The following is a 135643-nucleotide window of genomic DNA, read 5'->3' as shown; positions in this document are numbered from 1 at the left end:
CTTGCTATTCAAGGCACAGAGCAGGCTCTACAGAGTAGTGAGGCCTGATTTATACCACCTGGTAGCAGCTAAGCCCTCCCCCTTACTCAGCTACTCAGGAAACTGCAAAGGAAAAAAAGGTTACAAATTATGTCACTTTTGCAAACTTTGTAGCAAGCAAGCAATCAATACATATATCACATACAATGGCCCCCCACTTTGTCACACACAACACAGTAAATCAATCCGGTTTTTGGAACTCCACTTAATATACAAACCACTTGCTATTCAAGGCACAGAGCAGGCTCTACAGAGTAGTGAGGCCTGATTTATACCACCTGGTAGCAGCTAAGCCCTCCCCCTTACTCAGCTACTCAGGAAACTGCAAAGGAAAAAAAGGTTACAAATTATGTCACTTTTGCAAACTTTGTAGCAAGCAAGCAATCAATACATATATCACATACAATGGCCCCCCACTTTGTCACACACAACACAGTAAATCAATCCGGTTTTTGGAACTCCACTTAATATACAAACCACTTGCTATTCAAGGCACAGAGCAGGCTCTACAGAGTAGTGAGGCCTGATTTATACCACCTGGTAGCAGCTAAGCCCTCCCCCTTACTCAGCTACTCAGGAAACTGCAAAGGAAAAAAAGGTTACAAATTATGTTACCCTATGCTGAAGAAGAAATGCCCTTGAAATGGGTGTTTTAAAAATGACAATGACCCAAAACACACCAGTAAGCGAACAACATCTTGGTTACAGACAAACAGAATTGAGGTAATGAGTGGCCAGCCCAATCCCCTGATCCCATAGAGAACTTGTGGGGTGAAATAAAAAATTAGGTTTGAGGCAAAACCCAAAAATGCAGAAGAACTATTTAATGTAGTCCAATCGTCCTGGACTGGAATACCTGCTCAGAGTTGGCAGAAGTTGGTCGACTCCATGCAACATAACATTTCGCTGTATTCAATCCAAATAGTATGAATAGGCTAACTGACCAGATAAACTCTTAGCATAAGAACTGTATTAGCAACAAATGAATTAAGTTTTTAGGAAACAGTCTCTTCCATTCCCAATACTGCTTATAATCCTTTTAGTAATTGTTGCCTAACTTGAGGCCATGATCACAGCCTTTCCCAGTCCTACCCAGAATGCCTTCAACAGCCTCTTCTGGAATTACTTCTCACAGATAGCATTCTAAAGTTCTTCATGACCATACTGCAGACCGTACTTGCACCCCCCATTTTTATTTATTTTTTTAAAACTACACTCCTTTAATAAAAAATCTATTAATATCGGTATATGTACTTTTTCGCCTGCCTATTTCTCACTGGCCACAAAAACCCCCTTACACTCTTGATACGTGTTGACCCGATTACAGAGGTTAAAATAAGATTGAGAGAGTTTAAGGCAAGTAGTATTCCCGATGACCACTTTCTTACCAAACCCCTCACCACACTACTCAATTTAATGAACTGTTGAGACATAGTTACATATTTGATAAGGTTGAAAAAAGACACAGGTCCATCAAGTGAAAACTGTAATCCGACCATGTTGATCCAGAGGAAGGCAAAAACTCCCATGAGGTGGATGCCAATTTCCTCATTAGGGAAAAAAATCCCTCCCTGACTGCAAATATGGCAATCTGAATTAATCCCTGGATCAACATCCCATCTCCAGAATCTAGTACTCATAACTCTTAATATAATATTTTTCAAGAAAGGCATCAAGGCCCTTCTTGAACTTGTTCAAAGAATCAAACATCAAAACATCCTGTGGCTAAGAGTTCCATAGTATCCCTGTCTGTGTTGATGGTGAAACCTTTTGTCCTCTAGACATAGAGGATGCCCCCTTGTCCTTGTTACAGGCCTAGGTGTAAAAAGATCATTAGAAAGATCTCTGTACTGTCCAATTATATATTTGTACATTGTAATTAGATCATCCCTTAACCCTTTTCCAGAAATCCGCAATATATACGGCGCACATCGGGTGGTGGAGTATGGAGCGGGCTCATGGGCTGAGCCTGCTCCATAGAACGAGAGTGTCGGCTGTGTCCTACTTTTGGCAGTGTGAGCAGGTGCCAAGTCCTTCTGGAAAATTAAATCAGCATCTCCATAAAGCTTGTCAGCAGAGGGAAGCATGAAGTATTGCAAAATTTCCTGGTAGACGGCTGCGTTGACTCTGGACTTGATATAACACAGTGGACCAACACCAGCAAATGACATGTGTCCCCAAACAGTGCCGATTCTAGATTTTTTTCTGCCTGAGGTGAAAATTGAACCCCCCCGCCTCCCTAGGCTGTTCTACATCACTAGCAGCCTCACATTAAAAAAAATAATAATAATAATAATAATAATAATCATACCACCCATCACCTTGCTGCAGATCATACAGTGACTACATTACTGGTTGGAGGCAGAATAAACATTTATATTAAGTTGTTGTTCTTTTTCTCTTTTCTTCTCTATTGAGTCCAGACCTCTATGATAACTTCTCCCGGCCTCAACCCATTTCTGCAGTTTTCCACTCAGATGTTGTCAGGATTCTGTTGTTGTACTGTAAAATTACCACTAGTGGCCGCTGTTTTACACTTTGAAGAATTGTGCTGCACTTTTACTCCTTACCACTGGAGGCTGCTGTTTTGCCCTTAAACTTGCCCTTAACCAAGATGGCAAATGTTGCATCGTGTGGAACCATCTTGTTTCCTGTTTGGGCCTACTTCAGACCACATGGAATACCAAACAGTGCTTGAGTATTGTGACTTGTTCCAGTCTCCTGCTCCTGAGAACTGTCTTTGCCAGACTGTTCCTACTTCCTTGCTATTTACTACTACTCGTGTTCCACCCTCCAAGCACTGTTCCTGGGGACGTCTCACCGGGTTCTGCACTGTGCTCCGCTCGCTACTTCTGACCATAGGATTCCAGCAGTGTTCGCCAGTATCGTAACAGGATACTCAAGCCATTTTCCATGGAATCCGCCAGAGAAGCAAGTTTGGAGGTTCGTGTGAACAATATGAACTGTTTGCTTACTAACATCTTTGCTGACATGCAAACTTTAAAGACTAAATATTTGGCGTTTGAAAATCAAACAACCCATGATGTTCAAGTTTATGGACAAGCTACACAGGGTTTACAAGGCATGGTGGCTCAGCAAGCAGAGCTGATCCGGGAACTTCAGAATCGAGTTGTGACACCAGCCTCTTCATCTACCCTGCCGCTTCCACCATTCAGGTTTGGTGGGGATCGTGACAAATACCGTGGATTTATAAACCAATGCAAGTTATATTTTGGTGCACATCCTGCTCACTTCCCTACTGATAATTCAAAGGTGCTGTGTATTATTATGCTTCTGACACATAAGGCTGTAGCCTGGGCAAGCCCTCTTATTGAAACCAACGATGCTCGGCTTGATGACTTGGATGCCTTCCTAGCAGCCATGAGCCAAGTATTTGATGATCCTAACCGGTGTACTACAGCAGAAGCAGCGTTGATGGCTCTACGTCAGGGCAGACGCTCTGTTGCCGAATATGCCACAGATTTCAGACAGTGGGTGATGGATACTTAGTGGAATAATGCTGCAAAATTAACATTCTTTAAAAAAGGACTATCTAGTGCACTTAAGGACGAGTTAGCACGGGCTGAAGCTCCCACAGAGTTTGATGATTTTGTACACCATTGTATTCGAATAGACACTCGGCTGTCAGAGCGTCGACAAGAAAAATGGGGTTCTACCTGGTCCCGTAATAATAACTATTACTCGTCTGCTCCAGCTTCCACTCCTAGAGACTCTGAAACAAAGAATTACCAAGAACACCAAGCTGAACCTATGCAAATTGACAGTATACAAAAGCGTGAAAGTGCCGACAGAAGAGAACGAAGGTTTTGAGAAAATCAATGCTTCTATTGTGGTAAAACTGATCACTTCCTTATCAATTGTCCATGTCGTCAACGCAAGATGGTGGCGGTAGTAGCAGATCATGACTTCTCTGATGTAGAATCTGTTTCTTCTGAACAAAGGCCACCAGTGCATGCACTCATTCATTCAGTCTCCTGCACAGCACCCAATATTAAAAAAAACACAAAGACACTCACTGCTTTATTCCCATCAAGTTTAGAATTGATTCTCAATGGATATCCGCCTCTGCCATGGTGGACTCTGGAGCAAATGGGAACTTTATGGACATTTCTTTTGCTAATAAACATGGTGTAAAATTTCAAGAGAGACTGTCACCCATTCTTATGGAAACTGTAGATGGATCCCCCCTGAACTCAGGTCCAGTTGATCAAGAGACTGAACCATTGGAGATAATTATGAGACCTAATCACCATGAGGTTCTATCTTTCCTATTAATTTCATCCCCACATTTTCCAATTATTTTTGGACTACCATGGCTGCAGGCTCAGAACCCTACAATTGACTGGGAAACCAAAGAAGTGTCTTTTCCATCGGAGGTCCCCTCCTCAGAGTCTTTACCAGAACAATCTCACGAAAAGATTGAAGGGGAGCTTGAAGTATCTCCTAAATTACCTCCTCTATATGACGAATTTACTGATATATGTGACAAAGAGAATGCTAATAAACTTCCTCCACATCGACCTTACGATTGTCCGATTGAACTGTTGCCTGGAGCAGCTATACCTTTTGGATGCATCTACCCATTAGCAGAGCCGGAACTGAAGGCTCTTAAAGAATACATATATGAAAATTTAGCTAAAAGTTTTATTCGTCCATCTTCATCGCCAGCAGGTGCACCTATATTTTTTGTTAAAAAGAAAGACGGCTCTTTGAGACCTTGCGTTGACTATAGAGAATTAAACAAAGTCACAATTAAAAACCGTTACCCTCTGCCATTGATTCCGGAGTTGCTGGATAGAGTTCGTCAAGCTAAAATATTCACCAAATTGGATCTTCGAGGTGCATATAATTTGGTTCGCATTAGACCAGGTGATGAATGGAAAACAGCGTTTAGATCACGTTATGGACATTATGAATATCTAGTCATATCTTTTGGACTTTGCAATGCTCCTGCAACCTTTCAGCATTTTATTAACGATATCTTCAAGGACTTGTTAGATCAGTTCGTAGTCATCTATCTGGATGACATATTAATCTTTTCTAATTCTGCAGAAGAACATCAGAATCATGTGAGAATGGTGTTGGAGCGTCTGGAAGCATATCAACTCTATATCAAGTTGGAGAAATGTGAATTCCATCAAACGGAAATACAGTTCTTGGGTTATATCTTTTCTCCCCTAGGGTTACACATGGATTCTAGCAAGATTCAAGCAATTAGAGACTGGCCAACTCCAAAAAATGTGAAAGAGGTCCAACGATTTGTAGGATTTGCTAATTTCTACAGACGTTTTATCAAGAATTTTTCGGGCATTATTACACCAATTACCCAATTAACAAAGAAAGGGATACCTTTTGTGTGGTCTCCTCAGACACAAGATGCTTTTTTCAATCTGAAAACAAAATTCACAACAGCCCCTATACTGGTTCATCCTAACCCTGAAAAAGCGTTTATTGTTGAAGTGGATGCTTCAGACTGTGCAATAGGGGCTATTCTATCACAGAGAACTGGAGAGAAAGATTTGCTGCACCCTTGTGCTTACTTTTCTCGAAGTTTGACTTCTGCTGAAAAGAATTATGACGTGGGGAACAAGTAACTCCTAGCAATCATTGCTGCTTTCAAAGAATGGAGACATCATTTAGAAGGCACAGCTCAACAAATAGTGGTTCTAACTGATCATCGTAACCTTGAATTTGTTATATCTGCCAAATGTTTGTCTCCCCGCCAAGCCCGGTGGAGTCTGTTTCTAAATCGTTTCAACTTTGTGATCTCTTACAGGCCTGGTTCCCGAAATGGTAAGGCCGATGCCTTATCTAGGTTGTTCTCCAATGACTCCTCCTCGACAGTACCACCAACAACTATTCTTTCCGAGTCCAATTTCCTGGGGGTGATCCATAGCAAGGACTTGCTTGATGAGATAAAGGAAGCCTATGAGACCGACCCAATTCTTTTGCACCCACCAGATGAAGTGTCCCTAACTTTCAAAAATCAAGTATGGACTAACAAGCACTGCATTTACGTTCCAGAAACTGTAAGATTAAACGTGCTAAAATTAATGCATGACTCTAAACTAGCAGGTCACAAGGGGATTCAGAAAACACAAGAATTTCTTTCCCGCTTCTTTTGGTGGCCCAATTATCAAAAAGATGTGAAGAAATATGTTTCTTCTTGCAACACCTGCGCCATGTACAAAACTCCTCGTACCTCACCCATGGGATTATTGCAGCCTCTGTCAATTCCATCTCGTCCTTGGGGATCTATCTCTATGGACTTTATTGTCGACTTACCAGTCTCCAAAGGGAAGAATTCCATCTTAGTAGTGGTTGATCGGCTCACTAAAGCAGCCCATTTTATTCCTTGCCCTGTACTACCTTCTGCTAAAGAGGCTGCTGATCTTATAATTCAGAATGTGTTTAGTCTTCATGGAATACCAGATGAAGTGGTTTCGGATTGCGGAGTACAATTCACATCAAGATTCTGGCGGAGTTTTTGCACAGCACTCGACATAAATGTCAGTTTGTCTTCTGCTTTTCATCCCCAGTCTAATGGTCAGACTGAGCGCACAAATCAAACGTTAGAACAGTATCTCCGATGCTACATCTGCCATTTACAGGATGACTGGGTCGATTTGCTTCCAATGGCGGAGTTCTCCTACAATAATTCTCAGAATGCCTCCACTAAACAAACACCGTTTTTTGCAAATTTGGGTTACCATCCCAGTATTCTTCCTAATCTTCCCAGAGAAACTTTTATTCCTGCAGTGACTGACAGAATACAATCACTTCAACAGAATCTGGAAATGCTAAAAATTACATTATTAATTGCCCAGGAGAAATATAAGGAAACAACAGATAAATCTCGTAGACCTTCTCCAACCTTCAAAGTGGGAGATGAAGTATGGCTTTCCACCAAGAATCTGAAACTTCACTTACCTTCAGCAAAATTGGGCCAAAAATGTATTGGTCCTTTCAAGATTATTGGACAAGTAAACTCAGTGGCTTTTCGTCTCAAACTTCCCAGACCAATGAGAATACATCCAGTGTTCCATGTATCCCTACTGAAACCTGTTGTTCCAAATCCATTTCCAGGACGCCACCTGCCTCACCCTGATCCTATCGAAGTTGATGGACAAGAACATTATACTGTTGAAAACATCCTGGACTCCAGGATATTCAGAAATCGGTTGCAATATCTAATAAGATGGCAAGGATATGGCCCTGAGGATAATTCGTGGGAACCCATAGGCAATCTCAATGTTCCTCGACTGGTTAGGGAATTTCACCAAAGATATCCAGATAAACCAAGTCAAACATCGTCCTGAGGCCGCTGTCGAAAGGAGGGAGTAATGTCAGGATTCTGTTGTTGTACTGCAAAATTACCACTAGTGGCCGCTGTTTTACACTTTGAAGAATTGTGCTGCACTTTTACTCCTTACCACTGGAGGCTGCTGTTTTGCCCTTAAAGGGAATGTGTCGCCAGAAAAACATGTTTTTTTTTTAAAAATTAAACATTTAGTGTGTGGGTGATTAAACATTGTTCAAATTTTTTTTATTTTTTTCGCGAGTCAGGAAATATTATAAATTTTTTCTAATTTATAATACTACCCATTTTTGGTCACTAGATGGAGCTGTAATGGCAGGAAGGAGGTGAAGGGAAAGTGAGCCCTAATCTACCCACCGCCCTGTCCCTGCCTACTTGCAACGACCCGCCCTAGGCGACGAGGTACAACTGGGCGGCGGTCCCTACGCTGGCTAAGTGCACTGGAAGACAAACAGGGAACACGCAAGGGAAGGGGCAGTAGCCACGGAACGCCACGAGGAAACGGGGCGGCGAACGAACAGTCAGGACCAGGACGAAGTGAGTACACCCGAGCGGGCACGGAGACAGGAGCAAGCCAGGGCAAGCAAAGCAGGTCAAGCAGAACTGCAGCAAGGCAGAAGCACGGCAGAAGCAGGCTGGAGCAAGCAGCAGTGGGGCCAGGAATCCAAAAGAATTACAAGCACTGAGGGAGAGCACAGGGCAGGTAATAAAGGGCAGGGGGCGGAGCTAACTCCGAGAGACCAGGCCGCGATAGGCTCTCCCACTCCTGAGCCTGCCAGCCTGGTTGGTGGGAGATGGTGTCAGTCGAACAGGTCTGGCCTCAGGTGTGGATTGATTAATCCCAGGAGTATAGCTAGATGAAGTACCTGGCAGATCCCTAACAGTACTCCCCCTTTTATGAGGGGCCACCGGACCCTTACTAAGGGGACCCGGTTTAGTGGGGAAGAGGAGGTGGAACCTCCTGATCAATACCCCAGCGTGAACATCACGGGCAGGTACCCAAGTCCTCTCCTCCGGCCCGTATCCTTTCCAATGGACCAGGTACTGGAGGGAGCCCTGGACCATCCTACTGTCCATAATCTTGGCCACCTCGAATTCCACCCCCTCAGGGGTGAGAACGGGAACAGGAGGTATCCTCGAGGGGGACCAGGACGGGGAGCAGCGTTTAAAGAGGGAGGCATGGAAGACGTCATGTATGCGAAAGGATGGGGGGAGCTCCAGACGGAAGGATACAGGGTTGAGGACTTCAATGATCTTATAAGGTCCAATGAATCGGGGAGCAAACTTCCTGGACGGGACCTTAAGGCGCAAGTTCCTGGACGACAGCCAGACCAAATCCCCGACGACAAACCGGGGGTTAGCAGAACGTCTACTATCCGCCTGAATCTTTTGTGCGCTCTGGGACGCCTCTAGGTTCTTCTGAACCTGGGCCCAGACAGTGCACAGTTCCCGATGAACCTCCTCTACCTCAGGATTATTGGAACAACCAGGGGAGACGGAGGAGAACCTTGGGTTAAACCCGAAATTACAGAAAAACGGGGAGACCCCTGACGAGTTACTGACCCGGTTATTCAGGGAAAATTCAGCAAGGGGAAGGAATGAGACCCAATCGAATTGACAGTCAGAGATGAAACACCTTAAATATTGTTCCAGGGATTGGTTGGTCCTTTCCGTTTGGCCATTAGTTTCGGGATGGAAGGCGGAGGAGAAGGACAGATCAATCTCCAATTTTTTACAAAAAGCTCTCCAAAATAAGGAAACAAATTGTACCCCTCTGTCAGAAACGATATTGACTGGGGCCCCATGGAGACGCAGGATGTGTTTCACAAACAAAGAAGCTAACGTCTTGGCGTTAGGTAGCTTCTTAAGGGGCACAAAGTGGCACATCTTGCTGAAGCGGTCGACTACCACCCACACCACCGACTTGCCCTGAGATGGAGGCAAATCGGTGATAAAATCCATGGAGATATGGGTCCAAGGTCTCTGGGGAATGGGCAAGGAACGTAGTAGGCCCGCAGGTCGGGACCTAGGGGTTTTGGACCTAGCGCAAACCTCACAAGCGGCGACGTAAGCCCTAACATCTTTAGGCAACCCAGGCCACCAATAGTTTCTGGTAATGAGGTGTTTGGTGCCCAAGATGCCAGGATGACCAGATAGAGCGGAGTCATGGTTTTCCCTGAGTACCCTCAGCCGGTATTGCAGGGGAACAAACAGTTTGTCCCCAGGGACGTTCCCGGGAGCTGCACCCTGATCAGCCGCGATATCAGAAGCTAAATCAGAATCCGTGGCAGAGACGATTATACCAGGGGGTAAAATACAAGCGGGATCCTTCTCGGAAGGAGGATTGGCCATGAAACTACGTGACAGAGCGTCAGCCTTAATATTCTTCGACCCAGCCCTATAGGTAACCAAGAAATTAAATCTGGTAAAGAATAGTGCCCACCGAGCTTGTCTAGGATTAAGCCTCCGGGCCGATTCTAGGAAAACCAGATTCTTGTGATCCGTAAGGACCGTTACCTGGTGTCTGGCCCCCTCCAGGAAGTGCCGACACTCCTCAAAAGCCCATTTAATGGCTAGAAGTTCGCGGTTGCCAATATCATAGTTACTCTCCGTGGGCGAAAACTTCCTAGAGAAGTAAGCACAGGGGCGGAGATGGGTGAGGGAGCTGGTACCCTGGGACAAGACGGCCCCCACTCCCACCTCGGAAGCGTCAACCTCCACAATAAATGGCTCCTCTTGGTTGGGCTGAATCAGCACGGGGGCCGAGATAAAGCACTTCTTGAGAGTCTCAAAGGCCTGGACGGCCTCAGGGGGCCAATGGAGGACATCGGCACCCTTGCGGGTGAGGTCCGTAAGAGGCTTAGCGACGACCGAGAAGTTGGCAATAAATCTCCTGTAATAGTTGGCGAACCCTAAAAAACACTGTAACGCCTTAAGGGAGGCAGGTTGGACCCATTCCGCCACAGCTTGAACCTTGGCAGGGTCCATGCGGAATTCATGAGGAGTGAGGATTTGCCCTAAAAATGGTATCTCCTGTACCCCAAAGACACATTTTTCAGTCTTAGCAAACAGATTATTCTCCCGAAGGACCTGGAGCACCTTCCTGACATGCTCCACGTGGGAGGACCAGTCCTTGGAAAACACCAGTATGTCATCAAGGTACACAACAAGAAAATTACCCAGGTACTCTCTCAGGATTTCATTAATAAAATTCTGGAAGACAGCAGGGGCATTACACAACCCAAAGGGCATGACCAGGTATTCGAAATGACCCTCGGGTGTGTTGAACGCAGTTTTCCACTCATCCCCCTCTTTGATGCGGATAAGGTTATATGCCCCCCGTAGATCGAACTTAGAAAACCACTGGGCTCCCTGAACCTGATTAAAAAGATCCGGAATCAAAGGAAGTGGGTACTGGTTCCTTACGGTGACCTTATTCAGGTTACGATAATCAATGCACGGCCTAAGACCACCATCCTTCTTCCCCACGAAGAAGAAGCCAGCACCTACAGGAGAAGTCGAGGGGCGAATGAAACCCTTGGCCAGGCATTCTTGGATATATACCCTCATCGCTTCACGTTCAGGACATGAAAGATTAAATATCCTACCCTTAGGAAGCTTGGCACCAGGCACCAAATCGATAGCGCAATCGTAATCTCTATGGGGGGGCAACACCTCGGAGGCCTCCTTAGAAAACACATCGGCGAAGTCCTGAACAAACTCAGGAAGCGTGTTTACCTCCTCCCGGGGAGAAATAGAGTTAACGGAAAAACATGACATAAGACATTCATTACCCCATTTGGTGAGATCCCCAGTATTCCAATCAAATGTGGGATTATGCAACTGCAACCAGGGAAGGCCTAAAACCAGATCAGACGATAATCCCTGCATCACCAGTACAGAGCACTGCTCCAAATGCATGGAGCCAACCAGGAGTTCAAAAACAGGGGTATGCTGAGTAAAATAACCATTAGCAAGGGGGGTTGAGTCGATTCCTACTACAGGGATAGGATAAGGTAAATCAATACAAGGCATCTTTAGAGACATAGCAAATTCCACAGACATGATATTAGCAGATGAGCCAGAATCCACGAAAGCACTGCCCGTGGCAGACCGGCCAGCAAACGAGACCTGAAAGGGAAGCAAAATTTTATTGCGTTTCACATTAACGGGAAATACCTGTGCGCCCAAGTGACCTCCCCGATGATCACTTAGGCGCGGAAGTTTTCCGGCTTCTTATTCTTGCGCCTGGGACAGGTGTTCAGTAGATGCTTGTCGTCCCCACAGTAGAAGCAGAGACCATTCATTCTGCGAAACTCCCTACGTTGTCGAGGGGACATGGAGGCCCCGAGTTGCATAGGTACCTCCGAGTCCTCCGTGGAGGGGCGAGGAGACGGGACCTCGGGGGGAATCGCAGAAAAGTCAGAGGGGAGCACACTGAAGCGTTCTAGCTGACGTTCCCTGAGACGTCGGTCAAGTCGTACTGCTAGGGCCATAACCTGGTCAAGGGAGTCAGGCGAGGGGTAGCTAACCAGCAGATCCTTCAGGGCGTCAGATAATCCTAACCTAAACTGGCACCTTAGGGCCGGATCGTTCCACTGAGAAGCTACGCACCACTTCCTAAAATCAGAACAGTACTCCTCAACCGGTCTCCTACCCTGACGTAAGGTCACCAGCTGACTCTCGGCTAAAGCAGTCCTGTCAGTCTCGTCGTAAATGAGTCCGAGGGCAGAGAAAAAACGATCAACAGAGGAAAGTTCAGGGGCGTCAGGAGCCAAGGAGAAGGCCCACTCTTGGGGCCCTTCCTGGAGTCGGGATATGATGATACCCACCCGCTGGTTCTCGGAACCTGAGGAGTGGGGCTTTAGGCGGAAATACAGTCTGCAACTCTCCCGGAAGGAGAGAAACGTCTTACGGTCCCCTGAAAACCGGTCAGGTAACTTGAGGTCGGGTTCTAGAGGTGAGGTGAGGGGTACTACTAAAGCAGCGTCACCCTGATTGACCCTTTGGGCCAGGGCCTGGACCTGTAGGGAGAGGCCCTGCATCTGTTGGGTCAGGGTCTCAAGGGGGTCCATGATAGCGTCAGCGTAGGAGAAAGGGTAGACTAGGTAAGGGCTTGTAATTATGTAATGGCAGGAAGGAGGTGAAGGGAAAGTGAGCCCTAATCTACCCACCGCCCTGTCCCTGCCTACTTGCAACGACCCGCCCTAGGCGACGAGGTACAACTGGGCGGCGGTCCCTACGCTGGCTAAGTGCACTGGAAGACAAACAGGGAACACGCAAGGGAAGGGGCAGTAGCCACGGAACGCCACGAGGAAACGGGGCGGCGAACGAACAGTCAGGACCAGGACGAAGTGAGTACACCCGAGCGGGCACGGAGACAGGAGCAAGCCAGGGCAAGCAAAGCAGGTCAAGCAGAACTGCAGCAAGGCAGAAGCACGGCAGAAGCAGGCTGGAGCAAGCAGCAGTGGGGCCAGGAATCCAAAAGAATTACAAGCACTGAGGGAGAGCACAGGGCAGGTAATAAAGGGCAGGGGGCGGAGCTAACTCCGAGAGACCAGGCCGCGATAGGCTCTCCCACTCCTGAGCCTGCCAGCCTGGTTGGTGGGAGATGGTGTCAGTCGAACAGGTCTGGCCTCAGGTGTGGATTGATTAATCCCAGGAGTATAGCTAGATGAAGTACCTGGCAGATCCCTAACAGGAGCTAGTTCCCAAAATTGCAGCATTGCAACATTGGGTTAAAAGCCCTCGCTCTAGTGAGCTCTCAGCATCCCCCCCTCCTTTATCCTGGCTAGTGCCGGGATAAATGAGGGGTTTGAAAGGTTTAACCTCCTACACTGTGTGTCGCCATTTTTTGAGGTAACCCACAGTGTAGTAGGTTAACATACAGTAGTAAACACACACAAACACTAACATACATTGAAATCTCTTACCTGCTCCTGCCGCCGCGGCTCCCTCCGACCCGTCCGCTCCCTTTGCTGCCACTGTTCCATGTGCACTTGTCCGGAAGCCGCGACCGGAAGTAGTAATATTACTGTCCGGCCGCGACTTCCGGTCCACAGGAAAATGGCGCCGGACGGCGCCAATTTCGAATAGGACTGTGTGGGAGCGGCGCATGCGCAGTTCCCACACAGACGCCGTACACGGCAGTCAATGGGACGGGAGCCGTTCGTCGTCCCTATGGGACTGTGGCTGCCGTATTCCATGTCTGTGTGTGTCGTTAATCGACACACACAGAAATGGAACAAAAAATGGCAGCCCCCATAGGGAAGAAAAAGTGTAAAAATAAGAAAAAGTAAAACACAAACACACAAATGAATATAAACGTTTTTAATAAAGCACTAACATCTTTAACATATAAAAAAATAATTTGTGATGACACTGTTCCTTTAAAGGAACAGTGTCATCACCCAAAAAAATTTTCATATGTTCAAGATGTTAGTGCTTTATTAAAAACGTTTATATTTATTTGTGTGTTTGTGTTTTACTTTTTCTTATTTTTACACTTTTTCTTCCCTATGGGGGCTGCCATTTTTTGTTCCATTTCTGTGTGTGTCGATTAACGACACATACAGACATGGAATACGGCAGCCACAGTCCCATAGGGACTGCGAACGGCTCCCGTCCCATTGACTGCAGTGTACGGCGTCTGTGTGGGAACTGCGCATGCGCCGCTCCCACACAGTCCTATTCGAAATTGGCGCCGTCCAGCGCCATTTTCCTGTGGACCGGAAGTCGCGGCCGGACAGTAATATTACTACTTCCGGTCGCGGCTTCCGGATTTGTGCACTTGCACCAGCGGCAGCAAACGGAGCGGACGGGCCGGAGGGAGCCGCGGCGGCAGGAGCAGGTAAGAGATTTCAATGTATGTTCGTGTTTGTGTGTGTTTACTACTGTATGTAAACCTACTACACTGTGGGTTAGCTCAAAAAATGGCGACACACAGTGTAGGAGGTTACATCGTTCAAACCCCTCGTTTATCCTGGCACTAGCCAGGATAAAGGAGGGGGGAATGCTGAGAGCTCACTAGAGCGAGGGCTTTTAACCCAATGTTGCAATGCTGCAATTTTGGGAACAGCTCCATCTAGTGACCAAAAATGGGTAGTATTATAAATTAGAAATAATTTATAATATTTCCTGGACTCGTGCAAAAAAATAAAAAAAATTTGAACAATGTTTAATCACCCACACACTAAATGTTTAATTTTTTTAAAAAAAACATGTTTTTCTGGCAACACATTCCCTTTAAACTTGCCCTTAACCAAGATGGCAAATGTTGCATCGTGTGGAACCATCTTGTTTCCTGTTTGGGCCTACTTCAGACCACATGGAATACCAAACAGTGCTTGAGTATTGTAACGGAAGAAAGAAGTTGAGATCCAGCGCACAAATGTGTTAAAATGGAATCCAGTTCCAATTTTATTGGAAAAACAGCATAAAACAGGGAGTCTTATTCCCCAGTGGGTAGGGTGGATATAGGTAGAAGAAAAATGAAAGCGTAGCCTACGCGTTTCAGACGATAGCCTCGTCCTTAGTCATGGCTGAGAATGAAAGATTTGACAGCTGAGGTTGGAGCTATATCCGGTTCCCGACACGTGAAAATAGATTGCGGCTCAACACACAAGTCGAGTGGAACGCTAACCATATGATTGGACTGAATTTACTATTTATCCAGTATTAATTTCTACAACTGGGAATATAATGGAGTAGTCTACCTCTTGAGAATCATTTAATGGTAGATGAATAATTACAATACGTGTCAGTTGCCGACAAATAAGTAACCAGGGACGCGCGAATGCCTGAGAACATGACAACGCGATCAACTCCCGTTAAATACATGGTTACTTTGTATATTTATTCCCACAGTATTTTTAGTATCAATTTCTGTCCCGGGGAAAGAAATACCTAATGAATAGTGATATTTACTGGTTTTACACTAGAGATAGCTCCTGTTAACACATCTCAGCTTGTCAAAAATATACCGGAAGGAAGGAAAATGAATGTGAAAGGGTGCTTATAATACAGAATGAAAAAAAAAAAAAAAATAATAAAAAATAGTTAAAATAGATAAAAAGTGACAAACATTGGTTTGAATGCTTATGATGGACTGCTGAATATATGTACACCTAGGACACTTAGACAATAATTGTGTATATATATATATGTATAACACAAAAACTGGAAAACTGGAACACCAGTGATACTATTAGATTAATTCCTGGGACGTACAGTGAATGAAAATGTAAAATGATATAGTGTAAATGTGACAAAAATTCTAATATGAACTACCAGGCAAGAAAATGGAAAATATTACTTTACACTGTTGTATTGATTGAAGGCAAATATTTCTGGGAATAGATGGAGGAGGGAGCACAAAAATGATTTTCCTATATACAGCGGATTATTAATTAATCTATTTTAATTATGCATATTGAATAATCTATATAATTACGGCAAAGCCCGTTTATTAACTGAAAACTAATTTTCTGTTTAAATTGTTATATTATAATGTGTTTCAAACGAACTTAGTATGAACAAGTTAGTAATGAAACATAAGTTCTTTCCTTAAATTTAACCCATGTGGGTGTCTCGTATTAAGGCGGAAAATCCAAAAGGCTTCCCTTCCCAGAATTTTATGCTTCAAATTACCTCCCCGTTTAGGTGAAGATACCTTTTCAATAGCGTAGACAGGAGCAAGCCAGGGCAAGCAAAGCAGGTCAAGCAGAACTGCAGCAAGGCAGAAGCACGGCAGAAGCAGGCTGGAGCAAGCAGCAGTGGGGCCAGGAATCCAAAAGAATTACAAGCACTGAGGGAGAGCACAGGGCAGGTAATAAAGGGCAGGGGGCGGAGCTAACTCCGAGAGACCAGGCCGCGATAGGCTCTCCCACTCCTGAGCCTGCCAGCCTGGTTGGTGGGAGATGGTGTCAGTCGAACAGGTCTGGCCTCAGGTGTGGATTGATTAATCCCAGGAGTATAGCTAGATGAAGTACCTGGCAGATCCCTAACAGGAGCTAGTTCCCAAAATTGCAGCATTGCAACATTGGGTTAAAAGCCCTCGCTCTAGTGAGCTCTCAGCATCCCCCCCTCCTTTATCCTGGCTAGTGCCGGGATAAATGAGGGGTTTGAAAGGTTTAACCTCCTACACTGTGTGTCGCCATTTTTTGAGGTAACCCACAGTGTAGTAGGTTAACATACAGTAGTAAACACACACAAACACTAACATACATTGAAATCTCTTACCTGCTCCTGCCGCCGCGGCTCCCTCCGACCCGTCCGCTCCCTTTGCTGCCACTGTTCCATGTGCACTTGTCCGGAAGCCGCGACCGGAAGTAGTAATATTACTGTCCGGCCGCGACTTCCGGTCCACAGGAAAATGGCGCCGGACGGCGCCAATTTCGAATAGGACTGTGTGGGAGCGGCGCATGCGCAGTTCCCACACAGACGCCGTACACGGCAGTCAATGGGACGGGAGCCGTTCGTCGTCCCTATGGGACTGTGGCTGCCGTATTCCATGTCTGTGTGTGTCGTTAATCGACACACACAGAAATGGAACAAAAAATGGCAGCCCCCATAGGGAAGAAAAAGTGTAAAAATAAGAAAAAGTAAAACACAAACACACAAATGAATATAAACGTTTTTAATAAAGCACTAACATCTTTAACATATAAAAAAATAATTTGTGATGACACTGTTCCTTTAAAGGAACAGTGTCATCACCCAAAAAAATTTTCATATGTTCAAGATGTTAGTGCTTTATTAAAAACGTTTATATTTATTTGTGTGTTTGTGTTTTACTTTTTCTTATTTTTACACTTTTTCTTCCCTATGGGGGCTGCCATTTTTTGTTCCATTTCTGTGTGTGTCGATTAACGACACATACAGACATGGAATACGGCAGCCACAGTCCCATAGGGACTGCGAACGGCTCCCGTCCCATTGACTGCAGTGTACGGCGTCTGTGTGGGAACTGCGCATGCGCCGCTCCCACACAGTCCTATTCGAAATTGGCGCCGTCCAGCGCCATTTTCCTGTGGACCGGAAGTCGCGGCCGGACAGTAATATTACTACTTCCGGTCGCGGCTTCCGGATTTGTGCACTTGCACCAGCGGCAGCAAACGGAGCGGACGGGCCGGAGGGAGCCGCGGCGGCAGGAGCAGGTAAGAGATTTCAATGTATGTTCGTGTTTGTGTGTGTTTACTACTGTATGTAAACCTACTACACTGTGGGTTAGCTCAAAAAATGGCGACACACAGTGTAGGAGGTTACATCGTTCAAACCCCTCGTTTATCCTGGCACTAGCCAGGATAAAGGAGGGGGGAATGCTGAGAGCTCACTAGAGCGAGGGCTTTTAACCCAATGTTGCAATGCTGCAATTTTGGGAACAGCTCCATCTAGTGACCAAAAATGGGTAGTATTATAAATTAGAAATAATTTATAATATTTCCTGGACTCGTGCAAAAAAATAAAAAAAATTTGAACAATGTTTAATCACCCACACACTAAATGTTTAATTTTTTTAAAAAAAACATGTTTTTCTGGCAACACATTCCCTTTAAACTTGCCCTTAACCAAGATGGCAAATGTTGCATCGTGTGGAACCATCTTGTTTCCTGTTTGGGCCTACTTCAGACCACATGGAATACCAAACAGTGCTTGAGTATTGTGACTTGTTCCAGTCTCCTGCTCCTGAGAACTGTCTTTGCCAGACTGTTCCTACTTCCTTGCTATTTACTACTACTCGTGTTCCACCCTCCAAGCACTGTTCCTGGGGACGTCTCACCGGGTTCTGCACTGTGCTCCGCTCGCTACTTCTGACCATAGGATTCCAGCAGTGTTCGCCAGTATCGTAACAGGATACTCAAGCCATTTTCCATGGAATCCGCCAGAGAAGCAAGTTTGGAGGTTCGTGTGAACAATATGAACTGTTTGCTTACTAACATCTTTGCTGACATGCAAACTTTAAAGACTAAATATTTGGCGTTTGAAAATCAAACAACCCATGATGTTCAAGTTTATGGACAAGCTACACAGGGTTTACAAGGCATGGTGGCTCAGCAAGCAGAGCTGATCCGGGAACTTCAGAATCGAGTTGTGACACCAGCCTCTTCATCTACCCTGCCGCTTCCACCATTCAGGTTTGGTGGGGATCGTGACAAATACCGTGGATTTATAAACCAATGCAAGTTATATTTTGGTGCACATCCTGCTCACTTCCCTACTGATAATTCAAAGGTGCTGTGTATTATTATGCTTCTGACACATAAGGCTGTAGCCTGGGCAAGCCCTCTTATTGAAACCAACGATGCTCGGCTTGATGACTTGGATGCCTTCCTAGCAGCCATGAGCCAAGTATTTGATGATCCTAACCGGTGTACTACAGCAGAAGCAGCGTTGATGGCTCTACGTCAGGGCAGACGCTCTGTTGCCGAATATGCCACAGATTTCAGACAGTGGGTGATGGATACTTAGTGGAATAATGCTGCAAAATTAACATTCTTTAAAAAAGGACTATCTAGTGCACTTAAGGACGAGTTAGCACGGGCTGAAGCTCCCACAGAGTTTGATGATTTTGTACACCATTGTATTCGAATAGACACTCGGCTGTCAGAGCGTCGACAAGAAAAATGGGGTTCTACCTGGTCCCGTAATAATAACTATTACTCGTCTGCTCCAGCTTCCACTCCTAGAGACTCTGAAACAAAGAATTACCAAGAACACCAAGCTGAACCTATGCAAATTGACAGTATACAAAAGCGTGAAAGTGCCGACAGAAGAGAACGAAGGTTTTGAGAAAATCAATGCTTCTATTGTGGTAAAACTGATCACTTCCTTATCAATTGTCCATGTCGTCAACGCAAGATGGTGGCGGTAGTAGCAGATCATGACTTCTCTGATGTAGAATCTGTTTCTTCTGAACAAAGGCCACCAGTGCATGCACTCATTCATTCAGTCTCCTGCACAGCACCCAATATTAAAAAAAACACAAAGACACTCACTGCTTTATTCCCATCAAGTTTAGAATTGATTCTCAATGGATATCCGCCTCTGCCATGGTGGACTCTGGAGCAAATGGGAACTTTATGGACATTTCTTTTGCTAATAAACATGGTGTAAAATTTCAAGAGAGACTGTCACCCATTCTTATGGAAACTGTAGATGGATCCCCTCTGAACTCAGGTCCAGTTGATCAAGAGACCTATGGAGATAATTATGAGACCTAATCACCATGAGGTTCTATCTTTCCTATTAATTTCATCCCCACATTTTCCAATTATTTTTGGACTACCATGGCTGCAGGCTCAGAACCCTACAATTGACTGGGAAACCAAAGAAGTGTCTTTTCCATCGGAGGTCCCCTCCTCAGAGTCTTTACCAGAACAATCTCACGAAAAGATTGAAGGGGAGCTTGAAGTATCTCCTAAATTACCTCCTCTATATGACGAATTTACTGATATATGTGACAAAGAGAATGCTAATAAACTTCCTCCACATCGACCTTACGATTGTCCGATTGAACTGTTGCCTGGAGCAGCTATACCTTTTGGATGCATCTACCCATTAGCAGAGCCGGAACTGAAGGCTCTTAAAGAATACATAGATGAAAATTTAGCTAAAGGTTTTATTCGTCCATCTTCATCGCCAGCAGGTGCACCTATATTTTTTGTTAAAAAGAAAGACGGCTCTTTGAGACCTTGCGTTGACTATAGAGAATTAAACAAAGTCACAATTAAAAACCGTTACCCTCTGCCATTGATTCCGGAGTTGCTGGATAGAGTTCGTCAAGCTAAAATATTCACCAAATTGGATCTTCGAGGTGCATATAATTTGGTTCGCATTAGACCAGGTGATGAATGGAAAACAGCGTTTAGATCACGTTATGGACATTATGAATATCTGGTCATATCTTTTGGACTTTGCAATGCTCCTGCAACCTTTCAGCATTTTATTAACGATATCTTCAAGGACTTGTTAGATCAGTTCGTAGTCATCTATCTGGATGACATATTAATCTTTTCTAATTCTGCAGAAGAACATCAGAATCATGTGAGAATGGTGTTGGAGCGTCTGGAAGCATATCAACTCTATATCAAGTTGGAGAAATGTGAATTCCATCAAACGGAAATACAGTTCTTGGGTTATATCTTTTCTCCCCTAGGGTTACACATGGATTCTAGCAAGATTCAAGCAATTAGAGACTGGCCAACTCCAAAAAATGTGAAAGAGGTCCAACGATTTGTAGGATTTGCTAATTTCTACAGACGTTTTATCAAGAATTTTTCGGGCATTATTACACCAATTACCCAATTAACAAAGAAAGGGATACCTTTTGTGTGGTCTCCTCAGACACAAGATGCTTTTTTCAATCTGAAAACAAAATTCACAACAGCCCCTATACTGGTTCATCCTAACCCTGAAAAAGCGTTTATTGTTGAAGTGGATGCTTCAGACTGTGCAATAGGGGCTATTCTATCACAGAGAACTGGAGAGAAAGATTTGCTGCACCCTTGTGCTTACTTTTCTCGAAGTTTGACTTCTGCTGAAAAGAATTATGACGTGGGGAACAAGTAACTCCTAGCAATCATTGCTGCTTTCAAAGATTGGAGACATTATTTAGAAGGCACAGCTCAACAAATAGTGGTTCTAACTGATCATCGTAACCTTGAATTTGTTAGATCTGCCAAATGTTTGTCTCCCCGCCAAGCCCGGTGGAGTCTGTTTCTAAATCGTTTCAACTTTGTGATCTCTTACAGGCCTGGTTCCCGAAATGGTAAGGCCGATGCCTTATCTAGGTTGTTCTCCAATGACTCCTCCTCGACAGTACCACCAACAACTATTCTTTCCGAGTCCAATTTCCTGGGGGTGATCCATAGCAAGGACTTGCTTGATGAGATAAAGGAAGCCTATGAGACCGACCCAATTCTTTTGCACCCACCAGATGAAGTGTCCCTAACTTTCAAAAATCAAGTATGGACTAACAAGCACTGCATTTACGTTCCAGAAACTGTAAGATTAAACGTGCTAAAATTAATGCATGACTCTAAACTAGCAGGTCACAAGGGGATTCAGAAAACACAAGAATTTCTTTCCCGCTTCTTTTGGTGGCCCAATTATCAAAAAGATGTGAAGAAATATGTTTCTTCTTGCAACACCTGTGCCATGTAGAAAACTCCTCGTACCTCACCCATGGGATTATTGCAGCCTCTGTCAATTCCATCTCGTCCTTGGGGATCTATCTCTATGGACTTTATTGTCGACTTACCAGTCTCCAAAGGGAAGAATTCCATCTTAGTAGTGGTTGATCGGCTCACTAAAGCAGCCCATTTTATTCCTTGCCCTGGACTACCTTCTGCTAAAGAGGCTGCTGATCTTATAATTCAGAATGTGTTTAGTCTTTATGGAATACCAGATGAAGTGGTTTCGGATTGCGGAGTACAATTCACATCAAGATTCTGGCGGAGTTTTTGCACAGCACTCGACATAAATGTCAGTTTGTCTTCTGCTTTTCATCCCCAGTCTAATGGTCAGACTGAGCGCACAAATCAAACGTTAGAACAGTATCTCCGATGCTACATCTGCCATTTACAGGATGACTGGGTCAATTTGCTTCCAATGGCGGAGTTCTCCTACAATAATTCTCAGAATGCCTCCACTAAACAAACACCGTTTTTTGCAAATTTGGGTTACCATCCCAGTATTCTTCCTAATCTTCCCAGAGAAACTTTTATTCCTGCAGTGACTGACAGAATACAATCACTTCAACAGAATCTGGAAATGCTAAAAATTACATTATTAATTGCCCAGGAGAAATATAAGGAAACAACAGATAAATCTCGTAGACCTTCTCCAACCTTCAAAGTGGGAGATGAAGTATGGCTTTCCACCAAGAATCTGAAACTTCACTTACCTTCAGCAAAATTGGGCCAAAAATGTATTGGTCCTTTCAAGATTATTGGACAAGTAAACTCAGTGGCTTTTCGTCTCAAACTTCCCAGACCAATGAGAATACATCCAGTGTTCCATGTATCCCTACTGAAACCTGTTGTTCCAAATCCATTTCCAGGACGCCACCTGCCTCACCCTGATCCTATCGAAGTTGATGGACAAGAACATTATACTGTTGAAAACATCCTGGACTCCAGGATATTCAGAAATCGGTTGCAATATCTAATAAAATGGCAAGGATATGGCCCTGAGGATAATTCGTGGGAACCCATAGGCAATCTCAATGTTCCTCGACTGGTTAGGGAATTTCACCAAAGATATCCAGATAAACCAAGTCAAACATCGTCCTGAGGCCGCTGTCGAAAGGAGGGAGTAATGTCAGGATTCTGTTGTTGTACTGCAAAATTACCACTAGTGGCCGCTGTTTTACACTTTGAAGAATTGTGCTGCACTTTTACTCCTTACCACTGGAGGCTGCTGTTTTGCCCTTAAACTTGCCCTTAACCAAGATGGCAAATGTTGCATCGTGTGGAACCATCTTGTTTCCTGTTTGGGCCTACTTCAGACCACATGGAATACCAAACAGTGCTTGAGTATTGTGACTTGTTCCAGTCTCCTGCTCCTGAGAACTGTCTTTGCCAGACTGTTCCTACTTCCTTGCTATTTACTACTACTCGTGTTCCACCCTCCAAGCACTGTTCCTGGGGACGTCTCACCGGGTTCTGCACTGTGCTCCGCTCGCTACTTCTGACCATAGGATTCCAGCAGTGTTCGCCAGTATCGTAACAGATGTCTTCATCTTCTCAATTTTCAAACATTTCTACACCTATAAATGAAGATACAATTCTTATGGTGCCACACACTACGTCCCTAAATATAATAGCGCCATACACTACACCTCTGATTATAAAAACACTGTTTCCCTGATTATAATATAACCATAAACTGTGTCCCATACACACACACACACACACACACACACACACACACACACACACACACACACACACACACTGTGCCTCCTGCAGATAGTGCCCCCCATAGAGCCCCTTGTAGACAGTGCTTCTCATAGAGCCTCCTTATCGGCAGTGCCCCACATAGAGCCCCCTGTAGACACTGCCCCCCCATAGAGCCCCTGTAGATACCCCCTGTAGATAGTGCTCCACATATAGCCCCATCCCTTGTAGATAGTGCTCCACATATAGCACACACCCCTGTAGATAGTGCTCCACATATAGCCCCCACATACAGCCCTACCCCCTGCAAATAGTGCTGCACATGTAGCCCCCACATACAGTCCTACCCCCTGTAGATAGTGCTGCACATATAGCCCCCCAAATACAGCTCTACCCTTTCTAGATAGTGCTGCACATATAGACCCCCACATACAGCCCTACTCCCCTGTAGATAGTGCTGCACATATAGCCCCCACATACAGCCCTACCGCTCTGTAGATAGTGCTGCACATATAGCCCCACACATACAGCCTTACTCCACTGTACATAGTGCTGCACATATAGCCCCTCACACTTTTAGCAAAAAAAACTTTACATACTCACCTAAACCCGTTCTCGTGCTGTCTTCTTGCAATGCAGGTCTGTGGGCTGAACGATGTGGCACTGATTGGCTGGGCAAGTCATTCTGCCCAGCCAATCAGCGCCTTTCTACTTTGCATCATTGAAAGGCGCTGATTGGCAGGCTGCCTTACCCTGTCATTCAACGACGCAAGCGTCGCGACATCGAACCGCTTAAGTCAGTGAAAGGCGCTGAATAGCGGGGCACAGAACGTGTCCCGTCATTCAGCACTTATGAATGTAATTGTACCTGTGTCCTATAGATGCAGGTACAATTATAGTGCAGGAGGGGGTGGCGGCGGCTGGTTTCAGTGGCGCCGCTGCCCCATCTAAAAGTCAGCTGAGCGTCACCTGAGGCGAGATGCTTATCTCGCCTCATGGACGGTGCGGCACTGTCCCCAAACCATCACTGACTGTGGAAACTTCACACTGGACCGCAAGCAACTTGGACTGAGTACCTCTCCACTCTTCCTCCAGACTATGCAAAATTTACTTTCATCCGAAAACAGGACTGGACCACTGAGCAACAGTGTTGGTCCACTGTGTTATATTAAGTCCAGAGTCAACACCGCTGTCTACCAGGAAATTTTAGAGCGCTTCATGCTTCCCTCTGCTGACAAGCTTTATGGAGATGCTGATTTCATATTCCAGCAGGACTTGGCACCTGCCCACACTGCTAATAGTACCAATACACACACACACACACACACACACACACACACACACACACACACACACACACACACACACACCACACACACGCAATTTGTAAGGAGCAGCACTGTAGCTTGGAGGAAAAAACCTTGCGGTTGGTGCAGAGCTTCAAGGGAGCGACCTTCTCCCCAAGTAATGCAGTAAAAGAAGGTGGGAAGCAGTACTCAAGTAAAAAATTATTTATGCACCACAACAAACAGCAGCAATGTTTTACTCTCACAGTGAGAGCTTATTCAAGCAATAAAAAATAGTGTATACAGGGTGTATATAAGGAGCTGATAGCTCATTAACAATAAATGTGGTCAATTATCAAAAAATTTATCATACAATACAATCCCAGAATGCAATATATCAAATAACGGTATGATCGATACAGTAATAAAGTGCAAAGTGTCATATTCAAAACTTCATGTGTTATAGATACATAAATGTTATTAGAAAACATAAAACTTGTTAAGTGCATCATTACAAAATCACATGTGTAAGACCCATATTCTACTTATAAAACAAAACAACACTCACCACAGGGCTGCCATCAGGGCAGTAAGGCTAGTACTGCCTTCAGGGGCCCGGCCACAACAATGAAAAAAAGGGGCCCACCTACTTTTTAGCTGCTTTACACATTTGAAGCGTTGTAGAAAGGAATGGACCCTGCAATGTAATAGGGCCCATTCCTTACTCTGAAGTAACTAACGCTTAGAGGAAAATGCAGCATGTAAGCAGAAGTTGCGTGTGCAGAGAGCCCGCCCACCAGACACATCCTTCTCTACGCTGGTGAGTGATTCCCCCCTTTCCATTCTGCTTCACATCCCTCCTAACCCCACTTGTACAATATATAAAGTATAGTATGCCAAAAATTAACTAAAATTGTTTCCGTAGCAATTTTTTTGAGCAGTTTTACCACCATTTTTTAAAATCACGGCAAAACAGTGTGATTTGTACCGCGATTATGAAAATTGTCTAATAAAAGGGAACAAAACATGATATAACAGTGCTGTTAGGCTATAGTCGAAGTGCGGCAAAATCAAGTTTTTGCAGCGATTTTGCAAAAAATGGGATTTGGCCGCATTGTGTAAATAGACTAAGGCCTTATTCAGACGGTCATGCTCGGTCTGTTTTATATCAACCATGTATCGGCCGTAATTCCCAGACCGACCACAGTTCAGTTCCACATAGTTATCTATGACGCTAGGAGTCTCTTACTCTCTGTGGGAATACTGTTCCATACTGTAATCATATTTTCCGTATGGGATCGGGGACCGTATTCCCGCAGAGAGACAGGGACTCCTAGCGTCATATATAGGTATGTTGCTAGGGGCCCGGCTCCCTGAACTGTAGTCAGTCCGGGAAATACGGCCAACATACGGTCCGTATATCACAGACTGAACACGGACGTCTGAATAAAGCCACTTCAGAAGTGGCGAATTTGTCTCCTATGTCTGGTGCGGATTGCGCAATGAAAATTCACTACAAATTACAATATAAGGCTATACTCGAGGAACGTGCGTAAAATCGGCCATTAATAATGGAATTTGCACCCGTGTGGGACCCGTTTTCACGGATCCCTCATAGACTTGAGTCTATTGAGGGATCTGTAAAAACGGACATAAATAGGACATGTCCTATTTTTTCAGGGCCCTTCACACGGTCCGTTAAAACATGGAATTTAGGATGTAGTGCTGATTTTTAAATCAGCAGCATGCCTATTATGTTGCAGAATTGGAACATATTTTACCCTTTACAATGCAAAGGGTTAATTTGCTGCAAAATCTGTAAGGCTACATGCACACATTGAGGAATTTGGTGCAGAAAATCTGCATCAAAACCGCATGTAAAGGCAGGTAATTCTGCAAGTAAAATCCGCACCTAAGGGCTTGTCCACACAGAATTGCAGCAATTCCGTTGAAAGTAGCAGACTTTCCGCTGCGAAAAAAACGCACTGTTTCCTGTAGTTTTCACTGCAGAAAATGGTGCGTGTTTTGCTGTGTTATTCAATGAAAAATGCAGCAATTCAGTCTACTTTCTGCAGCAGGAATTGACATGCTGCGGTCTGAAAAATATGCACTGCAGGTCAATTTCTGATCTGAATTTTTACGCAGCGTGTGGATGAGATTTGTTAAATCTCACCCACTATGCTGCTACTGTATTCTGCTGCGTTTTTTCCGTCCGCAATTCCGGATGGATAATATGCAGCAATTCTGCAACGTGTGGACAAATTCCACAGCGTTTACAGTCACAGCAGAAAGGGTGAGATTTAGTGAATCTCATGCCCAAGCTGTGGGAAAAAAACACAGCGTAAATGTTATTAAATTGACCTGCGGTGCGGAATTTAATTCAATGGGGATGCAAATCCCGCAACAGAAAGTCAAGTGTTGCGACTTTTGTGGCGTATTTGCACCGTTTACGCCACAAAAATCACAACGCCGATAAAAATCAAACAAACATACTTACCCATGTGATCGCTGCAGCCAATCACAAGCTACAGCGTCACATGGCCTAAAACATCATCCAGGGAGGCCGGAGCGGACGTCAAAGGAGGAAGGGGGTAAGTATGTGCGCTTAGTTATGCAGCGAAAAAACGCACCACCATTTTTGGGATAGAAAGTCCCGCGGGTTCCAGGTCGGATACGCTGCGTGGTTTTTATGCAGCGCATCTGTCCCGTGGGAATGCGACCTAATAGTGCATTCTTAGGTGCGGTTTTTACATTTTGATGTGGAAATACAGTAGGTGCAGGTTTTATGCTGCGGATTTGTTGTTTTTGATTTTTTTTAAAAACTGGTCAGATACAATTTGCAAGCGGAAGCGCAAGATAAATTGACATGCTGCAGATTTTAAAATACGCACCGCAAGTCAAATTATATGCAGAAAAAAATCTGCGACATGTAGATGAGATTTCCTCATTTACTTTGCTGGTACTGTATTATGCTGCATATACTGTATGCCGCACGGAAATACATGCGGAAAATCCGCACATAATACGCATCGTATGCTTTTGGTCTAACAGAGTTTTTATTAGCGTGTTGGATTTGATACGAATTTCGATGATAGATGAGGTTTCCGCAACCCAGTTCACATGCTACGAAACATATTCAGCGTGTATTTTTGTCCGCACCATGAAAAGAAATCCAGCACAGTAATAAGTAGCATGCTACTTATTTTGCACGGAAAAGCAGAGGATAAGTCCCTTTGAATGACAATGGGACTAATTCCCGTGTGGATCTGCTACATACTTGTGGCACATATACGGCAGAAATCCAAGGGTAAGCCTCAGATTTTTGCTGTGTAAAAACATATTGAACTTTGATGGCAATGTAAGAAAGTTAGTGCTCCTTATATCCTCGCAAGTGCTTTCCCCTCTCTTAAAGCGCCCTTCACATCGTGTTATTGCCCTATGTTTATCATAGAGAAAATCTCAGAACGTACACTATAAACAACGCAAACAAAAATTCATAGGGCTCCATTATGTCCTTTTAGCCTACGTTGGGTAGGTATACGTTGGTATATCTTCTTGTTTTTTTGAAGGATGGAATAGCATAGTAGATTATGCTATTCCATACTGAGAGATCCCACAAATAACTGTATACCACTCCTGACATTACTATGTGGACAGTGATGTCAGGAGCGTCCCAATGCTGGAGTCCCCAGACAGAGCATCACAAACGCTCTGCCGTGTACTTTCTCCCTGGGAAAGCTCTTGACGACTCTGGTCATTTATGTAAAGTGATGTCTGGAGATTCTCTACAGGGCTGGAATCCCTGGCCAGAGCGTTGCTGACTCTGGCCATGGACTCAGGCTTTGCAAAGACTCTGACGTCACTTTACGTACATGGACATCAGGAACAGCGCCAGAGTCCCTGGGCAAAGTGCTAGTAGAAGCTCTGCCCGGGGGCTCCAGCCCTGGGAAAGCTCCTGACAACACTGTCCATTTATAGACAGTGATTTCAGAATTTTCCCCTGGGCCATTCCCCTGGGCTCATTGAAAACAATGGGGGTGTATTACACTATCTATGGGGGGATGTATAGCACTGTCTACAGTCGGGGGACTGTATAGTACTGTCTACAGAGCACCCTGTATAGAGCCCCCGTGTAGACAGTACTATGCAGCCCCCCTGAAGACAGTACTATAGACCGCCATGAGGAATTTCTGGGCCCCATACAGCCAAGTTGTCTGGGTCCCCCCTCCAAAACTGGGGTTCGGCAACGGAAATTGTGGCACTCACGTTTGTACGTTATACGCATTAACTGATTTTGGTGCTGATGTCAATTAGGCCCCATGCACACGACCGTGTTTTTGCGGCCGCAATTCCCCCGAAAATCTACGGGAGAATTGCGGCCCCATTCTTTTCTATGGGGCCATGCACACGACCGTAGTTTTTGCGGTCCTTGCACGGCCCGGGAGGCCACTAATTTTGAATACTACGTGTGAATCTAGGCACCTTTAAGATTTAGCTTACAGGCCAAAACAGTCACGTCATTCTAGAGGTTGGTGGGGTCCCAGTGATGAAAACTTATGACATTGCTATTTAATTCTTTAGTTTACTTTTGTTTGAGTTCCTTAAATGTTCATAAAGATCAAGTATTTTTCTTTCTCATAGGGTAAACCAAGACCACAAGTTCATTGGACTAAAAATGGACAACCGCTGGATCCAAAACAAGCAAGTGTTAGGAACGGTGAAAGCGACACCATTCTTTTTATCCGTAAAGCTGAGCAGAAGGATTCAGGAATTTATGAACTCACAGTTAAAATTGATGACTTAGAGGATAAAGTGAACATTGACATAAAAATTGCAGGTAACTATTTATAAGAGAACCTGGTTTAACACCTTTCAGGCTTCCCTGGTGGTTTAGGGTAGTGGAGGGGTTAAAGGGGTTTGTTTCCCGAGACCCCTAAAAAAACCTAGTTCCCCTACTGTAGTTGAGCTAATGACAATATCCCTACAAAAAGAATTGGTACTTGCTACTACTCACATTTGTTGCATGGCTGTTTGTTTACTCAGCTATCTGCTGACTTAATATCCCACAATGCTTAGCACTTGTTAAACATTGCAGGTATGCGCTATTTAATATTTATTAGAGAGTACAATGGGGACCACACATGCGGGTTCCCTGCGGTGATAATACACGCCCCCAAACTAAATATCACTAGTGACGTGCCGTATGTTCGGCCCTGTGATTGGTATACGGCATGCCATTAGAGGCAGAAGAAAACGTGATGTCACAGGTCATGTGATGCTCAGTGAGAGCCGAGAATGAGAGCCTTTTTTAATAAAACTAAGTACATTACAATATTAGAGCAGAGTAGACCTTTTTATTTTTTTTACATTGTGCTTGGTGGAAAATGGCTTTGTTTTTTTGAGCTTTTAATATTTTTTTATATTTTTAAAAATGTATCTTGGAAAACCCCTTTAATGCCAGCTTCTCTGGTCATCTAGGGTAGTGGAGGGGTTAATGCCTGCTTTCCTGGTGGTCTAGGATAATGGAGGGGTTAAAGGGGTTTTCTCACGAGAGACATTTATGACACATCCAAAGAAAATGTCATAAATGTCAGATAGATGCGGGTCCCACCTCTGGGACCTGCACCTATCTCCAGAACGGGGGCCCCTAAACCCCGTTCAGCCACTGTGTGCTGCGGCTGAAAGAGGTGTTTTCCGACCATGAAAAACTTTATATGGTTGTGAGTTATGTAAACAGCGTAACTCGATGAGCTACGCTGTTTCCGTAACTCCAATAGTAGTGAATGGCAGTTACAGAAGCAACATAGCATGCGAGCTACGCTGTTTCCGTAACTACCATTAAGTTCTATGAGACTTACGGAAACAGCGTAGCTCCGCGAGTTACGATGTTTACGTAACTCACTACCATATAACGTTTTTCCTGGTCGGAAAACACCTCATTCAGCCGCAACATAGAGCACCGTTCTGGAGATAGGTGCAGGTCCCAGAGGTGGGACCCGTATCTCTCTGACATTTATGACATATCCTGCGGATGTGTCATAAGGGCACATTCAGACGTGGCGGAATTGCTGTGGAATTCCGATGCGGACAGTCCGCAGTGGAAATCCTTAGCAGACAGTTTATCCATTGGTTTCCACACCTGTTTAGTTATCTTCGTGCAGACGTTGCGGATAACTCCACTGCAGACCATAGGCCGCGGTGTGGAATTTTCAGTCCACAGCATGCACTGTCTGTTGCAGAGAAGAAGCGTAATTTCACTGCGTATTTCAGCCTTTACAATGCAAAAACTGAAATCTGTGGCAAGACCGCTGTGTTTTCTGCAACGTCTCAACCACCTGTCAAATATGCAAATGTTGGTGCAGATTCGTTGCGCAATTGCCCCAAATCTGCACCAACATTTGCAGCGGAAAAATTCACCAAACCAAAAAAATTATACTCACCTGGGCCCCATTCCCGTGAGGAACGGAGCTCTTTCACAACGCAGACAGGATCCTTGCTTAGGCCGGCGTGATTATGTGATGTCATCATGCTGGCATGTGCAGGGAGCCTTTCTTTGATAGGTTGCAGGCCGAACGTGGCCTATAACTCCCTGCTCAGCCATAGTGAACAATGGTATCTGCATCCTAAGGACGCAGATACTATTGAATGTGGCTTCACTACTGTTGCAGCAGCTATAGTGGCTGCTAGCGGCACCACCGGGCATGGGGGTGCGTGTCAGCGGGCGGCACAGGCCCCCTTATGCCGCGGGCCCCATAGCAGCCGCCACTGGTGTTTGTGGTTTTACCGGAGACAATAGCTAAGAATGCTGCGCTATTGTCTCGGGTAATCTCGGACGGATCTGCGACTGAGGCCCCTAACAGAGGCTCCAACGCATATTTATAGAGGCCTTAGAAAAGCAACACTAGTACTCTAAAAGCACATAGATACAAGACATCTGAGCAGATAAGTCCAGCAATAATCAGAACCTAATTTAGCAGTTAACCACAGTCCTATGTTATAAAGCATGGAGACAGCATATAAGGTACAGTATTGTGTCACCAGTAGTGACCATATACATTATAATGTCCGCTTAGTAGCCTCCACACAGTATAATGCCCCCCTCCCCTGGCTGCCACACACAGCCCCCCTTCTCTTGTATGTAATGCCCCCCTGTAGATTGTGTCATACAGCCTAGACAGTGCCATAATCCCCCACCTCCTCCTTGTAGACAGTGCCATAATCCACCACCTCCTCCTTGTAGACAGTGCCATACATCCCCCCACCTCCTTCTTGTAGATCATGCCATACCGCACCCCACCTCCCCATGTAGACAGTGCCATACAGCCCCCCACATCCGCCTTGTAGACAGTGCCCCCAAACAAAAAAAAATAGTTTTCACCTAGGCCCCGTTCCCACGACGAACTGAGCTGCTCAATGACGGGATCCTTGCGTATGCCGGCGTGATCTTGTAGCCTAGTACAGAGTTTCCCAAACTTTTCGGAATTCAGTCACCCCTGGAAAAAAGTTGCGAGTGTTTGTGTTTTTATGCTTGGTGAATAAATCAAATACACTTCTTTGGATTATCTTGAGTACTGAAGTTCCTTTCTTCGATTGCATATTGATTGTCTCCCTTGGACCTGGGATTCTTTGCTGTGTGCACCACCCATGTTTGGGGAGTTGTCCTTTCACACTTAAAAACTTTTTGTGGCTGTGCTGCTGTTTTCCTCAATACCCTTGTATATAGTGCCACATAGCTCTCCCCTTGTATATAGTGCCACACAGCTCTCCCCTTGTATATAGTGCCACACAGCCCTCCTTTGTAAATAGTGCCACATAGCCCCCCTTGTATAAAGTGCCACACAGCCCTCTCTCCCTTGTATATAATGCCACACAGCCCCCCCCCTTCTATACCGTGCTACACAGCCCCCCTCCCTTGTAACAGCAATCCCCCTATATATTGCCACACAGCTCCTCCCCCAAAAAAATATTGTACTTACCTGTCCCCGTTCCCGCAATGGACGGAGTGCTGCACAGCCTAGAGGTGGGACGCTGGCGCAGACCAGCGTGATGCAGTGACGTCACCATGCCAGCCTACGCAGGGAGTCTAACCAGCGCCTTACAGGCTGCAGGCCTAAAGTGGCCTGCAACCTATGGTATTCATTTGTATCTGCATCCGAATGACACAGATACAAGTAAATGTGGCTGTCGCTACCATCGGGGCCGATGACACAAACGGGCATGAGGGAGCCTGTTCCGCCTGGCCCATAAATGCTGGCAGGGGGCCCTAAGAGGCAATTTTTAAAATGATGGGTAGTTCGGGCCCGAATCGCCCTTATAATCCGCCACTGGCCAGAAACAAGGAAAGTGCTTTATGTGACATTGTGCAAGTATAAATGTGTTTATTTATTTCTTTTATTTTTTTTTCAAAGCATTTTTTTCAGTTTCCTCCCAATTAAGGGTCTGTTCACATCAGTGCTGGCTTCCATTCATCAGTTTAATTCAACCTTTCCGTCAGAGGAACAGATTAACGGAAAGCCAAACGGAAACTATCGCTTCCGTTTTCATTACCATTAATTTTTCACTTTCAGTTGGTATCAGATTGCATTTTTTTTTTTTACGGAAACTATAGTGTAGTCGACTACGGTATTGTTTCCATGGAAAAAACAGACATCTAGTGGAACAGAGGCAAACTGATACATTGCTCGGCTATCTCCAGCAGGGACATAGAGAATGAGTCATTTTGGGACAACCCCTTTAATGGCTAAGTTAGGTTCTGATTATTTTTGAACATATCTCCTTTTCATGTGTTGAATCTATGTGCTTTTAGTGTACTATTGTTGCTTTTCTACTCGCCCATTATTGTTATCAATGTATGTGTATACATTTCATGCACTTTATTATAGGATAACATAAATGTCCAGGTGTATAAGGTGTTTTATGTACATTTCATGCACTTTACTATAGGATAATATAGGGGACCATGTGTATATTGTGTATTACATTAACCATTGGGACAAACTCAGAAGGGTACGTTAGAAGTATGTGTCCTGCTGTTTTATGTGCTTTTAAAATTGATGAAATGATAAAGCACATAAAGCAGCAGGACACATACTTCTAACGTACCCTTCCTAGTTTGTCCCAATGGGTAATGTAATACACAATATACACATGGTCCGCTATGTTATCCTATACTAAAGTGCCCATAGATTGTCACGGTGGCTGGGGGCCCAGAGGCAAGGCTTAGGGTATGTTCACACGAGGTCATTACGTCCGTAATTGACGGACGTATTTCGGCCGCAAGTACCGGACCGAACACAGTGCAGGGAGCCGGGCTCCTAGCATCATACTTATGTACGACGCTAGGAGTCCCTGCCTCCCTGCCGGACAACTGTCCCGTACTGAAAACATGATTACAGTACGGGACAGTTGTCCGGCAGCGAGGCAGTGACTCCTAGCGTCGTACATAAGTATGATGCTAGGAGCCCGGCTCCCTGCACTGTGTTCGGTCCGGTACTTGCGGCCGAAATACGTCCGTCAATTACGGACGTAATGACCTCGTGTGAACATACCCTTAATAGGAGAATGCTAAGTGCAGTGTATTGTACAAGTGATCAAAACAGTAGCATGTTTAAGTCCCCTAGTGGGAAGATTTAAAAAAAAAAAAAAAGATGTTAAAAAGAATATATATATATATATATATATAAAACTTTTTTGGTCATCTTGCTTCCCATGCAAAATGGAAGTAAAAAATTAAGAGTTATTAAAAAGTCGTGTGGACACAAACATAGTAGCAATAAAAACTACAGCCCCCAAAAATATGACTAAAAAAAAGGCATTGGTCTTAGAATATGGCGACACAAAAAAATATATTTTTGCAAAATTGTTTTTTATTTTATAAAAGTAAAACATAAAAAAAATATGAATTTGTTATTGCAGTATTTGTACTGACCTGCAGAATAAAGTTAACATGTCATTTTTACTGCAATGTTGTGCGGTTTTTTGGAAGGAATGTACTGCGGGTTCCAGGTTGGATAAGCTGCGTAGTTTTACGCAGCAAATCCGACTTATGGGAACCCAGCCTTAGGGTGTCTGGTCGTGCCGGGTTACCCTGACTTAGGCTTTCCTTCCACACACTTTTTTGTGGTTCTTTTGTAGGCCAAAAAAAGCAGTTTTAAAACCAAGTTTATAGCAAGTTAAAGTACATGCATTTTATGTGTCCTTGTTTGGAAATAGTTTTTACTACCACACACATCGACATGTTTGTTTTTTGAAGAGGCAAACAAACTATGGAGGCTTATGGGAGAAAAACACCAATTAATGCTGGAAAAAAGGCCAAAGCCAGCCTTTGTAAAAACGCCATTGGGCAAAAAAAAAACACACGACAAAATAAAAATGTTAATTATAAAACACACCAGAAACATGCGTCTCTGCGTCTGAAAAAAAAACCTCATGTGGATTTTGCAGCAGATTCGTTGCAAAATCCGCTTAGAAATAATTTCACTACGTCTGAACATGCCCTAATATTTTAAAACCTAAAAATTGCATTAAAGTATGTGAATTAATTGTTTTTATTATCATTTATAAAATTGAAGCTCCATTTTTATTATTTCTGTCTTTGTATTGCTATATTGTTTCATTTAAGAACGTCCTGGTCCTCCAAAAAGCATTAAGTTGGTGGATGCGTGGGGTTTTAATGCAGCTGTGGAGTGGACCCCACCAGTGGATGATGGTAACACAGAAATTACAGGTTATACAGTGCAGAAGTCAGATAAAAAAACTAAGGTAAACATCTGCTTGGTTTGAATATATTTCCTTAACCCCTTAGTGACCAAGCTTGTTTGGACCTTAATGACCAAGCCAAATTTGTCAAATCTGGTATGTGTGACTTTACCAGAGAATAACTCTGTGAAAGTTTTGAATATCCAAGTAATTCTGACATTGTTTTTTCGTCACATGTTGTACTTTATTTTAGTGGTAAAAGTAGACTGATACGATTTGCGGGAATAACTTAAAAAATAGAAAAATTGAAGAAATTTTGTAAAAATTATCATTTTTCCCTATTTTTAACTGCAATATGTCACATATGTACACACATACTGTACAATTTTTTTTATTAAATATATATTTCCATCTCTTTACTCTATTTTGGCAGCACTTTTGAAAAAAAAAAATAATTTTTGAGCAATTTAGAGGACTTACAAGTTAAGTAATAATTTTATAAATTTTGTAGTACATTTTGTTTTCCTGCACCAAGCCAGGTTTTCATAGGCTTGGTGCAGGAATGGTGTCAGAATGGTGGAAACCCCCACAAGTGACCCCATTTTGAAAACTAGACCCCTTAAGGTATTTATTAAGGGGTGTTGTAAGTATTTTTACCACACAGTTTTGTTGTAAGAATTCATGCAAAGCAGGCATAAAAAAATATAATTTAACTTTTTTCATAAAAGTATCACTTTGAAGACCGATTTCTTTGTAAAGCGACCATGAGAATGAAGAAACACACCCAAAAATCTATCACCCTGTTTCTCCTGTTTTCAAAAATGCCCCCATTGTGACCCTAATGCGTTGCCTGGACACACGACAGGGCCCGAAAGGGAGGGAGCACCCGGAGGCTTTCAGGACTCATATTTTGCTTGAAAATGTTTTAGGCCCCACTGTACATTTGGAGAGGTTTTGAACTACCAGAACGATAGAAACTCCCCATAAACGACCCCATTTAGAAAACTAGACCCCTTAAGGTATTTATCTAGGGGTGTAGTGAGTATTTTGACCCCACAGTTTTTTGCTAAATTTAATGCATAGCAGGTGAAAAAAAATAAAAATTCACTTTTGTAATAAAAGTATCACTTTGAAGACCGATTTCTGTGTAAAGCGACTATAAGAATGAAGAAACACACGCCAAAATCTATCACCCTGTTTCTCCTGTTTTTAAAAATGCCCCCATTGTGACCCTAATGCGTTGCCTGGACACACGACAGGGCCCGAAAGGGAGGGAGCACCCAGAGGCTTTCAGGACTCATATTTTGCTTGAAAATGTTTTAGGCCCCACTGTACATTTGGAGAGGTTTTGAACTACCAGAACGATAGAAACTCCCCATAAACGACCCCATTTAGAAAACTAGACCCCTTAAGGTATTTATCTAGGGGTGTAGTGAGTATTTTGACCCCACAGTTTTTTGCTAAATTTAATGCATAGCAGGTGAAAAAAAAAAAAAAATTCACTTTTTTCATAAAAGTATCACTTTGAAGACCGATTTCTGTGTAAAGCGACCATAAGAATGAAGAAACACACCCCAAAATCTATCACCCTGTTTCTCCTGTTTTCAAAAATGCCCCCATTGTGACTCTAATGCATTGCCTGGACACACAGCAGGGCTTGAAAGGGAGGGAGCACCCAGAGGCTTTCAGAACTCTTATTTTGCTTGAAAATGTTTTAGGCCCCACTGTATATTTGGAGAGGTTTTGAACTACCAGAACGATAGAAACTCCCCATAAACGACCCCATTTAGAAAACTAGACCCCTTAAGGTATTTATCTAGGGGTATAGTGAGTATTTTGACCCCACAGTGTTTTGCTAAATTTAATGCATAGCAGGTGAAAAAAAATAAAAATTCACTTTTTTAATAAAAGTATCACTTTGAAGACCGATTTCTGTGTAAAGCGACTATAAGAATGAAGAAACACACGCCAAAATCTATCACCCTGTTTCTCCTGTTTTCAAAAATGCCCCCATTGTGACCCTAATGTGTTGCCTGGACACACAGCAGGGCCCGAAAGAAAGGGAGCACCCGGAGGCTTTCAGGACTCCTATTTTGCTTGAAAATGTTTTAGGCCCCACTGTACATTTGGAGAGGTTTTGAACTACCAGAACGATAGAAACTCCCCATAAACGACCCCATTTAGAAAACTAGACCCCTTAAGGTATTTATCTAGGGGTGTAGTGAGTATTTTGACCCCACAGTTTTTTGCTAAATTTAATGCATAGCTGGTGAAATAAAATAAAAAAAACACTTTTTATATAAAAGTATCACTTTGAAGACCGATTTCTTTGTAAAGCGAACATGAAAATGAAGAAACACACCCCAAAATCTATCACCCTGTTTCTCCTGTTTTCAAAAATACTCTCATTGTTGCCATAATCTGCTTATTAGACCTGTGGCTGGGCCAAAAAGAGAGGGAGCACCCTTTGGCTTTCAGGGCACAATTGAATAAATTCTAGGCCCCATATCATGCATTTAGAGGCATTGAGCTGCCTGAACAAAAAAAACCACGCAGAAATGACCCCATTTTAAAAACTAAACCCCTAAAGGTATTCATCTAGTGGTGTAGTGGGCATGCGGACCAAAAATGTTTTAAATGAGGAAATAATGGGTATCATTTCAGACACTATGGGTATATAATGTTTTCTTCAAGCTTTTATTACGTTTCCACATGAAATAGAGGAGACGTGGTAGAAGGTTATTTTGTTAGAAATACGCCACATTAATAAATTTGTGCGGCACAGAATAGAAGTGAAGCCGTGTATTCATAACGGATACATGTTGCTATAGACGTATTTGCCTGTACTTATGACTATGTCTTGCTGAAGAAGCAGTTGGTGCCATTATGATGTCATTGTGGACAGAATTCTGTCCTAATATAAAATCAGTCAGAGAGGAAAAAATAAACTGTACTGGAGTGACGGGCAATATCTTCAAACAAATGGAGGAAAATGTATCCAACTATGTTGCAAACTCGAGTCTGTTCACTAGATAGAAGAACACCTGCAGGGCTGTCATGACAAGGATTTTTTTTTTCAGTGACTGGTTGTACAACGTCTCTTTAGCTCCATCAATCCTTATGAGGGACGAATGTGCCAAGTGACGCGGTACACCATAACAGACCCCTGCCCGGCAAGGTAGGAACCGCTATGTGCACAAAACAACCAATCACCTACAGAATATATAAAAGGACAGTGTCCAAAACCATCTATAGGAACAGTAAAGGATCACTAATCCCCAAAATGATGTCAGTATTTCCAGAAGAACCGTAACAAAGCCCATGGTGTATTGATAAGGAACAGCTCAATTATTAGAGATCCTCCAAATAAAAAAAAAAGATCATGCCCGTATCACGGTACAGAATTAGGAATGTAACAGCTGTATGTGGCAGGACATAGTCATAAGAACAGTCAAAATAAAAAAATTGTGGATGTGGGATTTTGTACTGGACAATTAATTCCAGCACTTGATCACCCACAAATAAATAAAAAAAATCATAAGGGGTAAAATTAGTTTCACGGTCTGAAAAAAATGTGCTCTACAACCTCTCCCACAAGAAATAATCCCTACTTGGAAAGCCCACGAACTAAAAAGAAAATATAAAGAAATTGACTCCCTAAAAAGGCCCCCAACCCATTATTTTTTTTTGTGTTAAATTCTAGTAATTTGCAACCGTGTGAAAGGTTTAGAAACAGGGATAGTTACAAAGGGCTGGTTTTGATGGACACATGGGGCAATAAAAGCGGGTATCCCTCCTCCTGCCATGCCTGCTACATACCCGACACCTTTTTTGGGGATATTTTTGGGTCTCAGTGGAGGGAATAGGGTGTAAAAAGTGGCGCTCTGAAAGCCTGCGCACATCCTCAGATTCGCAGGATTGTGCCGGTATAGTGGACTCAAAAAGGAGATGCTCAATGACCTTCTCCTGAAATTGAAGGAAAGTGAGCGTTCCTTGGGCTTTTTTGAAAATAACAAAACTGTTATAGGTAGCAACCTGGATGAGGTAGATTGCTACCTTTTTGTACCAGGCCTTATTTTTGCGCTTCACCAGGTAAGGCTGAAGCACCTGGTCGGAAAGGTCTACACCCCCCATAAATTTGTTGTAGTCTGTTACACAGACAAGTTTCTGCTTTGCAGTGGTAGCCCCCCTCTCCGTAATTGCCACAGTGGTGTCCGTGTGTACGGTGGACAGCATGTAGACATCCTTCTTGTCGGCCCACTTCACTGCAAGCAATTCCTGACTTGCAAGGGCCATGGATGTTCCCTTTCCCAAACGCCTGGACTCCAACTGTTGTGGGAGTCCCACTCTGTTCTTCCGTACTGTCCCACAGGCCCCTGTATTTGCAGCATGGAGGGCTTTATAAAGGGCAACGCTGGTATAAAAATTGTCTGTATAGACGTGGTACCCCTTGTGCAGAAATGGCTCCATTAGGTTCCACACAATTTTGCCAGAGGTGCCAATAGTTTCTGGGCAGCCTGGGGTATAAATTTGGCAGTCCCTGCCTTCATAGATTTTGAAACCGCAGGTGTAACCCGTAGTGCTCTCGCAAACTTTGTACAATTTCACCCCATATCTGGCTCGTTTGGAAGGGATGAATTGACGAAAGGAAAGACGCCCTTTGAAGCTCATGAGCGATTCATCTACTGACAAATTTTTGTCAGGGGTGTACAACTTTAAAAATAAATCATTTAGAAGGGTGATTAATGGCCTTAATTTATTAAGCCGATCATAAGCTGGGTCACTTCTTGGGGGGACTTGGGAATTATCAGTAAAATGCATGAATCGCATTAGGGCCTCATAGCGGTTTCTGGACATCACTGCTGCAAATACAGGGGTAGCGTGGACAGCACTACAAGTCCAGTAGGACCGGACAGAGCGTTTTTTAACCAAACCCATATTGAGGGTAATGCCTAAAAAATTTTTTATTTCTGGGACACTTGTGGGGCTCCACATTCTGGAGTACATAGATGCAGGCTTTTGTAGAACAAACTGCCTAGCATACAGATTAGTCTGCTGGACTATCAAGTCTAGGACCGTATCACATATAAATAAATTAAAAAAATTATAGGGGGTAAAATTTTGGACGTCGACACTAATTCCTGGGGTCGCTTCAAATTGGGGTACTTGGGGGGAAAATGATAGTGCAGGATCCCACATCACGGGAGGGACTGCAACACTCGGCCCTGCACTTGACACCTCTACAGCGACTGACGTATCCACCACCATAGGACTATGGGGTTCAGCGGTGGAATTAGAATCGTCACTGTCACTGTCTGGAACAAATTCTGAAGCGGTGTCTGTTTCGCTTTCAGAAGTGTCGGAACATAGCAAGGCGTAGGCTTGCTCCGCGCTGTACATACGCTGAGACATATTTATAGATGTGTATGTGTATATATATATATATATATATATATATATATGCCCTATAAGTCCTAACCCTAAAGTAAACCTAAAATCCTAAAAACGACACAAATTATTTTTTTTTTTTATATATATATTTTTTATATATTTTTTTTTTTATATATAACAGACGTAAAATTAATTCTAAACGGCCCTAAACACGAACGCTAAACTAGCCCTAACCCTAAAGTAACGCTAAACTAACGGTAAACTAGCACTAACGCTAAACTAGAACTAACGCTAAACTAGCACTAACGCTAAACTAGCGCTGACGCTAATCTAGCGCTGACGCTAATATAGATTTGATATATTATATATATATATATGTATGTATAAGAACGATGATTTTTTATCACTTTTTTTCTTTCTTCACAGCACAGGACTTCTGATTTCTCTCTCCTCTCAGAACAACTACAATGGGAGGAGAGAGAAACACAGCCCATGTCCTGGCTGTGTTTTGAAAATAACTGTCAGTGATCTCTGTGATAGGTTTTATCACAGAGATCACCTGATCAGGGACCAGTCACAACGGTCCCTGATTGTTGCTGTGCCAGATGACGACACAGGTAAGTTATGCAAAGCGCACTCGGGCGCCATTTTGGGGGGGGGGAATCGGACCGTGGGGGGGGGGATCGGACCGGGGGGGGGGATCGGACCGGGGGGGGGGGATCGGACATGAAGGGGAATCGGACGGGGGGGGGGGCGCACTATTTACCCGTTCTCTCTCCTCTCTAAGGAGTTATTCCATGAGAGGAGAGAGAAATGGCGATTATCCGCCGGTTTAGCGTGAACGCCGTGAAATAGCGATTCACGGCGATCACGTGACCAGAGACCACTCGTTATGGTCTCTGGTCGTTGCCCCGAACTAGCTGAGAGAACGGAGCCCCGATCTTTAATTTCGGCGCTACTTTAGGCTAATGCGATCACGTTAAAAGGCGTCGCATTAGCCTAAAGCCCATTAGTGAGGAACGTAAAAAGGCGTACTGTTGGTCACTAAGGGGTTAACATAAAATTATGTATATAAATAAGGCTGTTTTCTGATGATTCAACCCATTTTTCTCATTTTTGATTACTTATTTGTTGCCTGTTGGCATAATCTTTTTTTCTCTACCAACCTTGGCAAAGCCATTTTTTTTTAATATATATACAGAATTTATATATCAGGATACATCCCTTGATTAATAACCCATCTACAGTAATCTTGTACACACAACGTATAATATTTAGGTTTTCATTAAAGGCATTCAGGGCCTTTTTAAAATATTTCAATAATTTAATTCTCACAGCTTTCTCTCGCAAAAAGTTTCATAGTCTCGCTGCTCTTAGGCTAAGTTCACACTGAGTTTTTTGACGAGTTTTTTGATGCGGAAACTGCGCCAAAAAACTAGTCAAAAACTACACGAAAATGCCTCCCATTGATTTCAATGGGAGGCGGAGGCGTCTTTTTCCCGTGAGCGGTAATACCGCCTCGCGGGAAAAAGAAGCGACATGCCCTATCTTTGGGCGTTTATGCCTCTGACCTCCCATTGACTTCAATGGGAATCAGAGAAAGCATATTTCGCGGCGTTGTATGCCCGTGGCGCTCAATGTCCGCGGGCGAAAAATGCAGCGAAAAACTCAGTGAAAATCGGCGTGCAGGGAGAGGAAAATCTGCCTCAAACTTCCAAATGGAATTTTGAGGCAGAAATTCCGCATGCAAAAAGCTCAGTGTGAACATAGCCTTACAGTAAAGAAGCACATTGATTGTGTTTAAACCTCTAGACACAGTGAATGCACCCCTTTTACATTTACAATCCTGGCGTAAAAAAGATCATTAGACAGATCTCTGTACTGACCTTTTGATATATTTATACATAGTGATTAGGTCACCCTGACCCAATTTAGTTTTTGAAAAAAAACAAACTAAACAACCCTAATTTTGATAATCTATGAATACTGCAGTCTATCCAATCCATTTATCACTTTTGTTGCCTGCCTCTGATCTCATAAGATTTCGAATTTTCTTTAAATAAATGTAATGTATTATACTAATATAATAATAAAATGCTTAAAAAACAAACCATGATTGGGCATCCTTTGAAATTGGCCTTAGTGTGTGTCTTGGCTATAGGGTATGTGGACTCACTGGGCTGCTCCGCAATAGTGGAGTAGCAGCTGATCAAACAAAGTGTCAAAGACAGTCATTCGGGAGAGTACAGATGCAGCCATCTTTAACTTGACGCTGATAACTTGCTACAGCGTGATATCACACAACAAAAACCATTAAAAAGTCATTGAAAAAGTCAAGATAAGGGAGCTAGCCACTGTTTATTTAATGCATTCAAAGTCAAGGTAAAGACGGCTACATCTGTACCTACGTTGCTGGCTTGTGGCGGACTATCGGAACTTGTCTCGAATACTCGGCTTGTCACAGATGTCGTCTCGGACAATCAGCTTGAACACAGAAGTCGTCTCGGACAATGGACTTGAACACAGATACAGAATACAGCTAAGGAACCATTTTCTTGACAAACAATGGGAAAAACACAACATTGCTCAAGCAAAGTTGAAGTGGGCATGGTTCTTTTGTAAGTCCCAGGTCTGCTGGGATGGCTTGGGGTGAATTTTCTGGTGTGCACACTAGGCCCTTAAAGAAGGAGAGAGCAGTGTGTGCGGCCATCTCAGTGGGAGGAGACGCCGGCCAGGATCCAGAGGCCTGTGGCTACCGGTAGGTGGGATGTGCCAGCGGTCAGCGACATAACAGTACACCCCCTTTTCTTAAGTCCAGGAAGAATTTTTTGATGAGAGCTGGGGCAACCACATTATCTTCAGGCTCCCAAGACCTCTCCCCAGGACCAAAACCCTTCCAATCTACAAGGTAGATGTTCCTCTCTCCTAACTTCTTGTAGTCCAGGATCTCCTTTACCTCGAAGACTTCGGTAGCACCACTGGGATATATTGCAGAGCCAAGAGGTTTACTGTAGCGGTTCAGGATCACAGGCTTCAGGAGGGACCCCCTGAACGAGATGGGAATCTTGAGAGTAGGAGGAAGCTGTAGCTTATAAGACACAGGGTTCATTTGTTGTAGAATCTCAAAGGGACCAAGAAATCTGGGAGCAAATTTCAGACAGATATTTTTTTAAGACAACCAGACTTTGACTCCTGGAAGAAATTGGGGAGGAATTATTTTCTTCCCATCGGCATATTTATGTGATAAACTGACTCCAGGATCGCAGATTCAGTTTGCTGCCAAATGTGAAGAAAGCTTCCGAATGAAGAATTGGCTGCAGGCATGAGATGTAGCCGGTACAGGCAGAGGTACACGTGGATGTTGGCTGTAAACAATAATGAAAGGAGAAGAAGCAGTAGACTCACTTGTGTGATTATTCTAGAAGAATTCGGCCCATGGAGGAAGATACACCCAATTGTCGTGTTGAATAGATATAATATGACGAAGATAATTTTCCACTACTTTATTAGTCATTTCAACTTGGCCGTTAGATTGTGGGTGATAAGCAGAAGAAAAGTCCAAATTCACATCCAAAAGTTTACACAGGGCTCTCCAGAATCTAGATGTAAATTGTACATGCCGATCAGAGACTATATGGAGGGGTAGTCCATGCAGACAAAGATATGTTGAATAAATAAATATGCCAAACAAGGAGCTGAGGGGAGGCCAGACAGAGGGACAACATGTGCCATCTTAGAAATATGATCCACCACGACCCAGACAGCGGTACATCCAGCAGAAGGAGGAAGGACAGTGATAAAATCAATGGCAATGTGTTACCAGGGACCATCAGGAACAGGCAGAGTTTGGAAGCAAACCAGCCAGTCTAGAATGGGTAGCCTTGTCTTGGGCACAGTTGGTACAAGAAGAGACATAGTCCACAGCCTCTTTAGGTAGCGTGGACCACCAGTAGTGACGAGAAATATGAAGTGAAGTAGCAACTGGAATCTGGCAAAGAACAGTGACCATCGGGCTTGATTCAGTCATTGTGCAGACTCTAAAGAGTGATCAGTCTAGATGATAATAGGATGAGCAGCCCTCTCTTAGTAGGTGTCTCCATTCTTCTAAGGCTAATTTGATGGCCAGTAACTCACGGTCCCCAATAGAGTAGTTGCGTTCTGCAGGAGAAAAGAGTTTAGAGTAGAAGTCACAGGAAACTGCCTTACCCTTGTAGTTTCTTCAAAAAGAGAAGTGCTCAAGCACCAATGGAAGAAGCGTCAACCTCCAATGAGAACTGCCGAGACACATCAGGATGGTGAAGAATGCAAGCTAAAGTGAAGGCTCTCTTGAGGTTGGTGAATGCTAACTCAGGGATCCAGACCTTAGCGTTCACACCCTTCGTGGTGAGATTGGGGCAGTACAAAACGAGAAGTTTGGGATGAACTGACGGTAGAAATTTACAAACCCAAGAAATCTCTGTATGGCACGGAGACCTTGAGGACGTGGCCACTCTAAGATGGACTTCACTTTCTTCGGATCCATCTGGAGTCAACTATTTGAGACAGTCCAGAAAGGGAAAGTGTTGTTCCCGCGGTCGCTGACCGCTGGCATGTCCTACTTACCTTCGGCGACCGCAGGACACTCTCTTCTTGCTGGCGTCTCCCTCCCCAGAGAAGCCAGCAAACGCGGCTGCAGCTCCCAACTGCTTCTTGCAGGGTGCGTGCATGCGCTCATTCCTGCCTTAAAGGGCCATCGTGCGCACCAATGTAAATGTTCCCTAACCAATCCTTTTGCACCCTGGACTATATAAAGAGCTCTGCCCTCTTCCTCCCTGCCTGAGTGTTGTTGTGTCTGCCCATGTTCGTTATTGCAAATGGTCCCTTAGTTGTATCCTGTGTTCCCATATCCTGTATTTAGCAATTGTGTTTGTTCTAGTGCGAAGTCAAGTGTCATCTGTGCCAAGTGTCATCTGTGCCAAGTGTCATCTGTGCCAAGTGTCATCTGTGCCAAGTGTCTGCCACGCCAATTGTCTGCCATGCCAAATGTCTGCTACGCTGAGTGTCTGCCAAACCTATAACTTTCTATGTCCTATCAAAAGCTATAAACCCCCTCCCACTGACATTGCCATTGCTTCGCCAGCACGCTCCAGTCCTTGATTGGAATTCCAGAGAGGTCCTCCAATGGGGACCCCAATGTCTTCACAGCTGTCTGCCTCAGGTTTGACCTGGTATTTTCTACTCTGCCTCAGTCTCTCTCTGGACTGCCTCCACAATATGCTAGCTACGCAAATGTTTTCAGCAAAAAAGAGGCAGAGGTGCTTCCTTCTCATCGCCCCTATGACTGTTCTATCGAGCTGCTTCCTGAGTCTCTCCCCCTCATGGACGGTTTTATCCTCCCTCCTTGCTGGAAACCCAGGCAATGTCAGAGTATGTCTAGGAGAACTTCCATGAACCAAATCATGGTCAAAAACAAGTAGCCCTTGCTGCTTGTCTCCAAACTCTTTGACAGGATTTGAGGAGCCAAGGTTTTTACTAAGCTGGATCTACACGGTGCCCATAACCTGATCCGTATACACAGGGGTGGCCTCATTCAATACCCGAGATGGTCACTACGATTATCTCGTAATGCCCTTTGGACTGTGTAACGCCCCAGTAGTGTTTCAAGAATTTGGAAACAATATCTGCCGTGTTCTTCTGTATGTCTGCATGGCGGTGTACCTGGACGACCTCCTGATCTACTCACTGGATCTGACGACACATCTGAAGCATGTACGTCAAGTTTTGTTGCAGTTAAGGAGGAAAAGCCTATACGCGAAGCATAGCCACTAAATCCTTGTCAAGCCAGATGTTTGCTGTTCCTAGCCAGATTTAAATTTCTTCTTCACTTCCGCACTGCGAACAAAAACATGAAGGCTGATGCCCTGTCCCAGTCATTCGAAAAAGACTACTCTGAAGAAAGTTCTCAACATATAATTGACCCTTCCAGGATTATTGCTGTAAACCCCATGTAGCGTCCATAGCCGCGGACCCCTCGGCGGTCGCGGCCATGGATCTGTGAGTGCACTTACTTCCGCTCCGCTCAGCACTGTCCCTTAGGGTGTGCGTGCACGCTCGTGCCTGACCTTAAAGGGCCAGCTCGCGCACATGAATTATATTTTAAATTGGCCCCAATCATTCTGGACTATTTAAGGGGCCCTGCCCCTTCACTCCATGCCTGAGCGTTGTTCGTAATTCCCATGTTCGTTTTTGCAAATGGTCCCGCAGTTTTATTCTGTTCCCTGTGTTCCCATGCCCTGCTACCTGTATCCTGTATCCCGTGCCGTTCTCTGTTCCTGAGCCTGTCTAGTTTTGGAGTCATGTCCTGCTGCACCTACTGCCGTCCACCACGTCTAGTGCAACCTGCTGCACCTACTGTTGTCTGGCGCAACCTGCTGCACCTGCTGTCATCCGCCACGTCTGGTGCAACCTGCCACATCCAGCCTCATCAGTGCTAAAGCTTCTGCCACTGTCTGGACTATTCAGATACCCTTGTAGTGGACTATGTATTGATTGGGTGCTCTGTTATTTGGGCAGCTGCCTCCCCGCTACGGCGGTGCGGCCTAGTGGATCCACATACCCACAGACTGTGACACCCTGTACAGGTCAAGGATATTCCTCATGGAAAAATCTTAATTCGTCCAGTTGACAGGAAAATAATTCTCCGCTGGGAACATAATTCCAAATTGACTTGGCACTCGTGTCTGCAAGACTCAGAATTTATTGCTCGCCACTACTCGTGGCCCATGCTGTCTAGGGATGTTTTGGACTGTGTTTCCTCCTGTACTAACTGTTCCTTAAATAAATCTACCCATTCCAAAACTGCTGGTGTGCTCCAACCTCTGCCTGTGCCTGATGCCCCCGGCAGCACATCGCTAAGGACTTTATTACAGACCTACCTCCTTCTGCTGGATGTACTACTATCTGGGTTGTAGTGGACCGTTTCTCCAAAATGTTAGATTTTGTTCCTTCAACTGGCCTTCCCTCAGCTCCTCGTCTGGCAAATCTGTTCATCCAGCAAATTTTTGGTGTACATGGACTACCGCTCTAAGATCCCTGTGTAAGCTGCTAGATGTGAAACTGGATTTCTCTTCTGCCTATCCTATCATGCACAGTATAATGGTCAAGTGGAAAGAACCAATCAAATTTTAGAAAATGATCTTCGTCATTTTGTTTCGCTTCAACATGACAACTGGGTACAGCTTCTTCCTTGGGCGGAATTCTCCTTTAATAATCATACAAGTGAGTCTACTGCTTCTTCTCCCTTCCTCATCGTGTACAGTTAGCATCTACGAGTTCCTCTTCTTGGTCCAGCTATGACTCAAGTACCTGCAGCCAATTCTTCCTTTAGGTCTTTCCTTCACATCTGGCAGCAAAACAAGTCCGTGATTCTTCTGGCAGTTGATCGCATGAAAAATTATGCCAATAGGAAAACACGAGTTTTCTCCCGCAGTCAAGGTCTGGCTGTCTTCTAAAAATATTAGTCTTAAAGGGAACCTGTCACCAGCATTTCACCTATTGAATTTTACTTATCCCTCAAAAAACGGAATACTAAAGCTACAAAACCAACTAAGAAGACAATTATAGGTTTTATAGAAATGATTTTTCACCCGCTACCACTAGGTATTCCTAGTTTAATAGGTGAAATGCTGGTGACAGGTTCCCTTTAAGATCCCGTCTCACAAATTCGCTCCCAAGTTCGTTGGCCCCTACGTGGTCTTGCAACAAATAAACCCTGTGTTCTATAAACTTCGGCTGCCTCCTAATCTCAGTAATCCCAACTCGTTCCTTGTGTACCTGTGGTCCTGAACCACTACAGTAAATTTCCTGGTTATACAGTTGCTCCCAGTGGTTATTCTAAAGTCTTGGACCTTTAGCCTTGAGAGCATGGCCATTCCAGGACAGACTTTACTTTCTCAGGATCCATCTTGAGACCTTGATCCGACATGATGTAGCCCAGGAAGGGTAGAGAATTTCTTTCAAACACGCACTTCTCCAGCTTGGCATATAAACGATTCTCCCTTAAAGAGACTCTGTCACCACATTATAAGTGCCCTGTCTCCTACATAAGGAGATGGGCGCTATAACGTAGGTGACAGCAGTGCTTTTTATGTAGAAAAACAATCTATTTTAACCACGTTAGGAGCGATTTTAGCTTTATGCTAATTAGTTTCTTAATGCCCAAGTGGGCGTGCTTTTACTTTAGACCAAGTGGGCGTTGTACAGAGGAGTGTATGACGCTGACCAATCAGTGTCATGCAATTCTCTCCATTCATTTAGTCAGCGCATAGTGACACTGGGTTGTTCGCTATGTGCTGTCTTATACTGATATATTTACGTTACTGAAGCTTGTAGACAGTGAGTAGACATTCCTTCCAGCCAGGACGGGATGTCAATTCACAATCCCTGCACTTCGTTAACGTTTGTTTGGTACTTACAGCAGAGCAAAGCGTAATCTCGCTGTGACCTGTCATTTACAGCGAGATCTCGCGAGATTATGCTTGCTCTGCTGTAAGTACCAAACACACGTTAACGAAGTGCAGGGATTGTGAATAGACATCCCGTCCTGGCTGGAAGGAATGTCTAGTCACTGGCTAAACACTTCAGTAATGTTAATATGTCAGTATAAGACAGCACATAGCGAACAACGCAGTGTCACTATGCGCTGACTAAATGAATGGAGAGAAGTGCATGACGCTGATTGGTCAGCGTCATATACGCCTCTGTACAATGCCCACTTGGTCTAAAGTAAAAACACGCCCACTTGGGCATTAAGAAATTAATTAGCATAACGCTAAAATCGCTCCTAACGTGGTGAAAATAGATCGTTTTTCAAATAAAAAGCACTGCTGTCACCTACATTATAGCGCCCATCTCCTTATGTAGGAGATAGGGCACTTATAATGTGGTGACAGAGTCTCTTTAATCGCAGCAGAACTTGACGGACGTGTCTCTGATGAGTGGTCGGGTCAGGAGAAAAGATCAAGATGCCATTGAGGTAGACCATGACACAGACATAGAGGAGATCTCGGAAGATGTCGTTGATAAACTCTTGGAAGACCGCAGGAGCGTTACACAGGCCAAAGGGCATTACCAGGTATTCATAGTGCCCATCTCGGGTGTTGAATGCTGTCTTTCATTCGTCAACCTGGCGGATCCGGATTAAGTTGTAAGCCCCCCGTAAGTCTAGCTTGGAAAAAATCTTGGCTCCTCGTATGCGGTCAAACAGTTCAGAGATTAGTGGCAACAAATATGTGTTCTTTTATTTTTTTTAACCAATATGGAGGACAACCTAAATACCCCTCTATAAAGAAACTAAATAAATATCAGTAGGTCATATATAATATATTATATGGAGGGAGGGCGTATATTAGAAAACGCCGATGACTACGGGTGACGTCAGCGGTGACTCATAACATATTCAGAATAAAAACCTAAAAATAGAGTCAAAACCATGCTTATACTGATAAAATAAATAATTTTATTGGTACAAGATATAAAAAAACACACATTAAAATCAAAGATGATTACCACAGTGTGAAGCAATTGAGGCCAGACAGTTGTCAATAGTTGGATAATAAATACACATATATATGTGTTTTGAAAGTATCATGAGTAAGGCTTGGAGTAAGGGCATGACCACACGTGGCGGATTTCCTCCGCAACTGTCCGCATCAATGCCGCACAGAATCTGCGTTGCAGATTCTGCTGCGGATCTGCACAAAATGTGCAGAAAATTGATGCGGACTAGCTGCTGCGGACTGCGGGAAAAGTGCTTCCCTTCTCCCTATCAGTGCAGGATAGAGAGAAGGGACAGCACTTTCCCTAGTGAAAGTAAACGATTTTCATACTTACCGGCCGTTGTCTTGGTGACGCGTCCCTCTTTCGGCATCCAGCCCGACCTCCCTGGATGACGCGCCAGTCCATGTGACCGCTGCAGCCTGTGCTTGGCCTGTGATTGGCTGCAGCCGTCACTTAGACTGAAACGTCATCCTGGGAGGCCGGACTGGAGACAGAAGCAGGGAGTTCTCGGTAAGTATGAACTTATATTTTTTTGACAGGTTGCTCTATATTGTGATCGGTAGTCACTGTCCCGGGTGCAGAAACAGTTACTGCCGATCGCTTAACTCTTTCAGCACCCTGGACAGTGACTATTTACAGACGTCTCCTAGCAACGCTCCCGTCATTACGGGAGCCCCATTGACTTCCTCAGTCTGGCTGTAGACCTAGAAATACATAGGTCCAGCCAGAATGAAGAAATGTCAAGTTAAAAAAGCAAGACGCATCCGCAGCACACATAACATGTGCATGACAGCTGCGGACTTCATTGCGGAAATTAGAATCTCCATTGAAGTCAATGGAGAAATTCCGCCATGAGTCCGCCACTGCTCCGCAACAGACAGAGCATGCTGCGGACACCAAATTCCGCTCCGCAGCCTATGCTCCGCAGCGGAATTGTACGCATCGTCTAAACGAACACTGCTAAATTAAAGTGAAAGTCAATGGACAAACGGCTCCGCTGCGGATTAACGCTGCAGAGTGTCCGCAGCGGAATTTAAGTGAAATTCCGCCACGTGTGAACCCAGCCTAACTGCAACCATGAAACCACATTCAGTGCTCTACATAGTTTATAAAATATATAAACCCAGGAGACATGTAATGTGTTCTAAATAATATGCAAAGAGTCCCAGGTCTGAGTAATCATTTGAAGGCAATCAAAAGTAATCATTTGACCCCCAGACGAAGGCTCTCAGCCGAAACATACGTCTGGTGTGACGCCAGACAGCACAAATCCATGGGTAAGTTGCTTATACTATATATCCACATATATTTGTTATGTAACCATTTGTTTTGGTCTGGTGCTGACTGCATCATGAGTAAGGCTTGGAGTAACTGCAAAAATGAAAGCACATTCAGTGCTCTACATAGTGCAGAGGCGTAGCTAGGTTCTCCAGCACCCGGGGCAAAGATTCAGTTTCGCGCCCCCGCTCTAATCTCTTTCCCGACATCTCCTTCCCCCTCGCCGTGTTTGTTTTCTCTACCAATCAATGACGTGTCATTTCTTTTCCACATTTCTTTTTATGTAACTCTAACATAAAAGCATTTGTACATTTTACAAGCAATATAGTTCTATACACAACACCAGAACCAAGCCCAGTACATAAATACAGCACAAATACAATTTAATTTAGTGCAACCCCAGCCGCATAGGTATGTACTGCGTAAAACTACAGCTCCCAGCATGGCCAAAACAATGGTAAGGATATGCTGGGAGATGCTGTTTCACAAAAAATAAAAATCATATCATAATCGTCTCGCTGCAGATCACACAGCGACTACAGTGCTGATTAGAGACAGAATAAACATTTACATTAAGTGACTCATCGGTGAGGTCTCAGATTCTAGTTCTTTTTCTCCATCTGGTCCAGACCTCTATGATAACTTCTCCCGGTCACAGCCCATTTCTGCAGTTTGCCGCTCACATGTCTTCAGCTTCTCACTTTTCCAACATTTCTACACCTATAAATAAAGATAAAGTTATCATTATACCACACACTACGCCCCTAAATATAATAGCGCCATACACTGTACCTCTAATTATAATAGCACCATACACCGTGTCCCATGTACACACACTGTGCCCCCTGTAGATAGTGCCCCCATAGATAGTGCCCCCATATAGCCCACCCCTGTATATAGTGTCCCACAAATAGCTCCCCCTATAGTGCTCCACAGATAGCTCACCCCTGTATATAGCCCCCCTGTAGATATAGCCCACCTCTGTATATAGTGCTCCACATATAGTCCACCCCTGTATATAGTGCTCCACATACACCCCCCCCTGTATATAGCCCACCGGTAAATATAGCCCACCCCTGTATATAGTGCTCCATTGATAGCCCACCCCTGTATATAGCCCCCCTGTAGATATAGCCCACCCCTGTATATGGTGCTCCATAGATATCCCACCCCTGTATATAGCCCCCCTGTATGTATAGCCCACCCCTGTATATGGTGCTCCATAGATAGCCCACCCCTGTATATAGCCCCCCTGTAGATATAGCCCACCCCTGTATATGGTGCTCCATAGATAGCCCACCCCTGTATATAGCCCCCCTGTAGATATAGCCCACCCCTGTATATAGTGCTCCATAGATAGCCCACCCCTGTATATGGTGCTCCATAGATAGCCCACCCCTGTATATATAGCCCACCCCTGTATATGGTGCTCCATAGATGGCCCACCCCTGTATATAGCCCCCCTGTAGATATAGCCCACCCCTGTATATAGCCCCTCTGTAGATATAGCCCACCCCTTTAAATAGTGCTCCATAGATAGCCCACCCCTGTATATAGCCCCCCTGTAGATATAGCCCACCCCTGTATATGGTGCTCCATAGATAGCCCACCCCTGTATATAGCCCCCCTGTATATATAGCCCACCCCTGTATATGGTGCTCCATAGATAGCTGTCCCCCATAGATAGTGCCCCCATATAGCCCACCCCTGTATATAGTGTCCCACAAATAGCTCCCCCTATAGTTCTCCACAGATAGCCCCCCTGTATATAGCCCCCCTGTAGATATAGCCCACCTCTGTATATAGTGCTCCACATATAGTCCACCCCTGTATATAGCCCCCCTGTAGATATAACCCACCCCTGTATATGGTGCTCCATAGATAGCCCACCCCTGTATATAGCCCCCCTGTATGTATAGCCCACCCCTGTATATGGTGCTCCATAGATAGCCCACCCCTGTATATAGCCCCCCTGTAGTTATAGCCCACCCCTGTATATGGTGTTCCATAGATAGCCCACCCCTGTATATAGCCCCCCTGTAGATATAGCCCACCCCTGTATATAGTGCTTCATAGATAGCCCACCCCTGTATATGGTGCTCCATAGATAGCCCACCCCTGTATATATAGCCCACCCCTGTATATGGTGCTCCATAGATAGCCCACCCCTGTATATAGCCCCCCTGTAGATATAGCCCACCCCTGTATATAGCCCCTCTGTAGATATAGCCCACCCCTGTAAATAGTGCTCCATAGATAGCCCACCCCTGTATATAGCCCCCCTGTATATATAGCCCACCCCTGTATATGGTGCTCCATAGATAGCTTTCCCCCATAGATAGTGCCCCCATATAGCCCACCCCTGTATATAGTGTCCCACAAATAGCTCCCCCTAAAGTTCTCCACGGATAGCCCACCCCTGTATATAGCCCCCCTGTAGATATAGCCCACCTCTGTATATAGTGCTCCACATATAGTCCACCCCTGTATATAGTGCTCCACATATACCCCCCCTGTATATAGCCCCCCGGTAAATATAGCCCAGCCCTGTATATAGTGCTCCATTGATAGCCCACCCCTGTATATAGCCCCCCTGTAGATATAGCCCACCCCTGTATATGGTGCTCCATAGATAGCCCACCCCTGTATATAGCCCCCCTGTATGTATAGCCCACCCCTGTATATGGTGCTCCATAGATAGCCCACCCCTGTATATAGCCCCCCTGTATATATAGCCCACCCCTGTATATGGTGCTCCATAGATAGCTTTCCCCCATAGATAGTGCCCCCATATAGCCCACCCCTGTATATAGTGTCCCACAAATAGCTCCCCCTAAAGTTCTCCACGGATAGCCCACCCCTGTATATAGCCCCCCTGTAGATATAGCCCACCTCTGTATATAGTGCTCCACATATAGTCCACCCCTGTATATAGTGCTCCACATATACCCCCCCTGTATATAGCCCCCCGGTAAATATAGCCCACCCCTGTATATAGTGCTCCATTGATAGCCCACCCCTGTATATAGCCCCCCTGTAGATATAGCCCACCCCTGTATATGGTGCTCCATAGATAGCCCACCCCTGTATATAGCCCCCCTGTAGATATAGCCCACCCCTGTATATAGTGCTCCATAGATAGCCCACCCCTGTATATAGTGCTCCACATATACCCCCCCCTGTAAATAGCCCCCCGGTAAATATAGCCCACCCCTGTATATAGTGCTCCATTGATAGCCCACCCCTGTATATAGCCCCCCTGTAGATATAGCCCACCCCTGTATATGGTGCTCCATAGATAGTCCACCCCTGTATATAGCCCCCCTGTATGTATAGCCCACCCCTGTATATGGTGCTCCATAGATAGCCCACCCCTGTATATAGCCCCCCTGTAGTTATAGCCCACCCCTGTATATGGTGCTCCATAGATAGCCCACCCCTGTATATAGCCCCCCTGTAGATATAGCCCACCCCTGTATATAGTGCTCCATAGATAGCCCACCCCTGTATATGGTGCTCCATAGATAGCCCACCCCTGTATATATAGCCCACCCCTGTATATGGTGCTCCATAGATAGCCCACCCCTGTATATAGCCCCCCTGTAGATATATCTCACCCCTGTATATAGCCCCTCTGTATATATAGCCCACCCCTGTAAATAGTGCTCCATAGATAGCCCACCCCTGTATATAGCCCCCCTGTAGATATAGCCCACCCCTGTATATGGTGCTCCATAGATAGCCCACCCCTGTATATGGTGCTCCATAGATAGCCCACCCCTGTATTTATAGCCCACCCCTGTATATGGTGCTCCATAGATAGCCCACCCCTGTATATAGCCCCCCCTGTATATGGTGCTCCATAGATAGCTGCCCCCCATAGATAGTGCCCCCATATAGCCCACCCCTGTATATAGTGTCCCACAAATAGCTCCCCCTATAGTGCTCCACAGATAGCCCTCCCCTGTATATAGCCCCCCTGTAGATATAGCCCACCTCTGTATATAGTGCTCCACATATAGTCCACCCCTGTATATAGTGCTCTACATATAGCCCCCCTGTATATAGCCCCCCGGTAAATATAGCCCACCCCTGTATATAGTGCTCCATTGATAGCCCACCCCTGTATATAGCCCCCCTGTAGATATAGCCCACCCCTGTATATTGTGCTCCATATATAGTCCACCCCTGTATATAGCCCCCTCTATATATAGCCCACCCCTGTATATGGTGCTCCATAGATAGCCCACCCCTGTATATAGCCCCCTTGTAGATATAGCCCACCCCTGTATATGGTGCTCCATATATAGCCCACCCCTGTATATAGCCCCCCTGTAGATATAGCCCACCCCTGTATATAGTGCTCCATAGATAGCCCACCCCTGTATATGGTGCTCCATAGATAGCCCACCCCTGTATTTATAGCCCATCCCTGTATATGGTGCTCCATAGATAGCCCACCCCTGTATATAGCCCCCTGTAGATATAGCCCACCCCTGTATATAGTGCTCCATAGATAGCCCACCCCTGTATATAGCCCCCCTGTATTTATAGCCCACCCCTGTATATGGTGCTCCATAGATAGCCCACCCCTGTATATAGCCCCCCTGTAGATATAGCCACCCCTGTATATAGTGCTCCATAGATAGCCCACCCCTGTATATAGCCCACCTGTAGATATAGCCCACCCCTGTATATAGTGCTCCATAGATAGCCCACCCCTGTATATATAGCCCACCCCTGTGTATGGTGCTCCATAGATAGCCCACCCCTGTATATAGCCCCCCTGTAGATATAGCCCACCCCTGTATATAGTGCTCCATAGATAGCCCACCCCTGTATATAGCCAACCCCTGTATATAGCCCCCCCTGTAGATAGAGCCCCCCGTAGATAAAGCCCCCCCATAGATAAAGCCCCCCGTAGATAAAGCCCCCCCTGTAGATAAAGCCCCCCCTGTAGATAAAGCCCCCTGTAGATAAAGCGCCATGTAGATAAAGTCACACACTTTTATTACAATAAAATAACAAACAATTCAAACTCACCTTAATCCCACTCCCACGCCGGCCGACAGCAATGGAGACCTGTTCTCTTCTGCGCAGGTCTCCTGGGGGTTGAACGAAGCGTCTATGAAAGGCGCTGATTGGCTGGGCAGGATGACTTTCCCTGTCAATCCGCGCCTTTCATCGACGGAAGCGCAATGTCGCTTCACTGGTACAAAAGCGCTGAATAGCCGGACACGGAACGTACCCGACCATTCATTGCTTCTAATTGTACCTGTGTCCTATAGACACAGGTACAATTATAGTGCAGGAGAAGGTGTCGCTGGCGCCCCCCTCTATGTTGTGCCCGGGGCACATGCCCCACCTGCCCCACCCCCTAGCTACGCCCCTGCATATTGTATAAAATATATAAACCCAGGAGACATGTAATGTGTTCTAAATAATATGCAAAGGTCTGAGTAATCATTTGAAGGTAAAGATGCATTCAGCACCAGACCAAAACAAATGGTTACATAACAAATATATGTGGATATATAGTATAAGCAACTTACCCATAGATTTGTGCTGTCTGGCATCACACCCGACGTATGTTTCGTCTGAGAGCCTTCGTCTGGGGGTCAAATTATTACTTTTGATTGCCTACTCAGACCTGGGACTCTTTGCATATTATGTAGAACACATTACATGTCTCCTGGGTTTATATATTTTATACACTATGTAGAGCACTGAATGTGCTTTCATGGTTGCAGTTACTCCAAGCCTTACTCATGATACTTTCAAAACACATATATATCTGTATTTATTATCCAACTATTGACAACTGTCAACAGCGTTGATGGCCCTAGGCAGTACGAGGAAAGAAATTGGCTCTAAATGAAGAACTCCAACTTGGAACCTTAGTGGTTTGGTCTTAGATACGACTGGATCGGGCAGAGGAAGACCGTTCACTGAGGCAACAGCCAAAGACGTTTCCAGGGGAAATGTGGGCAACTGGAGGAGATCCACTAGGTCCCTCTGGATAAAATTGGCTGCGGATCCAGAATCCAGATAAGCAGAGACCCGGTGGGTCTTCCCGCTGGACACTATGGTCACGGGGATGGACAGTTTTGAGGAGAGTTTTTTATCCAGCGCTGTATCGCCTAGGGTTGTCTCCCCAACCAATCCTAGGCATTGGAGTTTCTTTGGCTTTTTAGGGCACAGACGAACAATATGGCCATCGTGGCCGCAATACAGACAAAGTGCCTAAGTGCATCTGCGTTGTTTCTCCTGGACGGATTACTTAAGCCGGTCCACCTGCATAGGTTCCTCAGGTGGGCGAACTGGCGAGGGCAACAGGGATTGCTGGAAAGTCGGGGCCAGCCGAGGGAGTTCTCTCTCCCGACGAACCTCTTGAGATCGTTCCTGGAGTCTCATGTCAACCCGGGTGGCAAGCAAGATGAGGTCATCCAGGATAAATGGCAGATCACGAGCGGCAAGTTCGTCCTTGATCTTGGACGACAGTCCCTGCCAGAATGTAGCCACCAAGGCCTCGTTGTTCCATAACAGCTTGCCAGTATGTGGAAGTGAATAGCGTACTCGCCCACGGAAGTGTCTCCCTGGCGTAGATTCAGCAGGGATGCAGCTGCTGACGAGACCCATCCAGGATCCTCAAATACAAATGCAAAATGTCCGTAGGAACCCCTGGAAGTCACTGGTCTCCGGTCCCTGACGCTCCCAGATGGGATTTGCTCATGCTAGGGCTTTGCTAGTAAGGATAGAGACGATGAAAGCGACCCTTGCACCGTCAGTAGAAAATGCTCTGGCATACAGGCTGAAGTGGATCTGGCACTGGTTCAGAAATCCTCTGCAGGTCCTCACGTCTCCATCGTAGCGATGAGGTAGTGGCAGAGAAAATAATCGGGGGTGAGCACTGCCAGGAGGTGTAGTCGAGGGGTCAGTACTGCCAGGAGGTGTAGTAGGAGGAATAGCAGAGGCAATAGGAGCAGGTGCAGGGGGAACTGCAGCTTGAGTATCCAGCCAATGTGCAATAATATTGAATGCCTGGAGGAGTTGGTCCTGTCGAGACCGGAAGTCTAGCATATCCGCCCGCATCACTTGTGATGTCGTCATGGTCTTGGGTTGACCAGCGGGGTCCACGGCCTGAGTGTACTCTCACGATCTGTGGGTATGTGGACTCACTGGGCCGTACCAGGACAGCAGCTGGCCACACAGTGTACCAAGTAAAGTCTATAGTTCGAGTAAGAGTACCTGTGGTAGTTCAGACAGTAGCGATGGTTAGGCTCGGATGGGACCTTGGCAGCAGACACCAGGCGTGGTATAACACAGCAGACGTGATCGGTGGCACAACACGACTCCAACTCTCTAAGGTACAGGAACAAGGTAGCACGGGATACAGGATACAGGTAGAAGGAACGGGAACACTGGGAACTGAAAAACACTAAGGGATCATTTGCAAGACTAACACAGGTAAACACAACAACGCTCAGGCAATGAGTGAAGGGGCAGGGCCCTTCTTATAGTCCAGGGTGATTAGACAATTCTAAATATGTGTGTGCGCTTGCCCTTTAAGGCTGGAACTGAGCTTGTGCGCGCACCCTAGTGGTCACTGCAGGCCAGGACGGCCGCATGTGCTGGCATGAGAGGATTCTTTGGTCGCGAACGTTACAATAGGTGTAGTAAGATGGCAGTCCACCCATCGTTATCCCTCTATTGTGTCATGCAGGGGGAGGGCGCATGTTGGCTTACAGAGGAAGCTCCCTACCTCTGTCTAAACACTTAGGCTGGGTTCCCACGTAGCATAAACGCTACAGACTTTCCGCAATGGAATCCTGTGCGGAAATTTTGCAGCATTTACACTGAGTGTATGTTCACACGGCCTATTTTCGGGCCATAAACACCCGAAAAACGGCCAAAAAATCAGAGGCAGAAAGCCTCCAAACATCTGCCCTTTGATTTAAATGGGAAAAACGGCGTTCTGTTCTGATGGGCCGTCCTTTTACACGGCCGTTTTGAAAAACGGCCGCGTAAAAAAAACGGCCGCGAAAAAGTGCAGGTCACTTTTTGGGATGTTTTTGGAGCCGTTTTTCATAGACTCTATTGAAAAGAGCTCCAAAAACGGCCGTAAAAAAAACAGCAAAAAACTCTGAAGTGGCGTAAAAAACCTCTGAAAACAGCTCCCTATTTTCAGACGTTTTAACTCAGCGTGTGAACATACCCTCACAGTAGCAGCAATGTGATTGAGATTTAGAAAATCTCATGCCCAAACAGCGGGAAAAAAAAAACAAGAAGTCGTGCGAGAAGTGTTCTGCGACTTTCAATTCCACAGCATGTCAATTTCAGGTAAAAGCGCAGTAAAAAAAAATGCAGCAATATGCACAGCAAAAACGCACTATGAGGCTGGGTTCACACGACCATATTAACGTCCGTAATGGACGGACGTATTTCGGCCGGAAGTCCCGGACCGAACTCATTGCAGGGAGCCGGGCTCCTAGCATCATAGTTATGTACGATGCTAGGAGTCCCTGCCTCTCTGCAGGACAACTGTCCCGTACTGTAATCATGTTTTCAGTACGGGACAGTAGTTCCACAGAGAGGCAGGGACTCCTAGCATCGTACATAACTATGATGCTAGGAGCCCGGCTCCCTGCACTGTGTTCGGTCCGGGACTTCCGGCCGAAATACGTCCGTCCATTACGGACGTTAATGTGGTCGTGTGAACCCAGCCTTAGGTGCGGATTTACCAACGTTAGTTTGAGAATCCACTGCTGATTTTCTGTTGTACATTTACACTGGGAGAGAATGGATTCATACTGTACATATTTTGAGAACAGAAAAATAAACAATATATATATAATTTCACCTTTTTTTTAATATTTTCATTTTTTAGGAGTGGTTTACTGTTCTTGAAAATTATCGCCAAACTAACTGCACTGTTTCAGACTTGATCATTGGAAATTCCTACTACTTCAGAGTGTTTGCTGAAAATTTGTGTGGCCTTAGCGAAAAAGCTGCAGTTACTAAAGATTGTGCTTTTATTAAGAAAACGGGTGAGTTATTACTGTATTGTTTATACTGAATTAATATTTAATATTCCTATGTTTTTTAAACAAATGTATCTGCAATCCCAAATCATAAGCATACACTATTTTGCTCTGCATTGGTCCAAACTTTTTTTTTTTAAACTCGGTTTATTGTAGTTTTACATACAAAATCCATTCATGGGAACATAACATTAACAGTCCTGCATATAACGAATTCACATGGTAATCAGCAATATCACATAATACATAGAAATGAGTCGCAATAGTCCCCTTAATACCAATGCACGCAGGCAGGTCAGAGTCCCACGTATAAGTGATCGCACAGAAATTCAAGGTCCATTCTCATTGCGTGTCCTTGCTCAAGGAAAACAAGTGAGTTAGAGAATATCAAGCCAAATGACTCTCATTCCCCCAATACACTGTGTGGTAAGGAAGCTCTAAGGTCGCCCACGCTGAAAGAGGCAAGAGGTGAAGAACACCACCCTCCCCAAATCTTCAGAAACTTATGTTGACATCCTCTATGCTTATACACCACATTTTCATATGGGAGAATAGAGTTAAAGAGGCTCTGTCACCAGATTTTGCAGCCCCTATCTGCTATTGCAGCAGATAGGCGCTGCAATGTAGATTACAGTAACGTTTTTATTTTTAAAAACAAGCATTTTTGGCCAAGTTATGACCATTTTTGTAGTTATGCAAATGAGGCTTGCAAAAGTCCAAGTGGGTGTGTTTAAAAGTAAAAGTCCAAGTGGGCGTGTATTATGTGCGTACATCGGGGCGTTTTTAATACTTTTACTAGCTGGCCGTTCTGATGAGAAGTATCATCCACTTCTCTTCAGAACGCCCAGCTTCTGGCAGTGCAGACACAGCGTGTTCTCGAGAGATCACGCTGTGACGTCACTCACAGGCCCTGCATCGTGTCAGACGAGCGGGGACACATCGGCACCAGAGGCTACAGATGATTCTGCAGCAGCATCGGCGTTTGCAGGTAAGTAGCTACATCGACTTACCTGCTAACGCCGATGCTGCTGCAGAATCAACTGAAGCCTCTGGTGCCGATGTGTCCGACACGATGCAGGACCTGTGAGTGACGTCACAGATCTGCACTGCCAGAAGCTGGGCGTTCTGAAGAGAAGTGGATGATACTTCTCTTCAGAGCGCCCAGCTAGTAACAGTATTAAAAACGCCCCGATGTACGCACATAATACACGCCCAGTTGTACTTTTACTTTTAAACACACCCAGTTGGACTTTTGCAAGCCTCCTTTGCATAACTACAAAAATGGTCATAACTTGGCCAAAAATGCTCGTTTTTTAAAAATAAAAACGTTACTGTAATCTACATTGCTGCGCCTATCTGCTGCAATAGCAGATAGGGGCTGCAAAATCTGGTGACAGAGCCTCTTTAACTAGTCTTTTCCATTGAGAGACGTCTGGAGAGGTGTCCCCCATCCAAACGGATGGCTATCGCTTTCCTAGCTAAGAACAGGGCTTCTCGTAGGAAGGCTCCCTCATAATGTGTCCAGACCCCTGTGTCCAGCAGCCCCAATAAACAGAGTCCGGGTTCACACGGAACCGAACGATTCATAATTGCGGATAGCAGTTGTGTTACCTCATTCCAAAAATTTGCTATGTCTGGGCACAGCCACATCATGTGATCGAAACCGGCCTGGTCTTGAGAACGGCTAAGGCATTGTGTGCTGGATGCCCGTCCCATACGAAATAGCCTGATAGGGGTGATATAGCATCTGTGTATGATGTACAGTTGCGTCAGTTTATCATTAGCTGCAGGCGAGACCACGAGATGCGACCCCACAGCCTCCCCCAATCCTCTGCGGATAATGTAGGGATAAGACCCCTCCATCCGACCTCTACCGACAACTCAGCGTGAGCGACCCTCTGAGACAAAAGATAAGTATATAGGACCGATACCATCCCCCTAGGTCCCTGAGTTCTCAGAATTCCTATAAGCGGCAGTGAAGAAATAGACCTCTGATCCTCCCTGAACTCGGAATGCAAAGCGTGCTTAATCTGGACACATCTAAATGTATCTCTATCCGGTACCCGGAAGGTATCCTCTATCTCTCTGGCAGATAACGTATGTCCCTCATCATCAATCAGGTTCTGCACCTCTGTTACTCCCAGGTCTATCCAAAAAGCGGAGTGTAATGGCCGGAAGGAGGTGAAGGGAAAGTGAGCCCTAATCTACCCACCGCCCTGTCCCTGCCTACTTGCAACGACTCGCCCTAGGCGACGAGGTACAACTGGGCGGCGGTCCCTACGCTGTCTAAGTGCACAGGAAAACAAACAGGGAACATGCAAGGGAAGGGGCAGTAGCCACGGAACACCACGAGGAAACGGAGCGGCGAACGGACAGTCAGGACCAGGACGAAGTGAGTACACCCAAGCGGGCAAGGAGACAGAAGCAAGCCAGGGGCAAAGCAAAGCAGGTTTAATCAGAACTGCAGCAAGGCAGAAGCACGGCAGAAGCAGGCTGGAGCAAGCAGCAGTGGGGCCAGGAATCCAAAAGAATTACAAGCACTGAGGGAGAGAACAGGGCAAGTAATAAAGGACAGGGGGCGGAGCTAACTCCGACAGACCAGGCCGCGATAGGCTCTCCCACTCCTGAGCCTGCCACCCTGGTTGGTGGGAGATGGTGTCAGTCGAACAGGTCTGGCCTCAGGTGTGGATTGATTAATCCCAGGAGTATACCTAGATGAAGTACCTGGCAGATCCCTAACAGTACTCCCCCTTTTATGAGGGGCCACCGGACCCTTACTAAGGGGACCCGGTTTAGTGGGGAAGAGAAGGTGGAACCTCCTGATCAATACCCCAGCGTGAACATCACGGGCAGGTACCCAAGTCCTCTCCTCCGGCCCGTATCCTCTCCAATGGACCAGGTACTGGAGGGAGCCCTGGACCATCCTACTGTCCATAATCTTGGCCACCTCGAATTCCACCCCCTCAGGGGTGAGAACGGGAACAGGAGGTATCCTCGAGGGGGACCAGGACGGGGAGCAGCGTTTAAGGAGGGAGGCATGGAAGACGTCATGTATGCGAAATGATGGGGGGAGCTCCAGACGGAAGGATACAGGGTTGAGGACTTCAATGATCTTATAAGGTCCAATAAATCGGGGAGCAAACTTCCTGGACGGGACCTTAAGGCGCAAGTTCCTGGACGACAACCAGACCAAATCCCCGACGACAAACCGGGGGTTAGCAGAACGTCTACTATCCGCCTGAATCTTTTGTGCGCTCTGGGACGCCGCTAGGTTCTTCTGAACCTGGGCCCAGACGGTGCACAGTTCCCGATGAACATCCTCTACCTCAGGATTATTGGAACAACCAGGGGAGACGGAGGAGAATCTTGGGTTAAACCCGAAATTACAGAAAAACGGGGAGACCCCTGACGAGTTACTGACCCGGTTATTCAAGGAAAATTCAGCAAGGGGAAGGAATGAGACCCAATCGAATTGACAGTCAGAGATGAAACACCTTAAATATTGTTCCAGGGATTGGTTGGTCCTTTCCGTTTGGCCATTAGTTTCGGGATGGAAGGCAGAGGAGAAGGACAGATCAATCTCCAACTTTTTACAAAAAGCTCTCCAAAATAAGGAAACAAATTGTACCCCTCTGTCAGAAACGATATTGACTGGGGCCCCATGGAGACGCAGGATGTGTTTCACAAACAAAGAAGCTAACGTCTTGGCGTTAGGTAGCTTCTTAAGGGGCACAAAGTGGCACATCTTGCTGAAGCGGTCGACTACCACCCACACCACCGACTTGCCCTGAGATGGAGGCAAATCGGTGATAAAATCCATGGAGATATGGGTCCAAGGTCTCTGGGGAATGGGCAAGGAACGTAGTAGGCCCGCAGGTCGGGACCTAGGGGTTTTGGACCTAGCGCAAACCTCACAAGCGGCGACGTAAGCCCTAACGTCTTTAGGCAACCCAGGCCACCAATAGTTTCTGGTAATGAGGTGTTTGGTGCCCAAGATGCCAGGATGACCAGATAGAGCGGAGTCATGGTTTTCCCTGAGTACCCTCAGCCGGTATTGCAGGGGAACAAACAGTTTGTCCCCAGGAACGTTCCCGGGAGCTGCACCCTGATCAGCCGCGATATCAGAAGCTAAATCAGAATCCGTGGCAGAGACGATTATACCAGGGGGTAAAATACAAGCAGGATCCTTCTCAGAAGGAGGATTGGCCATGAAACTACGTGACAGAGCATCAGCCTTAATATTCTTGGACCCAGCCCTATAGGTAACCAAGAAATTAAATCTGGTAAAGAATAGTGCCCACCGAGCTTGTCTAGGATTAAGCCTCCGGGCCGATTCTAGGAAAACCAGATTCTTGTGATCCGTAAGGACCGTTACCTGGTGTCTGGCCCCCTCCAGGAAGTGCCGCCACTCCTCAAAAGCCCATTTAATGGCTAGAAGTTCGCGGTTGCCAATATCATAGTTACTCTCCGTGGGCGAAAACTTCCTAGAGAAGTAAGCACAGGGGCGGAGATGGGTGAGGGAGCTGGTACCCTGGGACAAGACGGCCCCCACTCCCACCTCGGAAGCGTCAACCTCCACAATAAATGGCTCCTCTTGGTTGGGCTGAATCAGCACGGGGGCTGAGATAAAGCACTTCTTGAGGGTCTCAAAGGCCTGGACGGCCTCAGGGGGCCAATGGAGGACATCAGCACCCTTGCGGGTAAGGTCCGTAAGAGGCTTAGCGACGACCGAGAAGTTGGCAATAAATCTCCTGTAATAGTTGGCGAACCCTAAAAAACACTGTAACGCCTTAAGGGAGGCAGGTTGGACCCATTCCGCCACAGCCTGAACCTTGGCAGGGTCCATGCGGAATTCATGAGGAGTGAGGATTTGCCCTAAAAATGGTATCTCCTGTACCCCAAAGACACATTTTTCAGTCTTAGCAAACAGATTATTCTCCCGAAGGACCTGGAGCACCTTCCTGACATGCTCCACGTGGGAGGACCAGTCCATGGAAAACACCAGTATGTCATCAAGGTACACAACAAGAAAATTACCCAGGTACTCTCTCAGGATTTCATTAATAAAATTCTGGAAGACAGCAGGGGCATTACACAACCCAAAGGGCATGACCAGGTATTCGAAATGACCCTCGGGTGTGTTGAACGCAGTTTTCCACTCATCCCCCTCTTTGATGCGGATAAGGTTATATGCCCCCCGTAGATCGAACTTAGAAAACCATTGGGCTCCCTGAACCTGATTAAAAAGATCCGTAATCAAAGGAAGTGGGTACTGGTTCCTTACGGTGACCTTATTCAGGTTACGATAATCAATGCATGGCCTAAGACCACCATCCTTCTTCCCCACGAAGAAGAAGCCAGCACCTACAGGAGAAGTCGAGGGGCGAATGAAACTCTTGGCCAGGCATTCTTGGATATATTCCCTCATAGCTTTACGTTCAGGACATGAAAGATTAAATATCCTCCCCTTAGGAAGCTTGGCACCAGGCACCAAATCGATAGCGCAATCGTAATCTCTATGGGGGGGCAACACCTCGGAGGCCTCCTTAGAAAACACATCGGCGAAGTCCTGAACAAACTCAGGAAGCGTGTTTACCTCCTCCCGGGGAGAAATAGAGTTAACAGAAAGACATGACATAAGACATTCATTACCCCATTTGGTAAGGTCCCCAGTATTCCAATCAAACGTGGGATTATGCAGCTGCAACCAGGGAAGGCCTAAAACCAGATCAGACGATAATCCCTGCATCACCAGTACAGAGCACTGCTCCAAATGCATGGAGCCAACAAGGAGTTCAAAAACAGGAGTATGCTGAGTAAAATAACCATTAGCAAGGGGAGTTGAGTCGATTCCTACTACAGGGATAGGATAAGGTAAATCAATACAAGGCATCTTTAGAGACATAGCAAATTCCGCAGACATGATATTAGCAGATGACCCTGAATCCACGAAAGCACTGCCCGTGGCAGCCCGGCCAGCAAACGAGACCTGAAAGGGAAGCAAAATTTTATTGCGTTTCACATTAACGGGAAATACCTGTGCGCCCAAGTGACCTCCCCGATGATCACTTAGGCGCGGAAGTTTTCCGGCTTCTTATTCTTGCGCCTGGGACAGGTGTTCAGTAGATGCTTGTCGTCCCCACAGTAGAAGCAGAGACCATTCATTCTGCGAAACTCCCTACGTTGTCGAGGGGACATGGAGGCCCCGAGTTGCATAGGTACCTCCGAGTCCTCCGTGGAGGGGCGAGGAGACGGGACCTCGGGGGGGATCGCAGAAAAGTCAGAGGGGAGCACACTGAAGCGTTCTAGCTGACGTTCCCTGAGACGTCGGTCAAGTCGTACTGCTAGGGCCATAACCTGGTCAAGGGAGTCAGACGAGGGATAGCTAACCAGCAGATCCTTCAGGGCGTCAGATAATCCTAACCTAAACTGGCACCTTAGGGCCGGATCGTTCCACTGAGAAGCTACGCACCACTTCCTAAAATCAGAACAGTATTCCTCAACCGGTCTCCTACCCTGACGTAAGGTCACCAGCTGACTCTCGGCTAAAGCAGTCCTGTCAGTCTCGTCGTAAATGAGTCCGAGGGCAGAGAAAAAACGATCAACAGAGGAAAGTTCAGGGGCGTCAGGAGCCAAGGAGAAGGCCCACTCTTGGGGCCCTTCCTGGAGTCGGGATATGATGATACCCACCCGCTGGTTCTCGGAACCTGAGGAGTGGGGCTTTAGGCGGAAATACAGTCTGCAACTCTCCCGGAAGGAGAGAAACGTCTTACGGTCCCCTGAGAACCGGTCAGGTAACTTGAGGTCGGGTTCTAGAGGTGAGGTGAGGGGTACTACTAAAGCAGCGTCACCCTGATTGACCCTTTGGGCCAGGGCCTGGACCTGTAGGGAGAGGCCCTGCATCTGCTGGGCCAGGGTCTCAAGGGGGTCCATGATAGCGTCAGCGTAGGAGAAATGGTAGACTAGGTAAGGGCTTGTAATTATGTAATGGCCGGAAGGAGGTGAAGGGAAAGTGAGCCCTAATCTACCCACCGCCCTGTCCCTGCCTACTTGCAACGACTCGCCCTAGGCGACGAGGTACAACTGGGCGGCGGTCCCTACGCTGTCTAAGTGCACAGGAAAACAAACAGGGAACATGCAAGGGAAGGGGCAGTAGCCACGGAACGCCACGAGGAAACGGAGCGGCGAACGGACAGTCAGGACCAGGACGAAGTGAGTACACCCAAGCGGGCAAGGAGACAGAAGCAAGCCAGGGGCAAAGCAAAGCAGGTTTAAGCAGAACTGCAGCAAGGCAGAAGCACGGCAGAAGCAGGCTGGAGCAAGCAGCAGTGGGGCCAGGAATCCAAAAGAATTACAAGCACTGAGGGAGAGAACAGGGCAAGTAATAAAGGACAGGGGGCGGAGCTAACTCCGACAGACCAGGCCGCGATAGGCTCTCCCACTCCTGAGCCTGCCACCCTGGTTGGTGGGAGATGGTGTCAGGCGAACAGGTCTGGCCTCAGGTGTGGATTGATTAATCCCAGGAGTATACCTAGATGAAGTACCTGGCAGATCCCTAACACGGAGTCCTGCAAACCCCAGAAATGAGACATACCCGGGTGAGACCAAAGAGGCATTTCGGCAACTATGTGTGAACAATTCAAGACTGTCTTGGCATGGGACCAAACCTGCCTAGCTAGTTTAAGTATTGGCAAGGAGTGCCTAAGGCTATAACCGTGCGGCTCAAGTATTGGCCTGGTCCAAACTTTTTACACTTTGAGGCAGGGACGTCGCAAGCACCAGACCTCTGGGCCCCAAGCCCCAGATCTCTGCTGTTACAGGGGACGCAGCAGTCGCGATTGCGACCGGGCCGCGGCCCCCGCACCGCGTCTATAGAAATTTACTATAATAGCTGGGGCCTATGTCATAAAATACACGGGCTCCTGTTATTATAGTAATACCACTATACTTACCATTAGAGATGAGCGAACTTATGAAAAGTTTGGTTCGGCTAGTTCGCCGAATTTCACGAAAAAGTTCGATTCGGACCGAACTAGTTCTGACCGAACCTGTAATTTCCGTGCGCCGAGCATGGTACTGTCCAGGGTGCTGAAAGAGTTAATGGGCTGCACTAACTCTTTCAGCAACCTTGACAGTACCATGCTCGGCGCGCGGAAAATACAATTTTAATGTAATAAAAAATAAAAAAAATACGTTCATACTTACATTCCTCCTGTCTGGCCTCCAGCGATGACGTTTCATTCATGTCGCCGCTGCAGCCAATCACAGGCTGTAGTGGCGTTCACGCACTTCACGTGACCGCCTCTGCAGCCAATCACAGGCTGGAGCGGCCTCTGCAGCCAATCACAGGCAGCCGCGGCCTCTGCAGCCAATCACAGGCTGCCGCGGCCTCTCAGCGTCATACACTCCTCAACATCTGCACGCTCCTCTCCTGAAATATTCTGTGCTGCTGTGAACTCTGCTCTTACCATTACGTAGCTGTCAGTCTGTTACCTCTCCTCCACTCCTGTCCTCAATAACACCTTCACATGATTGGCAAGTCACCACGTAATGGTAAGAGCAGAGTTCACAGCAGCACAGAGTATTTCAGGAGATGAGCTTGCGGATCTTGTGCGGGGTGGTGACTTGCCAATCATGTGAAGGTGTTATTGAGGACAGGAGTGGAGGAGAGGTAACGGACTGAGAGCTACGTAATGGTAAGAGCAAGTTCACAGCAGCACAGAATCGGCACACTCCTCTCCTGAAATACTCTGTGCTGCTGTGAACTCTGCTCTTACCATTACGTAGCTCTCAGTCTGTTACCTCTCCTCCACTCCTGTCCTCAATAACACCATCACATGATTGGCAAGTCACCACCCCGCACAAGATCCGCACGCTCATCTCCTGAAATACTCTGTGCTGCCTTAAACTCTGTGGACAGGTCAGGATCCTGTTTCTTTTAAATGCTGCTGGGGAACCCGCTCGATCCACTATATAAGGCTGCGCCTCCATCCTCTTCTGCCCAAGTCACTTATTCCCAAGCACTTATTCCCAAGCACTTATTCCCAAGCGCAGCCTTATATAGTGGATCGAGCGGGTTCCCCAGCAGCATTTAAAAGAAACAGGATCCTGACCTGTCCACAGAGTTTAAGGCAGCATAGAGTATTTCAGGAGATGAGCACGGCCGGCCACGGGCAGCCAGTAGTTTTTCCGAGCCGTGCTCCCATTATAAAGTATAGGAGCACGGCCCGTAAAATAAAAAAAATAGAACATCTTCTATCTTTTTAACGGCACGGGCACCTTCCCGTGAGAAAACGGGAAGGTACCCGTGGCTAACAGTTTCGGGTCGTAATTACGACCCGTAATAACGGGTATTTTTACGGTCGTGTGCATGAGGCCCCGTAATGACGGGTGGCTACATGTGTGCACCCGTCATTACGGCAGCGTTGCTAGGCGACGTCAGTAAATAGTCACTGTCCAGGGTGCTGAAAGAGTTAACTGATCGGCAGTAACTGTTTCAGCACCCTGGACAGTGAATTCTGATCAGAATATAGAGTAACCTGTAAAAAAAAAGACGTTCATACTTATCGAGAACTTTCTGCTTCCTCCAGTCCGGTCTCCCGGCCGTAGCCTTGGTGACGCGTCCCTCTCTACATCCGGCCCGACTTTCCTGGATGACGTTACAGCCCATGTGACCGCTGCAGCCAATCACAGGCTGCCGCGGCCTCTGCAGCCAATCACAGGCTGCCTTGGCCTCTGCAGCCAATCACAGGCTGTCGCATCACAAAAGAAGGTCGGACTGGAGGAAGACGAGGGACTCGTCACCAAGACAACGACCGGGTACGTATGAAATGCTTTTTATTTTATTTTTAATCAGCAGCCTCTTTTCTCTATAAGTGATTGATAGAGACAAGTGGCTTCCGATTTGTATAATATTTTTGACCGGGTTCAGTCAAAACGTGTTCGGCCGAACCCGGTGAAGTCCGGATTCGCTGCGAACCGAACTTTTCCCAATGTTCGGACCGAAACCGGGTTCGGTTGTCCCGGTTCGCTCATCTCTACTTACCATCCTTCCTGAGCGCAGTGGAAGTCCTGACGTCTTCTCACGCCCTGATGCTGTGTGCTGCGCATGCCGTCACGAGCTGGATAAGGGTAACATCATTACTGCCTGATGGGATCCTGCAGACAGCATCACACATGGGCTTAGATACAAGGCCCATGTATAATATGGTCTGTTGGACCATGTATCTAAGCTTACCACAAGGCAGGCTTAGATATAGGATCCCAGCAGACAGTAATCTTATACTGTATAAGATTACTGTCTGCTGGGGCCCTGTATCTAAGCCTAACATGTGGTAGGCTTAGATACAAGGTCCAACAGACAGTATCACACATGGGCCAGTAACTAAGCTCATGATTCAACGCACAGCACACGGACGAGAATCACGCTCGTCTGAATGAGCCCTAAGTCTATCATGTGTGATACTGTCTGCTGGGGCCATGTATCTAAGACTATCATGTGTGATACTGTCTGCTGAGACAATGCATCCAATTGTATCCAGCGGTGTAGCTATAGGAGCCTTCGTTTTAAAGACAGGGCTGGCCTTAGGTGTTCGTGACCTGTACCAGTGCACAGGGTGCTGCACCCTCCCAGCATGTAGGGGCACCACTGAGCTCTGTTCTGTCCTCAGCTCCTCATTACACACACGGAGTAAGCAGGAGCTGAGGTGCAGAGGAGGAAGCTCTGCCCACAGCCCGTCCTGCAAGAAACCTGTGATCCTGTCTGCAAGGGGAGATGGTAAATGTCTATGTGTGTCGGTGTGTATATACAGTATATGTTTGTGTGTGTATATATTCCAGTAGATGTGTGTGTGTGTGTGTGTGTGTGTGTGTGTGTGTGTGTGTGTGTGTGTTTGTCTCTTTGTAAGTGTGTGTGTTCAATATTAAAGTAGAACAGATACAATTTAGATATCTGTGCTGCCCCTTATCTACTCTGCTGCCCCTTATCTACTTTGCTGCCCCTTATCTGCTCTGCTGCCCCTAATCTACTTTGCTGCCCTTGTATTCTCTGCTGTCCACTATATACTCTACTGCCCCGATATATTCTGCTGCCCCGATATACTCTGCTGTCCCCTTATATACTCTGCTGCCCCTTATCTACTTTGCTGTCCCTATATACTCTGCTGTCCCCTATATACTCTACTGCCCCTATACACTCTGATGTCCCCTATATAATCTGATGCACCTATATAATCTGTTGCCCCCTATATACTCTGCTGCGCCTATATAATCTGTTGTCCCCTTATATACTCTGCTGTCCCCTTATATACTCTGCTGTCCCCTTATATACTCTGTGTCCCATATATACTCTTCGGACCCCTATATACTCTGCTTTCCCCTATATTCTCTACTGCTCCTTATATACGCTACTGCCCCTTGTATACTCTGCTGTCCCCTATACATCTCTTTAAAGTGTATCTACAGTTTGGAGGTGCACTGGATAATATATATATATATAATGTCTTTGTGTGTGTTTATGTGCCTGTGTGGGTATAGTTATCAGAGTGTGTTATCTGTGGTGTTACATAGGACAGCAGGTAACACTACTACGTTATCTGCACTCAGAGAGTTATAACTGTGTGTTATCTGTGGTGTTACATAGGACTGCAGGTAACATCTACTACATTATCTGTACTCAGAGAGTTATCACTGTGTGTTATCTGTGGTGTTACATACGTTGTCAGGTAACATCTACTACATTATCTGTACTCAGAGATTTAGCACTGTGTTATCTGTGGTGTTACATAGGACTGCAGGTAACATCTACTACATTATCTGTACTCAAAGAGTAATCATTGTGTTATATCTGTGGTGTTACATAGGGGGGGGGGTAAATATATGTCTCGGGGCTTGTGCCCCTGATCTTTTAAGACCCTAGCAACTCCCCGGCTTTGAGGGTGTTGATGAAGGGGGTGGACTGCTGTGAAAAGTTAGTCCTGCTTTGACTACTAAAGAGGTAGCAGAAGGGATTTCTAGATTACTCTGAGGGGGGCCCTGCAGTGACTACTAAAGAGGTGGTGGGCTGCTGTGATTGCCTGTTGTGACTACTTGGGAAATGTATCTGTCAGTGTTTTCTCTGTTGAATGCAGTGGCGTAGCTATAGGGGTCGCAGCGGTCGCAGTTGCGACCGGGCCCCTAAGCCTGGGGGGCCCACGGTCCCCCGTTGCCATACAGCATGTTTTTTAACTAAATCTTCTGTGCCATGAAGCCGGCACTTCCTGGTTACGGTCACATGGTACACTTAGTGTACCATGTGACCGTGTTGTCACGTGACACGGCTTCCAGACAGAGCAGAAGAGTCGGTGCGGAGGACTTGTAACGTTATGTATTGTAATGTAATGTGTTGTGATGCCTTGTAATGTATTGTGTTGTTTGCGATGGAGAGGGGGGGGCGTTAAATCACAGCCCCCCCCCTCCTCCACCGCAAACTGCACAATACAGTATAGTACACATGAGTGTATGAGAGCGGGGCTGCGGCTGTGTAATACAGTCACTGCCCCGCTCCTGAGTCCTGACATGTGCGCGCCGTCAGGATGATGTGATGCGGCCGGCGCTGCACTAATGAGCGTCGGCACTGAAGACAGAACATGGTGGGCGCGCTACAAAACACCCCCATGTTCTGTCCTCAATGCCTGAACCGCCGCTCATTAGTGCAGCGCCGGCCGCATCTCCTCATGCTGACCGCGCGCGCACTTATATCAGGAGCGGGGCAATGGCTGTATTACACAGCCGCAGCCCTGCTCTATAACGGCGGAGATCAGAGAAACCGCTCATCTCCGCCGCTATTCTCCTGAATGCTGCGATCAAAGCTGACTGCAGCATTCAGGGGAAAATGAGAAGGGGGGATGCCCCTGGATCGCGTCACAAGGAATTCCTGTGACGCGATTAAGGGACATACCATATATGGGCAGACAGCCCAGGGTCTATTGAAGGACCCCAGGGCTGTCCAACCATATTTCCTGTTGTTAGGGCATACTGAGGTATGTCCTAACAACTGCCTGTGTACTATACATACACAGGCTAATGTACTGGTATATAGCTATAGGCCAGTACATTGAAGTTTAAAAATAAAGTCAAAACAAAGTAATGTTAAATAAAAAAAATACACATACACCTTTTTTATAATAAACATTAAAATAAGTCTCAATACATAAAACATGCACATAATCGGTATTGGCGCGGCCGTAATAACCTGCACTACTATTTTTTTGCATCATTTATGAAGTGTACTCTGTAAAAAAATAAAATAAAAATTGCTTTCTATCACTTAGGCCCCATTCACACGACCGTGCCCGCAATCACGGCCCGCGATTGCGGGCACGGCCGGCCGCCGACTGCCACCCGCATTTTCGGGCCGTGCTCCCATACAAATTATGGGAGAACGGCCCGCAAAATGCAAAAGGACGGACATGTTCGATAATTTTCGGAACATTTCTACGGCTCGGACACTCATCCGTAGTGCTATGGAAATGTGTCCGCGCTCAATGAAAGTGAATGGAGGTTATTTACGGTCATGTGCATGGGGCCTAATTGTGGGGCACGAGGTGCGATGATGAATTTAACCTCCATGTGCCTCACATTAATAGTAATTAACCCCATCATGTACCTTACATATTAACTCATTATGACTGAGAAACATGATGGGGTTAATTACTATTAATGTGAGGCACATTCAAAATTCATCATCACACCTCGTGCCTCACATCAGAAAATGGAAGAACTTTTTTTTAATTTTTATTACTGTTGGCAAAGTAAACGAATTATCGGTATCGAAGTCCAAATTTTGGTATCGTGACATCCCTACACTGTGGGTCGCGTCCCCCTGGGGGTTCGTGAGTCACCCGCCGAGGTCCCGGTTCCAATCAATGCTGGAGCAAGGAGCTGACATCTCCTTGATCCAGCATTCCCTGTGCCGTGAGCGGCTCGACGCAGGCAGGCGGGATGTAGCGACATCATCGAGCCTGCCTGCGCTGAGTCACAGATAGTACACACCGGAGGAGGCGAAGGAACGGGGATAGGTAAGTAATTATGCACATATAGGGGCATTATACTGTATGGGGGGGCTGATATTGTGGGGGGGGGCATTATACTGTATGGGGGGCTGATATGGGGAGCATTATACAGTATGGGGCTATTATGGGGGGCAGTATACGTTATGGGGCATTATACTGTGTGGGGGCAGCTATGGGAGCATTAACTGTGTGGGGGCATTATACTATGGGGGCTGTTGGGCAAGGCGTCTGGGCATAGGAGCGCGCAGGGGTCTGATGATGATGGTGGTGCTGGGGAGGGGTAGGGGGGCCCAAGCTGAATTCTTGCACCCGGGCCCATGAGCCTTTAGCTACGCCCCTGGTTGAATGGTTTTGCTACCTCCTACCTGCTTATACAGGCCACCAACCTTGTTCCTCTTCTTCTCCTGTTTGATAGCTTAGACGTAATTGATGATTAATAAGCACTGTGTGGGCAGTTGCCTGCCACATTGCTATTGGCAGAAATGGCAGATGTCTAATCAGGTCCTGTGGGGGCACACAATGTCTGCCAGATAATGTAGCTACTTTGGTGGATTCCATGTGATGTTCAAGGGCAGGTTTAGATATCTGGCTGTGTGTTCTTATGTACTTACAACTGTTACCTACTAAAATCCACAAGTGTAAAACTGGAACATATCGCACTATTTTAGGTGAATGCTAACCTTTTGGATTCTGTAATGCCGTGTTTTATAAAGCAATTTAAAATATTAGGGCACTTGCTGATGTGTCTCTGTTAATACACTAAGACCTTATTCACACAAGTTTTTCTTGTCCCTTTTTCTCATCTGCAAACACTTTTCTCTTGTTTTTTTACTGCATCTCTTTAGCAACTGATGGGGTGAAAAACACGGATGTTTTTTTCATGCACCCAAAGACTTAAATGGGCAATTCTGGTCTGCAAAAATGGACGAGAATATGACGTGCTGTGAGTTTATCGCAATGGGGACAAACACTGTGTGGAGAAAAAAAAACGGATGTTTGAACAGCCCCATTAAATTCTATGGCTCAGTGTGCTGCCATTGTTAAGACATTGATCCATTAAAGTTAATGGGCCCATTGACTTGTCCAATTTTCCGCACGGACCACTGGTCCGTGCAGAGAAAATTGCACCATGTACTAGATCGGACCGATTCTCGCTTTAGACTCACCCATTCAAGTTAATAGGTCAGTAAAAAAAAATCACATGGATGCTGTCCACTGTTGAATTGTTAGGGTATGTAAACAGCCGAAAAACAGCCGAAAAATCAGAAGCAGAATGCCTCCAAATATCTACCCATTGATTGCAATGGGAAAAACGGCGTTCTGTTCTGATGGGCGTTTTTTTACGCGGCCGTTTTGAAAAACGGCACGGAAAAAAAAACAGCTGCGAAAAAGAAGTGCAGGACACTTCTTGGAACTTTTTTGGAGATGTTTTTCATTGACTCTATTGAAAATAGCTCCAAAAACTGCCGTAAAAAACGTTGTGAAAAACGCAGTGAAAATCGCAAGTGGCTTAAAAAAAGTTCTGAAAATCAGGAGCTGTTTTCCTTTGAAAACAGCTCCGTATTTTCAGACGTTTTTAGTCTGACGTGTGAACATACCTAAAGAGGATGCTGAAAAAAGCTGTTTTTTTCACTGATGTGAAAAACTGATGATCACTGATGCTACATGGACATTAAAAACTGACGCACGGAACACGCTATCACTCACAAATCACTCATTGAACTCTGATGTAAAACTTGTAAGTGGTTTTTTTTACAACACTTGTCTATATGCAACCGAAGGGCTCTTGCACACGACCAAGTGCCACTCAGGACGTTTTTTTACGGCATACGAGTGGCACCCGATAGTTTTCACGGACCTATTCTCTTTAGCGGGTGAATCAAGTCTGTGAAAATGGACCAGACTCTCCGATCAGTGGAAATAAAGAACATGTCCTATTTTTCCACGGATCACTGACGGGACAGTCGTGTGCAGGAGCCCTAAATGGCACAAAAGTTACCTTAACTCACAAATTGTTTTTCTATTTAAATAGAAAATATTTACAAGAATCCCGAATATAAGGAAAGTGATTTTGCAGAAGCTCCAAAGTTTACTCAGATCCTAAGTGATAGGACAACAACAAATGGATATACTACTAAACTCTTTTGTAGTGTACGCGGCAGTCCCAAGGTAAGAAAATCAGAATTTCAGCACATAACGTATGCTGGTGTTATTGATATTAAAATGTTTCCATTTAGCACTATTCACTAGCATGCAAAAACTATTGCATCCTGGTTTTCATTTATAAATACACACTACCGAATAGGGCTGGGCAATTAATCGAAAAATAACCAAAACCAAAATTCAGTGCAATTAACTGACTCTAGTGCATTTCGGTTTCCTCAATTACTTTTTCCCTGTTTCATCTGTATCATTGTCCCCAGGACGCAGATACAGTTGAATCCAATGGTAGAGCAGCGAGCAGTAAAGTCCCTGCTCTACCATTCAGGGTATGTTCACACGGCTTATTTTCTGCCGTTTTCCGGGCCGTAAATGGCCGAAAAACGGCCAAAAGATCGGAAGCAGAAGGCCTCCAAACATCTGCCCATTGATTTCAATGGGAAAAAGGCGTTCTGTTCCGACAGGGAGGTTTTTAGGCGGGCGTTTTTCAAAACGACCGCGTAAAAAAAGATCCGCGAAAAAGAAGTGCATGTCACTTCTTCAGCCGTTTTTGGAGCTGTAAAAAACGCAGCAAAAACCGAGAGTGGCTTAAAATCGTCTGAAAATCAGGAGCTGTTTTCCCTTGAAAAGATGTAGCTGTATCGTCGTACGCTCACGGCTCAGTGCAGACAGGCAGGGAAACAGTGATGTCATCTCACCTGTCTGCACCGAGACACACAGACCAGAGGAGCAGAGGGATCTCCTCCACTCGTCGTTGGAACAGGTGAGTATGCATTTTATAAGGCACCATTGGGGGCATTATACTGTGTGGGGGCAGTTATCTGGGCATTATACTGTGTGGAGGGCAGTTATGTGGGGCATTATACTGTATGGAAGGCAGTTATATCGGAATTCTACTGTGTTGGCAGCTATGGGGTTATTATAATGGGTGGGGGCAGCTATGGAACATTATTCTGTGTAGAGCAGTTATGGGCATTATACTGTGTGGAGGGCAGTTATGGGGGCATTATACTGTATGGAAGGCAGTTATAGGGGCATTATACTGTGTGGGGGCAGCTATGGAACATTATACTGTGCAGGGAGCACAGTGGGCAATATACTGTGTGGGGGCAGTGTCAGGGTTTATATTGTATACAGCAGGCTCAGGGAATAATAATTCAATGGCGTAGCATGCAAATAGGGGGCGTGGTATGCAAAAACGGGTGTGGTCTAAATAATTGTTCACTAATCATAATCGAGGTTACATGTTCAATTGATCGTAATTATGATTTAGGTCATAATCGCCCAGCCCTACTACCGGATCAGTTGTACGACAAATACCACTGTCGTCCGACACACCCCATTGACCTAAAATGGGGTTTTTGGACTCCGTTGCGGTGTCAGTCAATATGAAAGACTGCTATTCTTTCAGTCAAATCCGACAGAATCTGTGAATGAAGCTCTGAAGTAAATGTGAACTTACCCTAAGTATTTTTTTTAAATTGCAATACCATTAAACTGACAAGAAATTATATTCAACACATTGTCAGTGGTATAACTTTATTATTTTTTTCATATAACTTCTATAAATCAGACTATATGCTCATTCAATTTTGCAGCAATAAGAGCTTAGTAGGCATTCTCTGTCCGTTCTTTAAGATGCTTCGAAATTTACGATTGCATAAAAGCGCAATAGATTTTTCAATAGACGATTGTGCTGGCCCATCTATTTTTCAGGACTCTTGCAACAAATATGGATTGTCCAAAGCGGTTCTCCGCTTTGGACAATCCATATTTGTTGCAAGAGTCCTGAAAAATGTTTCCACTTCCGGGGGACCCCTGCTCCCGTTTATACTGTAAAGTATCTTGGCGTAAAGCCTTCTGTAACCTATATTCTAGACAAGATTTGTTGACTGCTTTGCCTGCCCCCATCCTAAGCATCTTTGAGCAACCTATTTTCGGCCCTTTTTAGGCCGTAAACCCCCCAAAAAATACAGGGGCTGAACGCCTCCAAACATCTGCCCATTGATTTAAATCGGAAAAACTGCGTTCCGTCCCCACACAGTGTTTTTTACGTGGCCGTTTTAAACAACGGGGCGTAAAGAAAAGCCCCTTAAAAAAAGAAGAGCATGTCACTTCTTGAGCCGTTTTTGGAGCCGTTCTTCATTGACTCATTTAGAAAAACAGCTCCAAAAACGGCCACAAAAAACTCCTCAAGAAAAGTTTGTGGTTTCATAAACGGCTGACATTCAGTGGCTGTTTTCCTTTGAAAACAGCTTCGTACTTTACAGTTGTTTTTAGTCTAGTGTGTGAACATAGCCTAAAGCAACTCGCGTTTTTCGCTGCGTTTTTTACGGAAGTTTTTGGAGCTGTTTTTCTATAGGGTCAATGAATGACATGCACTTCTTTTTCACGGGCGTTTTCTTACACGGCCGTTTTAAAAAACGGCCGCGTAAAAAATAACGCCCAGTCGGAGCGAAACACCATTTTTCCCATTGAAATCAATGGGCAGATGTTTGGAGGAGTTCAGCTTCCGTATTTTCAGCTGTTTTTTGGGGCGTTTACGGACCGAAAAACGGCTGAAAAGAAGTTGTGTGAACATACCCTAATTATTCGATTTCCCTGCGAAACCACCATAACGGAAATTAGCTCCTTGCCGACATCTAACATAGGGTTACGTCATAGCTGGGAAACGGGCGTATGGAGCGGGCTCATGGGCTGAGTTCACTCCATACTAAGCGGGTCTTGGCTGTATGTTACAGCCGCCAATCCACTGCAACAGGCAGGATCAGAGAGAACTCAGATTCCGCTTGTTTTACTATTTACATGCCAATATCGACTGCGACATCTAAGCCCCCTCTTTCTGTTAACGTTGAAGGCCCTAGGTCTGCTATCTTTCTGCTTAAAAAAAAACAAAACAGTAAGGGTATGTTCACACGCAGAGTCAAAAACGTCTCAAAATACGGATTTGTTTTCAAGGGAAAACAGCTCCTGATTTTCAGACTTTTTTAAGCCACCCGCGGTTTTCGCTGCGTTTTTCACGGCCATATTTGGAGCTTTTTTCGATAGGGTATGTTCACATGACCTATTATCAGGCGTAATTCTGGGGTTTTATGCCTCGAATTATGCCTGAAAAGACGGCTCCATTACGCCTGCAAACATCTGCCCATTGCTTGCAATGGGTTTTACGACGTTCTGTTCAGACGAGGTGTAATTTTACGCGTCGCTGTCGAAAGACGGCGTGTAAAAAGACGCCCGCGTCAAAGAAGTGCATGTCACTTCTTTGGACTTTTTGGAGCCGTTTTTCATTGACACTATTGAAAAACAGTTCCAATTAAATCCGTAATGGAAGTTGCGAAAAATGCGAGTACTTGCAAAAATGTCTGAAATTCAGGAGCTGTTTTCGCCTGAAAACAGCTCCATAATTTCAGACGTATTTTGCGTTTGCGTGTGAACATACCTATAGAGTAAATGAAAAACGCCTCCAAAAACGTCCCAAGAAGTGACCTGCACTTCTTTTTCACAGCCGTTTTTTTACGCGTAAAATACGCAGCTAAAAACGCTCCGTCGGAATAGAATGCCGTTTTCCCCTTGAAATCAATGGACAGATGTTTGGAGGCGTTCTACTTCTGATTTTTCGGCCGTTTTTTGGCCATTTATGGCCCCGAAAAACAGCCAAAAATAGATCTTGTGAACATACCCTAAAGCTTGGTTCACACTGAGTTTTTTGACAAGTTTTTTGACGCGGAAACCGCGCCGCAAAACCGTCAAAAACGGCCCGAAAATGCCTGCCATTGATTTCAATGGGAGGCGGAGGCGTCTTTTTCCCGCGAGCAGTAAAACCGTCTCGCGGTAGAAAGGGACATGCCCTATCTTCTGGCGTTTACGCCTCTGACCTCCCATTGACATCAATGGGAGGCAGAGAAAGCGTATTTCGCTGGGTTTTTATGCCCGCTGCGCTCAATGGCCGCGAGCGAAATACGCAGCGAAAATCGGCATGCAGGCAGAGGAAAAGCTGAATTTCCTCCTGCAAAAAACTTAGTGTGAACCCAGCCTAATAAAAGTATTGCAATATATTGGCAAGCAATCCAACAATCGCTAGTTCAAGTAAAAAACTGTTAAATAGAAGTTTTTTTATGTACAAGAAAAAATATTAAGTTCTCATTATTTTCAAAAAGCAATACATAATACATATGGTCACATCCGTAAAAATCAGAATTAGTACAATATAACCTTATTTAACGGGACGGTGAATGCATTAAAAAAAACAAAGAAAAAAACCATTTAAAATTACAGTATTGCTTGATTTTGGTCTCCCACAAAAATTTACCCCAAAATGGTACCAATAAAAACTACAGCTTACCCCACAAAATAGAAAGACCCATACCACTCAATCATCTGAAAAATTATGGCCCTCAGAATATGGCTATACAAAACAAATTTTTTTAACAATTGTTTTTTTTTTCTTTGTAAAAGTAGGAAAATATAAAAAATATAAATTTGGTATTTTGTTTTTGCCATAATCGTATTGACATGCAAAATAAAGTTAACATGTAGTTTTTAACACACAGTGAACGCTATAAAAACAAACCCAAAAAATTGAAGATTCACAGGTTTTTTTTTCCCCATTCCATCACACAAACATTTTTTTTCCAGTTTTATAGTACATTATATTGTGCTGTAAAAAAAAAATGCAACTCGTCCCGTTAAAAACAAGTACTCACGTGTGTCGACGGAAAACTAAAGTTATGTCTTTTGGAAGGTGGGGACGAAAAAAACAACAATGAAAAATCAAAAAATTGCTGGATATCGACCATTACGGCTGGAAACAGCTCCTGCATTTCAGACGTAATTGCTCGTACTCGCGTTTTGCGAGGCGTCAATTACGGCCGTAATTTGGAGCTGTTCTTCATTGAAGTCAATGAAAAACGGCTCAATTTACACCCCAAGAAGTGTCCTGTACTTCTTTGCCGAGGCAGTCATTTTACTCGTCGTCTTTTGACAGCGACGCGTAAAATTAAAGGTCGTCGGCACAGTACGTCGGCAAACCCATTGAAAGCAATGGGCAGATGTTTGCCGACGTATTGAAGCCGTCTTTTCAGGCATAAATCGAGGCGTAAAACGGCTCGTTTACGCCTGAAAATAGGTCGTGTGAACCCAGCCTTAGGGCATGTTCACACGCTTAGCAAAAAACCTCTGTTTTGAAGGGAAAACCGCTTCTGATTTTCAGACGTTTTTTAATCAAACTCGCGTTTTTGATAGCCGTTTTTGGAGCTGTTTTTCTATAGAGTCAATGAAAAATGGCTCCAAAAACGTCCCAAGAAGTGACATGCACTTCTTTTTCGCTACCATTGTTTTTCCAAACGCCCCGTCAGACCAGAACAACATTTTTCCCATTTAAATCAATGGACAGATGTTTGGAGGCGTTCTGCTTCCGATTTTTCAGCCGTTTTTCGGGACGTTTACAGCTCGAATAACGGGTCAAAACACTCCGTGTGAACATACCCTAACACTCATTCTAATTAACGCCTTAACGACATGCCACATACAAGTACGTGACAGCCATTAAGGGAAGTATGGAGCGGGCTCATGGCTGAGTTCATTCCACACTTAGGGCTTATTCAGACGAACGTGATATACGTCCGTGCAACGCGCATGATTTTCACGCGCCTCGCACGGACCTATATTCGTTTATGGGACATTGCAGACTGTCAGTGATTTTTGCGCAGCGTGAGTCCGCTGCGTAAAACTCACGACATGTCCGTTCTTTGTGCGTATATACTGTGTGTGTGTGTATATATATGTATATATATATATTTATACGACACCCAAATTGCTGTGTTTTGGTCACCTTAGCTCTCCAAAAAAATTGTAGAAGTAATCAAAAAGTCGCATGTACCCCAAAAATGATATCAATAAAAACTTCAGCTCGCCTTAGCTTAGTTTTTTTAGCAAATAGTTTTTCCAAAAAAAAAAAGTGGTAAAGCATAAAAAACTAATTTTGTATCGCCGTAATTGTATCAACATGTAGAATAAGGTGAACATGTAGTTTTTACTGCCTGATGGACGCTGTAAAATCAAAACCCTCCAAGAAATGGCATAATCACTGTTTTTTGCCCATTTCACCCCACAAATATATTTTTTTCAGTGTCCCAGTACATTATGCGGTACAATAAATGGTGCTATGAAAAACTACAACTTGTCCCTCAAAAAACAAGCTCTCATATGGCTATGTCGATGAAAAAATATAACATTTACGGCTTTTGGAAGGCGGGGAGGAAAAACGAAAATGAAAAAGCGAAGATTGGGCGTGTTCTTGAGGGTTTAATGGGTTGTCTGTGCTGTGCAGGACCTCGAATGCAAGAGAAGCTCTTTGTAATCGCTCTCCTCTTCGGCCAATAGATCAGGCTATTCTGAGTTAATAGGGGGATCTTCTCCTCAGAATCGTCGAGTGTTTCCCCAATAAGACATCGGCGGGGAGATCCGGCATGAGCCCGACTTCGACCTCCCCTTTTCCGGGGCCCCAGTCCAGGTAGACTCTGGCGCGGGGAATGGACCGCTGCTGTCCGTCCGCCAGGGCAATCCGGGCTAATCGCTGGGGAAGAACCTTAGCCTGGGGAACCAGGTCCGCTCTTACCAGGGTGAGGGATGCCCCCGAGTCACGGAGTCCTTGGACGGTGCGGCGTCCCAGCACCACGGGCTGTCGGTGGCCCTGCATGTTGGCAGGGACCTGGTTCATCACGAGGCTCGCAAGCTCTACGTGGTAGACCACCTCCTCCACCTCTGGTGCATCTAGGAGGTGGTCACACTCATCGGGGTCGCCCGCCTCCGGGCAAAAGGCGACCCGGGTTGGGGTTGGTCTGGGAAAGGGCACCGTTGATTGGGCCAGGGGGCAGTCCCGTCGGATGTGCCCCGGCTGGTGGCACCCATAACACTGGCGGGAGTCTGTAGGGCCGCGGACCCTTGGAGGGATCGGGGCGGCTGTAGGCTGCGGCTGGGGTCTCATCGAAGTTGGCCGGGGTGGTTCCGCTATTTTGGTAGGGGCTCGGAGCTCTCGGCGTTGTTCCTGGCGCGGAAGGCTTCTCCACTGGGGTCGGTGGGCCAAGAACTCGTCGGCCAGGGTGGCGGCATCTTCAGGGGTGCTGGGGTGGCGGTCCGCGACCCAGGCACAAACGGGGACCTCCATCCTGAAGAGCAGTTGCTCCAAAATGACGAGGTCCTCCAGGGCCTCCCGACTGAAGGCCTTCTTCCCCTCGGCCCACCTGGAGCAGCTTAAGCGGAGCTGGGCTGCCAGTTCCACATGGGTACCCTGGCCGGCGAGCGTCAAATTACGGAACCGCTCTCTGTAAGTCTCTGGGGTGATCGCATACCTCTTCAGCAGGGCGTCCCGGAGGCAACCGTAGTCCCGTCCGTCCTCTGGACCTAGGCTCCGGTAGACTTCAAGGGCCCTCCCTTGCAGGCTGGGCCCCACGTAGCGAGCCCATTCGGTGGTGGGGATGTCATGCACCTGTAGCTGTGTCTCCAGCATGGTTAGGTGCGCATCGATATCCGTGGACGAAGGATCCAACTTGGGAAGGTCGTTGTATCGTAGTTGGGGTCTTCGGGGGCCCGGCAGGGATTGGGGTTATTGGTTCTAGGGGTGCCACTGCATGCGCCACGGGCCCAACGATGATCAGGCGCTCGGCCTCGAAGCTTTGAGGCCCCAGAGCGGTCAGCAGATCCCTCATCCGCAGGGCCTGGACGTCCGAGATGGCGCTACGGCCGGTTCCCTGGCGACTGGCCGGTTCTTCGGGGCAGCAGTCAACGTCACCCTCGGCCATCTCTCCCATCTCGGCCGGGTTCGCCAGGTCCCAGGCTTGAAGCTTCTCAATCAGCCTATCCTTGATGTAGCGGGACGAGAAAGCAATACGCCGGAACCGGCACAGCTCTTGGAGTGTAATTCGGAGGTAGCTGCCATAGGGGACATCCTCTGCTCCGCCGGGAGGATCCATAGAGTCAGGCTCCATGACTGGGGATTTAGGTGCCTGTGGTCCCCCTGTACTGCAGCACGTGTGGCAGTCCGCCCTGGAGGTCTGGCCGCGAAGCGCCGGATGGTACCAGGGTACCTATCCCCTGCCGCTTCCCCTACAACGGGCTGAATCTATCCCACCGCTGCCACCAAATGTGGCAAAACCGGGTCAGTGGGGGTCGGTTTACGCCAAGAGAATGTGGGCGATAGATTCAGGCGACACAGATTAACAGGGGACAAGCCACAGCGGCGCGTTTATTAACAGGGACAGACACACACAGAACCAATGCATCGCTGCTTCTCCCCTCTGGGCTGGATGGGACAGGCTACCTCACTATGGGGTCTCTCCACTGTACCTTTCATCCTTTGGGGTGTCTCCAGATCCTCCTTAGTTAGATGGGACTCCAGCACTTGTCCTCTGTTATTGTCCCTAGGTCAGGTACCATCTCTGAGGTAGACAGCCCCTGCCTGCAGCTCACACTGCTATCTCATCCTCTCCTGGGCAGCAACTAACTCAGTTCTCCTCCAGCACAGCTATATCCCTCACTCAGGAAACTGGCCCCCTCCTTTTTCTTATTTACATTACACATGTTCCCGCTCTCAGTCTGTGACTCATTCTCCTTCAGTATAAGATTAACCTTAGAGGGGGAGGACAGTGAAGCATCACTGAATACATTATAATATAAAACAACTGGTTATCAAACATAACGTAATGCAGTTTTAGGGGACATATCCCCATCTAAGCTATGGCACCCGGATGGCGGGAGTGCGACGGTTTGCGGCAGGCTTAACCTTTATCTGGGTACAATGCCTGTAACCGTCACCCGTTCCGCCACATACGTAAATAATAATTTTCAAATTAGTCTTTGCAAGCAGTTAGGGCACGTTCAGACGTGGCGGAATTTTTCCGCTGCAAATGTTGGTGCAGATTTGGGCCAATTACGCAACGAATCTGCACCAATATTTGCATATTTGACAGGTAATTCAGACGTTGCAAAAAACACAGCGGACTTGCCACAGATTTCAGTTTTTGCATTGCAAAGGCTGAAATCTGCAGTGAAATTCCACTTCTCCTCTGCCGCAGACAGTGCATGCTGCGGAGGGAAAATTCCGCACCACAGCCCATGGTTCACAGCGGAGTTTTTATTTTTAAATAAATGGAAAAAACGGCCGCTGGAGAATGCAATTCTACAGCAATTCCGCCACGTCTGAACCTGCCCTAATAGTCACTTGCAACATTAGTAAAGTCTTAAATATAAGGGTATTGTCACACGGCTTAGTTTCGGACGTTTTCTGCGAAAAATCGGAAGCAAAAGCTTCCAAACATCTGCCCATTGATTTGAATGGGAAAAATGGCGTTCTGTTCCCACGGGGCATTTTTTTTACATGGCCGTTAAAAAACGCCCGCCAAAAACTTCACTTCTTGAGCCGTTTGTGGAGCCGTTTTTCATTGACTCTATAGAAAAACAGCTCCAAAAAGGGACATAAAAAACGCTGCAAAAACGTGAGTTTGCTTAAAAAACGGCTGAAAATTAGGAGCTGTTTTGCCTTGAAAACAGCTCCATATTTTCAGATGTTTTTAGCTAAGCATATGAACATACCCTAAGGCTGAGTTCACACAGAGATTTTTTCCGTTTGAAATTTTGAGGCAGATTTTGATCTGCCTGCACGGCATTTTTCTCTGCGTTTTTTGACCGCCACGGGCAAAAACGCAGCGAAATACGCTTTCTCTGCCTCCCATTGATGTCAATGGGAGGTCAGAGGAGTAAACGCCCGAAGATAGGGCATGTCGCTTCCTCTTCCCAGGACCGTTTTTTTACCACACGCGGGGGAAAAAACGCGTCCGCCTTCCATTGAAATGAATGGGATGCGTATTTTGGCGCCTTTTTTGACGCGTTTTCCGCCTTAAAAAACGTGTCAAAAAAACTCCATGGGAACTGGGCTTAAGGGAAAACAGCTCCTAATTTTCAGACATTTTTTAAGCCACTTGCGATTTTTGCTGCGTTTTTTACGGCCATTTTTGGAGCTGTTTTTCTATAGAGTCAATGAAAAACGGCTCAAAAAACGGCTGAAGTAGTGACATGCACTTCTTTTTCGTGGCCGTTTGTTTACGCGGTCATTTTGAAAAACGGCTGCCCTGTCGAAACAGAACGCCGTATTTCCCACTCAAATCAATGGGCAGATGTTTGGAGCCGTTCTGCTTCCGACTTTTCAGCCGTTTTTCGGGATGTTTACGGCCCAAAAAACGTCTGAAAACACTACGTGTGCAAATACCCTTACATTGCATGACGACAGATGCCTTTTCTGCAAAACCTGTATTATACAGTAATTCTGTCACCTAGAATACAGAGCTGCCTGAGCCACAAGCTGTGTCTCTGGTCACATTTAAACTATTGGCAGGAGAGAAGTCAAACAACATTTGGAAAATACAATTTAAAGGGATGGTGTTGCCAGAAAAACATTTTTTTTTTTTAAAAAATTAAACATTTAGTGTGTGGGTGATTAAACATTGTTCAAATTTTTTTTATTTTTTTGCATGAGTCCATGTAATATTATAAATTATTTCTAATTTATAATACTACCCATTTTTGGTCACTAGATGGAGCTGTTCCCAAAATTGCAGCATTGCAACATTGGGTTAAAAGCCCTCGCTCTAGTGAGCTCTCAGCATCCCCCCTCCTTTATCCTGACTAGTGCCGGGATAAACGAGGGGTTTGAAAGGTTTAACCTCCTACACTGTGTGTCGCCATTTTTTGAGGTAACCCACAGTGTAGTAGGTTTACATACAGTAGTAAACACACACAAACACTAACATACATTGAAATCTCTTACCTGCTCCTGCCGCCGCGGCTCCCTCCGGCCCGTCCGCTCCCTTTGCTGCCGCTGTTCCATGTGCACAAGTCCGGAAGCCGCGACCGGAAGTAGTAATATTACTGTCCGGCCGCGACTTCCGGTCCACAGGAAAATGGCGCCGGACGGCGCCAATTTCGAATAGGACTGTGTGGGAGCGGCGCATGCGCAGTTCCCACACAGACGCCGTACACGGCAGTCAATGGGACGGGAGCCGTTCGCAGTCCCTATGGGACTGTGGCTGCCGTATTCCATGTCTGTTTGTGTCGTTAATCGACACACACAGAAATGGAACAAAAAATGGCAGCCCCCATAGGGAAGAAAAAGTGTAAAAATAAGAAACAGTAAAACACAAACACACAAATGAAAATAAACGTTTTTATTAAAGCACTAACATCTTTAACATATAAAAAAATTATTTGTGATGACACTGTTCCTTTAAATCTATTTAAAATCAATGTAATTGTATGTTGATAAGAAGAAAAAAAAAACAAGCCTTTGTGATTCCAATCTATTGTATGCTAATGTACATGTATAAGTAACGGTCTTATTTTTTTATATTCTTTGTTACTGAGTTGTATACTATTCTTTATAATCTATATATTAATATTTGCCTAGTTAACATATTGTTAGTCTAAATCTTATCTGTTTAGAAAAATGTTGACATATTTACTATAAAAATTTGTTTTTAAGCCTAAAATAGTATGGCTGAAAAATCAAATGGAAATCCGAGAAGACCCTAGATTCCGATCTCTTGTGAACCAAGGAGTTTGTTCTCTTGAAATCCGCAAGCCTTGTCCATTTGATGGTGGTGTGTATACATGCAAGGCTATTAATCCTCTTGGAGAGGCATCTGTAGTTTGCAAACTTGCCGTTAAAGGTAAGACCAAATGGTTGCAATTTGATTAATTTATTTTTATACCTAGTAATCACAATGAAATGGATGATGTAATGCAATTTTCTAAACTATGAGATAGACCATTTAGCATTTTATTGCATTCCATAAGAAAATGAAAAAAAAGCAAATGTACATTATAGCAGTTACGATAAATTTTCAATGGCTAACTCAAACAAGAAATTTACTATGGATAATTGCATGTATGAATGGTACATCATTCAGGCTCCGCAGCAGCTTTTTTCTTTTTGCACCATGGCCATTACATTTTTATCTTATGCCCACGGAATAAAAAGCCCCTTCAATTATAACTTAATATGGGAGAGAGGCACACAGTCTGAAATGTGATGTTATGATGGTGCAAGAATGCATTTCCCCATATTTTCTCCTCTGCTACGGCTAAACGGAAATGGGTAATGATCGGCATAACAAAAACAGTGGCATTTACATTACGATCTGTTAAAGTAGAGCCCATGGCAGATTTGTAATCCTATATTGTGACATCAACAATGTAACATATACTTTTGGAAACATTTATTCCAGTTAATGTAATTTTTTTTTGTCCATGACAAAAGTCGTAAAGGTCAAACAAGACAGATTAATTATTGCTGGGTACTTAACATTATTTTGTACCGCGCCTTAGACACTTGTTTAAATGGAATTTTACTCTTTATCTAAAAAGGTGTTGGATGTAGGTCTATGCGACATCGGCATCGTGCCGACATGGTACAGAGAAGAATTATACATTCATCTCTTATCGTCAATTGTCACATTGATTTCTTCCTAAATGACAAACTCACTCTTCTTCTCCATCCATAGGTAATATTGGTCAAATCGTGACCCCCATCTCAATTGTGTTTGAAGAAAAGTTTGTCTCCCCCCTCCATCTCAATGAAAACTAAACTATTCTATTTTGTCCCATCCTGATGATCAAAAGAAGTTTAGGGGCAACTTACATTAATAGTTTAAAAAATTCCCCCTCTGTTACCAATCCTAATTTGCCCGTAAAGCTGTTATGAGAGGCCATATTATTCAGGCTTGCTCTGAAGCAAAGTGTAAGGGTATGTTCACACGGCAGCGTCCGTTACGGCTGAAATTACGGTGCTGTTTTCAGGAGAAAACAGCACCGTAATTTCAGCCGTAATGACATGTGCAGGCGTCTTTCGCTGCGTCCATTACGGACGTAATTGGAGCTGTTTTTCCATGGAGTCCATGGAAGACGGCTCCATTTACGTCTGAAGAAGTGACAGGCACTTCTTTGACGCGGGCGTCTTTTTTACTCGCCGCCTTTTGACAGCGGTGCGTAAAAAAAATGACCGTCGGCACAGAACATCGTAAGACCCATTCAAAATGAAAGGGCAGATGTTTGCCGACGCATTTGAGCCGCATTTTCGGACGTAATTCAGGGCTAAAACGCCCGAATTATGTCCGTAAATAGTGTGTGTGAACCCAGCCTAAGAGAAAAAAAGATATTCAAGGCACTTTACAAAACCTTTCTTCTCTAGATGAGCACAATAAAGCTGTTCTCCCACCTGTTCTCTCAGACTATACATTCTGAGAGACTGGCAAGGAGCGCTCCAAACAAACCTCTCAGAAATAAAAAATGTCCCAATTATTTTGATGAAGTTGGCCATAAGATTACTGATCCTCGCCAATTAGCGGAAAAATTTAGGTTTTTCTATAGTTCTCTATACAATCTAAAAGTAGACCCTCTTACCAACCCTTCGGGCAAGAAATTAATTCATGACTCTTCTCTATAGATTTGCCTAATATAACTCCCTCTCAACTACTTCCTTTCTCCTCTCCAATCACCCTTGCAGAAACCACAGTCTGTTCCCTTAAAGCAATAAATAAAAGTAGAAATGTCAGCTCACTCTCCCAAGTGCATGAAGAAAATAGTGATCTCCATGCTACAGGAACAATATTCAGGAGGAAAAGATCAGCACTCCTTGTGGAATTTGAAAATAAATCTCCTTTATTTAAATAGCCAGCGGAAAAGCTGAACGGCTTGAAGTGGACAAATTACATAATGTGTCCGTCCCCTCTGACGCGTTTCTAGCTCTCAAGAGCCATTGTATACACCTGATTAGAGTGGGTGGTTTTCTTTCCTGGCTGCTATTTCAGTCACATACTCTCACTCCCTCCCCAATCTATGAGTAATGGCTCCTGAGAGCTAGAAACGCGTCAGAGGGGTGGGACGCTTTATGTAATTTGTCCACTTCAAGCCGTTCAGCTTTTCCGCTGGCTATTTAAATAAAGGAGATTTATTTTCAAATTCCACAAGGAGTGCTGATCTTTTCTTCCTGAATATTCTCTTCCCTTAAACCCTTTAAAACACCTAGAACAGATGCCTTTTCTAATTATTATTATCAGAAATATAGCGATATTCCCCTTTCCCCACTTCTGTCTTTAACAAGGAAACATCTGACATCTCCTTCCCCAAAGATATTATGGCTCACAGCAACCATAGTGACGCTTCCAAAACCAGAAAAGGAACCCATTAATCCAGTTAACTTCTGCCTTATCTTGCTGCTAAATACAAACATAAAACACTATTCTAAGGCTTTATCCAACAGACTTCTCTGCCATATTACCGAAATCATTAATGGCGATCAAGTTGGATTTATACCAAAAAGGCTCCAGATGGCACCCGGCATTTTATTAACCCGATCCAGTTTGCGAAAAGCAATCTAACACCTTTCTTTGCTCCTGGACAGAGTAGGAATTCAACAGGGTCCACTGGTCTTAACCTTCCAGCATGTTGAAAAGGTTTGACATACAGGGTTTTATTAAATCTGCTATATAAGCATTATTTTCACAGCCCTGGGCAAGAGTCCTAACCTCAGGCTTTCTAACTGACTCCTTCAACATAAGCACAATAATTTTTTCTCTTATGATGGAGCTTCTTGCGGCTTCTGCTAGCATCAACTCTGTGATCCATGGAATCTCTGGTGGTTCATCTTCCCAAAAAATAGAATTATATCCAGACTATGTAATCTTGTCCCTAACTTGTTTATAGATTCCTTGACAGAGGTGTAAGATAAAATCTTTCAGCAGAATTTCTTATTATAAGGTTAATCTTACTAAATCTCAAATAGTAAACATAAGCATAGACCCTATCACTCAATCTCATCTGGAATCCCATTTTTTCATTTGCCTTGCATATGGACAATATAAAATACCAGGCCATAAACGTGTCTATTCAAGCTCTCTAATATTCTCTATAACTATTCGTCTCTCAAGATAAATTTCCATGTTTTTGAAAAATGCACTTAACCCTTTATTTCCTGGGCATAACTATTGTAAAAATGATGCCAGTTGTGGCCACGAAAACATCACAAACATCTACCAGTTCTTCATTGTTTGGCCCTGGTCATATGGAGGTATAGGCATCCATTATGTCTTTAAATATTATATAGCTACCACTCTGGATCAATTGAAATATTGGTGGCTCCCTTCCCTGACAATTGTCTAAAAATGCAAAAGTATATCCGACCTAGGCACACACTTATATCTTTTGTAAAACCTCAGGGTAACCCCCAATTGATCTCAGTCTTGCCACTTTGCAGTATGGAAATCCCCCTCTATGCGTGGAAATACCTCCTTAAACAATCTGACTCCAGTGATTTTATCCCCCTAAGCTATCACCCATTACGATTTATTTACTATGGTAGATAATAATGTTGATAGTAGGGATACAGCAGGTATCTGTATCATCACAGATTTATACCACGATTGTAGTCTATCCTCCTTTCAAGAATTATCTAATAAATATGGTTTAACACATAGATTTCTATAAATATTTATGTATACGTCACTGTCTAGTGACCTATCACTTCACAGACCCATTTTTCCCAATGCAAGCCCTACAATTTTTATAAGCAGAGTGTTCAAAAAGGTAAATTATTGTTCAATAACTTATTTCCAAACTGATTTTCTCCTAATAAACTGTCTCAGGGCCTGTTCACATCACCGTTCGCTTTCCGTTCCGGGGTTCCGTCGGAGGTTTCCGTCAGGTGAACCCCGCAACGGAAAGTGAAAGTGAAACCACAGCTTCTGTTTCAGTCACCATTGATATCAATGGTGACGGAAAGATCGCTAATGGTTTCCATTCGTCACGATTCCGGCAGGTGTCCGGTTTTCCGACGGAATCAATAGCGCAGTCGACTCCGCTATTGATTCCTTCGTTAGAACGGAAACCTGCCGGAATGGTGATGAACGGAAACCATTAGCGATCTTTCCATCACCATTGATATCAATGGTGACTGAAACGGAAGCTGTGGTTTCACTTTCACTTTCCGTTGCGGGGATCACCCGACGGAAACCTCCGACTGAACCCTGGAACGGAAAGCGAATGGTGATGTGAACAGGCCCTTATATACTTAGATGGGAGAACAATTTGGTTAAAGAGACTCTTTCACTAGTTTAGTAATGCACTATCTCCTAGCTAATATAATAAGCACTGTCAAACTGATAATGCTAGTGAAAATTGTGTTTGTTATTTTAAAAACTATGCGCTGTTTGCTAAATATGTAAATGAGCCTTTATTAGACAACTGGGAGGTAACAGCAGCGATTCTCCTGAGGTGGAGCTGCCTCATAGTCTGACGCTGTCCAATCAGTATGAAGCTGCTTCACACACAGTATGAGAGACATTCTAGAGGGAAGGGGGATCACTTCAAACAGCCATATCTCGGGCTGTGGATCACCTAGATCTTTCATATGACACCAGGATTCCAGTTCTAGCAGTGACACAACTGGAGATATCGCCAGTAGAATACACAGTCGGGAATGAAAGCTGTATACTATAAGATCACACGGTGTTGCTGGGCAGGGAAGGGGGAGTAGCTGTATGCGGATTGGACAGCGTCATACAGAAAACATTACACCGCCCAGGGTGAAAAGAAAGAGTAACCTCCTATTTGGCTATTAGAGCCAAATTAGCATATTTAGAAAAAAAATATCGCTTATCACATGGAAGACGCAGTGGCTACTAGACTCAATAACCTCTCTCACTTCTGTGACCATTGGCATTTATGGTCCATATCACCATTCTTTAGTTGTAGTTTAGTTTGATTATGGATTGCCTGCCTCTCAGAAAGTTGCTCTTAAAGGGAACCTGTCACCAGCATTTCACCTATTGAACTTTGCATATCCCTCACTGGCCGCTGCTATCAAAAGTTCCTTGCCGTTATCCCCTCTTCTAAACTCCTCCTCTGACTAAGTAACGGTCTGCAAACATTTTGCGCTTTTTATCGTAATAATCCGGTGTGCGCACACACCAGAATAGGACATCAATGCACAAGCGCAGGATTTTGTATGCTGGGGGAAGGCGAGGAGCTGTCAATCAAAAGTAAGGAGGCGGGGTTAACTCGGAAAGACTTGAGGAATGAAGATATGACTCTTTTCAAACAAAGATATGACTCTTTTATGCTCTTTAGCATACAGTGCAGGAACACTAAAAAACAGAATACTAAAGCTACAGAGCCGACTAAGAAGACAATTATACGTCATATAGAAATTATTTTTCGCCCACTTACCAGGTATTGCTGGTTTAAAAGGTGAAATGCTGGTGACAGGTTCGTTTTAATTTTAAGGTATACTATCATTACTCAGTTGCAATTATATTTTGACATCATAGCATCTTAGAAATGGAATCTTTTGTGCTATTATATTGATACTGACAGGCATGACATACTGTCACCTCCCCTAACCCCTGTTTAATGTACCGGTACATATATTGTATGTAAAATAAATACAAACTAAAATTAAAAAAAAACACACAAACATTTAATAACAGAACAAACTTGGAGAGTAAGGGTCCTTTTGCACATTTTTTTGTCGATTGGCGCTCATTTAGCTCCATTTACATGGAGCAATCTTCGGCACTGTATGCACCCGAACTGTCATTAGGGCGATCGTTCTGGCACATACAGTTTCATTATGGTCAGTAGCACATCTTTGTTTACACGAAGAGTTGTGCAGCCAACAACCGATGATTTTAAATATGTGACAGATGACAAATGAGTGTGTTTGCCTGTGTAAAGCCCAGCGATCAGCTGCAAATGAGCATTGATCAGAAACGAGCGCCCAATCATCTGCCGGTGTAAAAGGGCCTTAATGCCTTAACGACCGCCATATAGTGTTTTTACGGCGGCCTTTCAGGGTAGTTCTTCTGAAGCTCTCACCATACGGGCACACCCGCAATGCAATTGCGGGTTATATGGCAGCCTGGGGCCTAACAAAGGCCCCCAGGTCTGCCTTTAGAAATGCCTATTAGTTTTACACTGACTGGTATAATACACTGCAATACAGTATTATTAACAAGTATTGCAGTGTATTATAAAAGCGATCAAAAGATCGCATATTGAAGTCCCCTGAGGGACTAAAAAAAGTTAAAAAAGATTATTAAAGTTTGTAATAAATAAATAAATGTCCCAAGAAAAAAAAATTAAGAACCCAATTTTTCTCCTTACAATATACTTTATTATGAAAAAAAGTTAACAGCTACACATATTTGGTATCGCCCCATCCGTAACGACCACAACTATAAAACGATTCCATTATTTAACCTACACGGTGAACATTGTAAAAATAAAATAAAAAACAAATGCCAGAATTGGCGTTTTCTGTTTATCCAGCCTTTTTACTAAAAAGAGATCAAAAAGTCGCATGTACTCAAATTTGGCACCAATAAAAACTACAAGTTGTCGTGCAAAAAAAAGCCCTCAAGCACGTGTCAACAGAAAAATAAAAAGTTATGGCTCTTAAAATATGGCTCACAAAATCAAAGAATTTAGAAAAAAAAGTGGTTTTACTGTGTAAAAGTAGTAAAATATAAAAAAACAACTAGATAAATTTGGTATCGCCGCAATTCTAACAACCCGCTGAATAAAGTTATTATGTTATTTATACCACACTGTAAACTGTGTACATTTAAGGCACAAAAAAGTATGGGAAATTTCAGTTTTTTTCCTATTACCCCACCAAAAATGTTAATAAAAGTTAACCAATAAATTTTAAATGCCCCAAAATGGTGCTATTAAAATTACAACTTGTCCCACAAAAAACAAGTCCTATACAGCTATGTATACGGAAAAATAAAAAAGTTATAGCTCTTTGAATACGACGATGGAAAAACGTAAACAAGTTGCTCAGTCATTAACCCCTTCCCGCTCCTTGACGTACTATTACGTCATGGCAGCTGTATCGTTCGCGCTCCATGCCGTAATAGTACGTCTCGGGAGTAACGGCCGTTTCGGCCGTCCTCCCGACACATACAGGAGCTGTGACGCTGCTGTCTTGTTCAGCAGCTGTCACAGCTCCTACAGCGGGGACCGATCGCTGTGTCCCCGCTGATTAACCCCTTAAAAGCCGCGTTCTATAGAGATCGCGGCTTTTTAGGGGTTAAGCTGCCATCGCCGGCCTGCTACGCGATAGCGGCCGGCGATGGTGACTATGGCAACCGGACACCAAACAATGGCGTCCGGCTTTGCCATAGACGGAAGCCTAGTGGGTCCTGACAACGTCAGGACCCACTATGCTTGCTGTCAGTGAGTAGCTGACAGTTCTAATACACTGCACTACGCATGTAGTGCAGTGTATTAGAATAGCGATCAGGGCCTCCTGCCCTCAAGTCCCCTAGTGGGACAAAGTAATAAAGTAAAAAAAAAGTTAAAAAAAGATGTGTAAAAATAAGAAAATAAAAGATTTAAAAGGTATTAAAAGTAAAAATCCCCCTTTTTCCCTTATCAGTCCTTTATTATTAATAAAAATATATAAACAAACAAATAAACTATACATAATTGGTATCGCCGCGTCCGTAACGGCCTGAACTACAAAATTATTTCATTATTTATCCCGCACGGTGAACGCCGTAAAATAAAATAATAATAAACCGAACCACAATCACAATTCTTTGGTCACTTCACCTCCCAAAAAATGGAATAAAAAGAGATCAAAAAGTCGCATGTACCGAAAAATGGTACTGATCGAAACTACAGTTCGTTACGCAAATAATAAGTCCTCGCACGGCTTTATTGATTGAAAAATAAAAACGTTATGGCTCTTAGAATAAGGTAACACCAAAAGTGAATGATTTTTTACAAAACGTATTTTATTGTGCAAACGCCATAAGACATAAAAAAAACCTATAAACATCTGGTATCGCCGTAATCGTATCGCCCCGCAGAATAAAGTGAATATGTCATTTATAGCGCACGGTGAACGCTGTAAAAAAAAACGAAAAAAAAAACAATCGTACAATTGCTGTTTTTTAGTCACCACGCCACCTAAAAATAGAATAAAAACTGATCAAAAAGCCGCATGCACCCCAAGAAAACTACAATGGATTCCTCAAGGGGTCTAGTTTATAAATTGGGGTCACTTTTGGGGGGTTCCCAATGTTTTGGCACCACAAGACCTCTTCAAAACGGACATGGTGCCTAATAAAAAAGATGCTTCAAAATCCACTAGGTGCTCCTTTGCTTCGGAGGCCGGTGCTTCAGTCCATTACCGCACTAGGGCCACACGTGGGATATTTCTCAAAACGGCAGAATCTGGGCAATAAATATTGAGTTGCGTTTCACTGATAAATCCTTTTGTGTTATTAAAAAAATGGTATAAAGAGGATTTTCTGACAAAAAAAAAATGTAAATTTCACCTCTACTTTGCTCTAAATTTTTGTGAAACACCTAAAGAGTTCATAAACTTTCTAAATGCTGTTGTGGATACTTTGAGGGGTCTAGTTTCTAAAATGGGGTGTTTGATAGGGGTTTCTAATATATTGGCCCCTCAAAGCAACTTCAGAACTGAACTGGAACCTAAAAAAATCAATAAATGAGGCAATACTTCGCTTCTTACATTATACTGATAATGAGCCGTGCCCACGCCGAGATGGCCCCAGTTTTGACCGTTTGTATAAACGGAGACCCCTATTAGACCGTTCCAGTGCCCGGTTTTCCCCAGCATACACCCCCGAGAAGTGTATTTCTATTGATGAGTCCCTGGTACATTTTAAAGGGAGGGTTCAATTCCGCCAGTACCTGCCGGGTAAGAGGGCAAGGTATGGCGTGAAGATGTATAAGCTGTGAGAGTGCATCAGGGTATACCTACAGGTTTAGGATATATGAAAGAAAGGCCACCCCCAAACCAGACTGCATCCTGGACTACAATAGGTACATGGGAGGGATGGACTTGTAAGATCAAGCCCTGAAGCCATACAGCGCCATGCGGTGTGGTATAAGAAGCTGGCCGGGCACATCATACAGATGGCATTGTACAATGCGTACGTGCTACGTCAATGTGCAGGCCAGACGGGAACTTTCCTGGAATTTCAAGAGGTGATTATCAAGAACCTAATCTTTAGGGACCAAGAAGGGGGGACACCCAGTACTTCTTGAAGCGAGCCCACACGCATCGTACCAGGGCAACACTTTCCAGGAGAAGTTCCCCAAACTGGCAAGAAGGGAAAAAGTCAAAAGAGGTGCAAAGTCTGCTATAAGAGGGCGATAATGGATGACACAATATATCAATGTGACACGTGTCCCGAATAACCAGAGCTCTGTATGAAAGTGTTTTAAAATTTATCATACATCCCTTGGTTTATAATTTACCCCAATTTTACTTACCCTGATGCACTCCACACAGCTTATCCCCCCTCGTCTTTCCCCTCTGGGCCCTGCTGTGTGTCCAGGCAGCTGATAACAGCCACATGTAGGATATTGCCATATCCGGGAGAACCCACATTACAGTTTATGGGGTGTAGGTCTCCGGTCAAAATGCTCACTACACCTCTAGATGAATGCCTTAAGGGTGTAGTTTTTAAAACGGGGTCACTTCTTGCGGGTTTCAACTGTACTGGTACCTCAGGGGCTTCTGCATACATGACTTCGCACTAGAAAATCCCCAGTAGGCCAAATGGTGGTCCTTTCCTTCTGAGCCCTCCCATGGGCCCAAACGGCAGTTTATCACAACAAATGGGGTATTGCGACACTCAGAACAAATTGCGCAACAGAATGGGGTATTTTGTTTCTTGTGAAAATAAGAAATTTTCAGCCAAAACTACATATTATTTGAAAAAAATAATTTTGTTTTCATTCCCAGCCCAATTCAAATAAGTTCTGTGAAAAAACTATGGGGTCAAAATGGTCACAACACCCATAAATGAAGTCCTTGAGGGGTGTAGTTTCCAAAATTGGGTCATTTGTGGTGGGTTTCTATTGCTTTGATACCTCTGGGGCTCTGCAAATGCGACATGGCACCCGAAAACCAATCCAGCAAAATCTGTACTCCAAAGAACACACAGCTCTCCTTTCCTTCTGAGCCCTCCCATGGGCCCAAACGGCAGTTTATCACAACAAATGGGGTATTGCCGCACTCAGGACAAATTGGGCAACAAAATGGAGTATTTTATTTCTTGTGAAAATAAGAATTTTTGAGCTAAAATGACATATTATTGGAAAAAATATATTTTTTTTTAATTCCCAGCCCAATTCAAATTAGTTCTGTGAAGAAACTATGGAGTCTAAATGGTCACATTACCCATAAATGAATTCCTTGAGGGGTGTAGTTTCCAAAATGGGGTCACTTCTGGTGGGTTTCCATTGCTTTGATACCTCTGGGGCTCTGCAAATGCAACATGGCACCCGAAAACCAAACCAGCAAAATCTGTACTCCAAAGAACACACAGCGCTCCTTCCCTTCTGAGGCCTCCCATGGGCCCAAACGGCAGTTTATTGCCACAAATGGGGTATTGATGCACTCAGGAGAAATTGGGCAACAAAATTGAGTATTTTGTTCCCTGTGAAAATAAGAAATTTTGGTAAAAAATTACATCTTATTGGAAAAAATGTCATTTTTTAATGTCACAGCCCAATTGAAATAGGTGCTGTGAAAAAACTGTGTGGTCAAAATGCTAACAACAACCATAAATGAATTCCTTGAGGGGTGTAGTTTCCAAAATGGGGTCACTTTTGGTGGGTTTCCATGCTTTGATACCTCTGAGGCTCTGCAAATGCGACATGGCACCCGAAAACCAATCCAACAAAATCTGGACTCCAACAAACATATAGCGCTCCTTTCCTTTTGAGCCCTCCCATGGGCCCAAACGGCAGTTTATCACCACAAATGGGGTATTGCCACACTATGGACAAATTGGGCAACAAAATGGGGTATTTTGTTCCTTGTGAAAATAAGAAATTTTGATCACAAATGACATTTTATTGGAAAAAATGTCATTTTTTTCATTTCAGAGCCCAATTCAAATACGTGCTGTGAAGAAACTGTGCGGTCAAAATGGTAACAACAACCCTAAATGAATTCCTTGAGGGGTGTAGTTTCCAAAATGGGGTCACTATTGGGGGATTCCTACTGTTTTGACACCTCAACACCTCTTCAAACCTGGCATGCTGCCTAAAATATATTCTAATAAAAAAGAGGACTCAAAATGCACTAGGTGCTTCTTTGCTTCTAGGGCTTGTGTTTTATTCCAGGAGTGCAGTATTGCCACATGTGGGACATTTCTAAAAACTGCAGAATCTGGACAATACATATTTAGTAGTGTTTCTCTGGTAAAACCTTCTGTGTTACAGAAAAAAAAATGAAATTTGCAAATTTCACCTCCACTTTGCTTTAATTCCTGTGAAATGCCTGAAGGGTTAAAAAACTTTCTAACTGCTGTTTTGAATACTTTGAGGGGTCTAGTTTTTAAAATGGGGTGTTTTATCAGGGTTTCTAATACATAGGCCCCACAAAGCCACTTCAGAACTCAAGAGGTACCTTAACCCCTTAAGGACGCAGCCTAGTTTTGGCCTTAAGGCTCAGAGCTCATTTTTCAAATCTGACATATTTCACTTTATGTGGTAATAACGTCGGAATGCTTAAACATACCCAAGCGATTCTGAGATTGTTTTCTCGTGACACATTGGGCTTCATGTTCGTGGTAAAATTTGGTCGATATATTCAGTGTTTATTGGTGAAAAATTGCAAAATGTAGAGAAAATTTTGAAAAAATTGCATTTTTCAGAATTTAAATGCATCTGATTGTAAAACAGACGGTTATACCACCCAAAATAGTTACTAGTTCACATTTCCCATATGTCTACTTTAGATTGGCATCGTTTTTTGAACATTCTTTTATTTTTCTTGGACGTTACAAGGCTTAGAACATAAACAGCAATTTCTCATATTTTTAAGAAAATTTCAAAAGCCTTTTTTTTAAGGTACCTCTTGAGTTCTGAAGTGGCTTTGTGGGGCCTATGTATTAGAAACCCTGATAAAACACCCCATTTTAAAAACTAGACCCCTCAAAGTATTCAAAACAGCAGTTAGAAAGTTTTTTAACCCTTCAGGCATTTCACAGGAATTAAAGCAAAGTGGAGGTGAAATTTGCAAATTTCATTTTTCTTGCTGAATTTCAATTTTATTAATTTTTTTTTCTGTAACAGAGAAGGTTTTACCAGAGAAACACTACTAAATATGTATTGTCCAGATTCTGCAGTTTTTAGAAATGTCCCACATGTGGCCCTACTGTGCTCGTGGACTAAAACACAAGCCCTAGAAGCAAGGAAGCACCTAGTGCATTTTGAGTCCTCTTTTTTATTAGAATATATTTTAGGCAGCATGCCAGGTTTGAAGAGGTGTTGAGGTGTCAAAACAGTAGGAATCCCCCAATAGTGACCCCATTTTGGAAACTACACCCCTCAAGGAATTCATTTAGGGTTGTTGTTACCATTTTGACCGCACAGTTTTTTCACAGCACGTATTTGAATTGGGCTCTGAAATGAAAAAAATTTCATTTTTTCCAATAAAATGTCATTTGTGATCAAAATTTCTTATTTTCACAGGGAACAAAATACTCAATTTTGTTGCCCAATTTCTCCTGAGTGCATCAATACCCCATTTGTGGCAATAAACTGCCGTTTGGGCCCATGGGAGGCCTCAGAAGGGAAGGAGCGCTGTGTGTTCTTTGGAGTACAGATTTTGCTGGTTTGGTTTTCGGGTGCCATGTTGCATTTGCCGAGCCCCAGAGGTATCAAAGCAATGGAAACCCACCAGAAGTGACCCCATTTTGGAAACTACACCCCTCAAGGAATTCATTTATGGGTAATGTGACCATTTAGACTCCATAGTTTCTTCACAGAACTTATTTGAATTGGGCTGGGAATTAAAAAAATATATATTTTTTCCAATAATATGTAATTTTAGCTCAAATTCTTATTTTCACAAGAAATAAAATACTCCATTTTGTTGCCCAATTTGTCCTGAGTGCGGCAATACCCCATTTGTGGTGATAAACTGCCGTTTGGGCCCATGGGAGGGCTCAGAAGGAAAGGACCACCATTTGGCCTACTGGGGATTTTCTAGTGCGAAGTCATGTATGCAGAAGCCCCTGAGGTACCAGTACAGTTGAAACCCGCAAGAAGTGACCCCGTTTTAAAAACTACACCCTTAAGGCATTCATCTAGAGGTGTAGTGAGCATTTTGACCGGAGACCTACACCCCATAAACTGTAATGTGGGTTCTCCCGGGTATGGCAATACCCTACATGTGGCTGTTATCAGCTGCCTGGACACACAGCAGGGCCCAGAGGGGAAAGACGAGGGGGGATAAGCTGTGTGGAGTGCATCAGGGTAAGTAAAATTGGGGTAAATTATAAACCAAGGGATGTATGATAAATTTTAAAACACTTTCATACAGAGCTCTGGTTATTCGGGACACGTGTCACATTGATATATTGTGTCATCCATTATCGCCCTCTTATAGCAGACTTTGCACCTCTTTTGACTTTTTCCCTTCTTGCCAGTTTGGGGAACTTCTCCTGGAAAGTGTTGCCCTGGTACGATGCGTGTGGGCTCGCTTCCAGAAGTACTGGGTGCCCCCCCCCTTCTTGGTCCCTAAAGATTAGGTTCTTGATAATCACCTGCATTGTACAATGCCATCTGTATGATGTGCCCGGCCAGCTTCTTATACCACACCGCATGGCGCTGTAGGGCTTCAGGACTTGATCTGACAAGTCCATCCCTCCCATGTACCTATTGTAGTCCAGGATGCAGTCTGGTTTGGGGGTGGCCTTTCCTTCATATATCCTAAACCTGTAGGTATACCCTGATGCACTCTCACAGCTTATACATCTTCACGCCATACCTTGCCCTCTTACCCGGCAGGTACTCGCGGAATTGAACCCTCCCTTTAAAATGTACCAGGGAACTCATCAATAGAAATACAAACGGTCAAAACTGGGGTCATCTCGGGGTGGGCACAGCTCATTATCAGTATAATGTAAGAAGCGAAGTATTGCCTCATTTATTTATTTTTTTAGGTTCCAGTTCAGTTCTGAAGTTGCTTTGAGGGCATTATATATTAGAAACCCCTATCAAATACCCCATTTTAGAAACTAGACCCCTCAAAGTATTCACAACAGCATGTAGAAAGTTTATGAACCCTTTAGGTGTTACACAAAAATTTAGAGCAAAGTAGAGGTGAAATGTAAATTTTTTTTTTGTCAGAAAATCCTCTTTATACCATTTTTTTTATAACACAAAAGGATTTATCAGTGAAACGCAACTTAATACGTATTGCCCAGATTCTGCAGTTTTGAGAAATATCCCACATGTGGCCCTCGGGCGGTAATGGACTGAAGCGCCGGCCTCCGAAGCAAAGGAGCACTTAGTGGATTTTGAAGCCTCTTTTTTATTAGGCACCATGTCCGGTTTGAAGAGGTCTTGTGGTGCCAAAACATTGGAAACCCCCCAAAAGTGACGCCAATTTGGAAACTAGACCCCTTGAGGAATCCATTGTAGTTTTCTTGGGGTACATGCGGCTTTTTGATCAGTTTTTATTCTATTTTTAGTTGGCGTGGTGACTAAAAAACAGCAATTGTACTATTGTTTTTTTTTTTCGTTTTTTTTTACAGCGTTCACCGTGCGCTATAAATGACATATTCACTTTATTCTGCGGGGCGATACGATTACGGCGATACCAGATGTTTATATTTTTTTTTTATGTCTTATGGCGTTTGCACAATAAAATACGTTTTGTAAACAATCATTCACTTTTTGTGTTGCCTTATTCTAAGAGGCAGAACTTTTTTATTTTTTAATCAATAAAGCCGTGCGAGGACTTATTATTTGCGTAATCAGCACAATTTTTAGGTACATGCGACTTTTTGATCTCTTTTTATTCCATTTTTTGGGAGGTGAAGTGACCAAAGAATTGTGATTGTGGTACGGTTTATTATTATTTTATTTTACGGCGTTCACCGTGCGGGATAAATAATGAAATAATTTTGTAGTTCAGGCCGTTACGGACGCGGCGATACCAATTATGTATAGTTTATTTGTTTGTTTATATATTTTTATTAATAATAAATGACTGATAAGGGAAAAGGGGGGATTTTTACTTTTATTACTTTTAAATCTTTTATTTTCTTATTTTTACACATCTTTTTTTAACTTTTTTTTTACTTTATTACTTTGTCCCACTAGGGGACATGAGGGCAGGAGGCCCTGATCGCTATTCTAATACACTGCACTACATGCGTAGTGCAGTGTATTAGAACTGTCAGCTACTCACTGACAGCAAGCATAGTGGGTCCTGACGTTGTCAGGACCCACTAAGCTTCCGTCTATGGCATAGCCGGACGCCATTGTTTGGTGTCCGGTTGCCATAGTCACCATCGCCGGCCGCTATCGCGTAGCAGGCCGGCGATGGCAGCTTAACCCCTAAAAAGCCGCGATCTCTATAGAACGCGGCTTTTAAGGGGTTAATCAGCGGGGACACAGCGATCGGTCCCCGCTGTAGGAGCTGTGACAGCTGCTGAACAAGACAGCAGCGTCACAGCTCCTGTATGTGTCGGGAGGACGGCCGAAACGGCCGTTACTCCAAAGACGTACTATTACGGCATGGAGCGCGAACGATACAGCTGCCATGCCGTAATAGTACGTCAAGGAGCGGGAAGGGGTTAAAAAAAAGGCTTTTGAAATTTTGTTAAAAATATGAGAAATTGCTGTTTATGTTCTAAGCCTTGTAACGTCCAAGAAAAATAAAAGAATGTTCAAAAAACGATGCCAATCTAAAGTAGACATATGGGAAATGTGAACTAGTAACTATTTTGGGTGGTATAACCCTCTTTTTTACAAGCAGATGCATTTAAATTCTGAAAAATGCAATTTTTTCAAAATTTTCTCTACATTTTGCAATTTTTCACCAATAAACACTGAATATATCGACCAAATTTTACCACGAACATGAAGCCCAATGTGTCACGAGAAAAAAATCTCCGAATCGCTTGGGTAGGTTTAAGCATTCCGACGTTATTACCACATAAAGTGAAATATGTCAGATTTGAAAAATGGGCTCTGAGCCTTAAGGCCAAAACTAGGCTGCGTCCTTAAGGGGTTAAGGTTTAAAATACCTTCGTTATTAAAGGGTTATGCAGTGGGAACCTTTTATTGTCTCTAAATTTTATTTTAGTTCAGAGAGCTGATGTCCCCACTATTACATAGTACGATTGACCAAATGATGGGAGAAAGGGAAGAGATATGGGTAAACATTGTTATACCCCTAATCCAGAGGAAAATTAAACAAATAAAAAAAATACCCATGAGGCATTGACAAATCTACCCTAAAAAGGAAAAATTTCTCTCCGGATTACAACTGCCAATCAGACTGGATCAACACTATGTCTGGAGTAGATTCATTAAATGTTGTGACATGGCATATAGCCTTGTGACAAATTCAGTCATGTGTTAATTGTGTCAAGGACTGTCATGAATTTGTATTCCCAGACTCTCCTGTCTCGTTGGCACAAAATATTTTTATTTTCATTTTTCAAATGACAGGATGTAAGGCTGTGTAAGGCTGGATTGCCACAAAACCAGGGCAATGGACAGTGAGGTGATATCAAGGCGTGTGCCCTTGCCAATCTTCCCCATAAAGCTAGGACGCTCGTAAGGACTGAAAAGATTGGTGGTTTATTCACTGCTTTGCACCAGAAGATATTATAACATTTTGAAGGGGACACCACTAGTTTCTCTATTAATTTCCATGGTGGTAGATAGTGGTGAGACAAAGAAGTAGATAATTGGTCTAACTGGTCCACGTAGTAATAATTAAGTAGGTGGGGAACATCTAAGCCGCCAGAGGGAAGGGACAGGGTACATATAAACTGCTTTGTGGAATATGACGATAGTTGTCCTGCCATATGAAATGAGAAAGTTAAGCTTGGAGTTTTTTAAGTACACCTACAGTTATAGAGAAAGGGGGTGTGCAGAAAAATGAAAGCATTTTTGGGAGCCAGGTAATTTTTAAAGCTTTATCCTTCCTAACCATGATAGGTTACTATTGGACCAATGAATAAGGTCCTGTTCTAATTGCTGCAGTAGGGTTGGGTCATTGTCGTAGTCAATTGAACAACCAAGCTGTCTCTTTTCTGAGGTGTAGTTCTGTTAAGAAAAAAGACAAATACTATTGTGATATTATCACAAGCAGAATTCTATTGTGATGATGTCAGAAACAGGGTTTGTCTTTATTTCCAAGCAGAGTTCCATTGTGATGATGTCCCTTTGGTGTTTGTCTATATGCATTAAAACAAGTTGGAAATACTACATAAGAGACCGTACAAAAACAATATATTAAATATATGTAAATGAGCAAGGAGTGTTTTATGGATGGTGAATCAAATTAGAATCCTTCTGATTAGGTTTTTTTATTTAAAAATAGGCGTTAGACTATAACTTTTAATTATTTTTAATACCTTGTTGTGCAAAAATACTTTTCTTACTCTGTATATGTGTAGATGGTTTTTATTATTGTAAAATATAATAATTTAGTCTGGTGGCTCTATAGTTGTTAGGCTACGTTCACATATGCGTTAGGGTTTTCCGCTGTTCTGCTCCGCCATAGGCGCAGAACAGTGAAAAAACGGAGCTGCCGGATTCATTGCATGACTTCTGTCACATGTCCATCGTTTAGCCAGACAGAATACCGCAGCATGTTGCACTATTTGGCCATGAAAAGTGACAGAATCTGCGATGGAGCAGAGCCTCCGACACTGATGCGAATGAAGCCTTGCTGATTGCAAAATATATATTTTTTGCATGTCACAAGAGTTTGTCTTTACTAGGCAGAATTTTCTTGTGATGCTGCCCTGTGGAGAAGCGGTAGTATGATTCATTATTGTTATGATTATTTATTTTGGTTTTGACATGCACTGTATATTGCTAATTGTTGATCTTTTTTCATGTTGTTTTGCATAATACAAAGTCATTAAATTATTGCATTCTTTTTTTCCAGTGGCACAATAAACACAGGTTTTTGATTACAAGGTAAGTAATAAAATATAATATAGGTAGAATTAATCCTTTATTGAATACAAGCAGTAATGATAATAAAAGTGACAATTGGATTTGTTGCTAATAAATTTTCTAGATAGATATAATGTATAAAATTTAATTTTGCTGGATCAAAATATGCCTTTGAACTCTGCTATTGCAGCAGATAGGCGCTGCAATGTAGATTACAGTAACGTTTTTATTTTTAAAAAACGAGCATTTTTGGCCAAGTTATGACCATTTTCGTATTTATGCAAATGAGGCTTGCAAAAGTACAACTGGGCGTGTTGAAAAGTAAAAGTACAACTGGGCGTGTATTATGTGCGTACATCGGGGCGTGTTTACTACTTTTATTAGCTGGGCTTTCTGATGAGAAGTATCATCCACTTCTCTTCAGAACGCCCAGCTTCTGGCAGTGCAGATCTGTGACGTCACTCACAGGTCCTGCATCGTGTCGGCACCAGAGGCTACAGTTGATTCTGCAGCAGCATCAGCATTTGCAGGTAAGTACCTGCAAACTTACCTGCAAACGCCGATGCTGCTGCAGAATCATCTGTAGCCTCTGGTGCCGACACGATGCAGGACCTGTGAGTGACGTCACAGCGTGATCTCTGGAGAACACGGCTGTGTCTGCACTGCCAGAAGCTGGGCGTTGGTGAAGAGAAGTGGATGATACTTCTATACACAACGCCCAGCTAGTAAAAGCAGTAAACACGCCCCGATGTACGCACATAATACACGCCCAGTTGTACTTTTACTTTTCAACACGCCCAGTTGTACTTTTGCAAGCCTCATTTGCATAAATACGAAAATGGTCATAACTTGGCCAAAAATGCTCGTTTTTTAAAAATAAAAACGTTACTGTAATCTACATTGCAGCGCCGATCTGCTGCAATAGCAGATAGGGGCTGCAAAATCTGGTGACAGAGCCTCTTTAAAGCAACTTTTAAATTGACTTTAATTAAAAAAAAATGTTTACTTTTTAAGATACAGCTTCTGTGTATCCTGTATACATAGAAGCTGTATCTTGCCATCCAAAGCTGATTCCATCAGGTCAGCTGGACTGATGACGTGGCTGAAATGTAGGATCCATCTAATATCTATCACATTTAAGTTCATAAACGTAGATGTGAAAGTTATTAACTGGATCCTGCGTATCAGACACGCAGGACTAGCTTTTAGCTGAGCAGTCGGAATCGACTTTGATGGCAAGATACATCTATGTATTTAGGATACATAGAAGCTGCATGGCACTATATGGTCAATACCTACAGGGGACCATGGCACTATCTACATGGGCACCGTGGTATTTTTAGGGGGTTGGGAAAAAAAAAACCTAACAAGTAAAGTTCATCCATTTTTTTTAACGACCATAAAAAACGGATGGCAAATGGCGGTTAAAAACCGTCAGACAGACGGAAAATGGATTCAAATTTTGAGACACACTGATGCAAAACAGCCATGAAAAACTGACAGTTGATCCATTTTCAACTGCCTTTTTTTTCACGTCGTGTGAATATAGCCTTATAGTCCTCTTCACTTTCCCCTCACTACGATCCAGGCTGACGGAGAGAGAAGACAAATTGTTACATAGCTGTAACAGTGTGTGTATGTGTGTATGCACTCCAATTAAAAGTGAAAAAAGTAATTTTCTTTATTCGCCCTGGTGGGACATTTCGGCTCTAACACTGGAGTCTTTCTCACGTATGATTCATGCGTACATAGCAGTGATTTAAATGAGGAAATAGCAATTGGTCCTTATTACAAGTGTTTCAGAACATTTTTGAATGGTGGATCTATAAATATATATATATAATTAAACTAATCTAGAAAAAGAAACCCCCATTAGTCTTATAAAATAAAAAAAAAACAAGTAAAAATAGTTAAGATATTCAAAGCGGTTGCAAAGATATTATCGTTTAAAGAAGTGCATATCAGAAATGGAAAATTTGACCTGGACACAGACATCAATGACCCTTGGTTATGAAAGGGTTAAATCAACTAAAAAATGTTTCAATGAAATGAAGTGGCAAGAAATGTACAACTTTTCCAAAATTTAGGCTTCATGCATACAATATGCAAATTTTGAGGCATACATTAGAAATTTAAATTTACAGTATGCCCTCTAAGTCCGTGTTCCCACATAGCGTAAACACTGCAGAATTTCCTCAATGGAATTGTGTGCAGAAATTTCGCAGCACTTAGAGTAGAAGCAAAGTGGATGAGCTTTAGAAAATCTCATGCCCACGCTAAATAAAGTGACCTGCGGTGCGGAATTTAATTGCGCAGAATGTCAATTTATGCTGTGTTTTTGTTGGTTTTCTGTTGCAGGTTTTCCCATTGAATTCAATGGGGATGCAGAACCCACAGAAAGCCAAGTGTTGCGAATTTTACGGCGTAAACTAAGAGATTACCCCGCACGAATCGCAAAAAAAAATCATAGTTACCCGGAACGCTCTCCTTCTTCCTGCAGTCCGGCCTCCTGGGATGACATTTCATCCCATGTGACCACTGCAGCCAATCACAGGCTGCAGCGTCACGTGGCCTGCAACGTCAATGTGGTGCGATTTTTCGGATGAAATGTACTGCGGGTACCAGATTCCAGGTCGGGTACGCTGAGTGGTTTTTACACCGTGTATCCGACCCGTGGGACACAAAAATCTACCAGTTTTTGCGGCCATGTGAATGCATCCCGGTTTAAATTCCTGCTTGAATATTGCACAATATTTGGAATAATTCTGCAATAACATGTTTTCCTTGGCCAATTATTGCTCTGATATGGCTTCAGACAATATTACATTTTGTGCTTGTGGTCATGCAGCATACCATTTTAGTGCAGCATTTAAACAGTAGAAAAGTAGAAAAATAAATGTTTGATTTCACTTGTTTTTTTTTTTCTTTGTATTTTAGGAAGGATATCTCGGTGTGCTTCATCTAACATCACAAATAATGTCAGAATGCATTGATAGCTTTTAAAGTACATAACATAAATAAGTTTGTTGTACTGCCTGGCATCTGTTTTCTGTTGGCAAATAAAATATATTGGCACAAAAATGTGTGGTGTTTACTGGATCCGACTTAAGCAATTTGTTGCACGAAGTATTGCAATAACAACAGCTCTGTATGCATCAATTATTGACTATATTTTTTTCTCCCTTCCCGCCCTATGCTGTAATTGTATATCACAGTTAGCATGTATTCTCAAGACCACTGTACTATTACCGCACGGTGATGGTGCGGGCACAGGAGGTGTGCCCACACCATCCCTAGCGGTGGTTCGCTGTTTTATACAGCCGACATCCCGCTCTAACAGCAAGGATTGAAGATAACTCTGATCTTGTCCATTTAACCCCTTATATGCTAGCAGCATGTAAGGTGTTTGACAGAGGGAGGGGTTACCATGATTGATTACCATGACAGCCAGTAACAAACAAATGCCCCCAGGACTGCCATAGATTGGCACTCAGTATCACTGACAAACAAAATTATTTTGGAAAACTAAGTATTGGTATTATTTTGTATTACATTATATAATGTTACTTAAATGTCTGTCCCTAACCCCCTTCCTTCTCTGATTGACAGGGCCACTGAAGTTTCACGAGTCAAATCGGCCCTACTTCGCATGTGCCGATTGCGTCACACTAATCAGTGCATAGTGTGACGTTATCGGCGCATGCGCTGTACAGCCAATTTGACCTGTAAAACTTCAGTGGCCCTGTCAATCAGAGAAGGAAGGGAGGGAGGCACATACTGGGGAGAGAAGGGGGAGCTGTTTTGGAACAACGGTGACGCCCTCATTCCTCCAAACTGCTCATTTCCACATCACAAATAAATGTATATTTCTGCAACGGAGTCCTGCTACTGAAAAAGGAAAATAACATTATATTTAGGTGAGGCTACACTATCTTACTGTGGCTACACTATCTTACTGTGCTGCTGCTTTTATAGGGCAATTTCTGGTGACAGACTCCCTTTAAAGGCTATGTACGTACACGTTTTAAAATCATTTTTTATTTTTTTTTATATCTGTGTGATATGTGCAACTTTCAAAATACTTTTTATTAAAAAATATTTTTACTCTAAGAAGCTTATTACACTATACTATAATCATCTCATTAAGATGAATTCATCAGTACAGCCCTCCTTTCTTAAATCTTGGGAGTTGAAACTTAATACTACTTTTTCTGACAAGGACACCAAGGTTTTTGGAAACGCCCTTGGGACCTCTAGATGTATTAAATTACAAGAATCCTCATACAAACTGACCTTTAGGTGGTACAAGACTCCCTGGGTATTGCATAAAATGTGTAACAAAATTTTCCCAGACTGTTGGAGGTGACCTAAAGCCCCGGGATCATATCTACATTTGTGGTGGGATTGTGAGAAAATCTCCCCCTTTTGGGCCCAGATACAAAATATCCTATATACTATTACTCATTCCTCTATTGTTATTTCCCCTCGAGTAGTGTTCCTAAACCTGTGGCCAACATTCCCTAGGGGGGCCCCCAAGGAGCTATGGTTACAACTCTTCGCGGCCGCCAAATCTCTGATACCGTTGTATTGGAAGACCGAGGTAATGCCACCTATAATCCACTGGTTTAGGAAGGGAGCCCAGCTTGCGAGAATGGAGGAGCTCTCGCATCTTGAGTATCGCTCTCATGCCAAATAGCAAAAGATCTGGGCACCCTGCTTTGCGTTCTGTAAAAATTACTCCTTTCAACACCTTTGGTGTGCAGACCCTCCTATGTCTGATAATGTCAATTGATATTCTGATTCCCTTCTATTCTGGGTCTAATTTCCAACAGACCCACAAGGCCTGATGTTCTTGGAGACCTCTCTCCTTGCGCGTTTCTTTTCCCCCCTTCTCTCCCCCCTCCCCCTTGAAGTTGGTGCCTGTGATAAGACCATACACCATGACGTTCATACTACCTTAATGTTCTGTTTGTATGATTTGATTTGTCTATTATAGAGATAACTCTTTGTATACACAAGTCTTCTTAGTGTGAATTCTAACAATTACTTGTATATTGTGTATACAGTGGCTCTTACGCATATTGCAAATACAATATTGCCCCTCTGTAAAACCTCAATAAAACGTCATTGGATATAAAAAATATTTTTACTCTTTGAGATACAGCTGGTTTGTATTCTGTATACAGAGCAGCTGTATCGTGCGATAAAACATTAATCCGTCAGGTCCACAGGATAGACGGGTTCAGTGAAAGCAGGTCCTGTGCGTGTGACACGCAGGATCCACCTGTAATCAGTGGCGTAAGTACCGCTGTAGCAGCCGTAGCGGCTGTTACGGGGCCCACCGGCATGGGCCCCCACTATGGCCGGAGGCTCCGCTAGCTGCCGCTATGGCTGCTACAGCGCGACGCCACTGAACACTACGGCAGAGCAGGCAGGTATCTCCCCGCTCTGCCATTAAACAAAAAACATGTGTTAGGGATCTGCCAGGTACTTCATCTAGGTATACTCCTGGGATTAATCAATCCACACCTGAGGCCAGACCTGTTCGACTGACACCATCTCCCACCAACCAGGGTGGCAGGCTCAGGAGTGGGAGAGCCTATCGCGGCCTGGTCTGTCGGAGTTAGCTCCGCCCCCTGTCCTTTATTACCTGCCCTGTTCTCTCCCTCAGTGCTTGTAATTCTTTTGGATTCCTGGCCCCACTGCTGCTTGCTCCAGCCTGCTTCTGCCGTGCTTCTGCCTTGCTGCAGTTCTGCTTGACCTGCTTTGCTTTGCCCCTGGCTTGCTTCTGTCTCCTTGCCCGCTTGGGTGTACTCACTTCGTCCTGGTCCTGACTGTCCGTTCGCCGCTCCGTTTCCTCGTGGCGTTCCGTGGCTACTGCCCCTTCCCTTGCATGTTCCCTGTTTGTTTCCCTGTGCACTTAGACAGCGTAGGGACCGCCGCCCAGTTGTACCTCGTCGCCTAGGGCGGGTCGTTGCAAGTAGGCAGGGACAGGGCGGTGGGTAGATTAGGGCTCACTTTCCCTTCACCTCCTTCCGGCCATTACAACATGTATCCCCTATCCACAGGATAGGGGATACATGTGTGATCGCTGGCATTGATAGGGAGAACGGGGGACTGAAAGAAATGTGACCAGCGCTCCTTTCATTTTTATTGAGCTGCACAGACGCCGGAAGTCAGAGGTTAGTCATGGAGAACTTCGGGGGACTTTCGGTCCCCCGTTCTCCTTATCGCTGCCAGCGATGCCCCCTCTGTAGATAACGCCAAACAGCCCCCCTGTAGATAACGCCATTCAGCCCCCCCTGTAGATAACGCCATACAGCCCCCCTGTAGATAACGCCATACAGCCCCCCTGTAGATAACGCCATACAGTTCCCCTGTAGATAACGCCATACAGCCCCCATGTAGATAACGCCATACAGCCCCCCTGTAAATAATGCCATACAGCCCCCCTGTAGATAACGCCATACAGCCCCCTGTAGATAACGCCATATAGCCCCCCACTGTAGATAACGCCATACAGCCCCCCACTGTAGATAACGCCATACAGCCCCCCTGTAGATAACACCATACAGCCCCCCTGTAGATAACGCCATACAGCCCCCCTGTAGATAACGCCATACAGAGTCCCCCCTTTGTAGATAACGCCATACAGCCCCCTCTGTAGATATCTACAAAGGGGGCTGTATGGTGTTATCTACAGGGGGGCTGTAAGGCGTTATCTACAGGGGGGGTCTGTATGGCGTTATCTACGGGGGGCTGTATGGCGTTATCTACAGGGGGGCTGTATGGCATTATCAACAGGGGGGCTGTAAAAAAGGCACTATCTACAAGGGGGGGTTGTGTGACACCCAGGGGAGGGGGGGCCCCAGTCAAAAGTTTGCTATGTGGCCCAGTCTTTCCTAGTTACGCCCCTGCCTGTAATCTATCACATTTAAGTTAGAACATAGATGTGATCGATAGTGGTTCGATCCTGTGTCAGACACGCAGGACCTGCTGACACTGAACCCGTCAGTCTCGCTCACCTGACAGATACAGGTTTCAGTGATCGTTACAACTGCTCTGTATACAGTATACAAAGCAACTGTATCTCAAAAAGTGAAAATAATTTTTACTAAAAGTATTTTTAAAGTTGCACCAATCACACTGATTGACATAGTTTTTTATAAATAAAATTGTCTAAGGTGTACATAGCCTTTAAAAACAATACCGCTAAAAATGCATGTAAAAAAGACCCATTACTCACCTGACAAATCCCCTGCCATTCTAGTGAAGCCCCTCCTCTCTGCTTACTGTTCAAGTGATTACTGCAGTCAATCACTGGCCTCAGCGTCTTGGACTGTAAACCACTGAGATAAGTAATTGGCTGCAGCGATCACGGGGGTATACTGGCACGTCATCGCTACAGCACAGTAAACAGTGGTGAGGAGCACTCGAATCACTGCGCTGGAACACAGAGGGGGATTTGTTAGGTGAGTAATGGGTCTTTTATTGTTTTATGGCATCCCCTGCCCTCTTGGTGACATTTTTGCCGATCTTGGAAAATACTGTATTAAGAAAAAAATAATTAATTACGTTCTTATTTTAAGAAAAAAAATAAATACAAAAAATACACACAGGCGCATTATATATTTGTATGGAGTAGATCGTGAATACAGAGTCCATGTAATTCTTTGGAGCTATTTACACATCTGTATTTCTATATAGCTGTATTTTAAGTATTTATTTATTTATTTCTGGCATTTGTTTACATACCTCCCCCTTATTCGCCCTTTGTACTGAATCATCTGTATTCATCCAGCAGAGGGATAATTGTCAGATACTCACGTTCTGTCCAACTGTGCATCCAGAATTAAAACTGTGGCAGGCAGTTCCGCCAACCCACAGAGATCCCTATTGGCAGCATTTTGTGAGGAAACAGGTTTTAAAGATGTATGGAGGACGAAACATCAAAATAAAAAAGCCTTCTCATGTTACAGCCAGACATATAATTCAATGTCTAGAATAGATATGCTTTTGGCGAACGGGAGTGGCTTGGATATAATTGAAAGGATGATCTACGAACCTTCTGGGGTCTCGGATCACTCTCCAATGGTGGTAGATCTGAAGACAGGTGAGGATAGGGTCCGCGGTGCTGCCTTACAAACATCAATCCACACTGGCTGTCCATCATCAATGGTCATGCTTTAAAGGGGTTTTCCACCTTCTGACAACTGATGACCTATCCACTGGATAGGTCATCAATACATGATCTGTGTGGGTCCGACACCCGGTCCCCGCACAGATCAGTTGGTCCGCTGCCTCCATGCACCGGAGGTACATGCCGGAAGCACTTAGCTCCGGCCACGGAATAGTAGCCGAGCTGCAGTACTGCAGCTCTGCTCCTATTCAAGGGAATAGGAGTGGACCTGTAGTTCTGCAGCACGGCTGCTATTCTATGTACGGAGTCAACTGCTTCCGGGCTCCGTACTTGGCATCATGTGCCATAACATCCGGAGCGGCTTGTCGGTGCGAGGTCCAGGTGTCTGACACACACCGATGATATACTGATGACCTGTCCAGTGGTCATCAGCTGTGAGAAGGTGGACAACCCATTTAATTAGACTACAAATATTATCCTTTTGGGAAATGAACTTAAACTCTACTCGTATACATTGAAAGCCATTTTGAGAGTAGTTTTAATAAAGTAGATTACATTCTTGCGCAAATCCTTTGGACAGAGAGAGAGAATTAAAAGCTCAAATAAAACATTGAGAGGGGGAGCCCTCGAACGATCCAACGGAGACAATTATAAATAACCTGCCATTAGCCAGAGGTACATATAAGAAACATCTTTTTGTAACAAAAATACTTTTGTGAGACAGGTAGGCTGGTATTATTTGGAACCAACAAGGTCAGCAAAACATTGTCTCCATTGGAACACGTCTGGGAGCTATAACACAGGACAAGGAAGAAATTAAATCTGCATTTAGAAGATTTTTCCCTGAAATGTATCTCCATGATTGAGGTGGACCAAACTAGGATTGAAATAAATCTAGAGCAAATAAAGTTCCCGGCTCTCTGGAACTCAGAGGGCATCATTGGAGGAGCCATTTTCCCTGGAGGAATTAAGGGTGGCGCTTAAATCATTTACTGGGAATTTGTCACCTGGCTCAGATGGTTTTCCATTTGAGATTTACAAGAAATACGGTGATTTTATTCTACCAGTATTGTTGGAAGTCTTTAATGAATGTAAAAAACAGGAAAAACTGCCTAGTTCTATAATGGAAGATGTTATTGCCTTAATATTAAAAAATAATACAAATTCTAAGGAGGTAAAGTCATATAGACTTATCTCGCTATTAACCCCTTTATGCCTTTGCAAAATCCATAAACACTATATCCACAGCGGCCCCTCTGTCTAGGCTTCTGCTTACCTCTTCATAAAAACAAATCAGGTTGGTTTGACAACTTCTGCCCTTAGTATACTATTTTTTGTGGCATCATACAATAGATTGGGAGTCATTTCAGGATGTAGAATGCACAGACGATCCAGTGGGGTTTGTGTTTTCCTGCATAAACAGCAGTTTCCATTAATGAAAAGGCCAATTAACGTCCACCATGATAATGATCTACATTCTGGTCATCTCATGATCCTGTTCGAGAGAACTAATGTACAGTCGCTGCTGGACCATAAGCCTCGGAGCCCCATCATCTGGATTGTCCACAACACCGAGGATCTTACAAGATGAAGCAGATCATCCACAAGAAGCAGAGGAGAGACTACTGTAGCCGGGAGGACGTCTGGCACCATTACAGAGATCATAGTCGAGTCACAGCAGTGAATCCACACACCTGTGAGCTCCTGCTGCTGACAGTGACGGGACGTAGCGCAGCTGCTGGTCAGAAGTTTTCCCAACACCACTAAATACGAGAATGGAATCAAAAGAAGGCGTACTGTTACTTTAAGAGATTTTCCATTATAAAACATAAATAAAAAGGAATGGGCAGGCATATACCTTATACATAGGTCCATACAGGTTCTAAACTAATGTGATACATGCAGACAACGGTCCCTTTGCCTCACTGATTTGTGTAAAAAGAACAACTACCATGTGTTTGAAGCACGTAGACGCAATATACCAAAAGTGCAGCTCCTATAACGACCTGTGTCCATGGTAACAGACTACAAATAAACCCTGTAGTCAGCTGGAAATATGACTGCAGGATCAGACTACACAGGGTTTGTTGTCTGTTACTACGAAAACACTTTGCTCTGCATAAAAGCCACACAAAACAAGATTGTGAAAAAAGTATTCAAATCTAATTTAGTGCAGATCTGCTCCTGCCAGACAGGGACAGGCCATCAGAGTCCTTCAGTAGTGCAGCCTCAGGCCTGTAACCTCTAGATATAAAAACAAAGTGTTCAAATTCTCCTTTAATATGGTATGTATTATACATTGTGTACACACACACACACACACACACACACACACACACAATATACATGGACCCTGTGGGGGAGGGATTCCTCCTCGATGGGACAATCTCCAGTGATCAGCACTCACCGCTTTCGGTCTTGAAGCAGAATCTTTGCTGCAATCCCTTGTGTGAGTTGGAGCAGGTCATCACCTCTGGACTTGTACATCCCTGGTCTATGTATCTGGCCCGGGAGATGATCTTGCAGGTGTAGCACTGGAGGCCGCAGACTGCAAAAAATGGGACATTAAGTAGTTTAAATATTTACTATAACCCAAGATCTCCGGAAAATGTTATAAAAAGGTGTAATTGTCCGGACAAGGAATGGTATGTGGAGTTTTTCTAAGAAAATAAATAAAAAGACCCTCATGCCCTCTTTAACAAAAAATAAATGTTGCAGTACTTAATTTGGTTGTCAAAATGAAAAAAATATATAATGTTGCAGTACCAGTTATGGCCACAAGATGGCGAATAATATATTGTAATGTAATGTAGGACAAGCCTTTCATATGAAGCTTGTATAGCAGAACAAGTGCTGCTCTGCCATCTTGTGGCTATTATTAGTACTGCCACTTTACATCTGTTACATACAGTATTAATAATGCAAGTTACAGCCACAAAATGGCACACAAATATTTTGTACAATCCTATATGTGATCATCCGCTATACATGTGCAGTTGAGAGCACCATGTAATAGGCAGTGCTGCCTATTAAAAAAATTATTCTATCCTCCTTCTGTTATTTAGATATCGGTGCCATTATATTTGGCGCCCAATATGTAAATAAACCTCTGAACTGTCAATGGGGCCTGTAAATCGCATGGAGGCGTGTAACATCGCTGTGACACTGTCCAATCAGCTACGGACCGTGTCACAGCTGCTTGTGCTGGGTGATCTCTCTCGCGAGATCACAGTGTTCCCTTCCCTGTCTGAGAAGAGATGGAGAGGATAGAGTGCACCGCGGAACAGAAGAATGTGAATTATTCTTCTTCTGTTCCGTGGCAGCGGGAGTATTGTCGGCAGAGGTGTCGGGGCTGTGCGTGACTGCACGCTCTCACTCTTCAGCTCTCGACAAGACTCTGATCTCTCGCGAGATCACACAGCCCAAGCAGCTTTGACACTGTCCGTAGCTGATTGGACAGTGTCACAGCGATGTTACATGCCTCCATGCCATTTACAGGCCCCATTGACAGTTCAGGGGTTTATTTACATATCGGGTGCCAAATATAACGGCTCCGATATCTAAATAAGAGGAGGGTAGGAAAAAAAATTAAAGTGAGACAAGGTTTGTGCAGCCCTTCCCATTACATGGTGCTCTCAACTGCACATGCACGGGCAGGTGAAAGATTCTCTTTAACCCCTTAATGACCGGGCATGTTTGTACCTTAATGACCAAGCCAGATTTGTCAAATCTGGTATGTCTGACTTTATCAGAGAATAACTGTGAAAGTTTTGAATATCCAAGTAATTCTGACATTGTTTTTTCGTCACATGTTGTACTTTATTTTAGTGGTAAAAGTAGACTGATACAATTTGCGGAAATTAATTAAAAAATAGAAAAATGGAAGAAATTTTGTAAAAATTACCATTTTCCCCTATTTTTAACTGCAATAGGTCACATATGTACACACATACAGTACAATTTTTTTAATTAAATATATATTTCTATCTCTTTACTCTATTTTGGCAGCACTTTTGAAAAAAGAAAAAAAAATTTCAGCAATTTGGAAGACTTACAAATTGAATAATAATTTTATACATTTTGAAGTACATTTTGTTTTCCTGCACCAAGCCAGGTTTTCAGAGGCTCATAGGTCTCAGAGTGATGGAAACCCCCACAAATGACCCCATTTAGAAAACTAGACCCCTTAAGGTATTTACCAAGGGGTATAGTAAGTATTTTGACCCCACAGTTTTTTGCTAAATCTAATACATAGCAGGTGAAAAAAAAAAAATCACTTTTTTTCATAAAAGTATCAGTTTGAAGACCAATTTCTTTGTAAAGCGACCATGAGAATGAAGAAACACACCACAAAATCTATCACCCTGTTTCTCCTGTTTTCAAAAATACCCACATGCGCTGCCTGGACACACGGCAGGACCCAAAAGGAAGGGAGCACCCGGAGGCTTTCAGGACTCACACACACACACACACACACACACACACACACACACACACACACACACACACAATATACATGGACCCTGTGGGGGAGGGATTCCTCCTCGATGGGACAATCTCCAGTGATCAGCACTCACCGCTTTCGGTGTAAATTTTTTTAAGGTGGGCACTGTGCATATTAAATAATGGTATATTGTAATAGTTCGGACTCCTACGGACGTAGCGATACCAATTTTGTTAATTTTTTAACATTACTTTAGAAGAAAAATGCGAAAAGGTGTTTTGTTTTTTTAACTTTAAAAAAAAAAAATTCTCACTACTAATAAGGCTGTTTTGCGCGCGCAAAAACCACTTGACAGCTCCGTGTGTCATCCGTGTATGATGCGCGGCTGCGTGATTTTCGCGCAGCCGCCATCATAGAGATGAGGCTAGTCGACGTCAGTCACTGTCCAGGGTGCTGAAAGAGTTAACTGATCGGCAGTAACTCTTTCAGCACCCTCGACAGTGAATTCCGATCACCATATCGAGCAACCTGTTAAAAAAAAAAAAAGACGTTCGTGCTTACCGACAACTTCCCTCCCGGCCGTTGCCTTGGTGACGCGTCCTTGGTGACGCGTCCTTGGTGACGCGCCTCTCTTGACATCTGGCCCCACCTCCCTGGTTGACACGGCAGTCCATGTGACCGCTGCAGCCTGTGCTTGGCCTGTGATTGGCTGGACCTGTCACTTGGACTGAATTGTCATCCCGGGAGGTCAGACTGGAGGAAGAAGCCGGGAGTTATCGGTAAGTCAGAACTTCTTTTTTTTTTACACGTTCATGTATATTGGGATCGGAAGTCACTGTCCAGGGTGCTGAAAGAGTTTAACTCTTTCAGCACCCTGGACAGTGACTATCTCATGACGTCGCGTACCGGAATTTTTTTTGCCGTGTTCGGCCAAAACGAGTACGGCCGAACCCGGTGAAGTTCGGTTCGGTTGACCGGGTTCGCTCATCTCAAAGACACTCCGTTTGGATGTTTGTAAACAGAAAAGCACGTGGTGCTTTTCTGTTTACATTCATCCTTTTGACAGCTCTTGCGCGAATCACGCAGTTCGCACGGTAGTGCTTCCGTGCGGCATGCGTGGTTTTCACGCACCCATTGACTTCAATGGGTGCGTGATGCGTGCAAAACGCCGAAAGAACGGACATGTCTGCACGGCCCCATAGACACATATAGGTCCGTGCAACGCGCGTGCAAATCACGCGCGTTGCACGGACGTTTTTCCAGTTTTTTGGAATAAAGCCTAACTATAATTCTTCTACACATTTTATTAATCAATCCCCTTAGGGGACTTGATCCAGCGATCATTGGATCTCTGGTAGAATACACTGCAATACTAATGTATTGCAGTATATTGTTATTCTTACAGGCTTCTGTAACAGAGCGATCGCTGTACCTGTCCGTTAGTACCGAGGGGGCCTGCTGTAATACACAGCCGACACCCACAGTGTATGGAGCGGGCTCAGCACGTGACGGGCAATTAAGTCATAGTGCACAAAGGGGTTAATGCACAGCGGATGGTTCAAAGTGAAAATTGCAATTTTCCACTGATACGCCATTTTAGTGCATAATATGTTGTGCCCAGTTTGTGCCACAGAAGACAAATACCTCATAAAACGTTAAGCGGGTTCTCTCGGGTATGGCGACGCCATATGCGTGGGCGCAAACTGCTCTTTGGGCACGCTGCAGGGCTCAGAAGGGAGGGAACGCCATTTTGCTTTTGGAGCGCAGATTTTGCTTGGAAGTTTTTCTGTTTTGGGTTTTGCTGGTATTTCAGTTTATAATGTGGGGGCATATGTAATCTGCGGAGTACATCAGGGCATAATAAGAGGGTATAATAATGGGGTAAATAAATAATATTTCATAGATATGTGCCCGGTGTCGCACTGATAAATGGCGCCTGATCTTATCCGCTTTTGAAACACTCTGCACATTTTGCATCGCCATATTCTAAAAGCCAGAACTTTTTTATTTTTTCACCACCGGAGCCGTGTGAGGGCTTATTCGTTGCGGGACAATCTGTCGTTTTCATTGGTACCATTTTGGGGTACATGCGATTTTTTTTTATCACTTTTTATTCCATTTTTTTGCAATCCTGAGCAAAAAACAGGAATTCTGACACCGTTTTCTAGGTTTTCTTTTTGCGGCGCTCACCGCATGCTATAAGTGACATTTTTACTTTATTCTGCATGTTTGTACGATTACGGCGATACCATATGTATATAGGTTTGGTCCCTTTTTTTAGCGTTTGCGCAATAAAATGACTTATTTATAAAAAAAAAATTTCTGTGTCACCATATTCTGAGAGCCATAATTTTTTTATTTTTTTTGTCAAAAAAGCTGTGTAAGGGCTTGTTTTTTGCGGGACGGATAGAAGTTTTTATTGGTACTATTTTTGGGAACATGCGACTTTTTGATCACTTTTTATTCTTTATTTAGGGAGCGGTGGTGACCAAAAAAATTGTGATACTGTCGTCGTTTTTTATTGATTTTTTTGGGGGTGTTCATCGTGCGGGGAAAATAACATTACAGTTTTATAGTTGGGTTCGTTACGAACGCGGTGATACCAAATATGTGTACTTTTTTAACGTGTTCATTTTTTTTCTATAATAAAAGTCTTACTATAGGAAAAAAAGCATTTAGTGTTTATAGAACTTATAACTTTTATTTTTACACTTTTTTTAAAAACATTTTTATTGCTTTTTTTTTACTTGTCCCACTAGGGGACACTTAGACTTGCAGCTTTGATCGCTGCTAGAGTACATTACACTACACACGTAGTGTAATTTACTCCAACTGTCATTGTGACGTAACTGTCATACTGACAGGAAGCCTCGGAGGACCGGCCAGAGGCTGCTCCTCCGAGGCATTCGTACATGGCAACCCGGAGGTCATTATCTGACCTCCGATTGCCGTGACAAGCATCGGTAGCCCCCACGATCACTTCGTGGTGGCTGCCGATGTGCTTCAAACCACTTAAATGCGGCGACGGCAATCCGTCGCCACACTTAAGGGGTTAATTGCCGAAAGCAGCGGCGATGGTCCGCTGTCCGGCGAGACTGATATGTCAGCTGTCTAGGACAGCTGTCAGCGCGCGCCTGTCACTCTGTGTTTACACAGAGTGACAGTTTGAAATGCTGACGAAAATGAACGTCCTGGTGCGGGAACTAGCAGCCGACCAGGACGTTCATTTTCGTCCTTGGTCGTGAAAGGGTTAAAGCGATGCTTGAAAATTTGTGAACCCTTCAGAATTTAATATTTCTGCATAGATTTGACCTAAAACTACATCAGATTTTCACAATACTCCTAAAAGTAGATAAAGACAATCAAAATCAAACAAAGGAGTCAAAAATATTCGACTTTATGATTGATCTATTGTAGAAATGTTCCAATATCACATTTCTGTGAGTGGCAAAAGTATGTGAACCTCTAGGATGATCAGATAATTTTAAGGTCAAATTAGAGTCACAGTGTTTTTAATCAATGGGGTGACAATCAGGTGTGAGCGGACGACATGTTCTATGTAAAGACAAGGGATCTATCAAAGTCTGATCCTCATAACACTTGTTGGTAGACGTGCATCATGGCACGAACAAAGGAGAATTCTTTAGGAGCTGTAAAGTTCAGACTCCACCAGTCCACAATCAGACAGATTGTGCACCAGTGGAGGAAATTCAAGACCCTCCCCAGGAGTAGTCGACCAAAGATCAGGCCAAGAGCAAGACGTATAATAGTCTGCAGGATTACAAAGAAACTCAAGGTCACCTCTAAGCAACTAAAGACTTTTCTCACATCATCTAATGTTCAGCAGTCACCATCAGGAGGACACTGAACAATGGTATGAATGGCAGGAGTGCAGAGAAAAAGTGTCTGCTCTCAAAATAGAACATTGCTGCCCGTCTGCAGTTTACTAAAGATCACAAAACTACCGGAACCATGTTTAGTGGACGGATGATACAAGAACAGAGCTTTTCCGTGTAAATGAGAAGCGTTATGTTTAGAAAGGAAAACATGGAATTCCAGCATAAAAACCCTCATACATCTGAGAAACGGCGGTGGTGGTATCTGGACCAGGACGGCCACCATCATTGATGGAGAAATGAACTCTGAATTATATACCGCGTTCCAAATTATTATGCAAATGTTATTTTTCGCTGATTTTCCTAAATAGTTGATGCAAATGACAGTCAGTATAATCTTCAAGCCATCAACCGTTGGAGTATAATGCAAATTTTATTGAACAAATCTCCTAATGATAACAGATTTTTTTTTAGAAGTAAAAAACTCAAAATGCACTGTTTATTATGCACAACAGAGATCAAAACATTTTAAAGGTTGTAAAGAGAACTAAAATGGTAATTTGTTGAATTTACAGCAACAGGAGGTCATATTTACTGTAACTCTATGTTGTGCTCTTTTCTAAGTCATTCATTTGTAAACCAGCCTGAAGAAGGAGCCTCTGTGCTCTGAAAGCTTCATATATAATTTCTCATTAGCCGATAAAGGTCTCATACCTATAATACTTGTATTTTACACAAAAGTATTTAACATTGTATAATAGTTTCTGGCTGACCCGGTACTACAAGATTTCCTACTGTATTACTCATGGCCATAAGTTAGCATCAGCATATTGTACATAACGTCCTCTTGCGGCCGTAACCGGTACTGCTGCCCTCCTTTTTGGGGGTTTATATCCCTCACTACCAGGACTGGGATGAGGAGTAGGTTAAGAATTTGTACTCGGCACACCTTGCTTGTGTTACAAAAAAATATATATTTTTATTATGGATTCCAGAGGCTGCATGTGCGACGTCGACGTTTCGGTCAGACAGACCTTCAGTAATCGGCGGCTTACCGCTCTGTGTTGAGCGCCAACACAGAGCGGTAAGCCGCCGATTACTGACCACAGCAGCGCTATATACGCATCATAATTTGTACCGATCCAGTCCCCAGCACGGCTCAGTGCCCGACGAAGGTCTGTCTGACCGAAACGTCGACGTCGCACATGCAGCCTCTGGCATCCATAATAAAAATATATATTTTTTTGTAACACAAGCAAGGTGTGCCGAGTACAAATTCTTAACCTACACCCGGGTTGGGACCCTACCTCGAGCACCCAAAGAAACCAGTGCCATCTGAACACAACCATATATGGGATGAGGAGTAGGCAGAGGAGGAGTCCATCTAGCCCTACTGCATGTGGGATTGGTGGATTTCTCTCCGGGTGCCAGAGATTTACTTTTTCATGTATTGTTTTCTGCAAAAATATTGATTGCAAAATACTGGAAATCTACAAAATTTTATATGTTAACAATAATTGTGTTATGGAACGCACTTTTACCTCTATTCAAGGGTCCTACGCTCGTACTTCCTTATGGGATCAGTGGACTGACTCTACCTACTCCGACATAATCTTATGGTTACCTTAGTCGAATATGTGGTCAATTTGTCGTGTCTGGATCTGGAGTTTTGTTTGTTTGTTTGTATGTTTCCTTTTTTTTTTTTCTGTAAAAAATGTGATCCTTATCTCAATGCTTTGGTTGCAAAGTTTCATTGCTGTATGTAATGATTAGATGTATAGTGGATCAATAAAAATCTGTTTATTAGAATTATAGGAAGGGGTTGTTTAAAAAAATAAATAAAAATAAAAACAAAAAAAAAATAAATATATATATATATATATATATATATATACAAACGCAAATGAGCAGCACTCAATGTCCAAAATCCACCATGTGAATGGGTGCAAGCGGGTAATCCTGATCCACGGATTATGAGTATAATAAGAAGAAATCCCACAGCACACCGGAGTAATCAAAAAGGGTGGTTTATTCAGCCAACACAGCCGCAACGTTTCTGTCTTGCTTTTTCAAGCTTTTATCAGGCCCCCCGGCTGCCATAGAAGACACCGGCACCCGGCGATCTGATCACTGGGTGTCAGTGGAATGAGAGGGAGCTCCCTCCCTCTCTCCAAAACAGCTCAGATGCTGCGCTCGCTATTGAGCGCCGCATCTGAGGGGTTAAACGGGTGAGATCGATACAGATATCGATCTCACATGTTCGAGCAGGGACGCCCCCAGCTCTCAGCTACATCTGGCAGCTGAGAGCAGGGAGATTTAACGGCTCGATGCTCTGTTTATTTATTCTGTTGCAGCACCGTGAAAATGCCATTGCATCAGAATAAAGCCCGTTAGTGGCCTTTGCCAAATGATTATTCTAAAAACAAAATATATGAGAAATGTTGTAAAAAAAAAAAACAAAAAAAAAAAACTTTGCATTACCAGTTATAACCATAAAGTGGAGAATATATTGTACAAAAGACAGGATATGAAACTTACATAGAGCATAATAATAATAATGCCCATTTGAGGCCATATTGACAGAGCAATTTATTCCGTTTTTTATTCATTGCATTTCAAAGGCCATTACTGTTTTTTATTTTTCCATAGACATAGCCCTGAAAAAGGCAGCGAAAAAGGCAAATGGATTCCATATTAACCCCTTCAGGACTGAGCCTGTTTTGGCCTTCAGGACGAAGCCGATTTTTAAAATCTGACATGTGTCACTTTATGTGGTAATAACTCCGGAATGCTTTTACCTATCCAAGCGATTCTGAGATTGTTTTCTCGTGACACATTGGACTTTATGTTACTGGCAAAATTTGCCCGATAGATTCAGTATTTAATTGTGAAAAACACCAAAATTTAGCGAAAAATTTCAAAAATTAGCATTTTTCTAAATTTAAATGTATCTGCTTGTAAAACCGATAGTAATACCACACAAAATAGTTACTAGTTACCATCCCCCACATGTCTACTTTAGTTTGGCATCGTTTTTTGAACATTATTTTATTTTTCTAGGACGTTACAAGGCTTAGAACTTTAGCAGCGTTTTCTCATATTTTCAAGAAAATTTCAAAAGGCGATTTTTACAAGGACAAGTTCAGTTCGGAAGTGGCTTTGAGGGCCTTATATATTAGAAAGTCCCCATAAATCACCCCATTTTGAAAACTGCACCCCTCAAAGTATTCAAAACAGCATTCAGAAAGTGTATTAACCCTTTAGGCGTTTCACAGGAATTTAAGCAAAGTAGAGGTGAAAGTTACAAATTTCATTTTTTTATACAAAATTCATTTGTAATACATTTTTTTCTATACCACAGAAGGTTTTTCCCAAAAAATGTAACTTATTATTTATTGCCCAGATTCTGCAGTTTTTAGAAATACCCCACATGTGGCCCTAGTTCGGTCATGGACTGAAACACAGGCCTCAGAAGCAAAGGAGCACCTAGTGGATTTTGGGGCCTTCTTTTTTTAGCATATATTTTAGGTACCATGTCAGGTTTGAAGAGGTCTTGTGGGGCCAAAACAATAAAGACCCCCAAAAGTGACCTCATTTTGGAAACTACACCCCTCAGGGAATTTATCTAGGGGTATAGTTAGCATTTTGAAACCACAGTTTTTTTGCTAAATTTATTTGAATTAGTTTGTGAAGATGAAAATCTACTTTTTTCTGAAAAAACGTAGAAATTTTTAATTTTTTCAAGGTATAAAAGAGAAAAAACACCCCAACATATGTAAAGCAATTTCTCCTGATTATAGCACCCCTCAAGGAATTTTTCTAGGGGTAAAGTTAGCATTTTGACCCCACGGTTGTTTTGCTGAATTCATTGGAATTATTCTGCAAAGGTAAAAATCGACTTTTTTTCTGAAAAAAGGTAGCCATTTTTAATTTTTACAAGGAATAAAGGAGAAAAAGCACCCCAACATTTGTAAAACAATTTCTCCCGATTACGGAAATATGCCATATGTAGTAATAAACTGCTGTTTGGGCTTATTTATTGAGGGACGAGCGGTCGTTTTTATTGGTGCAACTTTTTGGTACATACAACTTTTTGAGCACTTTTTATTACATTTTTAGGTAGAGCCAAGGTGACCAAAAAAACAGCGATTTTGCCGTTCTAAATTCTTTATTTTTTACGTGAGACGCTCCATACATCACCCCCACACTACGACATGCTATGTCATGGTGCGCGCAGGGGTTAATGCGCAGCGCATGGTGCGGAGTGAAAATTACAATTTTCCACTCATATGCCATTTTAGTGCACTATATGTTATGCCCAGTTTGTGCCACTGAAGACAAATAACTCAAAATATTAACCGGGTTCTCCCGGGTATGGCGATGCCATATCTGTGGACGTAAATTGGTGTTTAGGCACGCTGCAGGGCTCAGAAGGGAGGGACGCCATTTGGCTTTTGGGGCACAGAGTTTGCTTGGTAGTTGTTCTGTTTGGGGTTTTACTGGTGTTTCAGTTTCTAATGTGGGGGCATATGTAATCTGTGCGGGGTACATCAGGGTACATGTTATCTGTGCGGAGTACATCAGGGTACATGTTATCTGTGCGGGGTACATCAGGGTATAATAAGAGGGTATAATAATGCAGTAAATAAATAATAATCCGCAGATATGTGGCCAGTGTCGCACTTATAAATGGTGCCCGATCTTATCTGCTTTTGGAACACTCTGCACATTTTGCATCGCCATATTCTGAGAGCCAGAACTGTTTTATTTTTTCTCCACCGGAGCCGTGTGAGGGTTTATTCTTTGCGGGACAATCTGTAGTTTTCATTGGTACCATTTTGGGGTACCAGAAATTTTTTTGATCACGTTTTATTCCATTTTTTGGCAAGCAAAGTGACCAAAAACCATCAATTCTGACAATGTTTTTTATTTGTTTTTTTTATGGCCTTCACCCTGGGCTATAAATGACCATTATACTTTATTCTGCGGGTCGATACGATTACGGCGATACCAGATGTATATAATTTTTTTATGTTTTGCAGCGTTTGTGCAATAAAATCACTTATTTATAAAATAAATAAATTTTTGTGTCACCATATTCTTAGAGCCATAACGTTTTTATTTTTCAGTCAAAAAAGCGGTGTAAGGGCTTGTTTTTTGCGGGACAGGATGTAGTTTGTATTGGTACCATTTTGGCGTACATGCGACTTTTTGATCACTTTTTATTGTATATTTTGGGAGGGTTGGTAACCAAAAAATTGTGATTCGGGCACTGTTTTTCGTTTATTTTTTTCGCGGTGTTCACCGTGCGGGAAAAATAATATTACAGTTTTATAGTTAGGGTCGTTACGAACGCGGCGATACCAAATATGTGTACATTTTTTAACGTGTTCATTTTTTTCCTATAATAAAAGTCTTATTATAGGAAAAAAAGCATTCTTTGTTTATGTCACTTCTAACTTTGATTTTTACACTTTTTCAAAACATTTTTATTATCTTTTTTTTACTTTTTTCACTTGTCCCACTAGGGGACACTTAGACTGGCAGCTCTGATCGCTGCTGGAACACATTACACTACACACGTAGTGTAATGTGTTCTAACTGTCATTGTGACGTAACTGTCACACTGACAGGAAGCAGAGGAGGAACGGCCGGAGGCTGATCCTCCGAGGCTTCCGTACATGGCAACCCGGAGATCATTGTCTGGCCTCTGGTTGCCATGATAAGGATCGCCAGCCCCCGCAAATACATGTGGGGGGCTGCCGATCCGCTGTAAACCTCTTCGATGTGGTGATCGCAATCGACCACCGCATCGAAGGGGTTAATTGCCGATTTCAGCGGCGACAGGCCGCTGATCGGCAACGGGGAGAGCAGGGCTGACACCCTGCACAGTTAACCACTGCTGCGGTGTAGCGCCGCACGGCGGTTAACTTTTAAAGCGCGGACGTAACTGTACGCCCAGGTGCGCGAAGTTACTGCTTATCTGGACGTACAGTTACGCCAAGGTGCGGGAAGGGGTTAATCTACGGGGATATAAACAGTGGGACCAGTGGCGGATTAAGTAGACCATAGGCCCTGGGCTGTTATCCAAACTTGGGCCCCCCTTCTCCACCGCCGCCCGGTAACTATTGTTAAAACTTCCTTTTTGTCCAGACATTAACAAATGGGTGTTACTACTACCCTTGTCAAAAGGCAGTGTCCCCACATACTGACAGTCTCCAACCATCGCTGACAGTATCGCACCGTGTAGGGACACATTCTCCTGACAAGGGGAATAGTAACACTTATTTGTCTATCAGTCCTGGACTGCACAAAGACTTTGTGAAATACAAGGATTTCCTATAATAAACATGTCAGTAGAGATGACAGATTGTCTATAAACCTAGTGACTCACAGGTGACGACGCAGTTTTTTTCCTCTTTTCTAGTCCAGACTTCATGACGACTTTTCCCGGCTATGACCCATTTCTTCAGAATTTGCCACTCAGATGTCTTTGGCTCCTCACTTTTCCCAACATTTCCACACCTATAAACAAAGATAATATTATCATGGTGCCACACACTGTGCCCCTAAATATAATAGCACCAAACACTGCGCCCGTGAATAAAATAGTACAAACACTGTGTCCCTAAATATTATAGCACCATATACTGCGCCCCTGAATATAATTGTGTCAAACACTGTAGATAGCACCACACACAGCCCCCTGTAAATAGCGCTACACAGTCCTCCCCCTCTGTAAATAGCGTCACATAGCCCTCCCCCTCTTGTATATAGTGCTACACAGAAATCTCCCTTAGATATAGTGATACACAGCGCTCCCTTCTATATAGTGCTATACAACAATCCCCCCTCGTATATAGTGCTACATAGCGTCTCCCCCCTTGGACCTGCAGCTCTTGTAATTGCTCAGTATAATGTCCCCCATAGCTGCCCCCACAGTATATTGCCACCCATAGCTGCCCCCACAGTATAATGCCCTTCATAGCTGCCTCTACACAGTATAATTTTCCCCTTAGCTGACCCTACACAGTATAATGCCTCCATAGCTGCGACACAGTATAATGTACCCATAGCTGCGACACAGTATAATGCCTCCATAGCTGTGACACAGTATAATGCCACCATAGCTGCAACACAGTATAATGCCTCCATAGCTGCTACACAGTATAATGCCCCCATAGCTGTGACACAGTATAATGCCTCCATAGCTGCAACACAGTATATTGCCTCCATAGCTGCGACACAGTATATTGCCTCCATAGCTGTGACACAGTATAATGCCTCCATAGCTGCAACACAGTATAATGCCTCCATAGCTGCAACACAGTATAATGCCCCCATAGCTGCAACACAGTATAATGCCCCCATAGCTGCAACACAGTATAATGCCTCTATAGCTGTGACACAGTATAATGCCTCCATAGCTGCTACACAGTATAATGCCTCCATAGCTGCAACACAGTATAATGCCTCCATAGATGTGACACAGTATAATGCCCCCATAGCTGCAACACAGTATAATGCCTCCATAGCTGTGACACAGTATAATGCCTCCATAGCTGCAACACAGTATAATGCCTCCATAGCTGCGACACAGTATAATGCTTCCATAGCTGCGACACAGTATAATACCTCCATAGCTGCTACACAGTATAATGCCTCCATAGCTGCGACATAGTATAATACCTCCATAGCTGTGACACAGTATAATGCCTCCATAGCTGTGACACAGTATAATGCCCCATAGCTGCGACACAGTATAATGCCTCCATAGCTGTGACACAGTATTATGCCTCCATAGCTGCTACACAGTATAATGCCCCATAGCTGTGACACAGTATAATGCCCCCATAGCTGTGACACAGTATAATGCCTCCATAGCTGTGACACAGTATAATGCCCCCATAGCTGCAACACAGTATAATGCCTCCATAGCTGCTACACACTACAATGCCCCCATAGCTGTGACACAGTATAATGTCCCCATAGCTGTGACACAGTATAATGCCCCCATAGCTGTGACACGGTATAATGCCCCCATAGCTGTGACACAGTATAATGCCCCCATAGCGCCTGCCTGCACCGAGCCGCTCACGGCAGAGTGAATGCTGGAGTGAGGCTCCAGCATTCAACCCAACTGAAGCTGCATCCTGAGGACGCAGATTCAGTTGGAAGCGGGACAGCGCGGCAGCTAGCAACGCTGCATAGTTTTGCGGTGTGTGCGGTTCGGGCCGAACCGCCCATATTATAATCCGCCATTGAGTGGGACCCTATAGCATATAGAAGGCTTGAGCATTGGACAGTTTGTTTTTTGCCATCTTGTGGTCATAATAATGCCTCCATAGCTGCAACACAGCATAATGCCCCCATAGCTGCAACACAGTATGATGCCTCCATAGCTGTGACACAGTATAATGCCTCCATAGCTGCAACACAGTATAATACCTCCATAGCTGCAACACAGTATAATGCCTCCATAGCTGCGACACAGTATAATGCCCCCATAGCTGTGACACAGTATAATGCCTCCATAGCTGCGACACAGTATAATACCTCCATAGCTGCTACATAGTATAATGCCTCCATAGCTGCGACACAGTATAATGCCTCCATAGCTGCGACACAGTATAATGCCTCCATAGCTGCAACACAGTATAATACCTCCATAGCTGCTACACAGTATAATGCCTCCATAGCTGCGACACAGTATAATGCCTCCATAGCTGTGACACAGTATAATGCCTCCATAGCTGTGACACAGTATAATGCCCCCATAGCTGCAACGCAGTATAATGCCTCCATAGCTGCTACACAGTATAATGCCCCCATAGCTGTGACACAGTATAATGTCCCCATAGCTGTGACACAGTATAATGCCCCCATAGCTGTGACACGGTATAATGCCCCCATAGCTGTGACACAGTATAATGCCTCCATAGCTGCGACACAGTATAATGCCTCCATAGCTGCGACACAGTATATTGCCTCCATAGCTGTGACACAGTATAATGCCTCCATAGCTGCAACACAGTATAATGTCTCCATAGCTGCAACACAGTATAATGCCCCCATAGCTGTGACACAGTATAATGCATCCATAGCTGCAACACAGTATAATGCCCCCATAGCTGTGAAACAGTATAATGCCTCCATATCTGTGACACAGTATAATGCCTCCATAGCTGCAACACAGTATAATGCCCCCATAGCTGTGACACAGTATAATGCCCCCATAGCTGTGACACAGTATAATGCCCCCATAGCTGTGACACAGTATAATGCCTCCATAGCTGTGACACAGTATAATGCCCCCATAGCTGCAACGCAGTATAATGCCTCCATAGCTGCTACACAGTATAATGCCCCCATAGCTGTGACACAGTATAATGTCCCCATAGCTGTGACACAGTATAATGCCCCCATAGCTGTGACACTGTATAATGCCCCCATAGCTGTGACACAGTATAATGCCTCCATAGCTGTGACACAGTATAATGCCTCCATAGCTGCAACACAATATAATGCCCCCATAGCTGTGACACAGTATAATGCCTCCATAGCTGTGACACAGTATAATGCATCCATAGCTGCAACACAGTATAATGCCCCCATAGCTGCAACACAGTATAATGCCTCCATAGCTGCGACACAGTATAATACCTCCATAGCTGTGACACAGTATAATGCCCCCATAGCTGTGAAACAGTATAATGCCTCCATATCTGTGACACAGTATAATGCCTCCATAGCTGCAACACAGTATAATGCCCCCATAGCTGTGACACAGTATAATGCCCCCATAGCTGTGACACAGTATAATGCCTCCATAGCTGTGACACAGTATAATGTCCCCATAGCTGTGACACAGTATAATGCCCCCATAGCTGTGACACGGTATAATGCCCCCATAGCTGTGACAGAGTATAATGCCTCCATAGCTGCGACACAGTATAATGCCTCCATAGCTGCGACACAGTATATTGCCTCCATAGCTGTGACACAGTATAATGCCTCCATAGCTGCAACACAGTATAATGCCTCCATAGCTGCAACACAGTATAATGCCCCCATAGCTGCAACACAGTATAATGCCTCCATAGCTGTGACACAGTATAATGCCTCCATAGCTGCAACACAGTATAATGCCCCCATAGCTGTGACACAGTATAATGCCTCCATAGCTGTGACACAGTATAATGCCTCCATAGCTGCAACACAGTATAATGCCCCCATAGCTGCAACACAGTATAATGCCTCCATAGCTGTGACACAGTATAATGCCTCCATAGCTGCTACACAGTATAATGCCCCCATAGCTGTGACACAGTATAATGCCTCCATAGCTGTGACACAGTATAATGCATCCATAGCTGCAACACAGTATAATGCCCCCATAGCTGTGAAACAGTATAATGCCTCCATATCTATGACACAGTATAATGCCTCCATAGCTGCAACACAGTATAATGCCCCCATAGCTGTGACACAGTATAATGCCCCCATAGCTGTGACACAGTATAATGCCTCCATAGATGCGACACAGTATAATGCCTCCATAGCTGCTACACAGTATAATGCCCCCATAGCTGCAACACAGTATAATGCCTCCATAACTGTGACACAGTATAATGCCTCCATAGCTGTGACACAGTATAATGCCTTCATATGTATGTACCTAATAAATAAAAAAACATAATTACTTACCTATCCCGGTACCCACGACGGTGGGGGATGCTTCTCCTCCTCTGCACTGTCCCGTGAGTGACTTCGTGCAGACAGGTGTGATGACGTCACTACATCGCGCCTGCCTGCACCGAGCCGCTCACGGCAGAGTGAATGCTGGAGTGAGGCTCCAGCATTCAACCCAACTGAAGCTGCGTCCTGAGGACGCAGATTCAGTTGGAAGCGGGACAGCGCGGCAGCTAGCAGCGCTGCATAGTTTTGCGGTGTGTGCGGTTCGGGCCGAACCGCCCATATTATAATCCGCCTTTGAGTGGGACCTTATAGCATATAGAAGGCTTGAGCATTGGACAGTTTGTTTTTTGCCATCTTCTGGTCATAATAAGTACTGCAGCATTATATGTTTTACTGAGAATTATAGCCACAGGACTTCATTTATTATTTGTCGCAGTCTCCTGAGCACAGCTGGAACTGCAATGTCATTTCTGTGTACGTTCAGAAACTTTCTGTTCAGTCTTTCGCTTCTGATATTTTATATTTTATGACATTTTCCTAATTATGAATTTTGTACAGCGGAAAGCAGTCTAATGATGATCTATAGAGAAGGGAGAACTCCATTATTATTATTATTATTATTATTATTATTATAGGTCAGTGTTAGTGATCTTTGCATCTCTGTATATGGTTTATAATGAGTGCAAAAAAGTCTTGAGGTAATAAAAGTCAAAATATGAGAAATATTATACAAACTAAAACTTAACAAAAAACAACAATCCAACATTCACACCATACCCATACCCGGGCAAGTCGTGGGAATGGACTACAGGACGTCGTCCTTAAAAACAAGCTGTGAACATGGACGGGGAAATTTGGGATCATAATATCTCTGCATGAATATAAATTTGTTAAATAATGTGATGTAATAGACAGTAACCTATGACAGGAATATAAAAAAATTAAATAATAATCCGTAAAAGAGATATTAGTCACAAACAAACATAATGAACGAAGCAGAAAAGCAAACAGCGTTTCAGAGGTGAGATTCTAATTACTAAACAGGCTCTGCTTTGCAAACAAATATATAAGTACCTGGGGGGGGGTTGTCGCACCATGGCCAATTATTCTAATAAATCAAATAAGACTTTTACAATTTTCCAAATGCATCTACATGTCTTTCACTACATAGGTCAACTGATAATTTGTTGGTCCATCCACTACAGCGGCAAGAGGATAAGGTCGATATAGATGCCACCCAAGTCGACCTTCTTGATGCCCAGGAGCTTACTACCATTAACACAGAGAAGCTAGGGACTCCCCCAATTACAATGTCTGCCATCCATCCAGTGCAAAGGCAAAAACATCAAGCACCAGCTTCTACCCCTGAGGACTTAAGCAGGGCCAGGATAAATCAGAGGGTACTGGAATACCTGGAAAAAAACTCGCAAGAGGGTGTTGAAGAGGCATTCCTGCGATGTTTTGGGCCCCTCTTGCGCCGAATCCCAGAATCAAACAGGTACCGTGCTCACATGGCAATAACAGTCGTTTTGGAGGCTTTTGTACCACCAAATGATCCATCCCTTGTAGTGAGGTGCCTTATTTCATATCAGCAACAGCTAGATGAGGCACGACTTCCACCTGCAACACCAGTGACACACAACCATTATCGGGGGTTGGAATCGTCCCACTCCTTTTTAGTCAGGACCGCCTCGTACAGACTATGTTCCTCCTGGGCAATTTCAGGGACAGAGTCCGTCCACAGTCAGCCGGACCAATCGGCCGACCCGG

General features: G+C 44.2%; 1 protein-coding gene across 1 annotated transcript; it reads left to right on the top strand.

Moving 5' to 3' along the window:
• The first annotated feature begins 24791 nt into the window (after positions 1-24791).
• On the top strand, positions 24792-109824 carry MYBPHL (myosin binding protein H like). The gene is made up of 8 exons (XM_075851159.1): positions 24792-24830; positions 29205-29400; positions 35185-35324; positions 60355-60514; positions 76592-76728; positions 88250-88436; positions 106745-106776; positions 109693-109824. The coding sequence occupies exons 1-7, from the start codon at positions 24792-24794 to the stop codon at positions 106753-106755; spliced, it is 870 nt and encodes a 289-aa protein (XP_075707274.1). The 3' UTR covers positions 106756-106776; positions 109693-109824.
• The last annotated feature ends 25819 nt before the right edge of the window (positions 109825-135643 follow it).

The sequence above is a fragment of the Rhinoderma darwinii genome, chromosome 2, assembly GCF_050947455.1.
Source record: "Rhinoderma darwinii isolate aRhiDar2 chromosome 2, aRhiDar2.hap1, whole genome shotgun sequence".
Taxonomy (NCBI): Eukaryota; Metazoa; Chordata; class Amphibia; order Anura; family Rhinodermatidae; genus Rhinoderma; species Rhinoderma darwinii.
The sequence above is the reverse complement of the archived record's forward strand: the minus strand, read 5'-3'. Positions and strand labels throughout refer to the sequence as shown.

Coding starts and splice junctions, on each gene's coding strand:
- MYBPHL (XM_075851159.1), top strand. CDS start 24,792: ATGCACCACAACAAACAGCAGCAATGTTTTACTCTCACA. Junction 24,831..29,204: donor AGCAATGTTTTACTCTCACA/GTGAGAGCTTAT, acceptor TCTTTCTCATAG/GGTAAACCAAGACCACAAGT. Junction 35,325..60,354: donor AGTCAGATAAAAAAACTAAG/GTAAACATCTGC, acceptor TTCATTTTTTAG/GAGTGGTTTACTGTTCTTGA.